Here is a 133,843-nt window from a genome sequence, read left to right on the forward strand (position 1 = left end):
CATGCAGACCCCAGGAGACCCCAGAGGGAACACCCAGCATTTCCTCCCTTGCCTAGGGTGAGAGATGACTGTAGTGGCATTTGGGGGGTGCTGCTGCTAAGGAGACGGCGGATCTGGACTCCAAAATATTTGCCAGAGCCATCGCTGCTACCACAGTAGCAGTAGCTGGGGATGCGTTCCTTCTGTTGCCCGTGTGGATCCTGCCACCCAAGGCGGTCGCTTCACCATGCCTCCTGGGTGGGTCGGCCCTATTCCCAGTGTTATAAGAAAAAACTGCTCCTTTTCCCTTATGGGGTATCCAAGAGCCCGTACAGAGTCCTTAAGTAGGTCCCCTATCAGGAGGAGAAAATAAAAGAGGCCAACCAGAGAATGCAGTGGACACTCAGGTTGCAAACGTGATCCGTGCGGGATGCACGTTTCCAACCCGCAGCATTCGCATCCTGCGTCTGTGCATGCACGGGTTGCAATTCGGCACTTCTGTGCATGCGCAAGGTGCAATTTAGCTCTTCTGCGCATGCGCAACCACTGAAACCTGGAAGTAACCCGTTCCGGTACTTCCGGGTTTTGGCAGTCTGCAACCCGAAAAAAACACAACCTGGAGCGTCTGTAACCCGAGGTATGACTGTATTGAGAAGCAAAGCAGCTCGCAAGCCTGATCTTTATTAAACTGTTGCAACAGGGGCCTCACTTGCCATATGCAGGAGGGAGGAGGAACCCAGAACAATGGTGCGCAAGCCTTTATATAGACTTTTGAAATTGCCTACCCTATAGCCCAAGACCCCCCCAAAAAAAAAAATCATACATACATTACAGAAAGAGGTGGTCTCCAGCAGAAATCCTGTCTGCCAGGGTACTTGATAATGGCCACTGATTGCTTTACCTGGGCAGCCGGCCATTCTTTTGTGATGGTAAATACTTTAATTCCTGAATCCAGGTCACGGGCTCACCCTATCCATACACAAATATGCCCTTAAGACAGGATTTGTAAGGAAAGAGACAATGGGAAGGCCTTCCCCATTTCCCTCCCTACTTCAGAGGAATATTTGAGGTCACTGGGAGAGTCAAAATGGTTTCAGGGTTGTTCTCCTGGACTATTTCAAACACGTGATTTATATACTTAGGTATGTGTTTGCCTTGTAAATTTTTGAACATTTGTTTTATATATTTGAGACCTTAGATTCTTATAACACCAGGAAGCGGTAAAGAGATAAACTATCATCAGATATGAACAGGGGCATACGCTGCTTAGAAATTCTGGGAAAAAAACAACAGAATAAAATGAAATAAAATACACCTTCCTTTCTCTTCCCACATTTGCCTCTGGTCCTGCCCATGATAGCTATGTGGCCCCAAAAGGGTCACCCACTAAAACAATACATATGTTATCGTGATTAACAAAAGAGGATATATTTTATATTTCAGCTCCTGCCTTCATCAGCTGCTCTGATAAGCATTGAATGGTGCTCTATCTATCTACCTACCTACCTATCAAGGTAAAGGTAAAGGGACCCCTGACCATTAGGTCCAGTCGTGGCCGACTGTGGGGTTGCGGCGCTCATCTTGCCTTACAGGCTGTACAGCTTCTGGGTCATGTGGCCAGCATGACTAAGCCACTTCTGGCGAACCAGAGCTGTGCACGGAAACGCCCTTTACCTTCCCGCCGGAGTGGTACCTATTTATCTACTTGCACTTTGACGTGCTTTCGAACTGCTAGGTTGGCAGGAGCAGGGACCGAGCAATGAGAGCTCACCCTGTCGCAGGGATTTGAACCACCGACCTTCTGATCGGCAAGCCCTAGGCTCTGTGCTTTAACCCACAGCGCCACCCACATCCCTCACCTATCTACATAGGTGTCAACTTTTCCCTTTTCTTGTGAGGAATCCTATTCAGAATAAGGGAATTGCCCTTTAAAAAAAGGGGAAACTTGACAGCTATGCCTATCTATCTATCTATCTATCTATCTATCTATCTATCTATCTATCTATCCCACCATGAATGTAAAACAGCAGCCTCCCCCAACACAATGTGGGGGGGGGGGAGGAGTTCAAACAGGTGTCAGTGGCATTGTCAGAAAATGAGAGATAGCCTTTGCTTGCCCCATTTGCTCAATGAATGGTTTCCTGCTCTTTGCTCAGTCAATTCCACCTCCCTGCCTTTCCACACCATCTATCTGGTGCCTGAAAAACACAACAGTGAGAGAAAGAATGAAGTAAGTCTGGTGAGATTCCCAAAACCGCTGCATTTAAGAGCAAGGCCTTCCGGATTATCTCGAAAGCTCCTCTGCCAACAGCATACGGGAATTATTACCAACCTCTCTAAGGAAAAGGCCTGGGTTTCTTGACATTCTCAGCTGTGGTTACGCAGTTTCCCTTAGCGTGAGATTGGAAGGGGGAAAAGATACACTTCCTTTCCCCCTTTGGAGCAAATACATGAATAAGAGTCATTAGGAAGAGCTGCTTTCAAGAATGAGGCTGGACTGCTTTACCCCTGATGGCAACATCTATTTTTCTTATTATATATATTAAATATATCACTTAACAAGATCAATTCAAAAGTTAAAAGAAAGCCAACAGGTTTCATCGGAAGCAACCCTCTCTTAGATGTTTGTGCAAGTGGAACATCAACAGGCACTTTGTGAACCCCCTGAGGCACTGGGGCAAAGTTCTGCCAGAGTAGATGTGCCCCTGAAACTCCTTGCCACTGGGGCCTGATCCATAGCTGTCAACTTTTCCCTTTTTTTAAGGGAAATTCCCTTATTCCGAATAGGATTCCTCGCAATAAAAGGGAAAAGTTGACAGCTATGGATCAGGCCACGATCTCACCGAAGCCACCTGACACGAGAAGCAGTAGCCAGGAATTCCCCCGGCTTGTTGCCTCTGCTCTGTATAGCCTGAGGTCCAAATTCTCATATGGCCAGCCTTCTAAGGGCCACGTGCCATTAGAGGACGGGGCCAGAGGCGAAAATGAGAAGAAGAGCAAGTGTCAGTTTTATAGAGGGGGTGTGGGAGAAGTCCCAAGGGCCACATAGAGAGGTCTAGAGGACCACATTTGGCCCTCATGTCTGAGGTTCCTCATGCCTGCTTTGACGGAAGAGCTTTTCTGGCGGATCCAAGCACATTGGGCTCACAGAAGGAACTGCTGAGAGACCTTTCCTTGAAACAGGATGCTGGTTTTGGCAAGCTGCAATCTACCTGTATCTACCCAGTGAACAATGCGGAGCGCCCTGTTTGAACAAGACCAGTCTCCCTTTCCACTCCTCCCCGAGGGAAGATCTCCCCCACCCTCTCTCAATTCCGACTGATGCAATCAAATTCTGGAAAACTGCCTCCTGCAACCTCCGTCCCAGCCAGCCCTCTCGGGAATGAGGTTTAATTTTCCACACGGAGGCCGACAGATGCTGGCATGTGCTGGATCTTGTCTGTCGGAAGCAGGCCTGGCAGCGCCTGTGGGATTCCGACGGCCCACTTTGCATGCGCAAAACAACAACATCCCCACAGCGAGGATCCCGATTGACAACGAATGCAAGGAAATGAAGGAAGAAACCTGGCTAACCATTCTAGTTCGGGCCAATAAAACGTTTTATTCCTCAACCAAGGATCTTGAAACCATGGATAAGGAATACAGTGGTACCTCGGGTTACATACGCTTCAGGTTACAGACTACGCTAACCCAGAAATAGTACCTCAGGTTCAGGTTAAGAACAGTTTCAGGTTAAGACCGGACCTCCGGAACGAATTAAGTACTTAACCTGAGGTACCACTGTACGTTTGTTTGGGACAGGGCTGGGCTGCTGCTTTTGAATTCTGGCGCTGGAGGAGACTCTTGATAGTCCCATGGACTGCAAGAAGAACAAACCTATCCATCCTTAAGGAAATCAGCCCTGAATGCTCACTGGAAGGACAGATCGTGAAGCTGAGGCTCCAATACTTTGGCCACCTCATGAGAAGAGAAGACTCCCTGGAAAAGACCCTGATGTTGGGAAAGATGGAGGGCGCAAGGAGAAGGGAACGACAGAGGACGAGGTGGTTGGATAGTGTTCTCGAAGCTACCAGCATGAGTTTGACCAAACTGTGGGAAGCAGTGGAAGACATGAGTGCCTGGCGTGCTCTGGTCCATGGGGTCACAAAGTCGGACACGACTAAACGACTAAACAACGACAACAACCACTGTATGTTTGTTTGGGACAGGGCTGGGGAAGCCCTGGCTCTTTCGCTGCTGCTAGGCTTCAGTTCCCATCATCCCTGGCCATTCACCATGCCGGCTGGGGATTAGGGGAGTTGTAGTTCAACAGTGTCTGGAGAGCCATGGATTCCCCATTCATGGTCTGGAGCTTGTGATGTACCGTATTTTTCGCTCCATAAGACACACTTTTTTCCTCCTAAAAAGTAAGGGGGAAAGTCTGTGCGTCTTATGGAGCGAATGTGAGGTCTTGCTTTATTGGTCAAGGGAGCTGGCGTACAGCTTCCAGGTCACGTGGCCAGCAGGTTTAAGCCGCTTCTGGTGAACCAGAGCAGTGCACAGAAACACTGTTTACCTTCCCGCCAGAGCGGTACCTATTTATCTACTTACACTTTGATGTGCTTTTGAACTGCTAGGTGAGCAGGAGCAGGGACCGATCAACGGGAGCTCATCCGGTCACAGGGATTCGAACCACCGACCTTCTGATCGGCAAGACCTAGGCTCTGTGGTTTAACCCACAGCACCACCCGCGTCCCTCTCTAAATAGGCGAATAACCCATTACAGTGGTACCTTGCGTTAAGTACTTAATTCGTTCCAGAGGTCCGTTCTTAACCTGAAACTGTTCTTAACCTGAAGCACCACTTTAGCTAATGGGGCCTATCGCTGCTCTCATCCTGAAGAAAAGTTCTTAAGCTGAAGCACTATTTCTGGGTTAGTGAAGTCTGTAACCTGAAGCGTATGTAACCTGAAGCGTATGTAACCTGAAGCGTATGCAACCTGAGGTACCACTGTATTTCTTTTTTTTTTTTAATAATATTTATTAAAAGTTTCCAATTACAACCAAATAAAAAACAAAACATCCAAATTTAAAATCTTGTTTTCCATACATCTTTCCAGGACTTCCCCTCCCCTCCCCCTCTTGTATTCCAATTCTTACTTATAAATTCAGCAATTTCTTATCCCAAATTTTGAACTTATTGTCATTGACCCAATTTAAAAATATTTTCCCATCTCCTAAAATCGACCTGTTCCACGCGTTCCCCCCTTTAACATACATTACAGATTAGAATATAATGAAATAAAATATAGTTTAACACCCTTTGGATTCCAAATTTCCCTCCCCCTTTTCCCGGTTGCGTTCCCAAAATTTATCAACATCTGATGTCTTCCTGGAGCTCCCACAATTTATTTAAGCCATAGCCCTTTACCAGTCATCTTTAATTTCGAATGTCCAATCTTGGAAGGAGTCTGTCTCAAAAAGGCCCATTTTTTCCATCCAGATTTTTATACATTAGGAGTAAAAACTCCAATTTTATTTCTTTAAACCTTTCAGGTCTGGATGTCCCAAATGTTCCTTCTTTCAACTTTATCCAATTCTTGTTATTCTTGTTATTCTTGTTGTTCTTGTTGATCTCTCTCCTTTTCTCCCCCCCCCCCCTGTTTTCCTGCACAAATGTTCTAATTCCAAAAGCTTCAAATTCAGCTGCAGAGGCTCTGTTATTCAGGAACGAAACATAATGCCAAGTCCCTTCCATTTTTCAATAGATAAGTCTATTGTCTTCTTTAGTATGTCAGCCTCTGTAGTCAAAATAGTGTTCCATTTCTGCAGTTTCCCAGGAGATAGAAAGTTCTATTCAAATTCCATGTCAACAACTTGTAATATCCCTCGGCTCCTCTAGGTGGGTTACAATAACTCAGTTCCCTTCCAGATCACCCCAATCAGTCCAAATAGCTTGTTATTCCTTGTTTTAAACAATTTGTATCCAATTTATAACAAATGTAACCGGCAAAGTCCTTGTAACAAAGTTCTCATTTTGTTGTTCTGCTTTGACAGCTCTTTGACAGCTGTCAAAACCTCTCTTTGTCTTCTCCCGACGCTCTCACAAAACGCTCCCAGGGTTCCGGGTGTGTGTGTGTGTGTGTGTTACTTTTAAATCAATTCCACTTTTCTCCTCCAGCTCAGTCTTATAGTTTTCCGTCGCGAAATTAATATCTTTGTAAAAATAGGGTTGCACTTGATCTTAGATGTCAAATCCTTTGCTTTAACTCCTCTACAACGGGGGGGGGGGCTGACTTCCTTTTTGCGCCTCCCTCGCTCGCTCCAAATTTTTTAAAAAATTGTCCCCCTTTTTAGTCCAGGTTCCAATTACTCACGGGTTATTCTTTTAGGTCCAGATTTTCAATAGAAGAAGTCAGCGCTCTCCGTCGAATGGCATGCGGCTTCGCTCGGCAGGGGAAGCGGAGGACTCAAAGCACCACCACCCCCCTGTCACCCGTTCCGTAGCCTTTAAAAAGGCTCCTTCGCGGGCCGGGGGGGAGCGCAAAAGGTGCCAGCCGAGTTACCATGTCCATGGGTTTCAGCGCCCATGGTTTTTGAGGGTCCCCGCGTCGCCGGCGCGGTAGGACCCAGCCCCTGCCGAGCAGGCTCCCTCCGGAGCTCGGAGGGAGTCCGCCATTCGGCGATGGCGCCAACCCGGAAGTGTCGGTACCACTGTATTTCTTGAAGCTACGACAGTCTCCACTATGTCTCAATTCTCCAAAGGAACCCAGGCCCTGGGTGAGTGACTGGAACCTCGCTGAACTCTCGCTGTCACTTGGCATATCGTGACGGCCTTTGGACAAAAGCACAATGCATTTCTATGTCTTTATCAAACCGATACATGCGTGTTTGTGCACACTTCCTATGCCTTTCTGCAGATACTACTTGGCTGGAGAAGTGCACTGCAATATCCACAGCAGTGCGGATTTCGGCGGATGCCTACATTTCGAGCACAATTCAAAGTGTTGGTGCTGACCTTTATAGCCCTAAACGGCCTTGGCCCAGTATACCTGCAGGAGGGTCTCCACCCCCATCGTTCAGCCCAGGACACTGAGATCCAGTGCCGAGGGCCTTCTGGCAGTTCCCTCATTACAAGACCTGAGGTTACAAGGAACCAGGCAGAGGGCCTTCTCGGTGGTGGCGCCCACCCTGTGGAATGCCCTCCCACCAGATGTCAAGGAAATAAGCAACTATCTGACTTTTAGAAGACATCTGAAGGCAGCCCTGTATCGGGAATTTTTTAATTTCTTATGTTTTACAATTTTAAAATGTGCTGTAAGCAGCCCAGAGTGGCTGGGGAAACTCAGTCGGAGAGGCGGGGTAGAAATAATAATAATAATAATAATAATAATAATAATAATAATAATAATAATACAGTTGTACCTTGGATCACAAACGCCTTGCAAGTTTAACCTTTCGGCTCCCAAACGCCGCAAACCTGGAAGTGAGTGTTCCGGTTTGCGAACGTTCTTTTGGAACTCAGAACGTCCGGCACGGGTTCCGATTGGCTGCAGGCGCTTCCTACAGCCAATCAGAAGCCGCGCCTTGGTTTCTGAACGTTCTGGAAGTCGAACGGACTTCTGGAACAGATTCCGTTTGACTTCTGAGATGCCACTGTAATAATAACAACAATAAATTTATGCATTGTTTTTGGAAAGGGTGAACCGAATTAATTTCCTTCCCCATCACAGGGTATGGGAGAGGCCTTACAGCCACCTGCTGGAAAACCTGGTGACCGGAGGGAGCTGAACGATATGCATTTATGCCAGCTCCTCATTGCTTTGTGTGTGTGTGTGTGTGTGTGTGTGTGCGCATCATAGCTGCCTCTTCCCTAATGTAGCTCTGCATTGCCGTCTCCCTGACATGTCTTAAGGGTTCCCTGTCAGACTCATCAGAGAGGAGCTCATGTTCTTTTGTTCCCCAACATGCAGGGTCCCATCCGCGTCTAGCAGAGCACCGGTAGGCTGAGCCGATGTTTTCTTAAGGTGTACACGAGATTAAAAGCTGTTCTGTTGGATGCCTAATACCACAACATGGCCCGGCCCTTTGTAGTTTGCGTGTTTGCGGCAAAACCCAGCGACACGAGTTTCGAGAAAGGCGCTGAAGGGGATGTCTCGCGCGCCCCATCAAACCTCGATGTTAGGGGATTAGACCTAAGAATAGCTGACAATATTGACTCAGAGTGGCACAATGGAGACATAATTAGCAGCTTGACGTTTGGCGGACAGAAAGACTCAAGGTTTCTATGGCTGCTCAAGTAATTACATCAACATCTTCCCTGGCTGGCTCCCCACCCCCACCCCACTTCTAATTGTCGATATCTCAAGACGAACAGGTTGGATCCTGCTGAGTTCAGAGTAGGCCCATTGGGATTTAGTGGATCCCAGTTAGGCATGTCTATTTCTGGTCAATAGGTCTACTCTGAGTAGGACCAGCATTGGCTACAAGCGCCTCCCCTCCATTTCCTTGAGTTCTTTTTGAAAAAAAGTTAAAATTTGCAAATCTAACTTTAAAAAGACAATAAAAATAGTGTATCCATAAGACTAACAGTAGCCACCACCCTGCGATCATCAGAACACAATCTGAAGGTAAGAGTCACCAGTACATACATTTTAAGTTAAATGTGTAAGTTTTGTATTTATTTCAAACATGTTATAGAATGATTGTTAAAAAAAAAAAAACCTCAAAGTGGTTTACCAAAAGAATAAAACAATAGAATTATCGATAAGCGTTAAATGTATCGTTTGTGGGCTACAACAACAGCGTCCATTTGTTTTATAAAATTTATACACCGCTTGCTTGCAGAAAAACTCAAAGTGGTTTATAAAAACAACAAAAAACATTAAATAATCACTAAAAGATATACAAATGTTAATTTGAAAACCTACAGAAGGTTAAACTGCAGTAAAATAGACCAAAACAAATTAAAACTTCTACAAACTTTCTAAACATTTGGGTAAAAGGTAAAGCTAAAGGGACCCTTGACTCTTAGGTCCAATCGTGACCGACTCTGGGGTTGCGGCACTAATCTCGCTTTATTGGCCGAGGGAGCCGGCGTACAGCTTCCGGGTCATGTGGCCAGCATGACTAAGCCACTTCTGGTGAACCAGAGCAGCACACAGAAACGCCGTTTATCTTCCCACCAGAGTGGTACCTATTTATCTGCTTGCACTTTGACATGCTTTCGAACTGCTAGGTTGGCAGGAACAGGGACTGAGCAATGGGAGCTCACCCTGTCGCGGGGATTCGAACCGCTGACCTTCTGATTGGCAAGCCCAGAGGCTCAGTGGTTTAGACCACAGAGCCACCCGTGTCCCATAACATCTGGGTAAAAAGTAAAGTAAAGGGGCCCCTGACCATTAGGGCCAGTCGTGGCCGACTCTGGGGTTGCGGCGCTCATCCCGCTTTATTGGCTGAGGGAGCCGGCGTACAGCTTCCGGGTCATGTGGCCAGGATGACTAAGCCACTTCTGGCGAACCAGAGCAGCGCATGGAAATGCTGTTTACCTTCCCGCCGGAGCGGTACCTATTTATCTACTTGCACTTTGACGTGCTTTCAAACTGCTAGGTTGGCAGAAGCAGGGACCAAACAGGAGCTCACCCTGTCACGGGGATTCAAGCCACCAACCTTCTGATCGGCAAGTCTGTGGTTTAACCCACAGTGCCACTTGTCTAAATAAGAATGTGTTTCACAGGCGGCGAAAAGAATATAGTGAAGGATCCTGGCTGATATCTATAGGCAGGGAGTTCCATAGTGCCATTGCTGCCACATTAAATGATAGAGTTCTTACAGAGGCAATTGTGGGTATTTTTATGTGGCACTTGTAAAACTGATTGTATTAGCTGGATTGGTTTCCATTCTTGCCTTGAGGTGAATCAGCAATTTTCACTTCTCCGACTGCTGACTGCCACCCTCAAGAATCTGCCGCCTGAAGCCGGTGCCTTATAGTAGGGCCAGCCTTGCCGAAAGAGGTGGCTTTTTTGGCTTTTTTTCTAGGCTAGAAAGCTGTACTCAGTCAAGAGAAACCCTGGATAATTTGACTGATGTGGTCTCACTCCTGGGTTTAGAGCTTTATATTTGATAGGATTCGAGACGTTCTCCATTGCGCAGACTTTCTCCCGCCTCCGCGTTTTCACGCTTGAGGAGAAACCAGGCCCAGCCTTGACAGGTGGCAAGTCTGCCTGTGAAGCAGAGAGCCCAGCTTGTATGCCTTTCCGTGGCAGGGTTTTGAAAGGAAGATCAAAGCCAGGGAAAGTGTTTCTGTACAAATAACGCGGATAACCGTAAAGTAAGCACTGGAGAGAAAGCGTCACATTTCAAATGTGGCAACTGCCTCAATTAAGCTGAGGTGGGTGGATCTGGTTGCCGGCCTCCCGCTGTCTCCGCTCCTTTCCCCGCATTTTTGGATGACGGTACAAGTCTCCGTTCAGCAGAGCGTGAACCTCCATCCATCTCTGTTCGTCAAATGTGGGGTTTAGCCCTACGGAGGTATGCAAGTTATGCCAAGGGCAGGGAGACTTCCAGAAGTTTTCACTTCTCTGAATTTCACCCTGGATTCGGAGTTCCAAATTATCAGGCCTTGTTTTTTGAGGATCGCAGAGCTGCAGAGTTGCAAGTGGCTTGGGAGCCAAAAATAAAACCTTCTTCTCAACGTAGAAGCTTTCAACCATGAGGGCTGGCTGACCCTGGCAATTTTGGCTTCTTTCAGTTTATCATTTCCCTAGCCTTAAATTCCGGTCCTCACATTTCCACAGATTATTCCTTTTCAACACCCTCATAAAATTCACCACGATTTTAGTGTGCGTTTATCGGAATGTACACCTTTTTTGCTGTGCAATCTTTGTAAATGACTACCACGATAGAGAGGGACGCGGGTGGCGCTGTGGGTTAAACCACAGAGCCTAGGACTTGCCAATCAAAAGGTCAGCGGTTTGAATCCCCGCAACGGGGTGAGCTTCCATTGCTGGGTCCCAGCTCCTGCCAACCTAGCAGTTCGAAAGCACGGCAAAGTGCAAGTAGATAAATAGGTACCGCTCCAGCGGGAAGGTAAACGGCGTTTCTGTGCGCTGCTCTGGTTCGCCAGAAGCAGCTTAGTCATGCTGGCCACATGACCCAGAAGCTGTACGCCGGCTCCCTTGGCCAGTAAAGCTAGATGAGCGCCGCAACCCCAGAGTTGGCCACGACTGGACCTAATGGTCAGGGGTCCCTTTACCTTTAGGGTAAAGTGTGACTTAAAAATGTGTATGTTACTGAATATAACACGCAATACATTAAGCAAAACTGTTTTGCCCAGAGGTATATTAGGCCAAAGATGTACAGAAACATGTATATTTTCTTTGTGCATATCCTTTCAAGTTTGCAGTATTGCAATGCAGCCATCCAACCAAAACCTATGTGCAAAAATGTGTTAGGGGAAAGTATGCAGTAAAAAAACAACAACACGCCACCTACATTAGCGAAGGCAGCGTACAAAAATGTTTTCTATCATGATAAAGGTAAAGGGACCCCTGACCATTAGGTCCACTTGTGGCTGACTCTGGGGTTGCGGTGCTCATCTCGCTTTATTGGCTGAGGGAGCCGGCGTACAGCTTCCGGGTCATGTGGCCAAGTTACAGGGAACCAGGCAAGAGGGCCTTCTTGGTAGTGGCGCCTGCCCTGTGGAACACCCTCCCACCAAATGTAAAAGAGAAAAATAACTACCAAACTTTTAGAAGACACCTGAAGGCAGCCCTGTTTAGGGAAGCTTTTAATGTTTAATAGGTTATTGCATTTTAGTGTTTTATTATTAATATTAATATTTTAATATTATTACCAGGCTGCAGAACTGCATTGCAAAATTTGAAGCAGTATGAATCTCAAAGGAGGGTTCCTTTTTGGGTTGTGGGTTGTTTTTCGAATTAGGTAGGTTCCCCTTTAAACGCAGACCGGATCCCATTTCTGTCTCAATCATACCTGATACTCATCCGGTAGCTGGATTTTTGTTTGGCAGGGGGAGGAGCCAAGCGCTATCTCGGTGATCAGTTTCATTTCTGCGTTGCAGCCTGGCACTGGAAACAAACGTTCTCCTGTTAATCCTCCTCGGCTGCCACTGTGTTTTTTTAAGGGAGTTCCCTCCCTGGCATGCCTCTTCCAGGAAGCATTGCCAACGTGCATTTATCATAAGTGGATCTGATAGTCCTCATTAGCTGGGATAAACAGGCAAGCGTTTGAATCATTGCCTAAGCTAAAGGGCCCGAGGGGGTTCTGCTTTGCTTAACATGTACAAATTCACACTATCGTCTTGTAGCGCAGGGGTGGGGCATCTCAGGCCTGGGAGTCAAATGTGGTCCTCTGGGCCTTTCCTTTCGGCCCCCAGAACGCTCTGAAGGCCACGCCACCTTCTCCCAAGGCCACCTCTCCCTTCACTGGCTGTCACACCCTCCTTGAGGGCCTTTGCCCAGCTGAAATGTGTCCATTAACTCTGATCCTGTCTCTCACTTGTCCAAAGGAAGGATGAAGTATTTGTGCATGTATGCATAGAAACTAATTTTGGTTACCGCTTTGGCCCTTTTCACCACTGGCCAGAGGCCTTTGAGCAGAAGAGAGTTTCCCACCCTCAGTGTAGTTAATTTAAAGGTAAAGGGACCCCTGTCCATTAGGTCCAGTCGTGACAGACTCTGGGGTTGCTGCGCTCATCTCCCTTTATTGGCCGAGGGAGCCGGCGTACAGCTTCCAGGTCATGTGACCAGCATGACTAAGCCGCTTCTGGTGAACCATAGCAGCACACAGAAACGCCGTTTACCTTCCCTCCGGAGCGGTACCTATTTATCTACTTGCACTTTGAGGTGCTTTCGAACTGCTAGGTTGGCAGGAGCAGGGACCGAGCAACGGGAGCTCACCCTGTCGCGGGGATTCGAACCGCCGACCTTCTGATCAACAAGTCCTAGGCTCTATGGTTTAACCCACAGCGCCACCCTTTGTAGTTAATTTGGGTGTCCCTTAATGCAGGGATGGAGCAGCTTTGGTTGGAAGTGGTATTCTGCTTAACTTCATGTGGTTCGCAGAGATGGGTTGCACAGGGGGAAAGCAGGAAGGGTTACGTTCCAATTTTCATTGCTTTTAATATTGTATACTTGGGATTTCATGTGCCATTTAGACATCTCCTGAATAAAATATTTGAAACGACGGGAGTTCTACATTCTTGCACTGCTGTGGTAGGGCATCTGTTCTGCATGCAGAAGGTCCCAGGTCACGGCAGCCAAGTGGTAAACCATACGGACATTATACCCAATAGGATGGAATTTGTCAGACCTGGCAGGGGGCAGCTGACCACTTTAGGGAATTGAAATATACTCAGAGTCGCAAAGTGATTTCATGCTCTTTATTCAGCTCATAGTGGTGAGGAGGAATGAATGAAAGTCCCCTCAAAGTATCTGCTTTATATACATCATTTACACAATGGGCTGCACATGATTGGCTAATTCCGGAATTCTACTGTAAGCCAATCAGGTTGTGGATTCACTTCTATCTGGAGCATGATTGGGTGGTTCCTGCCAACCAATCATACTGCTGCATTGTTCTAGGACCAATCAAACTGCTGCATTCTGAATCCTATTGTTCTAGGACCAATCAGACTGCTGCCTTTTGGATCCTATTGTTCTAGGACCAATCAGACTGCTGCAGTTTGGATCCTATTCAACTCAGTACATAACAGGAATGAACACTGGTGGGACGATGTCAGGCGTTGCCTGGAGGAATGGTTGGCGAGTTGCTGGTGGTGTAGGTATGTGGAGGTGACGCTCCACTTGTGCTAAGGCAATCCTCGCACCAGGCATGCAACAGTGTGCCAAGGAGCGTTGCGCCCACACTCCCTGACCTTTTGCCTTCTTGGCTAGCAAATAGGGTTTCCCCCCTGACCACCGTTTGTCCTCTCACAGATTTGGTTACTAGACATAACACTTTGCTGGAGCAACATCTGCAGGACCACAGCTTTTGCAGACCTGTCTTAAAGATTTTCAAGGCGCAAGCCCATCACTGACCTCTTCTGAATGCAGGACACACATTTTGACTTTCTATTTCTGGAATCAGCCAGCAGAAAAATCATTCCCGATATGACGGATTAAGTCCAACCGTTTCAAGATCGTAGGAAGAAGGGCAGGTTTGAAGGCAAGTGCTGAATCGGGATAGAACCCTTTGTGTCCTTGAAAGACTTGGGCTGCATTCAGGCAGCACTTCATTCCATTTTCCTGATTCCAGCTTCCTTACCTGGCAATTTCCACGTGTGATTTCATGCGGCAAAATCTGGGGAGGAATTCTGGCGTGGAGTTCTTTCCCGCCATTTGAAACGTAGTGTGACAAAGTGGTAAATTGACCAGAAGGCCATGGTTCCGTAACACAACAGGTCATGAAAGATCTTGGACGAAGGAGTTGAGGGGATGCTCATTCAATTTGCAGATGACCCCAAACCCCGCTAATCACGCAGAAGACAGAACTGGGGTTCAGCACTGGAGAACTGGGCCTAAACTAACAAAATGAATTTCAGGAGGGACTAAGGTAAGGTTCTGCACTTGGGCAGGAATAACCAGCTGCACAAATATAAGATGGAACACGTGAAAAGGATCAAGGGGTATTGGACAGAGAAGCTGTTGTGGCTATAGCAGTAACTGATAGCCTGATCTTCCATGGATTTGCCTAATTTTCTTCTAAAGCCACCCAACGTGTTTCTGCCCATTTCCTCAACTTTGGGGTCAAATGCCAGGCTACACCCTTTGTTTTAGCAGCCCCCTGAAAAAAAAAACTAAGGCAGAATGATGGAAGCAACATCTACTTAGAACAGGCATCCACAAAACTCAGCCCTCCAGATGTTTTTGGGACTACAATTCCCATCATCCCAGACCACTGGTCCTGTTAGCTAGGGATGATGGGAGTTGTAGTCCCAAGACATCTGGGGGGCCGAGTTTGGGGATGCCTGACTTAGAGGAAAAACCAGATTACATCCAAGATAGTACAGTAGAAAATGGCACTACAGATATTAACCACATTGGCTTGGCGGGTAAGAGAGTACGTTTATTTTTCCATAAGGATATGCACCATAAATATAACGGGATCTGTTGTGTTGAGGAGGGTCCCAGCAGATCATCAAGACTTGTGCAGTCCAATGTGTGGTTTAATACACAAGCTGTCATTAGCTGGCATCCGGGAAAAGGGGTGGGGGGCAGCTGGCCAGACTGCATTTATTTGTTTGGTGAACTCACACACACATTTTTCAGCTCCGCACGCACACACAGGAAATAATCCGAATCATCCATCAGGCCATTCAAGTCAACGTTAGCCTGGCCGATATTGTTACAACGAGGCCATCCCTGGAGAGCACGAGGCGGAATCCATCAGGGAAGGAGCAAATCCCTTTTCGTTTCCATCCGTCCTGCTTTGCCGTCAGTTCCATCCCGTCAGCATAAATCCAGATTGACGTCTATGGAAAGGAAAGAAAAAAGAAGGGGGGAAATAGCTGACGGAGAACAACAACATCGAAGATTCGAGTTCGGTTTCTGAGAAGCCCTCTAGGAGGCCGCAGTATCATGATGCTAAAACAACAGAAATAAAAGACTTGCAACATAAAGGGATCAATTAAAGGAAGGAGCTTTGGATAGAGATGGTGAGGATTAGCTTTGTACCCTGCGTGTAACTGTGTATGGTCCCCCCCCCACCCTCCGGTTTGGCTGCAGCAAAGCGTCCTCAGATTCCTTTGGTGGTCTCATGACAGGAGAGGGAAATCGATTTATCTCCAAGGCCCACAAGTATACAAACAACTGGATGGCGCTGGCCCACCCATGAGGCAAGGTGAGGCGACTGCCTCAGGCGTCATGATCCACGGGGGCAGCCCATCCCAGTGTAGATCTTTATTCCCCCTTGTTTCTGACACAGATCTTCACTCGCCCTTTATCTCCTAGCAGGGAAGGGGGAAACCATTTTGTGATGTGCCTCTGGTGCCAAAATGTCTTGGAACAGGGTGGAATCTTTAGCTGAAATAATGCAAAAGGTCTCTTCATCACAAGAGGAATCAGGAGTGCTGAGGCCATGCTGCAGCAACGAGGCGTTCTGTGCCATCCTCCCAAAACCAAACCAAACCAAACCAAACCAGAAGAGGTGAAGCTTCAGACTGGTGCTACTGGGAAACAGATGCCCGACTTATCATTTTAATATCGCATTTAGGAGCTTCCAGATTACCTGTTTATTGAGCTTTTGTCCTGATGTGCTTGCCAGGAAATTAAGATGTTGCGTCAAAGCAAGTCTCACCCCACTCTTTTCCAGGGCATCGTCCCATCTTTTTCCTGATGGCAAGAAGGTCTCTTCTTCTTCTTTTTTTATGGGAAGCAGGCTGGTTGCACAAGGCTGTAACTGCACATGACCTGAATTTGCTGGGATGTGACTGAACCCCACCTGAATACAGGGGTGCTTGGGAGAACCCTCTTTTTCCACGGACAAAGCCCACCAGGCAATGGAGGTTTTGTACTCCAGTGGAGTACAAATGAATTTGCACTATACTGAGTCAGACCATTGGTGCATCTAGGTCAGTATTGCTGACACTGATTGGCAGCAGCCCTCCAGGGTCTTTCCCCTGCCTGGGACTTTCTGCAGGCAAAGCAGGAGCTCTGCCACTGAGCTACAGCCCTCGTGGGAGAATCCTGTGTAATTGGAGTAAGCCCCATTGAGTTCAATAGGATTGACTTCCGAGTAGACAGGGTTAGGGCTCCCGCTGGAAGTTGGCAGCCGGATCTTCGCTGGCAAGGGTTGCCTTTGCAGAACAACAAGCAAGAGGACTTTTTTAAAAATTTAGGTTTGGATTTTGCTATCACGGTCCAGTTGATTATTTTCTGCTAAGCAGACAAACCGACCAACTAGGCACCCGCCTTGATTCACGTTAGGGAGCATCTCCCCCTCCTGGTCAAGACGGAAATAAGAAAGGAATTAGGAAAGGAATGAGGCAAAAATTTAGAAGGGCCGTTTTGCTTAAGGAATAAGTAGGAGCTGCAACCGTTGTTGTTCCGCCCATCTGACTGGTCTGCCCCAGCTATTCTGGGCAGCTTCCAACAAATTAAAACATTAAGCACAGTAAAACATCAAATATTAAAAACTTCCCTGAACAGGGCTGCCTTCAGATGTCTTCTAAAAGTCAAGACAGTTATTTATTTCCTTGACATCTGGTGGGAGGGCGTTCCACAGGGCAGGTGCCACTACCAAGAAGGCCCTGTGCCTTGGCTATGGCCTTATGCCTCTGAATATCGGGGTGACTGGGTAAGAAAACCAGGAGGGAGGGGGAGGGAAAGGAAGCATCCTGGAGGCGGGCATGGGCAACTGGCCGGCTAGCACCCTGACCAGGAGGGTTCTGCGCTGCAACATCATGCTGCAACAACACGCTTCCCTTGTTTTCCAGCTGTTGTCAACAACAGACGGCCCAACAAACCTGTCAGGCCAAGGTCCATTCAGCCAGGTATTATGTTCTATGGTGAGCAATGCATGGCTTTAAAAGCCGATCAAGCAAATTAATGGAGGATCAGTGGCTAAGGGCCATGGTGACTGTGTTCTCCCGCTACTGTCTGAGGCAGCATGCCTCCGTAGACCAGTTGATTGGAATCACAAATAGGGGGAGCACTGTTACACTGCAATCCTGCTCGCAGGCTTCCCAGAGGCATCTGAATTTTTATTTTTATTATTTATACCCCACCCATCTGGCTGGGTTTCCTCAGCCACTTTGGGCAGCTTACAGAATATATAAAACATAATAAAGCATCAAAGATTAAAAACTTCCCAATACAGGACTGCCTTCAGATGTCTTGTAAAAGTCAGATACAGTCATACCTCATGTTACGTTTGCTTCATGTTACGTTCTTTCAGGTTACGTCCCACAGCGACCTGGAAGTACCGGAAAGGGTTACTTCCTAGTTTTGCCACATGTGCAGAAGCGCTAAATCGCGCCTCACACATGTGCACAAGCGCCAAATCGTGCCATGCACCTGCGCAGATACCGCGCTTCAGGTTGCGCTCTTTTCATGTTGCGAACGGGCCTCTGGAACAGATCCCGTTCGCAACCAGAGGTACCACTGTAGTTTTTTATCTCCTTGACATCTGAAGGGAGGGTGTTCCTCAGGGAGGCCACCACCACCGAGAAGGCCCTCTGCCTGGTTCCCTGGAGTTTCACTTCTCGCAGTGAGGAAACTAGCAGAAGACCTTCAGAGGAGGACCTCAGTGTCTGGCTGAACAATGAGGGTGGAGACACTCCTTCAGGTATACTGGAGAACAGGATGTTGGACAGCTGTGGGCAGGATTCCCTCACTGCAAGCGACTGGAAATGATGAGTCTCAGGGTCCTTTCCAACTCTACAATTCTAGGGTTAGGGATAGGCCTCTGGCCTGATCCAATAGGCCTCTTCATACAGTGGTGCCTCGCAAGACGAAATTAATTCGTTCCGCAAGTTTTTTCTTCTTGCGAGTTTTTCGTCTTGCGAAGCACGGTTTCCCATAGGAATGCATTGAAAATCAATCAATGCGTTCCTATGGAGACCGTCCGGGGACACAGGGAAAGCACCGCGTGCCTTCCCTTCTGTCCCCGGACCTGTTTTAAAGCAAGGGGCAGCGGGGAGAAGATTGCTTCTCCCCGTTGCCTGCCCCGCAATCTCCGGGGACAGAGGGGAAGGCGTGCGTTCAAAAGGGGTCCGGGGACAGAGGGGAAGGCGCGCGCGCCTTCCCCTCTGTCCCTGGAGATTGCGGGGCAGCCACGGGGAGAAGCAATCTTCTCCCCTCCTCCCCTTGCTTCAAAAGAGGTCCGGGGACAGCGGGAAAGCTTCCCCCATAGGGAAATGCGTCTTGCAAAGCGGCTAAGAAAACAAAAAACTCCTTCGTCTAGCGAGTTTTTCGTCTTCCGAGGCGTTCGTCTTGCGGGGTACCACTGTAACTAGTTTCTTCTCCTTAATCTCCTTTTCCCTGAAGAGTCTTTCGGGACATTTGCATGAGAACATAAGAATAACCTGCTGCGTCAGGCCAGGAGCCACCCAGTCTAGCATCCTGGTCTCACAGTGGTTGCCCAGATGTGTGGGAAATCTGTCCACAGGACCTGAGCACAACAGCACTCTCCTCCTGTGCTTTTTGGGCAACTGATATTCAGAGGCATTATTGCCTCTGACCAAGGAGGCAGAGCATAACCATCATGACTAGTAGCCACTGATAGCCTTTTCCTTCATGGATTTGTCTAATCTTCTTTTAAAAACCATCTAAATTGGTGGCCATTCCTGCCTCCAGTGGCAGTGAGTTCCACAGTCGACCTACGAACTGCATGAAGAAGTACTTTCTGTTATCTAGCTTGGATCTTCCAACATTCGCCTTTGCTGGATGTTCACGAACTCCAGTGAGAAGGAGAGAAACCATTCTCCAGCCACCTGCTTCCACAACATGCATGATTGTATAAATGCCTATCCCGCCACATCTGACTCGCAGAATTCAAAGTCCTGAATGCAGGGATTGCTCCACCTGCTAACTTTGTGGCTCCCCCAAGCCTGGAGATACCTCCCTGTTTGTGCACGGATGGTCTTGTTCTGGATCCAAATTAGAGAACGCAACTGCTCTCGGCACACAGGATGCGATATTCGGCTTGATGAGACGCAGCTCCCACGCAGAAACCAGGATGCGGCGAGCAAAAGAGCCACGGAGTCGGCCGAAGTTTCATTTCCTGATTCTACGGCTTGCCTCTTCCGCAGCGGGAACTCGCAGAGCAAAATCAGGATGTTTACTTTACCCTATCTGCTCTTTCGATCCCAGCCACGAAGTCTTGATTTTAGCAGAAGGCTGCTCCGCCCTCCCTTTCACAACCCCTCTGAGAGAACAAAGGCTTCCTTATCAATGGAATTAAAATTATGCCATGCTAAAATAAAATGAAAAAGGGTCGCGTTTCATAAAAGGCAGCCGGGCTCCACCAGCAGTAACCTTGAGCTGCCGAGTTCATTTAAGATTTTTCAGGCCTAGAAATAGGGACGTAGAAGCTGTTTGGCACAGAATCAGGCCACTGAGCCATCTAAGCTCAGTAATATTTACAACAGGAACGGGGAAGATGTAACCCTCCAGATGTTCTCGGATTCCAACTGCAAGCATGACCAAAAATTGTTGGCATCCGAGTGTGCCTTCGGGGCTGAAGTCAAACCACTGGGGAGTTTCCTGCAGCTGTAGAGTCCGATATGGGAGAGACATGTTTTGCTGCAACTGGGGCAGATGATGGCGTCTGGCTGCGCTGCTGCAGATGCTCAATAGCTTTTCTTGAAAGACCTACCTTGGCTCCCAGTACGTTTCCAAGCACAATTCAAAGTGTTGGTGCTGACCTTTAAAGCCCTAAACGGCCTCGGTTCAGTATATCTGAAGGAGCGTCTCCACCCTCATTATTCAGCCCAGACACTGAGGTCCAGATCCGAGGGCCTTTTGGCGGTTTCCTCATTACGAGAAGCCAAGTTACAGGGAACCAGGCAGAGGGCCTTCTCGGTAGTGGCACCCGCCCTGTGGAACACCCTCCCACCAGATGTCAAGAGAACAACAACTACAAGACTTTTAGAAGACATCTGAAGGCAGCCCTGTTTAGGGAAGCTTATAATGTTTGATGTATTATAGTATTATAAACAATTTTGGAAGCCGCCCAGAGTGGCTGGGGAAGCCCAGCCAGATGGGCGGGGTATAAATAAAATAATAATAATAATAATAATAATAATAATAATAATAATAATAATAATAATAATTATTATTATTATTATTATTATTATTATTATTATTATTATTATTATTTCTTCTCCCTGCGCTCCTCCCAGCAGCCATTCCTGCTCTGGACACGACCTGACTGTCTGCGGTCATCTGCAAGGGATTCCCACACGGCGGCGGTGACGTCGCCAGTCTTCATGTCCTGTTTGCAGACATTTTTGTAACATAGAGTAGGTCTGCCAACAGGCCTGGTGCCAGGAGCCAGCTCCCTGTAGCGCACGTTCTTGCGGATCCTGCCACCTTCCATTCCGTGGGCATGACCGGGCCAGTGTAGACGTTGCTGAGACAGGGGTGTAAACATGCTGGGGTGTTAGAATTCCTGCTCCATGATTGCGGTCACGGGATTGTTGTCTTTCACATGAAGGTGCATATTTTGACTCAAAAGAGTGGGAAGTGACAGAGACAGGATGTTCGGTGAACTGGGACTATTGTCCTTTTTTCTTTTTCTCTTTGCTGTCTGATGCTAGACAGAGAGGGAGCCGTGTTGCAGTGCTCCGTGTATAAAGGTAAAGGGACCCCTGACCACTAGGTCCAGTTGTGACCGACTCTGGAGTTGCGGCGCTCATCTCGCTTTATTGGCTGAGGGAGCCGGCATACAGCTTCTGGGTCATGTGGCCAGCATGACTAAGCCGCTTCTGGCGAACCAGAGCAGTGCATGGAAATGCCGTTTACCTTCCCACCAGAGCAGTACCTATTTATCTACTTGCACTTTGACATGCTTTTGAACTGCTAGGTTGGCAGGAGCAGGGACCGAGCAATGGGACCTCACCCCGTCGCGGGGATTCGAACTGCCGACCTTCTCATCAGCAAGTCCTAGGCTCTGTGGTTTAACCCACAGTGCCACCCGCATCCCTGCTCCATGTATGTTTATATGTAAATAAAGTAATTAGCCAAAATGCTGAGTTGCTGAGGTCTGTTACACATGATGCGCAGACTCTGTGGCTCCCTAAGTGTGCCAGTGTCTTTGGGCATCGGTCGCGGTGATGTTTGGGCTGAAGAAAGCTTTTGAAGCTCCCGAACGAAAGACCAGGAGGGAGAGAACATGCCAGTCGGGCATGTGTCTCTGCCGAGCTCCTTACAACAGGGGTCGCTGAGACAGGGGTGTAAACATGCTGGGGATGTGGGGAATTAGGGGAGCACGTCTTTTTTGGAGGCTCTGCCCCGCTGTGAGATAGTAGTGACAAACTCTTTCCCCCTGGTCTCCCAGAATCAAAAGAGGCATGCAGAGGGCGGAGGAGAGGTTAGCTTCATGCTGGCACAGCCTCAGATTGCTTGGGGGAAACCCTGGAGAGGAGTGGAGTTAGGCAGCTGTGGGGAGGCTGGGACTCTCGATCTCAGCAACTTTGTCACAGAGGCAAGACCTGCCAGAGATGGGTGCTGCGCTCATTAGGCCTGACACTGTTTTTGCTAATAAAGAGTTAACTCCATCTTGCCCAGTGTGGTTTTACTGCTGGCTCACTCCTGTCACCTGGAGTAGCACACAGGCATCGTGTCTAGCAGCCTTGCCCTCCATCCATTTGTCTCATATTCTTTCAAAGCAGTGTTGGGGCCTTGGAGCTGGCTCTCAGGACTCAAGAGGTGCGGAGGGTGGCAACACATGAACAGGGCCTTCTCTGCAGTGGCTCCCTGTCTGTGGAATGCTCTCCCCAGGGATGTTTGCCTGACGCCTTCATTATACTGTCAGGTGCCAGGCAAAAATGTTCCTTTTTAATCAGGCCTTTCGTTGACCTGATCAACACCCTGTACCTCTTTAAAGTGCGGCTCTTTTTTGGGGGGGGGGCGTGTTATTGGGTTATTGCTTTTACTTTGATTTTATATATTGTGATCTTTTATGTGAACTGCCCTGAGACCTCAGGGTATAGGGCGGTATATAAATAATAATAATAATAATAATAATAATAATAATAATAATAACAACAACTCTCCCCACCAAGACACACCCCTCACTGTTTGTGTCCCGACTGGAATGTGTCAATGGAACAAGGCCTTTTGCTTGTCTGGATGGAGGATAAAGCTGTCTACTGTGCGCAAAAGCTAGCCTACTGCGCTACGGAAACATTTCACAGAATCACAGAGTTGTAAAGTTGGGTCCCAAGGGTCATCTAGTCCAACCCCCTGCAATGCCTCGCCCAACAGCAGGCATGTCACTTGCTCAGAAGGGAATGTGGCCTTTGAGCTGAGAAAGGTCACTCCCCACCCTGTTTTACTGCTGTCTAAGCTAGTGGCTGTCACCATTCCATGTGGCAGGGAGTTCCACAGTTTAAGCATCCCGAAACACATTCTCCTTGGACCCAAAAGGCTTGCAAGTGGGACCAGGCTGAAGGTTGGCAAAAGAAGGCTAAGGCAACCGACCTGCCATTTCTCAATCTTCCAGCTGTTCTCTCCTTTTCTTCAGATTCCTGACGCCAGGTGCTCTTTTGGTTGCTACCCAGGGATGGCAGCTAACCTCAGCAACCGGTGACAGTAGGATCGGCCCCCGACCGCTTGGTGATGTGCAGTTTGGCCACTTCCTCTGCAGAGGTCGGGTGGATCCCAACCGTCTTTGCCATTTGGGAATAGGTAGCGCCACATCTACAAAGAAGGAAAAGGGATAAAATTGCGTGGACAGCGAAAGCCCTATCGAATCTTTCCTGCTACAGGATTACTGAATCAGCCTTTGATGACACATTTCTTTAATGACACATTTCCTCCTAGGAGCCAGAGCAATTGATCGCTCGTGTTTATTTCTTCTTTTACTGCAACTGCAAGAACAAAACAAACAAGTATGCAAGGAACTGTTTGGGCTGCAAAGGGGGAATTTTTTTTTAAAGGTTCCACAGGCAAGGAAATGACTTAGTAAAGGGAGGATTCAGTAATGTCAAAGGCTGAGTGAACAAGAAGCAGCTTACAGTGGTACCTCTGATTAAGTACTTAATTCATTCCGGAGGTCCGTTCTTAACCTGAAACTGTTCTTAACCTGAAGCACCACTTTAGCTAATGGGGCCTCCCACTGCTGCCACGCTGCCGGAGCACGATTTCTGTTCTCATCCTGAAGCAAAGTTCTTAACCTGAGGTACTATTTCTGGGTTAGCAGAGTCTGTAACCTGAAGCATCTGTAACCCGAGGTACCACTGTATTTTAAAGGGTCAGGAGCAGAGGATCAGCAGCAACTTTAAGTTATTATTATTAAGAGGCACCAAAATCCATTTCAAGGTTGCAACCTTATGCACGCTTTCTAGGAATCAAGTCCCATTGAACTGAATGGGACTGTGCTGGTTGTGGGGTAGCTATGGGGAAACACAGTGGTTTACTGACATCCATAAAATACATTTTAAAGCACTGCTCTATCACGTCCCCTGGAGAATGCTGGGAACTTTAGCTCTGTGTCTCCTAAGAACTCTTGCCATATTGAACCAATGTCAGCTCCCAGAATCCTTTGGGGGAAGCCACGGCTGTTAACAGTGGTATATCGGTGGTCTGAATGCATGGGGCGACTGTGATAGCAGAAATGGAGATTTAAATTCCACGTCCAGTGGAAGAGAAAGGCTTCGCAAAAGGGCCCTAACTTGGGAATATCTGTTCCTGTGTCAGCATGATATCTTCCCCAATGATGCTGGGCCAAAGGTTATGGACCAGCCTGAGGAAGCGGTTAAACTGAGAGGGCCTGGATAGCTCAGTTGGTTAGAGCATGGTGTTGATAATGCCAGGGTTGCAGGTTTGATCCCCGTATGGGACAGCTGCATATTCCAGCATTGCAGGGGGTTGGACTGAATGACCCTCAGGGGTCCCTTCCAACGCTACGATTCCATGATTCAGACCATTTTTAGACCCAAGTCCAGCCCTCACTCACCCACACTGGGTCTTAGGTGAATTCCCCTCAAAGCAAAGTGTAACTACAGTGGTAACTCGGGTTACATACACTTCAGGTTGCATACGCTTCAGGTTACAGACTCTGCTAACCCACAAATAGTGCTTCAGGTTAAGAACTTTGCTTCAGGATGAGAACAGAAATCGTGCTCCGGCGGCGTGGCAACAGGAGGAGGCCCCATTAGCTAAAGTGGTGCTTCAGGTTAAGAATAGTTTCAGGTTAAGAACGGACCTCCAGAACGAATTAAGTACTTAACCCGAGGTACCACTGTACTCTCCACAGCACGCAATGTGCAATAACTTGTCTTGTTAAAGCAGATCCTTTGCAAAACAACAGAAACAATCTTCATTTCCTATAATCCAGGACCAGGTTTAGGTTTGATGAGGCTCATAGCTACTGAAGGTAATGGGGCCCTTTATATGTCTAGCTGTCAACAACAAATTGTCACTTTTTTGTGCTGAATACATGCTATATGGTAATTTATGAATCTAACAGGTACCTAAAGCCATTTGCACATAACAAAATATGTATTTTATCAAAGTAATTGTTGAAAAATCCATGCAGAATGCAGGCACCCTATATACTGAAATGAGCAAACCAGTGATATTTTAGGGAGCAGGCTGGCATTCCTTACATCATATGAGCCAACATAGCAGAAAACATTGTTGCTGTACGTAGGTTTTATTTTATTTGTTTTTTTATCTTATATATTGGAAATGTACATCTAGTTTTTTTCCCCTTTAGATTTTTTTGGGCCCCCCAAGAGAGTGGGGCCCTAAACCATAGCTTGTTCAGCTTATACATAAATCCGGCACTGCTATCATCCCATGCAGAAACTTAGCTTACTTTCTTAGACGTTACTCCTTTCAGACGCTAGAGAGCAGCAGTTACAAGGAAAAGGAACCTGGCCCCAGGCACTGGGAGATTTCCCAAAAGTTGCAAAAGCACCCAACCAGCCCTGGGATTTTTTTTTGAAGAGCAAAGTTTCTCCAGAATGGAAATTTACCAAAATTGCTTATCTCCAGGAGCGCCTTCCCCCACTGTCCGCAAAGAGCACCACAGTCCTTTTTTAGCAACAGTTTAAAGTAATTAGATCAGCCTCTCCTAACTTGTAGTTCACTCCAGATGTGGTGAACTACAACTCCCTGATGATTGGCCATGCTGGCTGGTGATTATGGGAGTCTCCAGCAACATCTGGTTGGGGGAGGCTGAATTTAAGAAACTCAGAGGGTGGGTAGAGCAAATCTGCAAAGTTTAAAAGTTACTTTTATTTTATTTTATTTTATTTTATTTTATTTTATTTTAAAGCCACTTCTTACAACGCAACGTCTACTCAGTGGGACTGACTCCCAGAAAAGTATGCACAGGATTGCACTTTAATGAAATTAAAAGCTGCCACAATTCAGTTTTTATTTCATTTTAAGGAACTGTTATTTTAAATCTAAGTTTTTTTGGGGTATATTTTGAGGTATGTTTTCCCCCAAATATATATTCTTTTCGTACGGTATTATGGACAGAGAAACACATCGCGACATTTGGAGACGTGTGAATCTTGAAGGCACGTGTTTCAGTCTGAGTACTGTTTTTGAGAAGCGCCAACCAAACTCCTCCGCTATCCCAGCCTGTGATCAGTGACTCCCCAGCTATTTTGGGCTACAGCACACTTGGTTCCATAAACTCACCTCCTGTGCCCCCTAAGGTAAAAGGTAAAGGACCCCTGGACAGTTAAGTCCAGTCAAAGGCTACTATGAGGTTGCGTCACTCATCTCGCTTTCAGGCCGAGGGAGCCGACGTTTGTCCACAGACAGCTTTCCGCGTCATGTGGCCAGCAGAACTAAACCGCTTCTGGCACAATGGGACACTGTGACGGAAACCAGAGCGCACGAAAACCTTCCTGCCACAGCGGTACCTGTTTATCTACTTGCACTGGTATGCTTTCGAACTGCTAGGTTGGCAGGAGCTGGGATTGAGCAACAGGAGCTCACTCCATTGTGGGGATTTGAACCACCGACCTTCTGATCAGCAAGCCTAAGAGGCTCAGTGGTTTAGACCACAGTGCCACCCTCATCCCCTGTGCCCCCTAACCTTATAAAAAGCATTATTCAGAATAAGGGTTGCAATAACCACTAACAAGATCGAATTCAAAACAGTAACAATTAATTGCACGCTTATTCAAAATCCAAAACTATTGAGTTTAATTAATGCAACAAAACTGATGAATCTGATTCAGTCTGATAATCGTTTATACTGCCAGTGCCCTCCTGCTGCATCCTTGTCTCTTAGCACCCTGCTGGGTAACCCCGCACTTTCCGGGAGGTGGGACCCGTCAGCTCTGATGTTGCCAAACTGCAATCCTCACCAGCTCCACCTATTGGACCTGCTGGAAGTTGAACAACATCTGGAGGGCTGCAGGTTCCACACCTCTGGTTTAGTGAAACCTACACCCCAACCCCACTGTGGACGCAGGTGGCGCTCTGGGTTAAACCACAGAGCCTAGGACTTGCCGATCAGAAGGTTGGAAGTTCAAATCCCCGTGACGGGGTGAGCTCCCGTTGCTCGGTCCCAGCTCCTGCCAACCTAGCAGTTCGAAAGCACGTCAAAGTGCAAGAGGATAAATAGGTACTGCTCCGGCGGGAAGGTAAACGGCGTTTCCGTGTGCTGCTCTGGTTCGCCAGAAGCGGCTTAGTCATGCTGGCCACATGACCCGGAAGCTGTACACCGGCTCCCTCGGCCAGTGGAGCGAGATGAGCGCCGCAACCCCAGAGTCGGCTACGACTGGACCTAATGGTTAGGGGTCCCTTTACCTTTACCCCCCTGCCACAGTGCAGATTTTAAAAGAAAATATGAGCGTCCCCTCCAAAGCTTTGATGATTCCTCCTGCAAGCCTCCCCACGAAACGTAATCAAAAAAAGCTTTTAGATTCCCCCCCCCCCAATCTCTTTTAAAAGAAAGGCTTCTGCATCATTTATTATCCTGAAAACATCAAGCTTTCCCCTTTGCTGCACTTTGAAGAGTTAACAGCTGGGTAGTGAAATGGATTTTTTTTTTTGGAGGAGAGCTGTACGGTTTGCCAAGAAACATATTTCATAAACATAAATGCAAAAAACCTGGTACATCCGTCACTAAGCCCAACATTTTATTAATAAAGAAAGGCCATATTTTTTTAAAACGAAAATCTAGGAGACGAGACATAAAAGTAAATGGAAACATGGGCTCTTTTTTTAGCACTGCCAAAAGCTAAACCGCTATCTTTCATAATCTTAGGGTGACTTAAAAGAGAAGGCTTTCGGAAAACTCTAGGAAGGGAGCGGATGGGGCGGAGGGCAGAATTCTTGATTCCACTTACTTGATTCCAAGGGCAAATCCTTGAATAACTTCGCCGGCGTTTGGGCCAATGAAATGAAGGCCGAGGATTCGCTGTTCTTGCTGGCGTAAGCACACCATCTGAAAGCAAAACGGGGAGCAGTCAGAAGACACAAGAAACTGCCTTCTGCTGAACACTGGCCAATGGAGCTCAGTTCTGTCTGCACTGGCTGGTAGGGCCTTCGCCAGGGTTTCAGACAAGGGACCTTCCCAGCCTGACCGGGAGACGCCAGGGACTGAATCTGGGGCCTTCTGCAGGGGGATGCTCTGTCACCATCAGAGGATAGCTGACTATCTAGCGCTTCAGACCATCGGTCCATTTAGCGCAGTGTTGCACGCACTGGCTGGCAACAACTTCTCTATGGTTTCAGGCAGGGGACACCCGCAGGCCTGCCTGGAACTGAGACTGGGACAGGTGAGACTGTTTATCCACCTAGCCCTATACTGTCTGCTCTGGCTGGCAGTGGCTCTCCAGGGTTTATGGGCAGAGAAAGTCCTTTCCAATCTGGGAGCATTCTGCATGCAAAGCATCTCCTCTACCACCAAACTACACCTTTTGCTTAAAATATAGGAAGCTGCCTTATTTGGAGGACTATTCGTCCATCTAACTCAGTACTGCCTACACTGACAGGCAGCCATTCTCCAGGATTTCAGACATTTTCATTTCCCTTTTCATTTGTATACGCCTTTCTACAATAAGATACACAAGGCGCTTTGCAAGCTGAAACAACAACAAAATAGACAGCAAAGGGCACTGCGCCCAATAACAATCTGATTCAATACAAAAAAAAGTAATACAGTGGTACCTTGGTTCTCAAACACCTTGGTACTCAAACGCCTTGGTTCCCAAACACCGAAAACCCGGAGGTACCGGTAAGTGTTCTGGTTTTCAAACGTTTTTCGGAAGCACTGGCTATTGTTTCTGGGGCGCCTGCACTAATCAGAAGCTGCGCCTTGGTTTTCGAACATTTCGGAAGTCAAACGGACTTTTGGAACAGATTAAGTTAGGCACTTTTGTTTTTGCTATTTATTTATAAATTTAATTTTGCTATTTATTTATAAAGCTAAGCAGTTGGCTCCTTACCTCTCTCGCCCTGACCTAGCCACTGTGATCCACGTGACGGTCACCTCCAGACTGGATTATTGTAACTCGCTCTATGTGGGGCTGCCCTTGAGACTGACCCAGAAACTCCAGCGGGTGCAGAATGCCGCAGCGAGACTCCGTACGGGGTCCTTGCCGCGGGATCACATTCACCCAGTGCTATACCAGCTGCACTGGCTCCCGGTGGAGTACAGGATCAGGTTTAAGGTGCTGGTTTTAACCTTCAAAGCCCTATACGGCCTAGGACCCTCGTACCTATGGGACCGCCTCTCCTGGTATGCCCCACAGAGGAACTTACGGTCTTCAAATCAAAACATCTTGGAGGTCCCAAGCCACAGAGAGGTTAGGCTGGCCTCAACTAGAGCCAGGGCTTTTTCGGCTGCGGCTCCAACCTGGTGGAACGCTCTGTCACAAGAGACTAGGGCCCTGTGGGACTTGACATCTTTCCGCAGGGCCTGCAAGACAGAGCTGTTCCACCAGGCCTTTAGTCAGGGCGCAGCCTGACTCCCTCCTTTGGCAATCTTTACAAAACTTTAGTTTATTGTTGCCATCAATTTTGATTTTAATTAATTTTTATAATGTTTTTATAATGTTGCACTGTTTTATAGTGTTGTTAGCCGCCCTGAGCCCGGCTTCGGCTGGGGAGGGCGGGATATATATAAAATTTATTTATTTATTTATTTATTTATTTATTTATTTATTTATTTGCATTTTTGTTTTTGAGGCTTTTTCAGTTAATTTGTTTTTGTGACTGTGTGGAACCCAGTTTAGCTACTGATTGATGGATTGTGTGACTGCGGAAATGGATAAAAGCCCCCCCCCCCATCCAAACAATGACTATCATCAGTGCAGGTAAGAATTTTTTTTTATTTAATTTTTATAATCTACAATACTGTCTTATTTATTTTATAGTACAGTACATTGATTATCGCTTTTATTTTATGGATCGACGGTCTCGTTAGATAGTAAAATTCATATTAAATTTCTGTTTTAGAAGTTGTTTTTAAAAGTCTGGAACGGATTAATCTGTTTTGCATGACATTCTATGGGAAAGCGCACCTTGGTTTTGGAACGCTTTGGTTTTGGAACAGGCTTCTGGAACGGTTTAAGTTTGAGAACCAAGGTACCACTGTATTCAACAATCCATTGGACTATAATAGTAATCAGTAAAATTAAATACCAGCAAATAATAATTAAGCAGTTCACACTTAACAATTGCAATGAAGAACTATAAAAATAACGGCGAGTAACAATGCATAAAATGCCACAAAACATATACAACGTGGGGGGGGGGGCTGCCAACAGCAGAGGCAAAGAGCCTGGACAAGAGCAGGGCACCCTGGCACTGGGAAGACTGGGGTGGCAGTTTTTTGGCACCCTATCGCTATGCAGAAGCGAATCACCAGGTAGGGCAGAACTGCTATGGCAGCTTCCCGGCAGGCGGGGAGGTTGTTGCAGTGCAAACGCAGCAGCAAGGAGGCTGGATAGGCTCCGACAGTGCATTTGCCTCATGCCAGCCTCCCCAGGTAAGTCATTAAGGCCATGGACTGCAAGAAGATCAAACCCCTCCATTCTTAAGGAAATCAGCCCTGAGTGCTCACTGGAAGGGCAGATCCTGAAGCTGAGGCTCCAATACTTTGGCCACCTCATGAGAAGAGAAGACTCCCTGGAAAAGACCCTGATGTTGGGAAAGATGGAGGGCACAAGGAGAAGGGGACGACAGAGGACGAGATGGTTGGACAGGGTCTCGAAGCTACCAGCATGAGTTTGACGAAAATGTGGGAGGCAGTGGAAGACAGGAGTGCCTGGTGTGCTCTGGTCCAGGGGGTCACGAAGAGTCGGACACGACTAAACGACTAAACAACAACAAACACACATACTACGAGCCACCATCTTTCCAGCAAAGCCAAGGATGCAGAGCCTCCGTGCTGGAAGTGGAGGTCAAACGCCAGGAACACGGACTTACTTTTATGTAACATTGAGCTGCATCTCTTTCGGCCACGGTAAACTCCAACGGCTTATAAAACGCATGGTACACCTAACAGAAAGGAATATCGGAAGATGCAATCAGAGCCAGCGCCTGCCTTACATCACTGCTTCATTTTACATTTTTATCATTTCTAATAAGAGAAATCTCTCTCTTCTAGTGTTTCTTCTGCTAGCTGCTCCCCACCCAGTATTTCCCAGCTTCTGCCTTCTGAACTAGGCCCCTCTGCAAACCACTGTTCCAAATCTATACTGTCCTCCTGCTCCTGGGAATATTCAGGAGCAGGAGCAGGGAGAGGGGGTGGCTCCCACCATTCTTCCTCAGTGTAACCCTCCTCAGCACGGTCCCTGACACACAGTGGAAAGCAAGCTGGCTCCTCAGCACTGGTGTCCAGCAGCCATGCCTGTCAGGAGCCCAACGTACCTCTATATGATCTGCTCCAAACCGTTCAGCAGCTTCTTCTTCCGACAATCCTACACAGCCATACTCCAGGGGAGTGAAGACAGTGGTCGGCACCTAGGCGATAGAAGGCCATCCTGTTACTTTCTCCACCCCCCTCAAAAATTTTTATTCATTTTATAACACAAATAAAAAACACAAACAGAAAAGACAAACAAAATGAACAAATTCTTTTCATATCTATATTTTTCTAAACATTTTTAAGTGGGCTTCCCCAAGTCCCACCTATCTGATTTTCATTTTACTTCATCTTTAGCAGTTTACATATATCATAATTTCTAGCCATCTTTTTTCTTATCACACTTAAAATAACTTCACATTTTATCACTTACAAATAATACTGTTTTAAAATACCCTATCTTCTACTTCTAACCCTACAGCCTATATCCACTTCCAAAGTTATTCTAAGGTTTAAATATTAACATATGTTTTCAAATATTCCTTAAACTTCTTCCAATCTTCTTCCACTGTCTCTTCTCTCTGGTCTCGGAGTCTCCCGGTCAGTTCGGCAAGTTCCATATAGTCCATCATCTTCATCTGCCATTCTTCAATAGTTGGTAAATCTTGTTTCTTTCAATTCTTCGTGACCATCCTGTTACTCTCAAGCCAATAGATCAAGAGCCCCATGCTTCTCCCTATCTCCCAAAACTTAGTGACACACAGTAGTAGTGTAGTGGAAAAAGCCATCTAGGCCAACCCCCAACAATGCAGGAATCTCAACATGCGGTCCCCCATCCAATTTCAAACCATACTGGACGCTGCTTAGCTTCACAAATGTGTTAGCGGTTTGATTGCTGCACCATTTGGAGGGGTTGATGCAGGACCCCTTCATAATAGTGACAGCCAGGGCAACTCGCAGCCATGTGTCCCACCCCCCTAGATTATACAATAACTTTATAATTATACAAGTTATAATTAGGGATATATTGCAATGATCAGTGCAGATCCTCCATATATTGCCTTTCCCTAGATCAACTCCTTCTCGGTGTTCTTCCGTCACTCCTTCTCCAGAGCGACCCCGGGAGCCAATCCTCAGTGGCTGACTCGCCTCTTTGCACTGTGATTGGCTCCCATCAACACACAGAGAAAGAAGGCTTATTCTCATTGGCCAAAAAAGCTCCCCTTTCATGCTGATTGGGTGGTTCTAGGATGCTATAGACAAGGACTCTGCTACAGAAATAATACTAACAAGTCGTTGATCCCCCACGACCCTAGCATTGTTTTGCTGTTTACTTGAATTATCCATGTTTTGCAATTTGTAAACTGCTTTGATGCCATATTGGCAACTAAGGTGTATATCGATTTAATTAATACAAATACAGTGGTTAATTAATTAATTAATGCTAATACACCGGCGCAGGGATCTGGGTGGCACTGTGGTCTAAACCACAGAGCCTAGGGCTTGCCGATCAGAAGGTTGGCGGTTCGAATCCCCAAAACAGGGTGAGCTCCCGTTGCTCGGTCCCAGCTCCTTCCCAACCTAGATGTTCAAAAGCACGTCAGAGTGGAAGTAGATAAATAGGTACCGCTCCAGCAGGAAGGTAAACGGCGTTTCCATGCACTGCTCTGGTTCGCCAGAAGCGGCTTAAGTCATGCTGGCCACATGACCTGGAAAAACTGTCTGCGGACGAACGCTAGTTCCCCCGGCCAGTAAAGCGAGATGAGCCCCACAACCCCAGAGTCGTCTGTGACTGGACCTAACGGTCAGGGGTCCCTTTACCTTTAATACAGTGGTACCTCGGTTTTCGAACGTAATCCGTTCCGGAAGACCACCTGACTTCCGCAAAGTTTGAAAACCGAGATGCAAAGGGCAGTCTGCAAATTCAATAGAGAAAATTGTGGAAAACAACAGATACATGCAGCAGAAGCCGTTTGACTTCTGAGGTGCATTTGAAAACGGAAGCATTTACTTGCGAGTTTTTGGCATTCGAAAACTGAAACATTAGGCTTCCGAAATGTCCAAAACCCGAGGTACCACTATACTACAGATGTTAAATAACAACCACCATGAAACACTTATTCATGCCCAGAGGTATGTGATTGCTTTGCAACAAATCATTCATTTTCGAACCTCCAAGGAAGAAAAGAATTTGCAAACTACTCACGTTGTCGTAATCCATGAGTTCTGCCGACTGGCCAAATAGCCTCTGAGCAACCAACTTCCCTGCAGCAATGGCCGTAGGCGTTAGCTCGGGGCGACCCTAAGACAAGACAACAGAATTAGGAGAGGTCCAAAATGTCAGTGCAAGACTTGAACTCATGACCGTTATGTTATCTATCTATCTATCTATCTATCTATCTATCTATCTATCTATTCAGTCAGAACTCAACAAAACTCAATTCTGGCAGCTCTTAGCTGGGCTCCATTGCCATTGTGTGTGTGTGTGTGTGTGTGTGTGTGTGTGTGTGTGTGTGTGAGAGAGAGAGAGAGAGAGAGAGAGAGAGAGAGAGAGAGAGAGAGAGATAACAAACATGACTAACAGAATATTTCCAAAAATCAACAAAAGTGTGGTGGGATACAATTGAGAACGGTCAGGTATAAGGTAAGGAGACCAAAGATATAAAGAAAAACACTGGAAGAATTGTACAGTGGTACCTTGGGTTAAGTACTTAATTCGTTCCGGAGGTCCGTTCTGAACCTGAAACTGTTCTTAACCTGAAGCACCACTAACTAATGGAGCCTCCTGCTGCCGCCGCGCCGCCGGAGCACAATTTCTGTTCTCATCCTGAAGCAAAGTTCTTAACATGAAGCATTATTTCTGGGTTAGCGGAGTCTGTAACCTGAAGTGTATGTAACCTGAAGCATATGTAACCCAAGGTACCACTGTACAAAAGAGGCAATACGGTAACACCTCAAGATAAGTCATAAACAGCAGATCATATAATCTGTTCGCCTTGTTTGTTATACGTTTAATGATAATTAAAAAGAACAGAAGCAAGTCCCAAATTGCAGTTTGGGATTAATCCCAAGGTTTAGGCAAATGTACGTGTTATCTCCTTTTCCGAACTAACGTTTTGGCTTTCAAGATCGTCTGTCAATGTGATTTGTCAACGTTGCCGTTTCCCTCTCCTTCTCCCCCCACCCCCGCAAACCGCCTGAAATGCAGCTGCCAATCATTTCTGTGGCAGGAAATACAGATGTTATTTTGGCGTTCCAGAGATCAGAGAAAGAGATAAAACCTGGAGGGTGGGGGAGGAAAGCCTCTGGCATACATTCCTTTAAAAAAAAGCACAAGGAACACCCAAGCTAATTACTAAAACATCCCTGCAGACATAAGCGCAGGGTATTTCCCCCCCCTCTGTGCGTATGAAAAAACAATGGCTTAAGACTTCCCTGAGTAAACAAGTCGATACAAACACTCGCTTTGCACCCATGTGTGGGACTATGTTAGATTATCGGCAATAAAAATTCTAGGACCGGTGAAGGCTTTCTGGGAAATGGTATATAATGAGTTAAAGAAGGGGTTTAAAAATACTTTTCTTAAAAAACTGGAAACCTTTCTCTTGGGTATAGTGGGTGAAGAGATATCAAGGGAAGATAAAAGCCTGTTTATGTATGCAACAACTGCGGCAAGAATTGTTGTTGTTGTTTAGTCATTTAGTTGTGCGCTCCCTTTAAAGAGTGCGTGGAGTGTGTGTGCGGCCAGTCACTCAGGCTCTGCCTAACTTATACCATGCAAGGCGTGAGGGTACGATGTGGAGAAGTGTGTTCACCGCCGCACGTTCCTTGCAAGAAAGGTGGGATAATATAAATGCCACAAATAAATAAAGAATACCCTCACTTCCTGTTCTCGACAGCAAGAGATATTGAGAAACGTTACCTCCTCCGACAGTGGAGGCAGAACATAGCTGTTTGGGTTAGGAGGCACTAATACATGGGTAGAGGGCTGGATCCGGCCCAATCGCCTTCTAAATCCAGCCTGCGAACGGTTCAGGAATCAGCGTGTTTTTATATGAGTAGAATGTGTCCTTTTATTTAAAATGCATCTCTGGGTTATTTGTGGGGCCTGCCTGGTGTTTTTACATGAGAAGAATGGGTGCTTTTATTTAAAATGCATCTCTGGGTTATTTGTGCGGCATAGGAATTTGTTCATTTCCCCTCCCAAAATATAGTCTGCCCCCCCACAAGGTCCGAGGGACAGTGGACCAACCCCCTGCTGAAAAAGTTTGCTGACCCTTAGCTTTCTCCTCCACAAATTTGCCTGTTCTCCTTTAAAAGTCATTCCCGTTGGAGGACTTGTAAAAGAATATTGGGAAATAATATATAATGAATTGGGGGGGAAAAGTTTAAAAGTACCTTTCCAAAAAAACAACAACCAGAGTCCTTTTTGCTGGGAATAATTCAGAGGGCTATTCCCAGGTGTCAAAAAAAGGTTATTTGTGTATGCTACTACTGCAGCCCAGTGTTTTGTTAGCCCCCAAGTGGAAAATGAGCGAGGTCCCAACCAAAGAAGAATGGCAGCTTAAACTGATGGAATCCGCGCAGCTTGCAGACTTAACTTTTAGAATAAGAGAACAAGAAGAACGTATGTTTAAAGAAGATTGGAAAATGTTTACTGAATATATGGGTGAAAATTGTGTTTATTTAAAAACGCTGATAGCACTAAGATAAATTCAACAATGTAAATAAAGTTTTGATGGATGTAACAATGGATTATTGAATGGTTCAGTTCATGTAAAATACGCAGGGATGAATGGTATGTAAAATGAACCACGGAAAGAGAGGAAGGGAAGTCTTTGATTTAAGGTTGTGTAAATGAATATTTTGAAATGTAAATTAGAAAATTTAATTATATGTACATGTCATTTCCGTTGGTGGCCATCATTGCATTTTGTGGGAGCAAATTCTATAGTTTAACTAGGCGCTGTGTGGAGAAGCTACTTCTTTTTTTGTCTGTACTGAACCTTCTGTCATTCGGCTTTTCTGGGTGCCCTCAAGTCCTAGTGTTATTAGAGATGGAGGGGAAACCTTCTCTGCCCCAAAACATTTTGCCTCTCTTGCAAGAATGGTTAGAAGTTGTGAGTTGCTGCCAGAATGACAGCATGATGCATTGCTTTCAGAGAGCGAGAGCAAGTAAGAAGTGTTTTTGCAAAAACCGTGTGAACTTAATTGTCAATCAGTTTGATTTCGCAGTCAAATTACTAACACCTTCAGCCTTTTTTTTAAAAAAATAAATAGCTGTACTCCCTTTTTCTTTTTCTTTTTTTGCCTTCCACGGGCAGCAAAACCTATTTATTTCAGAAGCAGAATTGATATAGGAGAGATAACAAAGCCTTCTTGCCAGCTGTTGCCACATAATGCTTTTCACCTGATAAGCATCAGTAATAATCTCTAATGCAGAGGTGTTCTGCGTGGAGGAAATTACTGTTCTGTGTTGCTGGCATAAACACTCCAAATGAAAAAGAAAAGCGAGGCTTTAACACGCTGATATAGGCTTGACGACAAATGGGCAGCGGTTATTAATCAAGAACAAAGTAAGTTTTCCTGTCATTGTCAAGGAGTTTATGTAGACGTCTACCTCTGTTATGTCTCCAATTGCATAAATGTGAGGAACAGAAGTGGTTTCTCTTGCATCAACAATGATTTTCCCCGTCGCTGGATTTGTTTTCACTCCAGCCATCTCCAAGTTGAGAGTTTGGGTGTCAGGGGCTCGGCCTTGGAAAGAAAGAATAAGAGAGTGCATATGGGTTAGTTGGTTTTTTAGAAAACAATAAAAATTAAAAGAAACATTTAAAAAAGATTTTAGCAGTTTTAATTCTTACACCCCCCCCCAAAAAAAATCCCCAACAATGTAAGGACATAGGAAGAGCCTTCTAGATTAGGGCAGTGGCCCATTTAGTCCTGAATCCTGTTTCAATTACCGTATTTTTCACTCTATAAGATGCACCAGACCATAAGTTTTTGGAAGAGGAAAACAAGAAAAAAAATATTCTGAATCCCTGAAGCCAGCGGGATCGCTGCACAGCGCAGCGCAGCGATCCCGCTGGCTGTCCTGGCTTCTTGCTTGGCTGCGCACAGCCTCTCTCGGGCAAGAGGAGCTCCCCCAAGAGCCGCGCTCCCTTTAAAGAGCGCGTGGAGTGTGTGTGCGGCTCTTGGGGGCTTTTCCCCGAGGAGGGCAGCCCTTCTCCCTTCTCGGGGAAAAGCCTCAAAGAGCTGCACACATGCTCCACGTGGCTCTTTAAAGGGAGCGCTGAGCAGAGCCTCCCGCCTGCATTTGCTCCATAAGACGTACTTTTTAGGAGGGGAAAAGTGCATCTTATAGAGCGAAAAATGCAGTATATGCCCGTGGGAAACCTGTAAGCAGGACCTTAGTGCAATAGTACTCTCCCCCCCTGTGGTTCCCATCAACTGGTATTCAGAAGCAGGGGCGTGGGTAGCGCTGTGGTCTAAACCACTGAGCCTCTTGAGCTTGCTAATCGGAAGGTTGGCAGTACGAATCCCCACGATGGAGTGAGCTCCCGTTGCTCTCTCCCAACTCCTGCTAACCTAGCAGTTCAAAAGCACACCAGTGCAAGTAGATAAATAGGTATCAGAGTTTTCAAGACTCTGTTGGGATCCTGCACCCCCTGCAGAGGATGCCTTGATCAGCCGTTGCCAACTTATGAATCAACTCCGCCCTGCCCACAGACAAATGTCGCCTTCTGCTGAAAGCTCTCCAGATTGTTTTGAGAAAGGTCCGTGCAGTTTTGGGGCAGACACAGACCAATTTAGCCAACTCATTAATGTGAAAAGCAAAGGCCTTGACTGATTTCTACAAGGACAAATCCCAGCTGTTCATTTTTCTCCAGCTTTGCGGATTCAATCCTTCCCAAGGGGGCGTGCTGGGGGTAGGGGTGGGGGGAACAGCTTAAAATTTGCCAGCCGGTTCTCTTGTCAGGGATTTTTAATGAGGTCCAAACATCTCCTTGGATTCAAGAGGCTTTTCCTCTTATCACGTGACAGAGATTGGTTCCCGCTCCCCTCCCAGGCCATTGTTAACCTTTTGTTGTTGTTGTTTAGTTGTTTAGTCGTGTCCGACTCTTCGTGACCCCATGGACCAGAGCACGCCAGGCACTCCTGTCTTCCACTGCCTCCCGCAGTTTGGTCAGACTCATGCTGGTAGCTTTGAGAACACTGTCCAACCATCTCGTCCTCTGTCATCCCCTTCTCCTTGTGCCCTCCATCTTTCCCAACATCAGGGTCTTTTCCAGGGAGTCTTCTCTTCTCATGAGGTGGCCAAAGTATTCCAGCGAGCACTCAGGGCTGATTTCCTTCAGAATGAAGAGGTTGGATCTTCTTGCAGTCCATGGGACTCTCAAGAGTCTCCTCCAGCACCATAATTCAAAAGCATCAATTCTTTGGCGATCAGTCTTCTTTATGGTCCAGCTCTCACTTCCATACATCATTACTGGGAAAACCATAGCTTTAACTATACGGACCTTTGCCGGCAAGGTGATGTCTCTGCTTTTTAACATGCTGTCTGCAGTGATCATGGAGCCCAAGAAAGTAAAATCCCTCCCTGCCTCCATTTCTTCCCCTTCTATTTGCCAAGAGGTGATGGGACCAGTGGCCATGATCTTCAGGTGGACAGATTTTGGCTGAACCTTAAGGAGGAACTGCCTTGAACCCTAAACTAAGATCCATTGGTATTTTGGTTATATGGGCCTATCCAGATGTTGTTTTTATTGTGCAATCATTATTTTTTTTGGGGGGGGTAGGTTTATTATAACCCCACTTTAAATACTGTTTTGCCTGCAATATTTTGGGGCGAACATGCAGCTTTATTTCTAATCTACGCATTTCTCATACCTTCCTGGTGAAATCCTGTAAAAAAATTATATTGCCTCATTTGATTTTTTTAAGCAGAGGTTGGATGGCCATCTGTCAGTGATTCTTTAGCTGTGGTTCCCACACTTCCGGGAATTGGAAATGTTGGCCCTTAGAGTTCCTTGTAACCTTATGATTCTGTGTTAAAGGTTTCTTTGTTTCCCCCCACATTTGGCATTATACGTGCAAGTTTCGGTATTCATACACAAGGCATTCTCAGGAAATAGTTTGCCAGTGTTCACAAAATGAGCCAACCATTTCCACTGATTCCTATGGGGAAATTTCTAATGCGTTCCCAACCGCAGAATTTTGACCTCCAATATGACAACAACAAAAACCCAGAAAAAACTTCTGAAACCTTACAAAAGGCATACAAGAAAGGGAAAAAATGCTCTCTTATTTGTCCAACTCCCTCCATCCTTCCAACCATGGTTTCTGGTGAAATGTCTGTCGAAGACCAGCAAAACACAAAAAAGTAAGGCTTGTTTAAGGCTGCTTGTTTGTCTACAGTACTACAAGCAGGCTGTTTGGATATCTGAATCTGCAGTGTGTGTGTGTGTAGCAAGATTTGGGTCCTAATTCCTCATGTTTGGATAAGTGAATTTTTGTATTTGGATAGCGGGACCCACATATATAGTGCAAGAGCGTTCCTCCAGGCGGCAATAGTGCAACCAAAGAGCAAACAATGTAGCAGAACAATGCGTGCACAGTCCAGTATAAATCCACCACTGTTGCACTATTATCCACCACTGTTGAACTGCGTCAACCAACTGCCCACAGTCACTTCATGTGTTTAGAGCGCTGTGATACCGCTTTAAACAGTCATGGCTTTCTCCAAAGAATTCTGGGAGCTATGGTCTGTCAATGACAAACCTAGACAGCATCTTAAAAAGCACCTTGCCAACAAAGGTCCGTATAATTAAAGCTATGGTTTCCCCAGTAGTGATGTATGGAAGTGAGAGCTGGACCATAACGAAGGCTGATCACCGAAGAATTGATGCTTTTGAATTATGGTGCTGGAGGAGACTCTTGAGAGTCCCATGGACTGCAAGAAGATCAAACCTATCCATTCTGAAGGAAATCAGCCCTGAGTGCTCGCTGGAAGGACAGATTGTGAAGCTGAGGCTCCAATACTTTGGCCACCTCATGAGAAGAGAAGACTCCCTGGAAAAGACCCTGATGTTGGGAAAGATTGAGGCACTAGGAGAAGGGGACAACAGAGGACGAGATGGTTGGACAGTGTTCTCAAAGCTACGAACATGAGTTTGACCAAACTGCGAGAGGCAGTGGAAGACAGGAGTACCTGGCGTGCTCTGGTCCCTGGGGTCACGAAGAGTTGGACACGACTAAATGACTAAACAACAACAAAATGGTCTGTCATGCTGAGAGTTGTTGTTCACCTCACAGAGCTACAGTTCCCAGAATGGTCTAACAGCCAACCACTCCACAGGGAACTCTGGGAATCGTAGCTGTGTGAGGAGCAACCTCCCATCTACACTTTGGCCCTGTTTGCTGAGGGACTGGTAGGAACTGTAGTTCAGAAGCATCTGGAGGGACCAGCCCTGGTCTAGGATCTCGGATGGGGTAGGCCACATTGGACCTGGTGTTGGATCAACCAACTTGACTTTTGTCAGGCAGATTCCTGCATTCCTAAGTACCCCTTACCACTTGGTGCGTTCAGTGTGCCACCTTTACCTCCTGCTCTCAAGGGTCTAAGCATCTGAAGAAAGCCAGCATTAAGCTCTGAACGCCAGTGCTGGAATTGCAAGGAGGAAAAGTGTGGCTGTTGCGCTCAGGACTTGTATTCCTATTGGGGCATCTGGTTGGCCACTATGACTTTTAGAAGACATCCGAAGGCATCCCTGTTTAGAGAAACATTTAATATTTGATGAATTATTGTATTTTAATATTTTGCTGGAAGCCACCCAGAGTGGCTGGGGAAACCCAGCCAGATGAGCAGGGTATAAATAATAAATTTATTATTATTATTATTATTATTATTATTATTATTACTACTATTATTATTACTATTATTACTATTATTACTACTACTACTATGAGAACAGGGTGCTGGGCTACATGGGCCAATGGCCAAATCCAGTAGGGCCTCTTTTTACATCAGTGTTTCCCAAACTTGGGTCTCCAGCTGTTTTTGGACTACAACTCCCATCATCCCTAGCTAGCAGGGCCAGCAGTCAGGGATGATGGGAATGATAGTCTAGAAACAGCTGGAGATTAAGAACACGTTGGGGGGGGCTTCAAAATTTGGAAGTGGAGCTAGCTAAGCCTCTAGACGCAACTAAAGCATTTTCCCAAACCAAAATACTTTCACCCATTTGATCTTAATGGAGAGTATTGAATAGATCCTTTGGCTTGGAAACCAGAGCTGGACATGGCTTCCAGCCAATAAAATTTCAACGTTAAGTTTTAACATTTTTGTCGCTGCTTTTAGGATTCCGCATGGGACACACGTGGGAAAGAAGATGAGGTTTCGCTTTGGGTCGGCCAAATGCATTTCACTTTCTTTCTTTTCATTCTTAATGCCCAGATATTCAGATGTCGGGAGATTGGAACCGAGAGAAATTAAACATTGCCCTGCAGATTTGATCATCTCAGCTGTTGTTTTGATTACAGCATAAAAAAAATTGTCAGCCTGTTTTAGGGAGGGGGGATATTCAGTTCAGTTCTCCTTTAAATGCACACTTATCTAATCTGCACTTTCTGTAACAATTTGCACACAGGAAGACAGTGATCCTTTGAAATTTGCACTTCTCTGAATTTTGCAATGCTATCCGCCCTTCAGCTAACCTGTACAAATACCAAAACATTAGAGGAAAGTGTGCATGGAAATGGGTATATATTTGTGAAAGTAGCCTACACAAATGCATTGTATGTGGAGAAACTGCTATGCAAACAAAATATATGTGAATTTGGAAAAATCGGATACAAAAATGTGCAAAGAAGGAGAAATTCACACTAAAATGCTGGTGAATTTTCATGAGGACTTTAAAAAAAAATGCAGACTGATGTGGAAAACTCAGCTCAAGAATGGAAAAATTAGAAACAGAGAAACCTAAACTGACTGTACAGTGGTACCTCGGGTTACATAGGCTTCAGGTTGCATACGCTTCAGGTTACAGACTCCGCTAACGCAGAAATAGTACCTCGGGTTAAGAACTTTGCTTCAGGATGAGAACAGAAATCGTGCTCCGGTGGCACAGCGGCAGCAGGAGGCCCCATTAGCTAAAGTGGTGCTTCAGATTAAGAACAGTTTCAGGTTAAGAACGGACCTCCGGAATGAATTAAGTACTTAACCCGAGGTACCACTGTATCTCCCACCCCTAGTTGTGGTTGCAAGGTGCTGCATTAAAACGAAAGCTTTAATTCACCCACTTCCCGGGCCTGACAGAAAATGGTAGAAATCAAAATGGGCAGATTCGCCCCTTCCTAATGTCTCAGCAGGGTGCTGGGATGAGAAATTTGTGTGGCTGTTTCTCTCTCTCTCTCTCTCTCTCTCTCTCTCTCTCTCTCTCTCTCTCTCTTCTCCGCCCTCCCACTTCTCTCTATTTGTTTCTCTCTCTCTCTTAAAAGTTAGCATATTGCGTGCTAACTTGTTCCTCTAAGGTCTGCCTGAGCCGGAAAACGGGGAAACTGGAAAAGCCCCCATTAAGCTGCCGGCATGCAGGCCTCCCCAGACTTTTTATTCTCGGCGCACAAAAGAAATACAACAGGAGGAAGTTGTTTCACATCCGAGCCCGAGATAAGGTCTCGCTTGTGTTTTCTTTAAAAGTATTGTCCTTGTTATTATTTTTGGTGACTGATAGCATCGGAGCTCAGGGACCAGAGGGCCAAGAGAGGGACGGCAGGGATCCGGCGTCCCACAGGGAAGGCTGAAGGAAGGCAGACAGATAGCTTGATTGCCGACAGCTCCACTCGCCGATCCCAGAGGAAGTGTCAGTTTCGCCAGCTGAAATGAATCTGCTGGAGCCTTCCCAACCTCCCCGTCTCAGAGCCGTTCAGATTCAGCATTGTTTGGATTGGAAGAGCGGGGAGGACCCTGGCTTTTAAGGCAGGCGGATAATACAGTGAATCATATGTTTATTTATAATCAGATCTCCCATGCAGGGGCCGGGCTTTCCTTTTGTTTAATAATTTCCCTCCCTCCACATCAAAGGCCCTTAAGTGTTTTCCTCCGCTCAGCCCTTGTTTTCAGAACGCAAACACATTTCCCATCCCGGAGGAGACTCTCAAGTTCACATCAAACGTTGGGACGGTGTTCCCTCTCCCAGCGAAGAGAGGGAGGGAGGGAGAGAAAGCTTTTATTCTGTTTTCCTAATATAAGCCTATTAAAAGGCTTTAAAAAAATTAAAAAGTCAGAGGGAAAATTTCTGATTTAGATTTCTGCATCTTAACCACACCCTGGCCTGGCGTGACCGAGCTGACCGTTGCCTGGAATGGTTCCTCTTCTTCACCTTGCAAGGTTAACTTGGGGGTCATAAAAAGAGGTTGCTGGATGAGGCCATTGGCTCATCTGCTCCCACATCCAGCATTCTTAAAGGGAAAGGTAATAATAATAATAATAATAATAATAATAATAATAATAATAATAATAATTTATTTATACCCCACCCATCTGGCTGGGCTTCCCCAGCCACTCTGGGTGGCTTCCAACAAAATATTAAAATTCAGTAATCCATCAAATATTAAAAGCTTCCCTAAACAGGGCTGCCTTCAGATGTCTTCTAAAAGTCTAGTAGTTAATGCCCAATGGAATTAATCTGCAGAACTCACTCTTGCAGGAGGCAGGGATTGCCTCCAAGTTTAGATGGCTTTGAAAGAGGACTGGGCAAATTAATGGCAAAGAGGAGTATTGATGACTGCTAACCAAGACGGCTATGCCCTGCCTTCACGGTTGGAGGCAGCAATGCTTCTGATTAAAAAAGGTCAAGGACTCCTGGATGGTTAAGTCCAGTCAAAGGCGACTATGGGGTTGTGGCACTCATGTCGCTTTCAGGCCGAGGAAGCTAGCATTTGTCCACGGGCAGCTTTCCGGGTCATGTGGCCAGCAGGACTAAACCGCTTTTGGCGCAACTGAACACCGTGATGGAAGCCAGAGCGCACGGAAATGCCGTTTACCTTCCCGCTACAGTGGTACCTATTTATCTACTTGTGCTGGTGTGCTTTCGAACTGCTAGGTTGGCAGGAGCTGGGACAGAGCAGCGGGAGCTCATCCCGTCGGGCGGATTCGAACCGCCGACCTTCTGATTGGCAAGCCAAAGAGGCTCAGTGGTTTAGACCACAGCGCCACCCGCATCTTGCTTTAATAAGCCGTGATATCAACAAACCCGGAAGCCGAAGTGCGGCGATATGGAAATGCAAACGAAAATCAGGACGGAAATTGCTGCCTCCTTACATCCCAACCTATGTAACCCCATAGGAACTCAATGCACCTCTTTCCGGCAACCTAGGTGTTGTTTTTCCATACACACAGGACCACGTAGGCAGTCTTGGCTCCTGCCCCTGTGGCTCTTGGGAACTACACCTTTTCTGAGCAAGTATGCTAAACATCCCGACAATTGTGCTCCGTGGCCACTTTCCCTTCCGTAGCGGCAGTTCCAAACACGGCTGAATGTTACGCCAAGTACACCTGGAGTCTTCTTCGACATATGGCTCCTAAATCAAGCGTTGGGCTTGGCGTTATTCCAGGCGTTTGAGGCAAATCAGATAAGCCGCTCGGGGAAGAGCGCAGAGGGGAAACACCCTCAGATATGCAGAACAAACCTTTCCTTCACTTTTCTTGATATGCATCACAACTGTCAGGCGACACCCCTTGACAAGGCAGATGGAAAGATACCTTTCGATCCAGCTTTGTTATTTTCCTCCCTCCCAGGAATCTCCTCCCCACTCTCACCTACAAACAGGTAGCAATAGCGCAGCTGGTTAAGAGCATGGCGCTGGGAATGCCAGGAGTAGCGAATCTGATCCCCTTATGGGAGAGTTGCATATTCCTGCATTGCAACTGCGCATGCGCAAAGCGTGATTTAGCGCTTCTGCGCATGCGCGTTCGCTGAAACCCGGAAGTAACCCATTCCGGTACTTCCGGGTTTCGGTGAGTCCGTAACCCGAAAAAACACAACCTGAAGCGTCAATAACCCGAGGTATGACTGCATATGAATGCGCCAACCAAAACAACAAATTTCCCCATAAGCACAGCATAGTAAGAGCCATTTGACAGTGGAACAGACTGCCACAAGAAATGGCGGACTCTCCTTCCTTGGATGTTTTTAAGCAGAGGTTGGATGGACATCTGTCGTGTGTGGTCAAGCTGAGATTCCTGCATTGCAGAGGGTTGGACTAGATGATCCTTGGGGTCCCTTCCGACTCGACAATTATATGATTCTGGAAAAAGGCAAGTCTACAATAGTTCTCCCTGACATCTACACAGGAAGATTTATTTGCAATAGTGCATCTAGTCATGTAAACAAACACCTGCAGTTTGAAGAGCTGCAAGTCAGAAACAAGTTGATCCCTACGGTAAGAACTAGGCCTTGCCACCCGGATAAAGTAAACAGTAATGTTTGGAACAAACTCTTTGCGTAGTCAGCTGGAGCGAGTGTGAATCACGGCCAGGTAATCAAGAAAAGAGCCTAATTGCAGTTGGTAGATTTTAGGTAACCGAAGACAGGTACATGGGCAGGTGAGTGAACATGTGATAACACTGGTGGACTTTGTGACAAGGCCCCTCACAGAGACACCTTTCAGAGGAAGAATGTAATCGTGCAAGAAGGTATGTTTTGCACACATAAGTCAATCCACGGTTGTGTGCAAAACAGGCCTATATGCAAGTCTCCACAAGGGCTTTTCTCTTGCTGTAGTAGCTTAAAACATGTCAGCTATAAAATAATTGTGCATATTGTCTCCCTGCTTATTTAACTTATATGCAGAATTCATCATGCGAAAGGCTGGACTGGATGAATCCCAAGCCGGAATTAAGATTGCTGGAAGAAATAGTAACAACAACAGATATGCAGATGACACGACCTTGATGGCAGAAAACAAGGAGGAATTAAAGAACCTCTTAATGAGGGTGAAAGAGGAGAGCGCAAAAGATGGTCTGAAGCTCAACATCAAAAAAAGTAAGATCATGGCCACTGGTCCCATCACCTCCTGGCAAATAGAAGGGGAAGAAATGGAGGCAGTAAGAGATTTTACTTTCTTGGGCTCCGTGATCACTGCAGATGGTGACAGCAGCCATGAAATTAAAAGACACCTGCTTCTTGGGAGAAAAGTAATGACAAACCTAGACAGCATCTTAAAAAACAGAGACATCACCTTGCCAACAAAGGTCTGTATAGTTAAAGCTATGGTTTTCCCAGTAGTGATGTATGGAAGTGAGAGCTGGACCATAAAGAAGGCTGATCGCTGAAGAATGGATGTTTTGAATTCTGGTGCTGGAGGAGACTCTTGAGAGTCCCATGGACTGCAAGAAGATCAAACGCATCCATTCTTCAGGAAATCAGCCCTGAGTGCTCACTGGAAGGACAGATCCTGAAGCTGAGGCTCCAATACTTCCAAAGAAGACGCCCTGGAAAAGACCCTGATGCTGGGAAAGATGGAGGGCACAAGGAGAAGGGGACGACAGAGGACGAGATGGTTGGACAGTGTTCTCGAAGCTACCAGCATGAGTTTGACCAAACTGCGGGAGGCAGTGGAAGACAGGAGTGCCTGGCGTGCTCTGGTCCAGGGGGTCATGAAGAGTTGGACACGACTAAACAACTAAACAACAACAGTAGATAGAAAAAAGAGCCACATATCTCAGTGGTAGAGCATGCATTCTGCAGGCGAACAATCCCAGCTTCAGTCTCGAATCACCAGGGAAGGCTTGGGAATGGCTCCCTGGCTGAAATCCCAGAGAGCTACTGCTGGTCAGGGTTAACAATTGAGTGGTCTAATCATCTAACTCAAAAGGAGGCAGCTTCTTAGTAGATGAAGGGCTATAGCTCAGTGCCAGAGCATGTAGAAGGTTGCCCTTCGTTGCATGACAGATAGCACAATTTCTGCTACGGCAACTGTTGCATTGCGTTCCTCTGCAACACAATATCAATCTTTATTGTGGTCCAGAGACCCAACGAATCATTACAAAGCAATACACAATTCATAAAGCCTACCTCCAGGTTAAACAAGCATTTTGTTCAGAATATAGGGATCATTTGTTCTTGCAACCACCGATAAAAACTTTGCCACTGCTAATGTTCTAGCATTTGTCCGGTCTTCCAATAGGAACCTGACATAGTGAGCCTCTGATTTTCCCGGGAAAGGTACCAGCAAGGGTAGTATCAGTTCAGCCCTGGCTTGCTCATATTTTGCACAATGCAACAAAATATGTTTTATGGAATCGATGTCTTGAGCACACGAGCAAAGTCTGTCCTGGTAGGGAAATCCTATTTATATATTAAAGGTAAAGGTAAAGGTACCCCTGCCCGTACGGGCCAGTCTTGACAGACTCTGGGGTTGTGCACCCATCTCACTTAAGAGGCCAGGGGCCAGCGCTGTCCGGAGACACTTCCGGGTCACGTGGCCAGCGTGACAAAGCTGCATCTGGCGAGCCAGAGCCGCACACGGAAACGCCGTTTACCTTCCCGCTGGTAAGCGGTCCCTATTTATCTACTTGCACCCGGAGGTGCTTTCGAACTGCTAGGTTGGCAGGCGCTGGGACCGAGCAGCGGGAGCACACCCCGCCGCAGGGATTCGAACCGCCGACCTTTCAATCGGCAAGTCCTAGGCGCTGAGGCTTTAACCCACAGCGCCACCTGCGTCCCCAATTCATAAATATAATATATATATATTACTAATATTAAATCTCACCCTTGTGCTAGCAGGCAGAGAAGATTGGATGCAACCCTCCTTATATAGAACATTGTTGGGAACTGAGAGGTGTTTGCGATCACTCTTGCATGCCTATCTCTCTTCCCATGTGCTTTCCTTCCTCCAACATTTCCTGTGCTGCATTTTTTTAAAAAAAAAAAATACCACGAGAGGGAACAAAAGGAAAAGGAGTGCAAGAGGTATTTCAAAACACTGTTTCTTTTTACCTACTGCCCACATCACCGTGTCAAATTCGTCCGACTTTTCTTTGCCAGAATCAAGGTATTTCCACGTCACGCGCAGCCGGCCATTCTCCGCCTTCTTCACTTTTGTTGGGCTACATTTCTTCAGGAATCTCGTCCCGTGGCCTTCCATGTGCTCTGCTACAAGAGTAGCCATTTGCTACAAAGGTGATGAGAAAAACAAACAAGCAAACTGCATTTTTTTTATTTTTATATATCATTTACTTACTACAGGGCATGTGGCCTGAAGGACGTTGCTAGAAGGCAATGTGGTCCTCAGTCAGAAAAGGGGTTTCCATTCCTGTGGTATATAATAAGCAACTACTACCTCACAACAAAAATTAATAGTGCTATTGGCTGGCAGTGGGAATGGCTAAATCTATTGATTTTGGTTTCTCTCAGTTTCTCATTTCCCCAACCTTAAATTTAGTTATCAGTTTGCTTTTTCTAAAGCTCTCATGAAAATTCATCAGCATATTATTATTATTAAAATTCATATACCACCCTTAATCTGAAGATCACAGGGCGGTTCACAAAAAAAAATACAAAACAAGAACACAAACTACACAATAAAAACAGGAACAAAAATAGCAACAAACCAATAACCCCCTCCCCACGAGCATATTTAAAAGGACATAAAATGTTAATCAGCCAAAGGCCTGGTGAAAAAGAAACATTTTTGGCTAGTGCCTAAAGATATACAACAAAGACACCAGGCGAGTCTTCCTGCGGGGAAAGCATTCCATAAATGGGATTCCAGTGCAATTTTCTCCCAATATACATTTTTGCAAGGCAAATTTTCCCGACGTAGTGCATTTTTGCACATTACCTTCCTAAACATATGCATATCTATGCACAAGTTATCCCAACATAATGCGCACTTTGCTAGGCTGGAGAACTGCATTGCAAAATTCAGAGAAGTGTGAATTTCAAAAGATGGAAGCGTTTCGATTCGTGAATTGTTTTGGAGTGTGCAAATCTGGAAGCTTCACTTTTAAACAGGAAGCGAGTTGAGTTTGTCCCCACAATCCAGTGTGGACGAGGGATTAGCAGTAAGATGGTTCCCGGTGCCCAAACTGTGCCTGGGCACCCAAAGGAACCAAGTTGTTTGAACCCCGTACTTGATACCTAGCCCCGAGAACACAAAGGGTTTTACCCCCTCCCCACGGCACCTGTCAGATGCCTCGTCAATATAGACGACTCGTTAAGGTATCCTGGAGGGCTCGTTTTACGGATGGAAAAGATGCCTTTGCAGAAGACATCTCCAAATGTTTGAACCAATGCCATGCTGCTGTCAGGCTCTAAACGCTCCTACTGACAACTTTGTTCAAAAAAGATGCCACAGCTGTTGATGGCGATAAGTCAAAACTGTCATCCGTCAAAGGATGAGTCTGGTAGTCGTGTAAAGGAAATATCACAAAACGCCCACACAGGAGAATTTAAGTGCTGGTGTTTGGCTTTTTTAAAATAAATTAAAAAATACATTTTACACTCATGCTCTCAGTTGCAACTGGCCCCAAAAAAGTGGGGGGCAAGATGTTTGTTCTCTTCTGAAACTTAACACTCCTGTTTCCCTTTCAGCCTGTGCCGACGTGAGCCCCTGTGCCTATTTCGTCTCAGAAGGGACCCGACCCCTCACCTGGGGGGGGGAATCTGCTGGGGGCCCTTGAGAAAGATCGCTGCCTAAGGATGGTGATCTGTCCGGAGTGACAGCATTAGGCTTGATGAACCGTGAACAGGGACACGGGTGGCGCTGTGGTCTAAACCACAGAGCCTCTTGGGCTTGCCGATCGGAAGGTCAGCGGTTCGAATCCCCGCAACAGAGTGAGCCCCTTTTGCTCTGTCCCAGCTCCTGCCACCCTAGCAGTTTGAAAGCACACCGGTGCAAGTAGATAAATAGGTACTGCTGCGGTGGGAAGGTAAACGGCATTTCCGTGCATTCTGGTTTCCGTTACGGTTTTCCGTTGCGCCAGAAGCAGTTTAATCATGCTGGCCACATGACCTGGAAAGCTGTCTGTGAACAAACGCTAGCTCCCTCGGCCTTAAAGCAAGATGAGCACCGCAACCCCAAACGCCTTTGACCGGACTTAACCGTCAAGGGGTCCTTGACCATTTTACCTTTACCTGATGAACTGTGAGCAGGAGACCTCTTCTGATACCTGACAGCCAAGCCCCACACTGTGTAGACTCGGGCAGAAAGCAGCGAAGGAGCTTGGAAACCACCTGCCAGTAAAATCTAGAAGCCAGAGTTGGGCGCCCGAAAAACAGCAAACGACTTACCTGGTCAAATCCTCGGAGCGGGATGCTTCTCATCATAACTGTCGCGTTCAGTCCGAGGCCAGTGAGAAAGCCAGCACATTCGAGGGAAACATCTGGAGGATTGTGGCTCAAGGAAAACAGCTCGAGTATTTTGAGAGGGCAAATGGACAAGAACTGCAACAGCAAGAGGTAAGGCAGCCATGTTTTTTCTTTTGGTCCAACCCAGTGCGATGCTTCTCAAGCACCTATCATCCAGCTGGTTGTTGGGGGTCTGAGAACCACAGGGCAAAGCACCAAGTACAGGGCTGGTGAAGCTTCTTTCTATGAAGCAGAGGTGGCCGTGGTGTATGTACTCATAATAATAATTTTATTATTTACACCTCGCCCATCTGGCTGGGTTTCCCCAGGCACTCTGGGCGGGTTCCAACACATATAAAAACATAATAAAACATCAAAACATTAAAAACTTCCCTAAACAGGGCTGCCTTCAGATATCTTCTAAAAGTCTGATACTTGTTTATTTCTTTGACATCTGATGCAAGGGCGTTCCACAGAGCAGGCACCACCACCGAGAAGGCCCTCTGCCTGGTTCCCTGAAACCTCACTTCTCGCAGCGAGTGAATCGCCAGAAGGCCCTTGGTACTAGACCTCAGCTGAACGATGGGGGTGGAGATGCTTCTTCAGGTATACAGTACCGAGGCCGTTTAGGGCTTTAAAAATCAGCACCAACACATTGAATTGTTCTTGAAAACGTATTGGAAGCCTGTGTAGATCCTTTAGGACCAGGGATATATGATCCCAGTGTCCACTCCCAGTCACTAGTCTCAGCTGCACAGTTAACTCATCAGGGTTGAACTCACCACCTGACAGCTGATGGGCACTGGGGCTATTAAAGTAATGAACCTTAGGTTTCAGCGTCCCTAATCCTGGAGGACCCCAGGAAAAACTTTAGCCCACATGGCTTTAAAATGTTGGGTCTAGCAGACCTGATTTGTTGTCTATAGTTCAACAACCCGAGTTTGAGAGTCAGTAGCACAAATGTTGTAAAGGTGTGGTGATCTGTCGTGGAACAAACTCAATGATTAAGATAAAAGTGGTTAACCAGACCATGGTTGCTGGCTGCTAAGGGCCCCCCGTGACAATTAAACCATGGATTTATTTTAACCATGGATTTCAACACTTGAGACTATTGAACCTTCACAGGAAATGTAAATGGGTCACGTGATATAATAAATCATTACAGCGTTTACAAAAGATACAGCTGGCTCCGACAACCAACCTGTTCGATGCGAAGCGAGGGAAGAAAAGAAAAGAGGAATGAGATGGGAAATACTGCTGTAAACAAAACAAATTATTTTCTGGAGCACAGTGCGGCACGATAACAGGTAAACTGCACAGAAAGACATGTCAGGTTTCACAGGTAGACAGGGGTAGAGAAAAAATAGCTTTTCAAAAACAAAACATACACAGAGCTTAACAATTGGAGTGCCTGTTTTGAAAAGTTAAAACAGCTAGAAATTACATGACGCTCCCAAAGTACATCCAGTGATCGAAAAACGTTTAGGCTGCAAACCCAAAAAAGCACATCGTGGGAAGTAAGCTGCATGGAATACAGTGGGACTAGCTTCTGAGTAAATATGTACAGAATTGCAAGGCCAAGCTGCAATCCTAAGCACGCCTACAGCCCCTTCAGACTGGCAAAGATTTTTGTTGTCGTATTTCACAATAGGCCATCAACAGCACTGACGTTCTAGGTGAGAAAGTGATTCAGATGAGATTTCTCAGCAACGTGAGTTCAAATGAAATCCCAGAAAGCAAACGCCCAGGTGAGCATCGGGAGGGTCCACTAGAGCTGGATTAAGGTATGATGAGGCCCTAAGCTGCTGAAGATAATGGGGCCCTTTATATGTCCAGCTGTCCTTTGTCAACAACAGGTTGCCACTATTTTTTGTGTTGGATACATGCTATATGGTAATTTATGGACCTAATAGGTATCTAAAGCCATTTGCACATAACAAAATATGTATTTTATCAAAGTAATTATTGAAAAGTCCAAACAGAATGCAAAGTATATGCAGAATGTAGGCACCCTATATATAGAAATGAGCAAGCCAGTGATATTTTAGGGAGCTGGCTAGCAGGCGGGGCCCATTGCTTATATCATAGGAGCCAACACAACACAAAACACTGTTGCTGTATGTAGGTTTTATTGTGTTTGTTTTTTATCTTATATTTTGGAAATGTACATCCAGTTTTTTCCCTTTAATGTTTTTTTTGGGGGGCCAAGAGAGTAGGGCCCTAAGCTATAGCTTGTTTAGCTTGCACATGATTAAAGGAGTCTTAAGTTGATTATCTGTGGGAAGCGGGTGGCGCTGTGGGTTAAACCACAGAGCCTAGGACTTGCCGATCAGAAGGTCGGCGGTTCGAATCCCTGCAATGGGGTGGGCTCCCGTTGCTCGGTCCCTGCTCCTGCCAACCTAGCAGTTCGAAAGCACGACAAAGTGCAAGTAGATAAATAGGTACCACTCTGGCGGGAAGGTAAACGGCATTTCCGTGCGCTGCTCTGGTTCGCCAGAAGCGGCTTAATCATGACCCGGAAGCTGTACGCCGGCTCCCTCGGCCAATAAAGCGAGATGAGCGCCGCAACCCCAGAGTCGCTCACGACTGGACCTAATGGTCAGGGGTCACTTTACCTAAGTTGATTATTAAAACCATTAGACAATCATGGCTGCAACACTACAGGCACTGAACAGGGATGAAAGGGCCATTGAACTTAATGGGACTTGGTCCAAGGACAGAGATAGAGAGCTATACTGTCAAACTGTATCAGATTTCCACGGGGGGGGGGGGCACAGCAATTCTGGGTAGGAGCGGATTGGCAGATGTACTCCAACACATTCCAAGCCATGTCAGTTTGGACTGGCCAGGGCAGAAAGCAGGATGGAGTGGGGGTGCAGTTTTTTGTTCCTTTTCAATATGTGTGTGCATAATGTGATACCAGGCACATTTGGTCTCTTACAATGGTCTGACTCAGTATAACGCAGCTTCCTATCTTTCTTCTTTGTTCCTTCGTAACCAATACATTCAAGTGGCCAATCAGACGAAGGTTGATGCTGTACCCAATAATCCTTTCTGCCCCCTCATCAAAGTGGAAATAAAACGGTTCGCCAGCCAGGTTTCTTAACAGAAAAAATCCAAACCATTTCACTACAAAACCATTTTTAAAAAGAAAACGATGGAGGGGAAGACAGTGGTTTTTGGTTGTGATGTGGGAGGGGCTCCTTCTGAAAAACTGAGCTGTTTGCGAAAAGGCTGCCCCGATGGCAGGAAAGAGAAAAACTCAAAGAAAGGAGGAGGGGCAAATTAATGAGGATAATCTGCAGGCAACTTGGGGAGAGAGGTAGAGATGGAAAGAATGTGCAAATATTGTACATTAAGACAGCAACTCCTCAGCAAGGCAAACTAACATGTGGGTGGCCCTGCGCATTGGCCCTTTCAAAAGGATAAGGCAACGCTAGATCACATAATAGCCATGTCAAAGCTAATCCCCAAGAGGTACTAATAATATAATTCCACCTCAGAAAGAAACCCAAGAAAGCAGGCTCTTCAAATAATGCTGTGGGTGCCCCGACGAGAATCACCCACCCTCCGCCGCGCCACGAGGGGTGGAGTGACAGGAATGCGCCTAGAGATATTATCTTACGGCTCCCGCACAGACAGGGCGGGCTTGCAATTGTCCGGCTCTCGTAAACCACGATTCGGCTTCTGAGAATAGATGGGGCTCAGAAGGATCAGACCCTGAGATTTGGCTTCCACAATGGAGACAGACAAGAGCGTGACACTTTGCGGATGTTCAGGCGCTCTTAAAATGGTATTCCTGGGGGTGGGGGGCGAACAGATGAGCAAGGAAAGTGGGACCCTGCGAGCCCTCGTGGTTGTAAATGTCCAGGAAGGGTGGGAGGAGAAACACCCACCACCTGCCATTCATTGAGAGGAAGTTCTCACTTCCCCTCCAACATCGGAAGGCATAGCTAAATCCAATATCATTTGGATGCCTAATGGGACGTACGGATTGCCAATGTTCATTTGTATTCTTAAATCGGGATCGACAGAATGCTTTCACTGTTAACATCTGCTGATGATGTTTCTTCCCCCTGTTATAAGAGCATATCTAACTATATACATAAAAACGTAAGGCTGTCGTCACGCTTCAGTTTGTGACAGCCAACAGGCATGCGAGGGGCGGGTCTGTGAGGTGTAAAAGGAAGGGGGTTGGTCAGCTGTGCAGGAAGGATGGTTGGCAAAGGGACAGGCGGGGTTGGCTAGTGGAGCAAGCAGGGGCGGGAGTCAACGAATCAAAGTGAAGAAGCGTGACGCTTTTTCTGCTCTCCCGCAAGTCATGAATGTCAAACGTTACTTAATGTTAAGGGTGTGCCCGTTTGCACGTGGGAAACGGGGTGGATTTCTATCCATGTAAGGAGAGCCTGCTGGATCAGGCCAATGGCCCACCTAGTGCAGGATCCTGTTCTGACAGCAGCCAACCAGATGCAAGCAGGATTTGGGCACCCCCTGCAGTATTCAGGCGCACTGCTGCCTCCAGCTATAGAGGCAGGGCATAGCCTTTGTCACATAATCTTTAGGTGCCAGGCAGAAACATTCCTCTTGTCTCAGGCCTTTGGCTTATTAAACCATCAATAGCCTTTTAAACTGTGTTGGGGGTGTTGCTGCTGTTTTGTTTGTTATTGTGATATGCATTTTTATGTTTTCGTATTGCAAATTGCCCTGTGATCTTGAGATAAAGGGTGGTATAGAACTTTAATAAATAATAGTAATAGCAGCAGTAGTTGTCACTGGTAGCCTTTCCCCTCATGAATTTGTCTAATCCTCTTTTTAAAGCCGTCCCAGTTGGGACTGCCTCTTGTGGGAGGGAGTTCCGCAGTTTAACAATGTGCTTTGTGAAGAAGTCGTTCCTTTTCCCTTCCCTGAATCCTCCAGCAGTTCCGTGAGTTCTAGTGTTAGGCATGAGGGAGAGGAACATATTCTCTGCCCACTTTCTGAGCACCATGCGTAATTTTACAAAATTCTATCTTGCCTCCTGTTACCGTACTTTTCTGTGTATAAGACAACCCCATGTATAAGACGCACCCTATTTTGGGCGACTCAAAATTAAGAAAATGGGGGGGGGGACAGGGTTGTTGAGCTTTATTTAGGTGGGATTGCTGAATTTTTTTCGCACGTGGCGAAAAATCTGCCTCTCGTCTGTCACCTCGCCAGCAGAAGCTGCCAATTGCCCGCCCAACTGCTGCAGCGTCAGCCAATCAACACCAGCCCTTGACGCAACAACCAATAACATGCCCAATAGCTGCTGACAGCCATGGCAGCAACCTATCAAACGCCCACCCTATGCACTATCCATGTATAAGACAACCCCCACTTTTAGAACCATTTTTAAAGAAAAAAACCAAGTCTTATACATGGTACTCACTTTTTCTTTAAACTAAAAAGCCCCAAATGCTGCAACCTGCAGAAGCAGCTGGGAAGAAAGGAGTTCAGCGATAATTTTTAAAAATAAGTTGTGTGTCCTTGTTTCTCAGTTTGATCCTTTTACGTGGTTTTGTACGTTTTGTGGTATTTTATGCACTGCGATTTGCTGCCGTTTTATTGATTATAGATTAGTAATTTATTATGATGAGTGTAAACTGTTTAAATTATTATTTGCCGGTGTTTAATTTTATTGTTTACTATGGGATTCTAATGGATTATTGAATATTGCTTTATTTGATAGAAGTTGTTTATTTTAAAGATCTTGTGACTTTTTAAACATAGGATCTGATTGTTAGTATTACTGTTTGATGTTTTATTATTTTGGGGTATGTTGGAAGCTGCCCAGAGTGGTTGGGGCAACCCAGCCAGCTGGGTGGGGTATAAATAAAAATTATTATTATTATTATTATTATTATTATTATTATTATTAAATGCAGGAAACTTTTTGCCCAATATGGGGCTTGAACCCACAACTTTGGGATTAAGAGTCTCATGCTCTAAACCAGCAGTTCTCAACTTGTGGGTCCCCAGATGTTGGACTACAACTCCCATCATCCCTGAGCTCTGGCCTTGCTAGCCAGGGGTGATGGGAGTTGTAGTCCAACAACATCTGGGGACCCACAGCTTGGGAAAGGCTTACTCTTTATTTTACAATGTTGTTTTTAAATGCTGTAAGCTGCCTTGAACCCCCACTTGGGAGAACTGGAATATATAAATATATTAAATAACAACAAAAACAACTTGGAAGGTGGCAGCTTGGCAAAGGCTCCCCTGTGCTGCTGACTGTGTAGCTCATATATAGTTTATATATATATATACACACACACACACAGAGAGAGAGAGAGAGGTGTAAAACAGAGGCAGAGCACATAGATGCAAAGCAAAGTTGGGAGACTATTATTGTTTTCAAATGTCAAGGCATTTAACTGAATCATGGGAACGTTTCTACGGGAAATTCGTTTGACAGAAACAAATTGTTGCTGAATGCACCGGCTCTCGCTCTCCGTCTGCAGTAACACAGTCTGATAAAGTACAGAAGTGCTACTGTAGGCCTCAAGGCTTATTTTGACTAAAGCTTAGGAATGCAACGTATAAACACAGGACTCCCGCATTACACTGTTACAACTTGCACTGGACAAAAGCCACATTTACAGAGAAATATCTCACAGGGATAAATCTCGTGTTTAGCTTTTCTTGGCTTCTTCTTTTTTTAAAACACACACACACACACAATTTCCTCACATAAATCACGCTCCCAAAATCCAAGAGGTGACTGATATACTGCAACCAACTGCAGGTTCAGTTTATCTCGCTTTCAGCACTATCAAAAGGCCACCACCCTGTTTACCTGGGCAAGGATGAACAGAACCAATGCAAAAAGAGTGGCATCCAAGTACGTTCAGCTGTGAGTAGACCCATCGAAATCAATGGATCTCTGCTAGCCCATGCCCCTTCTTTTCAATTTGTTTTTTTTGGGGGGGGGTAAAATTTACATGCTCACTGATTGTAAAAACGGCAACCCCCAAAAATCTAAAAGGGGTTTACAAAAAAAGAATAAAATTATCAGTAAAAACAGTTAAAAACAACTACAGTGGTACCTCGCAAGACGAATGCCTCGTAAGACGAAAAACTCGCAAGATGAAAGAGTTTTTCATTTTTTCAGTTGCTTCGCAAGACGAATTTCCCTATGGGCTTGCTTCGCAAGACGAAAACGTCTTGAAAGTTTGTTTCCTTTTTCTTAAAACAGTTAATACCCAGGGTGCATTCAGGGGGTGCAGTTGCGACTTGACTTCGAGGAACAACTCATTGCACGCGGTGTGGTAGGATAAAAAGGCTGGATAAAAATGGAATACAGTGGTGCCCCGCAAGACGAACGCCTCGCAAGACAGAAAACCCGCTAGATGAAAGGGTTTTCCGTTTTGGAGGCGCTTCGCTAAACGAATTTTCCTATGGGGTTGCTTCGCAAGACGAAAAAATCTTGGGAGTTCCCGCGGGTTTTTTTCGCTCCCCCCCTTTCCTAAGCCGCTAAGCTGCTTATTAGCTGTTCTGCTGATAAGCCGCTTAACAGCTGATCGCTAAAAGCCGCTGGACCGCTAATAGCGCTAATCCGCTAAGCTGTCAATGGGCTTGCTTCGCAAGACGAAAAAACCGCTAGACGATGAGAATCGCGGAACGGATTCTTTTCGTCTTGCGAGGCACCACTGTAGATAAAGGATCGGCTGCTGGTGAAATCAACTGAATCCAACCAACTGGATAGCTCAGTTGGTTAGAGCAGTGTTTCCCAACCTTGTGCCTCCAGATGTTTTTGGCCTACAACTCCCATCATCCCTGACCACTGGTCTTGCTAGCTAGGGATGATGGGAGTTGTAGGCCAAAAACATCTGGAGGCACAAGGTTGGGAAACACTGGGTTAGAGCATGGTAATGATCATGCCAAGGTTGCAGGTTTGATCCCCGTATGGGACAGCTGCCGGTTCCTGCATACATGAGGCTGAACTCTAGATGGTCCTCAGGGTCCCTTTCCAACCCTACAATTCTAGGCTAACGATCAGTGCCCCCCCCCCCGCCAAAAAATGTTTAGGGGTACTCTCGACTCCAGAAAATCACCATTTTATAGTTCAAATCATAAAGACCATAAAGAAGGCTGATCGCCGAAGAATTGATGCTTTTGAATTATGGTGCTGGAGGAGACTCTTGAGAGTCCCATGGACTGCAAGAAGATCAGACCTCTCCATTCTGAAGGAAATCAGCCCTGAGTGCTCACTGGAAGGACAGATCCTGAAGCTGAGGCTCCAAGACTTTGGCCACCTCATGAGAAGGGAAGACTCCCTGGAAAAGACCCTGATGTTGGGAAAGATGGAGGGCACAAGGAGAAGGGGAGGACAGAGGATGAGATGGTTGGACAGTGTTCTCAAAGCTACCAGCATGAGTTTGACCAAGCTGTGGGAGGCAGTGGAAGACAGGAGTGCCTGGCATGCTCTGGTCCATGGGGTCACGAAGAGTCGGACACGACTAAATAACTAAACAACAGCAACAACAAAATAGTTCAAATCAGGAAAAATAAATACAGCAAATGGATAAAAGTGCAGTCGTACCTCGGAAGTCAAACAGAATCCGTTCCGGAAGTCCATCCGACTTCCAAAATGTTCAAAAACCAAAGCGCGGTTTCCGATTGGCTGCAGGAAGTTCCTGCAGCCAATTGGAAGCTGTGGAAGTTGTGTCAGACATTCGGCTTCCAAAAAAAAGTTCGAAAATCGGAACACTCACTTCCAGGTTTTGATTGGTCGGGAGCCAAAACATTTGAGAACTAGGCTGTTTGGAAACCAAGGTACAACTCTACAGTGGTACCTCGGGTTAAGTACTTAATTCGTTCTGGAGGTCCGTACTTAACCTGAAACTGTTCTTAACCTGAAGCACTACTTTAGCTAATGGGGCCTCCTCTGCCGCCGCGCTGCCAGAGCACCATTTCTGTTCTCATCCTGAAGCAAAGTTCTTAACCTGAAGCACTATTTCTGGGTTAGCGGAGTCTGTAACCTGTAGCGTATGTAACCCGAGGTACCACTGTACAACGATTCACAAAATGTTTAGGGGTCCCCCCAGGGAAAAAAAGGCACTGATAACGATAATTCCTTCCACCACCACCCTGCGCTTCGAACCTCAGCTGTTTTCAAGCCCTTTGAACTCTGCCAAGTTATCAATGTTAGCAACAAAGCAAATTGTATTCTTCCCCTCCTCCTCTGCCGCCAACTCCGATAGAAGACACAACAGATGTATGGAGAAGAGACTCTAGAATTACATAAACCAAAATAGGTGATTGAGTCCTGCATCTTAAAGCACTTGCTGCCCTCTTGTGGCAAGCGACCAGCAAAAGAGAAATCAACAAAACGGGGAATGTATGCTTAAAAAATATATCGCCCGTCACTTTTGCTTATTGCATACCTGGGAGTTTAATTATTGCCTGGATATCCCACTTTTTTCCCTCCCAGGAGCTCAAGGTCGTTGTCAGGGAACTGCCATCGGAGCCAGAGGGAGAGGGAGGGCTCCAGAGGGATTCCGGAGAGCGTCCCAGGAGGGAGAGAAGCAGCCCATCTTTTGGGGAGGGAAATCAGCGTAGCACCAGTGGAGAAGGGGGGCAGATGGGGGAATCGGCGAGGTGGCTCCATGACTCCTCGCCGGAGACCAGCAGTGAGAGCACGGGTCCTCCGCTGCCCACACCCTCCCTCCGCAGAAGGCTTCCGCGCAGGGAGAGTAGGTGGAGACTAGGCGTCAAAGAGCTTCTTTGCTGGAAGAAGTTCAAGAAACGCCCATTGACAGATTCTGCCACCGATTGAGACAGCCACGGGTGAGTGGCTGTCCGGATAGAATAGTTACCCAGGTAACTCAGCCAGGTGTGGCGATGACTTATGCACGAGCAACCCCTAGAACCATTACAGTCATGTACGTGGTTCTCCCCATTTTATCCTCATAACAGCCCTGTGAGGTAGGTTAGGCTGAGAGGCCGTGACTCGCCCAAGGTCACCCAGTGAGCTTCATGTCAGAATGGAAGGATTTGAACTCTGGTCTCCCAAGTCCTAGCCTGACACCCTTAACTGTTGTACCACACTGGTTCGCTCAATCAGGCTGTTTGACCAAAATGTATTTAATAAAACAGAACCGTTTCTATATATATATGTGTGTGTGTGTGTGTGTGTGTATACACACATACACACAACCTACACACACACACCGTATTTTTTGCTCTATAAGACACACTTTTCCCCTCCTAAAAAGTAAAGGGAAATGTGTGTGCGTCTTATGGAGCGAATGCAGGCGGGAGGCTCTGCTCAGCGCTCCCTTTAAAGAATATTTTTTCCCTTGCATTCCCCCTCTAAAAATTAGGTGCGTCTTATGGTCGGGTGCGTCTTATAGGGCGAAAAATACAGTATATTCTCCTTGGATGTTGACATTCTCTAAACTGACAAGTTTTCCCATTAATAGCTACCACCCTGAAAATACCGCTCCTCCGTCAAATAAGCTGTTACCGGTTTCCAATTTTGGGCTACCGCCCTAACAGAAAAGGAAACCGATAACCACCAATAAAGCATCTTTATCGGAGCTTCTTCTAAAACTCTTCAGTCACTGTCTACCACGTATGTCCACTGCATATGGCAACATGGACCTAGTCTCCCACCCTCCCAAAATTTGGGGTGGCACTGAAATATTCATCTCAGAGTCAGATATCACCCATGAACCAATCTAAAAGAATTATCTTTAAGCTTTGCTGATGAGGAAGGAAATGGAGTTTTCTCCCACACTTTTTCTGACCCATTTTTCTGAATCTATCCCCTTACTAATATCCTGTTCCCATGCTTGACATAGACAAGCAAGTGACCCAAGCAAGTGACAAGCAAGATTCAGCCAGCAAAACGTTATATACAGTGGACCCTCCGGATATGAATTAAATTCATTCTGGGGGTGTCTGCAACCCGAAAAGTCTGTAGGCAGAGGTGCCACATCTGCACACGCGCACGGCACACAGAGCGCTTCTGCAAATGCGCGCGGCGAAACCTGGAAGTATACACTTGCAGGTTTGTCGTGTTTGTAACCCGAAAGTTACGTATCCAGAGCGGTACGTAACTAGAGGGTCCACTGTACAGTGGTACCTTGGTTCTCGAATGGCTTACAGTGGTACTTCAGGTTACATACGCTTCAGGTTACAGACTCCACTAACCCAAAAATAGTACCTTGGGTTAAGAACTTTGCTTCAGGATGAGAACAGAAATCACGCTCTGGCAGCAGCGGGAGGCCCCATTAGCTAAAGTGGTGCTTCAGGTTAAGAACAGTTTCAGGTTAAGAACGGACCTCCAGAACGAATTAAGTTCTTAACCTGAGGTACCACTGTAGTTGACAAACAAATCAGCTCCTGAATGCCACAAACCCGGAAGTAGGTGTTACGGTTTGCGGACGTTTTTCGGAAGCCGAATGTCCAACGTGACTTCTGCTTGAGTGCAGGAAGTTCCTGCAGCCAATCGGAAGCCGCGCCTTGGTTTTCGAACAGTTTCGGAAGTCGACCCGACTCCCGGAACAGATTACGTTTGAGAACCAAGGTACCACTGTACGTTCCTTCTTGCCCCTGGGATATTCAAGGCAAGGAACCACCGCAAACATCCCATGCTCTGGGGAATAAATGTTATCACTCGTGTGGGAGACCTCGATCTGCGACACTTACGTTTTCCCAGGAGACCTTTTCAGCCAGAAGAGATCGTCACTCGTAATCCCATACTCCCGTGCTCCTGCGACCTAAGAGAAAGAACAAAAGAAAGGTGAAACCATCATAAGCAGACAAGAGCAGGCCTGCTGCATCAGGCCGAAGGCCCATCTAGCCCAATGCCCTGCTCTTAAAGTGGTCAAACAAATACCTAAAGGAAGCTCTTCAGCAGTGTTTTCCACCTGATTCCTAGAAACTGGTGCCAAGAGGCACACTGCCATAATTTGCCCCTTCCTACCACCGGAATGTAGGGACACAGGTGGCACTGTGGGTTAAACCACAGAACCTAGGACTTGCTGATCAGAAGGTCAGCGGTTCGAATCCCCGCAACGGAATGAGCTCCCGTTGTTCAGTCCCTGCTCCTGCCAACCTAGCAGTTCGAAAGCACGTCAAAGTGCAAGTAGATAAATAGGTACCGCTCCGGCGGGAAGGTAAACAGCATTTCCGTCCACTGCTCTGGTTCGCCAGAAGCAGCTTAGTCATGCTGGCCACATGACCTGGAAGCTGTACGCCGGCTCCCTCGGCCAGTAAAGCGAGATGAGCGCCGCAACCCCAGAGTCGTCTGCGATTGGACCTAATGGTCAGGAGTCCCTGACCACCACCGGAATGTGGCCCTCACAAGGTTGCCCAGAAGACCACGTGGCCCTTGGGCTGAGAGTGTTTACCACTTGCTGTAGCTTGCAAATCAGGATCCATGCCTGGGTATAGGTGTGATGGCTTTCTCTCCCCTCCTTGTTGCAAATCTTCCACTCCCTTCACTGTAGTTTGACAGCTGTACTTCCGCTAACTATGGTTAACACCAGCCAGGGTTGGATTAATGCAAAAAACTTACGTTTGTGGGATATTTAGGCCTTCCCCCCGTGGCAAGGACTATGTTTTCTGCTGTGAGCAATGTCTGGGGATAAAAAATGAAAATAAATCAGAAAGGAGAGTTTAAAGGAAAGCTGCCATCAAGCCCGAGCATGTGTACACTATTCAAAAGAATCCTTTACTGTATTTGCAAAACTATTAAAACTACATTTTATTGCATTTTTTTTAAAAAACAAAGGAAATATAGCCAAGCAACTTACCTCTTTGCCTTTCATCAGCCCACGAATTGTGTGTGGATCCACAAAACTGCCTCTCACGTTTAAGTATTTCACTTTCCTATTATAATGAAAAAAGAAAGCAGTAGCTTCAATGCTACTCTATTTGCAGCACGATCCTCAACCTGATCCAGCTGATTCCTGGGTAGATCAGAATCGCCTTGATCTGGGATTCAGCTGGATCTGGTGCACGTCCTGACCTAATTACGTCTATTGGTAACACAAGGGTTGATACTTATTAAGTAAAAACAGTTTGACTGCATGAGAAAGAAGAATTGCATTTACTTATCCTGCAGCTGTACCCTGTGGCCCCAGTTCAAGGATTTGACGTAGTTTTGAACAGCTTTTGACATTGCAGACCTGGGAAGAAAGAAGAATAGGAATGTTATATTTGCTTTAAAACAAAACAGGAGACGAAGAATCACAGAATACTAGAGATGGAACGCGAGGATCATCTAGTTCAGGAATGTAGGAATCTTTCACCCAACGTGGGGATTGAACCCACAAGATTACGAGTCTCAGGCTCTGCCCACTGAACTATCCCTTGTTTTAAGAGAATAATGAGAGAAAAGGCACCTCTGCAAGATATTTTGTAGAAGACTTTCATCTATCTGTTCTCTATGTATCCAGACATCTCTTAAGCAAATCATAAGCAAATTTGGCATGATGGTTTTTGCCTATGTTTTGATGCCATTTTGAACGAAGATGGCAGGCAAAGGCTTTCAAAGCTTTTGCACTGCTTTTGATAACCAATTTCAAAATGGCCCTGACTTTTGTTTGATTTCCAAGCAACACCAGGTATGAGGCTGCAGTTTCCCATAACCACATGTGGGAAAGGCAGTGCGGAGGCCACAATATGTGCAAAAGCGGCACTTGCAGTCATGGTCAAGTTACATGACACCGCGCATGCAAGAACCAGACCATAGTCACCTCATGGACCGCCCAGCAGAGTGTCCAGCTGGCCCAGGAATATATGCTGCTTATTTATTTTTTATTTGAATAGATTCATCTCTCGCTTGATTGGTTTTTTTAAAACAACAACAACAACCATGCACTTTACATAAAACCATATGAAATATTCATTTAAAAACTCATAAAATTAATACATTAAAAACAAATTGGCATACAAATTTATCAAAGTACAAATAAAACCAGCAGTTCTAAAAACAAATACACATAATAAACCTACAGTGGTACCTCGGGTTAAGAACTTAATTCATTCTGGAGGTCCGTTCTTAACCTGAAACTGTTCTTAACCTGAGGTACCACTTTAGCTAATGGGGCCTCCTGCTGCTGCCGTGCCGCCACCACACGATTTCTGATCTTATCCTGAGGTAAAGTTCTTAATCTAAGGTACTATTTCTGGGTTAGCGGAGTCTGTAACCTGAAGCGTCTATAACCTGAGGTACCACTGTACTTGTTAAAATTGCATGTCGTAATTGCACGGCTGGGTAGCCTTGCCTAAATAAAAAAGCTTTTTAGGCAGTGCCGAAAAATCATTCCACCAAGACGCTTTCCTTAATATCAATGGGCAGCGAGTTTCAACACTAATATCATGTGGCCTTTGCCACAAGGGCCAGTTTCCATGTTTCCATATGAGGTTGCATTATACTTTTTGTCCCTCTCAGCTAGCATCTTACTGGCAGTTCCCCAGGGCCGTAGCCAGAAGGGTCTTTTCCATCCTTTGTAGCTGATCCACCTGATAATAGACACGAGACCTTCTCCACCCAAATCCTGGTCCCTCCCTCCACTCTTCCTCAAACTTCGTCACTTTTTGGTCTCTAATTTTATAACTTATTTTTGCCAATTCTACATACTCGAATAATTTCCTCTGCCACTCCATTAGGGTTGGTAACTCTTGGGATTTCCACTTTGGGGGCACATACGAAACAACTGCAGAAGTTTAAAAACTGTGTCAGGGCTGACATAAATCTAGTGGTGTATATAGAATGTAATTAAGAAACTGCAATAGTGGATGTAAGGTGGGAAAACCGAAGCAGGGAAGGAGGGAAGTCCGGGTGCAAAACTGTGCAAGGTAAATAAGAAGATGAAAAAGGTTGAAAAACTGCAGAATGGATTTAATATTTACATAACCCAAAACCGAGATGGAGGGAAGTCAACCGTTATTTGTTGTTAATTAATGTTTGTCTTCTGGTTTGTTCATGTGTTTTGTTTTGGTTGATGTTGTCTTTTTTCTTTGGTGTGTGTTGTTTGTTTTTCTTTTTCTTTTTTGTGGTTTGGTTATAGAAAATGAATAAAAAGAAGTTAAAAAAAATAGGATGAAAAAGGCTGATTGTAAAAGTTAAGTTTTATTTAATTTTGTTATGCTTTATTTAAGTTTGTTATGCTTGTGAAAAAAAATCAATAAAAAGTATTTTTTTTAAAAAAAAAAAAAAGCCTGGTCCCTCCCTAACAATGTCAGAAGCAGTAGGGCCCCTTGATTGACAAGCAGTCCAGCGAATGGCACTGGCCACTCTTCCTCCTCCTAAGTGTCAGTACTGCCTTTGTAGAACTCAAGAGGGAGCAGGCGGGAAGCAAAACCAGAATTAGTGGGCTCTGTCCATCATAGCACTGTCTCCACCTGTCCCTGTCTCCATCTTGTGCTGGACTTTCTCTCCTTCCTGCCGCACTGGTCCTAGTTGGCACCAGCCTCCACTGTCTTTTCAGAAATTGAACCCAGAGCTTTCCCACCACCCCACGGCTGATTTCCGTGCCTCCCCCGGTTCCATTCCCCCTCCTTCCCTTCCGAAGCTCCAGCCGAATTCTTTAGCGCTCTGGATAATACAAGGCGGCATTAGAATCCTGCTGTTTATTTTACCACGCTGCACAGTAACCGGCTTTCAATTTGATTTATCTGCAAGCGCTGTGAGCTATTACTTAGGGAATGATTGCAAATCAAGACCATAAATAAAGGCACCTTCTGGGCAAGGACGCCAAGCTGGGAACAGAGAAGGAGAAGAACCTGGAATTTCCATGCAAATATCCGAGTCCATTTGCCCTGAAGGCACAAGTGTGGGTCCCAGATGGAGAATACCACCAAGCCTCTGTCCATGCAGCGCTTTCTCATTGGATGATAAGTACAGCCAGGGAGGGGCGTAGCTCTATTTGAGGGCCAGACAGAAACTCCCGGAGGGCACATTCAGCCCCAGTCGTGAGGTTTCCCTGCCTTACACTACAAACCCACTAGGAGCTTTCCGTGGTGCTGAACCTGGAGCTTTCCAAGGTGCTGAACCTGTGCTGCTTTTTCCTGAACCCAACTTTCCTGGCCTCTCTCTCCATACAACTGACTTGATCTGATTCGACTCCTCCTGCTGTGAATTTGCCCAATGCATCTGCCTGATGAGCTTTCACTCAATTCAGGCCACATCTGCAGCATGCATTTAAAGCACTATTATACTACTTAGACAGTCACAAACTCCCCCCCCCCCGAAAGAATCCTAGGAACTGTACTTTCCCCTGAAGAGCTACAATTCCCAGAGCAGTTTAAAAACGAGGGGACTCAGGCACTGTAACCCTGTGAGGAGAGCAGGGGTTTCCTAACAACCCCCAGTGCCCTTAAGAAATGACAGTTCCCAGGATGCTTTTGTGGAAGCCCTGTTTAAAATGATATGGTAGTACCGTATTTTTCGCTCTATAGGGCGCACCGGACCATAGGGCGCACCTAGTTTTTTGGGAGGGAAATAAAGAAAATATATATATATTTCCATCCCGCTGGCTGTCTTGGCTTCCTCTTTAGCCACGCACAACCTCTCCAGCCGGGAGAGGCTGCGCGCGGCTTCGTTTTTAGCCACGGGGCTGGGGCGGGGGAAGCTCGGGCTTCCCCCACCCCAGCCCCCAGAACAGGTCCGGGAGTGGCGGCAAGCGCTGCGGATAGCTGCCCGAAGCCCGGGGAGCTCAGCGCTGCGCTTCCCGGGCTTCGGGCTGCAATCTGCAAGCCTTCAGAGTCCGGCGGGAACTCCCTCCGGGCTTCGAAGGCTTGCGGATAGCTTCCTAAAGTCTGGAGAGCAAGTCAGCGAAAGCCTGCATTCGCTCCATAGGACACACACACATTTCCCCTTCATTTTTGGAGAGGAAAACGTGCGTCCTATAGAGTGAAAAATGCGGTGTTTTAAATGTACAATGCAGATGTGGCTTAAGTCAGTCTAGGACTGCTGCCCACATCCTATCCCCATGAACTCTGCAGAACAAGATGCGAGGCATCGGGGCAGAGTATTGTGTGTATTGGACAGATTGCGTCCAGGTTTGTTATCCCAGAACAAATGACCACAGTTCTTAGTTATTCCAGAAGAAATGTGGTGTTCCCTCCATCACATATATGTGGAACACCATAAAGTAAGAATGGGGAATCTGTGGGCCTCCAGATGTTGTTAAGACTCCAAATTCCATCACTTCCAGCTGGCAAGGCCAGTGGTGAGAGATGATGGGAGTCGTAGTTTAGAAACAACTATAAATTCCCCCATCCTTTCAGTAAAGCAGATAATTGGGATTCAGTTTACCAGTCGTGATTCACGGGATAGGATACATTCCAGCCATAGCGCTGGGCGTCTTTGAGAGAACTTCCCAGGAGAGCTGCTTGGTGCATCAGCTTCTTAGGAATGCAACCAACGTTCACACAGGTTCCACCAAGACCCCATTTGGTTCCTGCGGAAAAACAGAAAAAACGGACGCATGTGTTGAGTGCCCCAGCCTGTCCTTAAAATGACATACTGTATTTTTTGCTCTATAAGACTCACTTTTTCCCTCCTAAAAAGTAAGGGGAAATGTGTGTGCGTCTTATGGAATGAATGCAGGCTGCGCAGCTATCCCAGAAGCCAGAACAGCAAGAGGGACTGCTGCTTTCACTGCGCAGCGATCCCTCTTGCTGTTCTGGCTTCTGAGATTCAGAATATTTTTTTTCTTGTTTTCCTCCTCCAAAACCTAGGTGCGTCTTCTGGTCTGGTGCGTCTTATAGAGCGAAAAATATGGTATATAAATATTGTTAATATTTGAATTTATGCTCCACCTTTCCTCCCCAAGGAGCCCGGGGCGGCAAAGAGAAATACAACTTAAAGCAAATACAACACCATCTGAAAATAGTGAAAACTTCCTAAAACCAATCTGTATTTTGCTTCATATTGCTACGTGGCACTCCAATCTTTGCTGAGCCGCTACACGAGATTCCAGATGGTGTAGGCGTACCTTTGGCAATGAGGCACGATGACGGCTATAGTGTATTGATCATATAAGGCTTATTTACACATTTATAAAATCATAAAATTGTAGAGTTGGAAGGGACCACAAGGGTCATCTAGTCCAACCCCCTGCAATGCTGGAATCTTTCACCGAACATGAGCCTACTTATGGAGGGGCTCGTAGCAGCAGCACCCCAAGATGTGACAGCTTATTTCATAGCAGCAGCAACAAAAACCCGGCACCATCTTCTCTCTGCAGCCTATCATGTGCTTCAGGGCACAACCCAGCTTAACTGTTCTTTTCTCTACTTCCTGGTTACATCCCTTCTGACCCAACCCCATAGCTTCCCAGCTTTCCATTTCTACCTCAGGAAGAGGCCTCACATCTGCATTCTCACGCCTATTTCCTTTGATCCTGTGTTGTGTTAATGCCTAATCCTTTGATGCTCTGAACTCCCTAATTGTTTATCCCCCTCAGGCGTTCACCTCACAAAGGAATCTGTCCGACCCCATTAACACTTGTTGATTTTGCTAGGATCACAATGTCCAAGGCACAACTCACGAAGGCGTTCCTGGGTTAACTCTTCACATATGCTAATTCCAGGGGGTTGACAGCGGCTAACCCCTCTCTTAAATACGCAGGAGTCTGGCTATTGCCAGCCATAACGTACCACTTCGAATTAAATCCTAAACATTGATTAAACCCAAGCATTTAGCAACCACAGATCCATAAAAATATATTACATGAGGGTGATGATGACCAAATTGTTTCTTACCTTTTGGAGATGGTTCCACATAATCTAACACAGCTACCTTCTTTCCAAATTGGGAAGCTTCAGAAATAAAAAGAAATCGCACAGTTATTTTAAAGGAAAGAGCAAGGCATCAACATTAGGGTGCCAATGTTAGGGGGGGAGGTTTTTGCTTTGGTGAGTTACTGTATTTTTTGCTCTATAAAACTCACTTTTTCCCTCCTAAAAAGTAAGGGGAAATGCGTGTGCGTCTTATGGAGCGAATGCAGGCTGCGCAGCTATCCCAGAAGCCGGAACAGCAAGAGGGATTGCTGCTTTCACTGCGCAGCGATCCCTCTTGCTGTTCTGGCTTCTGAGATTCAGAATTTTTTTTTTCTTGTTTTCCTCCTCCAAAAACTAGGCGCGTCTTGTGGTCTGGTGTGTCTTATAGAGTGAAAAATACGGTAGTTTCGCCACTGCCTGTACCCAACATCCACTGCACCTTACTGTAATCACAGCAAACTCAATTTCATTTCACTTCATTCTCACTTTTAATTTGTATACCCCCTTTCTATATTACTATGAATAAGGCAGTCTATAAGCAGAACAAACAAACAAACAAACAAACAAACAAACAAACAAACAAACAGAAAATACAATGGTCACACACATCCTAAAAATTTGATCCAATACAAAGAATGATAGAAGCATAGCTATAAAATGAACAATAAAGTAATATCCAATAGCCCATTAGAATACACAATAACTTAAATTTGGAATACAGTAATACACAATAAATTAAGTAACGAAGAGCTGGCCAAGACGCTGTTCCCTTATTTTCATTCTGAATTTCAGTTATGGTAACTTTGCTGTCACATTATGATGTTCCACAATAAATCAGGCCAGAGGTAGCCAATGTACCGTACTTTTCTGTGTATGACTAGGTTTTTTTTACTCAAAAACAAGGTTTAAAAACTGGGGGTGTCTTATACATGGGTAGTGAGTAGGGGTGATGGGTGATTGGCTGCAACCGCGAGCTGCAGATTGTCACTGGCGAACTGAAGTGTGATTGGTGGCTGTGGCGAAGGGTCGCTTTGTATTGGCTGTGGGAAATGGTGTGTGATTGGTTGCTGCGTCAAGAGCTGCTATTTACTTCCGCTGTCGATGATGGGGTAGACACTTGTAGCAGATGCGAGCAATTGTTAGCAATCGGTGCAAGCGATTGCAATCGTCGGGCTAGTGATTTACTGCATTCCCCCCCCCCAAAAAAAAACTCAACAACTCTTCTCAATCCTCCCCCCAAAAGCAACAACTTTGGGCCATTTTGGAGTCCCCAAAATAGGGGGTGTGTTATACAAGGGGGCGTGTTATACACAGAAAAGTACGGTAATCACTCTGGATGTTTTGGGCTATAATTTCCATCAGTCCCAACCAGCACAGCCAATGGTTAGGGATGATTGGAGTTGTGGTCCAACAAAACCAGGAGGGACCACTTTGGCTCCTGTGATCTACATTAAACACTACTGTTGCTTGACTCTTAATTGCAGCCTCTGGGATGCGGCAGAGGGGCAAAGGGCCTCCACCCTCCCTCTCAAGCTGCTCTTTGCCTATGGCACCATCCATGTCTTCCTGCCCCTCTTCCTCATCTGACAACACCTGCTTCCCCAACCCCAAGCCAGTCAGGGTAGTGGGATTCACAAGCCCTCCATTAAAGGCAATCTGGACAAGAAGTCGTCTGCAGCCCCACGAAGCAAAGGTGACCTAGGTTCTGCTGGACCACAACTCCCATTGTTCCTGACCATTGGTCATGCTGGCCAGAGCTGATTGCAGTTGGGAGTCCAAAAACATATGGGAGAAACAGACTGGCTAATAACCCTGAGCTAGAGCAACAAAAGGATGCGGGTGGCGCTGTGGGTTAAACCACAGAGCCTAGGACTTGCCGATCAGAAGGCTGGCGGTTCGAATCCCCGAGACGGGGTGAGCTCCCGTTGCTCGGTCCCTGCTACTGCCAACCTAGCAGTTCAAAACTAAGTCAAAGTACTAGTAGATAAATAGGTACCACTCCAGCGGGAAGATAAAGACTGTTCCCGTGCGCTGCTCTGGTTCGCCAGAAGTGGCTTAGTCATGCTGACCACATGACTTGGAAGCTGTATGCCGGCTCCCTCGGCCAATAAAGCGAGATGAGCGCCGCAACCCCAGAGTCGGTCACGACTGGACCTAATGGTCAGGGGTCCCTTTACCTTTACCTTTAGAGCAACAAAAGCAGCTGGGAGGATCACCCTTGGATGAACTGCCAACTAACACATTGCAATAATGATTTACATGTGCAGACCTTGCTACAGCATGGTGAATTTCATTACCCCTTTTGGGCGAAAGGCCAGGCAGAGATAATGTTGAGATAACTCAACCCAAGGAGAGCCATGATAATAAATCGGGCCAGAATCCAGCACCTTGTTCTCGAAACGGGCAACCAGGAAGCTCAAAAGGAGGACCTGAGCGCCACAGTGCTCTGCCCACCTGAAATTCCTAGCAAAACAGATATTTAGAGGCATAGTGTCCCCAACAGTGGAGACAGAGTATAGCCATTGTGGTGAATAGCCACTGGTAGACTATCCACATCGCTGTATGCCCTGCCTCCTTCCCTCAGGAAAACCTGATCTTTGGAGCTCAATCGGAACAAACAGCAATCGGGTTTTCTGTGGTTAGTCATTTGTTCCGATCTCAGAACCAAAGAGCAGGTTTTCCAGGGTAAGCGGAAGGGGGAAGGCGGAACTGCTTTGACCCATGCCTAGAAAAGTATGGTTCAAGTGGAAAGCAGTTCAGACCACAAGTGGAAGTGTGGACAAGCCCTTTGTGCTTAATGTGGATTGTAAGCCCCTTCTTCCTCCTTTAATTCTTCCTTGTCTACGCAGAGTCTTCCTCCTCTACCCTGTGCTCTCCCACAGTATTCGTATTCCATTGATTTATAGAATGGTGCTATGATGTTGACAGTTTTATTCTCAACCGCTTTGGCAATTATCCCGAGCAAAGTTAGGGTGCCTCACAACTGCGCATGAATTACCTTCTTTCGCGCAACCAAGGCCACCAGATCCTCCCCCGACGACTAGGAGATCATACTCGTGCTTCTCTGAAAGAGAGAAAGGAGGGGAGATTTTTAAATTTATTTTAATAGCACAATCCAGAAGAGATGATGCTAAGTATCTGAAGAGGCAGCCTGATATTTGGTTGGTCTATTTTGTTATCCAGCTTAGGGCACTCATATTTAGGGAACCGCCTCTCCTGGTCTGCCCCGCAGAGGACCTCAAGGTCCATGAATAATCATAGTTTAGAGGTCCTGGGCCCTAAGGAAGTCAGATTATCTTCCACCAGGGCCAGGGCCTTCTCAGTGATGGCTCTGACCTGGTGGAATGCTCTGTCCCATGAGACCAGGGCCCTGCAGGATTTAACCTCCTTCTGCAGGGCCTGTAAGACAGAGCTATTCCGCCTGACTTTCAATTTGAATTTAGCCTGATCTTTTATTCCCCTTCCTTCCCTCCCCCTACCTTTTTTATGAAGATTACCCACTCTGGGACCCCACAGCTAATTCTCCCCTGGTCTCCTCGCTGGCCCAAATAGGACTAATTTAACCAGCTAGCCCTGGTGATCATCTAATGTTTATTGGATGGATTTTCCCCTAAATTGATTTTTGAACTTTGAATTTATTGTTATTGTTATTATGCTGTTTTTTGTTGTATCACAATAGTGTTTTAAATTTGTTGTTAGCCGCCTTGAGCCCGGTTTTCTGAACTGGGAAGGGCGGGTTATAAATAAAAATTTATTATTATAGTTATTATCTTGGCGGGGGTGGTTGCAGGTTGCTTGTCCTGCGGTACATGGAGTTGAACAGGTGCTGGGAACCTTTTGTTCTTCAGATGTTGCTGAACTACAACTCCCATCAGCCATAGCAAGCGTGGCCAATGGTCAGGGATGATGGGAGAGGTAGTTCTGCAACATCTGGAGGGCCCAATGTTTCACACACCTGGAAGAGAACTTTCAGTAATGCCCTGGTTCACATATAACAGTTAACCATGGTTTAGTTTAACCATACAGTGGTGCCTCGCAAGACGAAATTAATCCGTTCCGCGAGTCTCTTCATCTTGCGGTTTTTTCGTCTTGCGAAGCACGGCTATTAGGGGCTTAGCGGCTATTAACGGCTTAGCGGCTATTAACGGCTTAGCGGCTTTAAGAAAAAGGAAACAAACTCGCAAGAACTCACAAGACGTTTCGTCTTGCGAAGCAAGCCCATAGTGAAATTCGTCTTGCGAAGCACCTCAAAAAACGGAAAACTCTTTCGTCTTGCGAGGCATTCGTCTTGCGAGGTAACACTGTAGTTAAAGTCGATTGTCTGAACCACCCCCTTGGCTTAACCATGGTTTATTTACTATTACAAGGATTGTTCAGCGCAGTAATCTATGGTTTCAGTATTTGGGGGGTCCCCTCCCCAAGAATGCTCCTATTTTCAGCTGTTAAATTGTAGATGCTGTGAAGCGTATCACAAATCTCTCTCCCCCCCTTTTTTTGCTGAGCTTCAGAATGACAGACAGAAACAGAGAGAATCACAGAGAAATTTCTTTGCAATGGGCCTGTTTGTGCTCTTGCAAGGCTGTTGCAACAGTAGAAAATATTACCTCAGCTTTCCCCACCCATTATAGGCAGGAGCATGCAGGAAAAGTACAAAACAGCTTTAAGCAAGGACATCTCATAACCTGGCACTGAGAATCTAGAAATTTCCAAATCGAGCATGCTGAGTTTGGAAAACAGTGCAGAAAAGGCATGTTTTAATTGCATTCTCGGATGATAAGTCATCATGAAACACAGTGAGACTCTTATGACAGGAGCTGGGTCAAAAGTGTCCCCAAATTTCCATCTGTTTATTTGTGCTGGGGAGAGGGAGACTAACCCCGCCTGTCACATATTTCAGTGACCGAAATGGTTACGAGTGGGGGGGGGGGGGAAACAGCTTTGTGGTCTGCGCTCTTTAAGAAAGCCTTGGGAATTGTTTGAGAGGGGAAAGGTTTGTTTTTCTTGAGGTTTATTTGCCAGATAGGCCGTTGCGCAAAAAACAAGCAAACACCAAAGCAGTGATTATTTTTAAGCCTGACACATTTTCATCGCTGGGTGCACAAGGGAGGAAATGAGATTTAGCCAAAAAAAAAGAAACTAAAAGAAACCCTATCAAACATCAGATTGCTGAAGTTTTCCTGAGAAGCACAGACAATATCTGAATCGAGCCAGCCCTCCCCGAGTCGCGTCAGACGGCCCCCAAAATTGGCCAGATTGCATAACAACAAAGCAAATATCATAGAATCAGAGGGATGGAGGGAACGTTTACAGGCCATCAAACCCAAGCGGATGTGACAGCCGGCTGCTTCAACTCTTGGCTTCCAAAGCAGACTGGTTTCTCTACTGCCTGTCTCTCACACCTTTAGCATCTTCCCAGCAGGCAAAAGAGGGAAGAGGAAAAAAAGGTAAGTAGGAGGACTGATAATAGGTTGGACATTCCCTAGGTTATGGGGTGTGGCAGCTCAGTAACAAGGTGTTTATTTAGGGTGTGATTCTGTTTGCAGTTCCTATTTTAGTTTAGGGAAGCATTTTAATGTTTAATAGATTACAGTGGTAACCTTGGGTTACAGACGCTTCAGGTTACAGACTCTGTTAACCCAGAAATAATACCTCGGGTTAAGAACTTTGCCTCAGGATGAGAACAGAAATCGTGCTCCGGCGGTGCAGTGGCAGCAGGAGGCCCCATTAGCTAAAGTGGTGCTTCAGGTTAAGAACAGTTTCAGGTTAAAAACGGACCTCCGGAACGAATTAAGTACTTAACCCGAGGTACCACTGTATTGTATTTTAATATTCTGTTGGAAGCAGCCCAGAGTGGCTGGGGAAACCCAGCTAGATGGGCAGGGTATTATTATTATTATTACAGTGCTACCTCAGGTTAACTGTTCTTAACCTGAAGCACCATTCTAGCTAATGGGGCCTCCTGCTGCTGCCGCGCTGCTGGAGCACGATTTCTGTTCTTATCCTGAAGCAAAGTTCTTAACCCGAGGTACTATTTCTGGGTTTGTGGAGTCTGTAACCTGAAGCGTATATAACCTAAAGCGTATGTAACCCTAGGTAAAGGTAAAGCAAAGGGACTGCTGACCATTAGATCCAGTCGTGGCCGACTCTGGGGTTGCGGCGCTCATCTCGATTTACTGGCCGAGGGAGCCGGTGTACAGCTTCCGGGCCATGTGGCCAGCATGACTAAGCCGTTTCTGGCGAACCAGAGCAGCGCACGGAAACGCCGTTTACCTTCCTGCCAGAGTGGTACCTATTTATCTACTTGCACTTTGACATGCTTTTGAACTGCTAAGTTGGCAGGAGCAGGGACCGAGCAACGGGAGCTCACCCTGTCGCAGGGATTCGAACAGCCGACCTTCTGATCGGCAAGTCCTAGGATCTGTGGTTTAACCCACAGTGCCACCCGCGTCCCAACCTGAGGTACCACTGTATTATTATTATTTTAGGGGGGGCTGCAGCTTAGTGGTGGAGCACCTGGTTCACATTGCGGAAGGTCCCGGGTTCAAATCCCCAGCATCTTCAGGTAGGGCTGGGTGAGACCCCCTTGTCTGAAACCCTGGAGAGCTGAAGTCGGTCAGTGTATAAGACAATACTGAGCTGGATAGGCCAATGGTCTAACTCTGTTCCTATGTACTTAGTATTATCAGAATAACCGTCTATTAGATTTCTTACCTATCCTTCACCGCAAGGTCCCAAGGGAGGTGAAAACAATGCAAAAATATAAGATTAAAAAATATAAAAATGCAAGATTAAAATCGGTTAAGACAATTGGCAGTCAAAAGAATATACCGCATTGCAGGGGGTGCAAAAGAATCTTCCCTTGCAAGGCTGATCTCTATAAACACAGACTCAGACTGCGTACACACATTACACTTAACACATATGGCTTTCCCCAAAGAATGCTGGGAACTGTAGTTCACCCTCACAGAGCTATAGTTCCCAGCAGCCTTAACAAACTAGATCCTTTGGGGTGAGTCAGGTGAGTCAGCTCAGAAGCAGATCCTGCTGTGGTTCGAAGGACCTCCCCACCAAATTAGCAATGTTGATAAATACCGTATTCAAATTGCTACGATCTTTTAAAAATGGGCCTAACTGTATTTTGAATGTTGTACCACCGCAGTGACTGGATGAGAAACCCCCCTTCCAAAAAAAGCTTTTCTGAATACAACAGGTTTTTTAAACTTGATTGTTGCTCAGTTTCCTTACTTTTGTACTTGATCGATTAAAGATTAAAGCTGAGAATTGCTCAGAGACGGTGGTTAATTGGGCTGTACAGTGGACGCTCAGGTTGCGAATGTGATCCGTGTGGGAGGCACGTTCGCAACCCACAGTGCCACGTCTGCACACGCGCGGGTTGTGATTCGGCGTTTCTGCGCATGCGCAAAGCGTGATTTAGCGCTTCTGCGCATGTGCGACCGCTGAAACCCAGAAGTAACCCATTCCGGTACTTCCAGGTTTTGGCGGGTCCATAACCCGAAAAAACCCAACTGAAGTGTCTGTAACCCGAGGTATGACTGTATATGAATGTGCCAACCAAAACAACAAATCTCCCCATAAGCATAGCATAGTAAGAGCCATTTGACAGTGGAACAGACTGCCACAAGAAATGGCGGACTCTCCTTCCTTGGATGTTTTTAAGCAGAGGTTGGATGGACATCTGTCATGTGTGATCAAGCTGAGATTCCTGCATTGCAGGGGGGTTGGACTAGATGATCCTTGGGGTCCCTTCCGACTCTACAATTCTCTGATTTTGTATCAGGTAAAAGGCAAGTCTACAATAGTTCTCCCTGACATCTACACAGGAAAATTTACAGTCATACCTCGGGTTAAATTTGCTTCAAGTTGAGCGCATTCGAGTTGCGCTCCGCGGCAAACCGGAAGTAACGGAGCTAGTTACTTCCGGGTTCCGCCGCTTGTGCATGCGCAGATGCTCAAAATGACGTCACGCACATGCGCAGAAGCAGTGAAAAGCGACAGGCGCATGACAAGACGTGCCATCACTAGATACGTTTACCTCTAGATGTGAACGGGGCTCCGGAACGGATCCCGTTCGTATCTAGAGGTACCACTGTATTTGCAATAGTGCATTTAGTCATGGGAGTGAACAGCTGCAGTTTGAAGAGCTACAAGTCAGAAACAGGTTGATCCCTACAGTAAGAACTAGGCCTTGCCACCCGGATAAAGTAAACAGTAATGCTTGGAACAACCTCTTTGCGTAGTCAGCTGGAGCGAGTGTGAATCACAGCCAGGTAATCAAGAAAAGAGCCTAATTGCAGTTGGTAGATTTTAGGTAACCGAAGACAGGTACATGGGCAGGTGAGTGAAGATGTGATAACACTGGTGGACTTTGTGACAAGGCCCCTCACAGAGACACCTTTCAGAGAAAGAATGTAATCGTGCGAGAAGGTACCAAAATTATTTCATAGCTGACACGTTTTAAGCTACTACAGCAAGAGAAAAGCCCTTGTGGAGACTTGCATATAGGCCTGTTTTGCACATGCAAGTCAAACCATGGTTTAGTGTGAAGACAGGAAAGAGATTACAGATGCTGCTACACTTAGGGAAGCTTACGCCAGGCTTATCTGGCTTTTGTGTTACTGAAACCCAGGCTTGCGGTTTAGTTTTCTCCAGACTAACCACAACCTGTAAACCCCAGAACAAACCGGGAGCCCACAGGTTCACACTAAACCATGGTTTGGCGTGGAGTGCTGCAGAAGCAAGCACACAGACCCATTGCAACATAAGCTATTGTGGACAGAGCACAAAACAGTGGTTGGTCTTTTAAGATGTCACTGGATTTTTGCATTTTATTTCATAGTTGGGAACCCTATCATTTGCAGGTCTATGTAAATGGCAGGCCATCAACTGTTGACAGAAATCAATTATTTGTATTTACAAATGGGTACTTTGTTGACACAATCCTCCTGCTTGACAAAACCTGAAGGATTTGGACGTAGCATACTTTAAGGAGCACCTCAGACCTTTTATCCCAGCTCAGTCACTGAGATCATTCAGCACGGATAGCCGTCTTTCATGTTACAGAGGCCTAAACGGCCTCAAATAGAATTTGGGCATTTTAGGTTGTGGAGCATTCTTCCAGCAGAGATGTGACAGGCACTCTCACTTTTGACTTTCAAGTGTCTCTTAAAAACCTTTTTATGCCTTTGTAACAGTTTAATTTTTATTTTTGAATAGCCAGTACAACCCTGTGCATTTTTATTTTTTCTTATAAATGGTGTTTTAGGGTTCAACACTGTACACCGCCTTGATAACTCGTATTTTTGACGGTACAGAAATACGGTACTTCGGCAAATGAATAAAACTCTTCCTTTCACACTGTTAAATTAATCTGAGGACTGGCAGATCCAAAAATGTAAATAACCATCATGGTACCCACTCACTGTTTTTGTGTTATTTCTAATTTCTTGATAGCTTAGGCGCCAAGGCAGGAAGTACAGGGAACCCATCTAAGATACGTGCTCTGAAACACTCTGCCTATAATTGGCAAGGCAGGCATTCAACAGGTGGAGCATTCCAGGCACTTGGTTTGGGCCCCTCTTCTCTATCCTGGCAGAAGTCTAACTGGTAGAGCATGGCGTGGCAAGGCAGGCATTCAACGGGTGGAGCATTCCAGGCACTTGGGTGGGACCCCTCTTCTCTACCCTAGCAGAAGTCCAACTGGTGTGTGTGTGTGTGTGTGTGTGTGTGTATATATATATATATATATTATAATAGCTGTCAACTTTTCCCTTTTCTTGATTGGAATCCTATTCAGAATAAGGGAATTTCCCTTAAAAAAGGGAAAACGTTGACAGCTATGATATATACACACACACACACACATACACCCCGCTTCAGTGTAGAAAAAAACACAAAGCAGCCCCCCCCCCAAAAAAAGATAAAGCAATAAAAGTATCCCTTAAAAAATTTGGACCAGTTAAAAACATACAGAAAATTGAGACCACAATAAAATAGACTAAAGCTGGCACAGATTTTCTAAGCGTAATAATGACCATTGCTGGCTGCTCTTTTTCTTCCCTGCCTCCTACTGTCGTGGCTTAAACCGGTGGTGTAGCAGGCAGGAATTCAACAGGCAAAGCCTCCCCCAATAGGGGAGAATGCAAAGGCGGGACCCCAGGCTGTGAAGGCTTCCCCGGTTGGATTCCTGCCTGCCAGGGTCCTCTCCTCTCCAGCCCAGCTTTGCAGAGGCGCCTGCTCCGTCTCCGCCCGCCTGCGACCCCCGCCGACCATCGGGGATCCCCGTACCTGAAGACAGGGCCCGCGCTGTACGGCAGAGCCCGGGCTTGCGTAGGAAGCGCGGGCTCGCTCGGCACAGCGCCGCCATGCTGCTGTACGGCACCCAGCTTCCTCACGAGGACCCCGGCTGCCCGCGCGAGTGCCTGGCTGCCTGCTCGCGCCGCCTCAGACGCCCCGTCGCCCAGTGAGGAGGAGGAGGAGCCAGGCGGGCGGCGCGGAGAAGGGTCGCCTTCGGGGCCGGGTAGGTGAGACTCGCGGGGGAGGAGTCCGTGGTGGGAAGGGCCCCGCCCAATGGGTGGGGCCGGAGAGGAGGGGCCACCCACCTCTCCTCTTTCCTGGCAGAGGTTCAACTGGTAGAGCACAGGTTGGCAAAGGCAGGCATTCAACAGGTGGAGCATTCCAGGCACTTGGTTTGGGCCCCTCTTCTCTACCCCGGCAGAGGTCTAACTGGTGGAGCACGAGCAAATGCAGGCATTCAACAGGTGGAGCATTCCAGGCACTTGGGTGGAACCCCTCTTTTCTACCCTGGCAGAGGTCCAACAGGTAAAGCATAGCTTGGCAAGGAAGGCATTCGACAGGTGGAGCACTCCAGGCACTTGATTTGGCCCCTCTTCTCTACCCTGGCACAGGTTGGTAGAGTAGGGCTTGGCAAAACAGGTGGAGCAATCCAGGCACTTCGTTTGGAGCCCTCTTCTCTGCTCTGGCAGAAGTCCAACTGGTAAAACACAGCTTGGCAATAGCAGGCATTCAATAGGTGGAGCATTCTAGGCACTTGGGTGGGACCCCTCTTCTCTATCCTGGCAGAGGTTCAGCAGGTAAAGCATAGCTTGGCAAGGAAGGCATTCAACAAGTGCAGCATTCCTTCGTGCAGATAGCAGGTTGGGAATGGCTGGAAGGTGGTGGTTTTTGTTTACGCTGCATTGTTTGTGTGTTTCTGCTTACGAAGAGGGACTTGTTGCTGTTTAGTCAGAGCACATCACAAGAGGAACAGGAAGGAAATGATGTCTGTTCAACGAAAGACAGGCATAGGCAAACTTCAGACTACAATTCCCGTCATCCCTGACTACTGGTCCCGCTAGCTAGGGATGATGGGAGTTGTAGTCCCAAAACATCTGGAGGGCCGAGTTTGCCTATGCCTGTCCAAAGATGTTGATGAACTGCAACACTAGGACTCTGTCAGATCCCACATGCCTCCTTCCCAAAGCCCAGCGCCTCCTTATCCAGCTTTAGGAAGGCAGCATGAGGGCTGCGGGGACATCAAAGGTTGCCGAGGCCCACCAAAAAGCCTTTGAGGGCCACATACAGCCCTCGGGCCACGTGTTGGGCCACCCTGAATTCTAGACAAAAGTCTCAGGTTTCCCCCTCCCGATATATGAACTGACAGACAACCCAACCTGAGGGCAGTCAGCCCTGTATAGAACAGTGCATTTGAAAACATGCTCTACCAAAATGGAACCTCAAATCAAATCCTTGCAGGCTGCCTGGATTACTCCCAGCATTCCCTATCGCTGCAACTTGACACAAAAACCCTGCACAAACACTATACAATAGAAAAAAAGGTAAAGGGTAAGGGGACCCCTGACTGTTAGGTCCAGTCGTGGCCGACTCTGGGGTTGCAGCGCTCATCTCGCTTTATTGGCCGAGGTGTAATGTGGCCAGCATGACTAAGCCGCTTCTGGCGAACCAGAGCAACGCACGGAAACACCACTTACCTTCCCGCCGGAGCAATACCTATTTATCTACTTGCACTTTGACGTGGTTTTGAACTGCTAAGGTTGGCAGCAGCAGGGACCGAGGAACGGGAGCTCACCCCGTTGCGGGGATTCGAACTGCAGACCTTCTGATTGGCAAGTCCTAGGCTCTGTGGTTTAGACCACAGCACCACCTGCGTCCTTAATATGCAATAGAAAGAAATATCATTATCCCTGCCCCATCCTCTGCCATCGCTCTCTGTCCCAGTGCCGGATTTTCGTATAAGCTAAACAAGCTATAGTTTAGGGCCCCACTGTCTTGGTGGCCCCCAAAAAATTTAAAGGAAAAAAACAACTGGATGAACATTTCCAAAATATAAGATAAAAAACAAATAAAATAAAACCTACATACAGCAACAGTGTTTTGTGTTGTGTAGGCTCCTATGATGTAAGTAATGGGCCCCGCCTGCTAGCCTGCTCCCTAAAATATCACTGGTTTGCTCATTTCTATATATAGGGAGCCTAGGGTGAGTCTTTGTAAACTGTGTTTCTAAAGGAACTTTTGTTATTGCCAAATGCCAATGTGTTTGCGTTATTAAGTTTGTTATGAATAAAAAATCATTTTAAGTTAGAACTTAATAATTGTTTCACCATTAATATACTTCTTCTTAATTTTATTTCACTATTAATATACTTCTCCGTAATTGTATTTCAGTTCAACAAATTACTTTGATAAAATACATATTTTGTTATGTGAAAATGGCTCTATTAGGTCCATAAATTACCATATAACATATATTCAACTGGGGGAAAAAACAGCAACAATTTGGGGTTGACAAAGGACAGCTGGACATATAAAGGGCCCCATTACCTTCAGTAGCTTAGGGCCTCCTCAAACCTAAATCCAGCCCTGCTATCTCCCCTCTCTTTCCCCCCCAATATGTATAACAATAAAGTCCCACCCCGAATGTAAACAAACTGTGAAAAAGACTGAATTAATTGAAAGTAGAGACGCTTTATGTACTTTTCCTTGTTTATTTGTTTGCTTTGTAACACAGAAAATCTTTAATAAAAATTAATTTCAAAACAGCGTGAGTCTTTTCATATGAAATTGTATTTGCCACGCAAGTAATCACCTTGAAGACGGTTATCTTGGAGGTAATTACTCGCCTGGTACTGATACGGCAAGTGCAATTTCATATGAAAGAACTTCACCTCCACAGAGAGTGGAATAAATTCCTTCCATCCATTCATGTCCAAGAGCAGTTCTTTGTTGGCCCAACTTCCTGTGCATCAAGGTGACGTTAAAGACATTAGAAGCTTTGTGGGCACAGACGGGATTTAATTTCACCTCTGGCTCCTCTTTTCAATGCCAATACCTGGCCATATAAACATATAAAAGGTTGATTATAAAGGAAGGGAATTGTTGGTGTAACATGATCCAAAAACCTTAGTCTCTTCCGGCATTGGTCTTTGCATGTTGAAAGCCCAGCGGCCTTCCTTAGTCATAGATTCATCACACTGCTATCTCTTGAAACATTTGCTGAAGCAATGTGTCAGCATGGACGCCGTGTTGTGAAATGTACACTGTGCACGTCTAAAAAACAGAGAGGGGTGGATCGTTTTGCTCCTTTGATGGAATTGTTGTTCCATTCCTTTGCAGAGTTATGCAGACTTACCAGTTCATAGAATATTTATTGTTGTATTGCTGTTCATTTAATCTCTGTACAACTTCATATTTTTAAGGGGGGGAAACAATCTCAAGGCGGTTTACAGCCTGCATTAAAACAGCAAAAGATACGATCCAGAACAGAACATTGCTGAAGAAAGTCAGATATAAAGTATCCATTTAAAGCAATGTAATTAACAGGAAAAGGGATGCGGGTGGTTAAACCATAGAGCCTAGGGCTTGCCGATCAAAAGGTCGGCAGTTCGAATCCCCGCAACGGGGTGAGCTCCTGTTGCTCGGTCCCAGCTCCTGCCAACCTAGCAGTTCAAAAGGATGTCAAAGTGCAAGTAGATCAATAGGTACCGCTCTGGCGGGAAGGTAAACGGAGTTTCCGTGTGCTGCTCTGGTTCGCCAGAAGCGGCTTAGTCATGCTGGCCACATGGCCCGGAAGCTGTACGCCGGCTCCCTCGGCCAGTAAAGCGAGATGAGCGTCGCAACCCCAGAGTTGTTCATGACTGGACCTAATGGGCAGGGGTCTCTTTACCTTTAATTAACAGGAAACTAAAATATTATCTTAAATGTTTCAAAATGAAACATTACAAAGGAGGTCAAGTACAGAATGCACATTTAACGCAGCCAAGTTAAAAAATATAGCTTAAAACAGCTCAAAAGAAAACAGGATCAAACCAGAGGATGCTGGCAGGACTGTGTCCTCAAATCAGGAGAGTCATGAATAAGGTGCTGATGGCTCTCTCACAGAGGCCCCTACCACTCACATTGTTGCCATAATGGCACTTTCGACCACTGGTCCTTGGGGTATTGTTTTGTGGCCATCAGCCGCTTCTGCCATTGTTGCAAGTGAGGCAGAAGTGAAATTGTTAATGCAGATGTTGTTACAGGATCAGTTCCAGCACTAATTTAATTCTGGGTGTTTGGATGCATCCTATTACCGTATTTTTCGCTCCATAAGACACACTTTTTTTCCTCCTAAAATGTAAGGGGAAATGTCTGTGCGTCTTATGGAGCGGATGCTTGGTCCCTGGAGCCGAATTACCCAGGGGCAAAAAGCAGATTGTGCTTTTATATATATATATAAAGAGGGAAGGGGGTGTTGAAACAAAGCCGCTGAGCAGCTGATCAGCAAGCGATCAGGGGGGAGATAAAGGACTCTAACGATAAAGGAGGCTGCCTGGGAGCGGGGAGGTAAGGACAGTGAACTTGCAAGGCATGGAGACAGGAATACTAAAACAAGCAATGAGGAGAAAAGTTAAAAGAAAAGGAGGAGGAAAAAACTGCTCCAGCAATGGCGCAAAAACGTCGTTACAAAGCATGGATCCACATGGATCCTCAGGATTTTGCATTGGGTCACCCCAAATTCACCATCAGATCATATAGCATGTCTGTGGCCACAGCATGAACCACAAAAATCATACACCCACTGTTTCGTTCAGAATATTTTTTTTCTTGTTTTCCTCCTCTAAAAACTAGGTGTGCCTTATGGTCAGGGGTGTCTTATGGAGCGAAAAATACGGTAATCCGGGAACTTGTCCTAAGTCCTTGATCCTACAGATGGGGATGGCTCCTGTTTACTAAGACATGTTTGCTGTTGGCAGATTTAGCACATCAGCATTTTGGCTTCCCTAGAGATGGCACAATAATAACATGTTGAGCAGATGTGAACCTGCACAAATGATCCCCAGGAGGGGCAATAATGGGCCCAGGCTGAAAAAGGTTGCTGACCCCTGGTTTAGTCAATACAAATGTGCACTGTTGTTGTTTTTTTAAAATGCAATGGGTTAATTGATGAAAAGTTGCCAGGATAATAAATAAATAATAATAATAATTGCAACAATGCCCTCTCACAGCTAGCCCTACCAAAGTTTGTTGACGGTGGCTTGCATTTTTGCAGGCTCTGTGCTGCGCTCCAGCTGCATCTGTGCTTGCCACATCAGCCATGACCTTTGGAACAGCACACAATGGGAAAGCAATAGCGCCCACTCAGCATTCCAGGCAGCATTAATTGCGCCACAGGAATTTCTGAAGTTGGTCTCAACAGACTCGCAGCACAGTCTGCACCATGTTTACACAGACGTGAGTTGTCTTGAACTCAGTGGAGTTTGCTACCTGGTAAGTCGGCTTGCAGTCTCAGTTAAGAACTGAGAATGAGAAGCTGGACACCTGCGTGTGGAAATACCAGGAGGTTGGAGGGGGGTAGGTCCTTGCACTTTGTGCTGCAAGCACAGAATGTGATCCTGAGCATGGGATCCAGCTTTTGGGAAACCTCTCCTTTGAAGAACAAAAACTAGGCGTTTTTCCAGCCCTTTTAAGATGCCTGTGAAATTGTGAGGGCAGCGTTTGCCTGGCTTCTTGAGCTCCTCAAGTTTTTATTTTTTAAAAAACGACGACAACAAGGCAAGCTGCTAGCCCTTACGATTATGCTTGGAAAGTGTGGGCTGTGCTCAACAGGTTGCTGAGTATGGATACTTTTGCTACCCTGCAGAAAAAGTCTATTGCCCTAGCTCTTGTTTAGCAGGCGCCTCAACAAATCAGGTCAAATAATACACGTCAAACGTCTCAGGTTTAAATGCTAAGCTTGATCATGCACGATCATAGTTGGTATTTCCACTCCAAGAAATTGGGGTGGAAAAATCAGATGTGACATTAACATGTGGAAGCAATTAATGTGTGCCGCTATGGGAGATCCTGAGCGGAATCATGGAATGACGCCGGTTGCCAGGGTCTTGCAATCTCAATTGTCCTCCCCTAGGCCACCCCACTGTACCATATAAACATATTAAGCGGCCTTATAGATAAGTCAAAATATTGGTCCTTTTAGCCCAGTATTTAGCCATGAAGTTCAGTGGATGCTTTTTCAGTACCTGTTAACCCAGCCTACCTCACAGGGTTGTTGCATAGATAAAAAATGCTCAGGAACCAAGCGTGCTGCTCTTGAGCCTCTTATGGTTGTCATTTGGCATCCGTCTGTCTCCGGGACAATGGAGGAGTGCAGCTTTGGGGATGAAGTCAAACTGTAGACGGTTGCAGCGCCTGCTGTGGCTGTAGAGAAAAAATGCAGGCGAGACATTTTTTGTTGCAGCTGCGGCAGGTGAAGGCATCCGGTTGTGCTGCGGCAGATGCACCATGGCATTTCTCCTCTCTGCGCTCCTCCGAGCAGTCATTCCTCCTCTGGTCATTGCTGAGGAAACACGACTTGACTTTCTGTCTCCAGCCACTGCTTTCATCCACAAGGGATTCCCTTACAGCAGGGTTGACATTGTCAGCCTCCATGTCATATTCGAAGACAGAGGTCCTTTGGCTGGGTCAGGACAATATGGGATTTGGGGGCGCAATTCGTGCCAGCACCGTCCGTTAAGAGTTTGGGTATAATCTTCGACACCTCCCTTTCCATGGAGGCGCAGATTGCAGCTATAACAAAGGCAGCATTTTTCCATCTCCGCCAAGCTAAGCAGTTGGCTCCTTACCTCTCTCGCCCTGACCTAGCCACTGTGATCCACACGACGGTCACCTCCAGACTGGATTATTGTAACTCGCTCTACGTGGGGCTGCCCTTGAGACTGACCCAGAAACTCCAGCGGGTGCAGAATGCCGCAGCGAGACTCCTTACTGGGTCCTCGCCACGGGATCACATTCACCCGGTGCTATACCAGCTGCACTGGCTCCCGGTGGACTTTAGGATCAGGTTTAAGGTGCTGGTTTTAACCTATAAAGCCCTATACGGCCGAAGACCTTTGTACCTACAGGACCGCCTCTCCTGGTATGTCCCACGGAGGACCTTACAGTCTTCAAATAAAAACATCTTTGAGATCCCAGGCCACAGGGAGGTTAGGCTGGCCTCAACCAGAGCCAGGGCTTTTTTGGCTGTGGCTCCGATCTGGTGGAACGCTCTGTCACAAGAGACTAGGGCCCTGCGGGATTTGACATTTTTCCGCAGGGCCTGCAAGACAGAGCTGTTCCACCAGGCCTTTGGCCAAGGCACAGCCTGACCCCCTCCTTCTGTAATCCTCATAGAACTCTAGCCCAATGGTTGCCATTAATTTGACTCTGAATTGATTTTAGAATGAATTGATTTTAGAATGTATTTCAATTAATTGATTGTGATTTTATGTAAACTGTGTTATTTTTACTTTTGTTAGCCGCTCTGAGCCTGGCTTCGGCTGGGGAGGGCGGGATATAAATAAAATTATTATTATTATTATTATTATTATTATTATTATTATTATCATCATCATATTCGCAGGCATTTTTGTAACACAGAGTTGGTCTGCCAGTGGGCCTGGTGCCTGAAGCCAGTTCCCTGTCCTTGGGGATCCTGCCATTTTGCGTCTGTAACAAAGCCAGGGTAGTCGTTGCTGGGACAGGAGTGCAAACATGCTGGGAAAATGGGCTTGGAAGAGCACATCTTTCTTTGAATGTGATGCTCTGTGATGCTCTGACAATAAAACAATGAACAGGGTGGTGGTACAGTGGAACCTCGGTTTTCGAGCATCTCGGAAGCCGAACAGCCTCCGCTGCATGTTTTTCTTTTTTCTTTTTTGCCGACTGCCCATTGCTCCTCGGTTTTCGAATGTCAAACGGTCTTCCAGAACGGATTACATTCGAAAACCGAGGTTCCACTGTATATAACTACTGCAATCGACGCAAGATAATATCATCAATACAACTATTTGTAAACAAACAATAAATGTCCATTAAGTATGGCAAAAGTAGTTTCTTTCCCAAATAGTTTTTTTATCTTAAACAATTGCAAACACAGTAAATAAATAGTTCACTTGTAATATATCAGTGGTTCAGTGCTCATTTCTTCTCTTTCCAGAATAGATTTTATCTTGAACAGTTGCAAACGCAGTAATAAAGAGTCCTTTTTTGATATACCAGTGGTTCAGTGTTTGGACGTCGTTCCGGTAATCAGACGTTTTGTTACTAAAGAGCTTAGACATCAAACTTTGTAGTACAGTGGTACCTTGGGTTACATACACTCCAGGTTACATACGTTTCAGGTTACAGACTCCGCTAACCCAGAAATATTACCTCGGGTTAAGAACTTTGCTTTAGGATAAGAACAGAATTCGGGCTCCGGCGGCGCTGCAGCAACGGGAGGCCCCATTAGCTAAAGTGGTGCTTCAGGTTAAGAACAGTTTCAGGTTAAGAACAAACCTCCAGAACGAATTAAGTTCTTAACCCGAGGTACCACTGTAAATAATATACAAGAGAAGACAGTATGTAAATGACTTCAAGCAGGGGCATATCTGTCCCCATCTGCATGTTTCCATCTGGAGGAGCATAGAAAGAGGACGATGTCCTTCAGTTTGTTAAGCCTCTGAAGGGCTGGTGGGAGTTGTAGTCCAAAAGATCAGGAGGGTACCAGGTTGGGAAATGCCGGTCTGCATTAATTATTATTATAATATATTTATTTATACCCTGTCCCGTCCCCCCATGGGACTCTAGGCAGATTACAGACAAAAATAAGAACCCCTAAAACAGTCACTAAAAACAGTTAAACCTGGATAAGATTAAAACTATATACCGTACTTCTAAAAAATCTATTAAAACCATACCGATAATTACAGTAAAAACAGCATGGCCCCATGCCATGCAGAAGAAATTGTATAAATGGGTTTTGCTTGCATAATAATAAATAATAATAAATTTTATTTATATCCCGCCCTCCCCAGCCTTAGCCGGGCTCAGGGCGGCTAACAACAATAAAACAGTACAAAAGTACAGCATAAACAACACTCTAAAATCATTCATTATAAAATTAATTAATTCAAGCCACTGGCAGCCATTGGGCCAGAGCTCCGCGAAGATTGCCGAGGGAGGGAGTCAGGCTGTGCCCTTGCCAAAGGCCTGGTTGAACAGCTCTGTCTTGCAGGCCCTGCGGAAAGATGTCAAGTCCCGCAGGGCCCTGGTCTCTTGTAACAGAGTGTTCCACCAGATCAGAGCCACAGCCGAAAAAGCCCTGGCTCTCGTTGAGGCCAGCCTAACTTCTCTGTGGCCTGGGACCTTCAAGATGTTTTTATTTGAAGACCGTAAATTTCTCTGTGGGGCATACCAGGAGAGGCGGTCCCGTAGGTACGAGGGTCCTAGGCCATATAGGGCTTTAAAGGTTAAAACCAGCACCTTAAACCTGATCCTGTACTCCACCGGGAGCCAGTGCAGCTGGTATAGCACCGGGTGAATGTGATCTCGCAGCGAAGACCCCGTAAGGAGTCTCGCTGCAGCATTCTGCACCTGCTGGAGTTTCTGGGTCAGTCTCAAGGGCAGCCCCACGTAGAGCGAGTTACAATAATCCAGTCTGGAGGTGACCGTCGCGTGGATCACAGTGGCCAGGTCAGGGCGAGAGAGGTAATCAAGTTGCAGAATCAAGCTGTTCTTAGTGCAGAATTTGACTTTAAGAATCGATGCAGAATGGGGATGGTTTTAGCCAAAGTGCAGGGAAAGAAAAGATGTGAAAGTAAACGGGTGAAATCTACAGGCTTAATGTAGCAAAGGATCAAGCGTGTGCCTTTATGTCCTCCTTGCACCGAATTCTTTTGTGACCTCAGTCACACATCAGCCCCTCTTCCCCCTTTCAAAGCATCTTTTCCTGTTGCTGGCAGAACGAAACACATATGTGGAAAATAAAAACACAGCAATGCTGAGAAAACGAAGCACATGCCCAAAAGTGTGAATGGGTGCCAAGTTGCCAAGGTTTCAGGCAAAGGCTTTCTCCAGCTTCCAGCTCCTTTAGTGGGACTTTTTATCTGCAAAGCACTTGCCTGCAAATCTCTCCAACCTGCAAGCCAGATGGTATTCCCTGGGCAAGAGCACTTTCTTTCAAAGGAGTTCAGCTCAGGGGTGAATTGGCTCCTTACCTGGGCTCTTGGCTGTGTCATCTATGTCAGTGTTTCCCAACCTTGTGCCTCCAGATGTTTTTGGCCTACAACTCCCATCATCCCTGACCACTGGTCTTGCTAGCTAGGGATGATGGGAGTTGTAGGCCAAAAACATCTGGAGGCACAAGGTTGGGAAACACTGATCTATGTGTCAGTAACCAAGTAACAGGGGGCGTGTCACAAGAAAATGCGCGCATCCCGAGGTGCGTTCTGAGGTCAGCTTTAAGAAACAGTTCCTGCAAGCTGAGTGTGGTTTGGGAGTAGCAGGGAGCAGAGGACGAGAAGGAAGGACGCTGCCCCTTTTAGAAGAAGCTCTCACTCTCGGAATCCCTAAGCTCTTTGTCGTAATGTGATCAATTGTGACCAAAGAGAATACTGCAGCCTCCAAGATCTCTGTAAGATCCACATCCCTCCAACACAGAGAAAGATCACTGCAAAACTGCTCCCATCCTTGTCGGAAAGGTACCCGTTTATATTTTTCCAGTTTTTCTGCAGACCTCTATCTTTGTTGCGTTTTAATGCCATGATTTAAGGAGCCAGGTCAGGAGGAGAAATTTGAGGGACGGGGGGGGGGGGGGGAGCCTTCCTGGTCTCTCTCAATTCCACTTTGCTTCTCGCTTGCACAAGCTTTCGTGAAGCTAATCTGTGCGGGGAAAAGAACGTTTTATTTTTAATGCATCCAGTGTGGAACAGTGGCACTACAAAGGGGTGAAACAAGATAGCTTTGTGTTGATGTTGTTGTTTAAACTGAAAGCGTAACGGCTGGATAACTACCTGCAGTGGAACCTATAGTATGTTTACAGAAAGGATTTTGTTCAAGAAATGACAGAACAGAAGTGAGGGTTGGCTGATACTTTAAATAGAGTCGGCTGCCAAGTTATGTTAACTCCTGGATTGTGTTTCACCTTAAAGAGCTTCTGTTATAATCTTTCTCCCTCTCCCTTTCTCTGAAATGGAAAAGCAGGCAATCAATTCTTGTTGCCACTTGTATGCCCAACAGGAGAACCTGATTTTGAAGAAAGTGGTTGTTTGTTTCCTTGCTTGTGAGAACAACTTTTCTATCCCCAACCCCAACCCCTGAACCCATTTTTAAAAGCTGATTTCTTCATTTCCATGCTCCTGTCTGCCTCTGTGCTTGCTTACTGGGAAAATATACTATCAAAATTCATTTGCCTGCCCAAATGCTATTGGTTTGTTTTTGGAAAACAGATGGCTTGATTTGCGCTGTAAACCTTCCAGACCCGCTTAGTGTTGGTGTTGAATCGCTGAGGTGCAAAAGTGCTGCTTTTGTCCAGTGTGTTTTATTTTATTGCCGTCTTATCGGGTGTTCCTTTTGCAAGTTTCTAAATGCTAGTCTGACACAAGCAGTTGATGCTGTCCGTTATACCACTCCGTTGCCTGAATGCCAGAACACCGCTGGCGTCTCTGGGGCCTGTAAGATTTTTGTCGGTCCAGCTGCCGTCTGGCCTCAGACAACCTTCTGCTGGGAGCCGAGCTGTTAAACAAGAGCAGCAAGAAAATATTTACCTTTATACCTCCCCCCCTGCCACTGCAAAAAAGCAACACATCAAATGTCTGTAAAATTCAGGGCAGCAAGCCGTATTTCTTATGCAGCGACAGATTTTGAGCGGTTGCTTAGCACCACCGTGCTGACTCCTGTCCATACATGGAATTGTAAGATTGCGGGGTTCTGCTGTTTCGGAAACCATTTCTAAAGACATTGCTTTTTGAGCACATTTAATTTATCAATAAGTTAAAAAACGGGGGGCGCTGTAGCCAACTAAACTCTACTTGGCGCAAACCCATCGAAATCAATATACATGACTAACTTAGGTCCACTAATTTCAGCGGATCTACTCTTGAGTGGCACTTAGCTAGAGATAACGCTAATTTGCCTAGAATTCCGAAGCGAATCCCCACTCCCACCCTCTGATTCTGAAGAAGCTAAAAAATTGAAAGGGAGTTTGCAAATGAAGTGGTGTTTATACGGTAATTTGCATATCTGGTTCTGAGATCCAGGCTGAGCGGCAGTTGAATCTCATTGAAGACTAGGGGATAAGTCAGGTGGGCCTTTAAGCCCCATTGATTTCAATGGGAGCTAAGTGCAAGCAGCTCAGGATATGATAATCTCCTGGTTCCCTTGGCAGACACCCCTTAGTGGAATTTTTAAGTCAACGCGCCTAAGATTGTGCTGATGGTCTGGATCCAACCCTCTGGCTGTCTCTTTCACGACTGTTTCATTTTGAACTTCTTTGGTACGTCGGTGCCTAGCGAAAGGGATTCGATTATGAAGAGACAGGGTGCTTTGAGCACTCAGGTTACTTGAATCCCCATACTCAGCCCCCAACATTGCATTTGTTCTCGGCCCTTGAAATGCATTTGTCATGTTTCGGGTCATTTGCTTTAGCTTAAATATATTATTCATAATTATTATTAATATTTAATATTTAGGAGTTCCTTTTTTTTTTTTTGCAAGATGAACTCAAAGCAGCATTAAAAGTGAGTAAAAGCAAGAGAGTTTTTAAAAGCCTAACATGCTAATATGTACCAAAAAGCCGATCCACTATTTAAAAAAGCAGGAAATTATGGTGTCTAAAAACAGATAGTGATGGTACTAGGCATGCCTCATAGGAGAGAGCATTCTGCAAATGGGGAGCTACCACCAAGAAGGTCTGTTCTTGTGTTAGCAAGGCCCTGTGAATACATTTGCATTGACTAAACCAGGGGGCAGCAACCTTTTTCAGCTGTGGGCCAGTCCACCATCCCTCAGACCGTGTGGGGGGCCGGACTATATTTTGGAAAAAAATATGAACAAATTCTTATGCCCCACAAATAACCCAGAGATGCATTTTAAATAAAAGCACACCTTCTACTTATGTTAAAAGACGCTGATTCCCGGACCGTCCGCAGGCCGGATTGAGAAGGCGATTGGGCTGTATCCGGCCCCCTGGTCTTAGGTTGCCTACCCCAGATCTAGGATATTCCTATAAACCCTAATGCAGGAGACCTACTCTACGGCAACCTTGGTACGTAGGGTGGGCTTCTGGCCTGCACCTTCTGGTCAGTGACGGCTATCTACCCATGCAGGAGTGAGACCCTGTCATCATTCAACAGCTCAGCTCAGAGATTGCTAACTTACTTACTTACTTACTTACTTACTTACTTACTTATTAAATTTATATACCGCCCTTCAACCAAGGACCACAGGGCGGTTGTCAGCCTTGTAAACAGCCTTGTTGCCAGCCCAAAGGTCAAGGTGCTAGCTACTGGTGCATAAGGCCCTCAACAGCCTGAGAGCGGTTTGCTTGCAGGATCACCTCGCCCCATATGTTCTCACTCAACCACTTCACTCTGGGCACTGTTACCTTCTCATGCCGTACTTGCAAGAAATCAATCTTTTAGTATGCTTTGAAACTCCCTGCCTGTTGACATTTTGTTATACTGTTTTCAGCACCTGCTGAAAACCTTTTGGTTTGGGCAAGCCTATCCATGTTTACATATGTTGTTTTTTATTGTTAATTTTAATTATCTTTAAATGTTTTTATTTATGACTTTAATATTTCTTGCGTACCACACAGAGGTTTTATGACAACCAAGCGGTATATAAACTTTGTTAAATAAACAAATCCTTAGAAACCTCTCGTGAGGAAGAGCTTGTGACCTCCCAAAGCAGTCTTGTTCTGCTGTTACACCACCAGGAACTTTTCCCTAATATTTATTCAAAATTTTGTCATTTGAGCCCATTTATTCAGGGCTTATCTTCTGGAACAAAAAAACACATTTGCTCCATCATCTTTGTGACTCACAGCTTTTTAGGTTTTTGAAGATAGCTGTCACATGGCCTCCCAACGAAACAATCTCAACACATTCAATCTTTCTTTGTGAGATGTGGTCTTCACTTTCTGAAACACGCTGTGTGGCCAATTTTAGACACCTTCTGAGAAGGGAATATTGACCTCCTTAAAAAAACAAAAAAACAATTCCTGCAGCTTCTACATAAGTGGGATTTTTAAAAATCAAAAATGAAATTGAAACACTAGGTTTTTGCTTTTTTAATGTACTCATTTCTGTTTTCATTGTAATGTAGTTTTAAATTATAAAATTTGGTAAATGGGCAAAGAAAACAATTTAGGCTGCTATCCTATTCCCATGTGTACCTGGGAAATGGTCTAATGAACTTCTTTTTTTTTTAATAATTTGTAACGGTCTAATGAACTTCTGAGTTGACATGAATGGTTGCACTGCTGCTTTCACATTGACTATGCTGAAGTTCTCCATATGGGGAAAAATTGGTATTTAAAATCCAGGATATTGAAGAGAAAACTTATTCCTCATAGTTGCTGAAATTTGGAGCAAAGTCGGTCTTCTTAGTCAGCAGGAAAAAAAAAATTGTTTCATGACCAAATAAACCCTTTTTTGAAGGTAAGAATATTCCTTAGCATTCCCTAACAACCCGTCTCCTGTTTTAATTGTAATTGCCACAGCAACATAATCTTAACAGTGGAATTGCTTGTGTGACACATGCTGGGCACATGTTGTAGGTAGAATTAAAATATCCACTGGGGCACATTGCTAGGGATATCTTTTTTTAAAAGGAAGAGGAAACAAACAGAACTCTAGCTGCTTCAGATTCTTTAGCCAGGAAAATGAGAGCTTACCAAGTGTAAGGGATTTTACGCATACCTGAGAACCACCCTCTCATCCACAGCTTTTCTATGAATATATGTCTGGTGACCATATCTTCTGAAAAATCAGTTTCGCCATCCACAAAAGCATGAGGGCTGTTGTTGTTAAGAGTGTCGGACTTGGGAGAACTAGTCTGAACCAGCCCGTGAAGCCTTTGGTTCAATCTGGGCTAATCAGTATCACTCGGCCTTGATCCACTTCTAAAATTGAAATATACAGCATTATACATTATAGAGCATGCTTCACATTATTGGTGCTGACCTTCAAAGCCCTAAACGGCTTTGGCTCTATATACCTGAAAGAGCATCTGTGTCCCCATCGTTCAGCCCAGAAACTGAGGTCCAGCTCCAAGGGCCTTCTGGCGGTTCCCTTGCTGTGAGAAGTGAGGTTACAGGGAACCAGGCAGAGGGCCTTCTCGGTGGTGGCACCCGCCCTGTGGAATGCCCTCCCTTCAGATGTCAAGGAAATAAACAACTATCTGACTTTTAGAAGACATCGGAAGGCAGTCCTGTATTGGGAAATTTTTTATTGTTTGATGTTTTACTGTGGTTTTATAGTTTTTAGGAAGCCACACAGAGTGACTGGAGAACCCAGTCGGATGGGCAGGGTGTAAATAAATAACAATAAATGCTATGAGTTAATCTGTGACAAGTGGCTTGTGCAGACTCTCAGGCAAGGGGTGTCTATAGCATTATTCAGGGAACAGCCACATAGTTCAGGCTCACAGGAAAGTCTGGGAGAAACTTCAGTCTGATTGTCGGTGTGAACAGTACTGTGCTGGGTGACACAAAGATCTGACTAAGGCAGCTTCTTGTGACTAATGGAAGGAGAAGGTACAGTGGTGCCCCGCAAGACGAATGCCTCGCAAGACGAAAAACCCGCTAGACAAAAGGGTTTTCCGTTTTCGAGGCGCTTCGCAAGACGAATTTTCCTATGGGCTTGCTTCGCAAGATGAAAACGTCTTGCGATTTTTTTTCGCTCCCCCCTTTTTCTAAGCCGCTAATAGCCGCTAAGCCGCTAATAGTGCTAATCTGCTAATAGGGTTGCTTCGCAAGACGAAAAAACCGCTAGACGAAGAGACTCGCGGAACGGATTCTTTTCATCTTGCGAGACACCACTGTAGATGTGATGCAGAAGATCTGTAATAGGACCATCTCTGCCCCCTTTTTTTGCCTTTCCATCAACAAACTTTCCCTCTGTTTCATCCTCTCCCCACCCCTTCACCCCGGTCCTTTATCTCCCACATCAAATCTATTTCATCCCTTATTTTTGTGCCATAACATTTGCTGGCCACCAAACAAACAAACAAACAAAAAATGCATGGAAAATTTACTTCTCAACATCTTTTGAGAGAGTTTTAATTTGTACATGTCGGTTTTACAATGGCCTTTGGCTATAGCAACTTGCTGAAAGAGCTAATTAATTTTGCTTTGCCATTTTGGAAAATAAACCCACTGTGTAATTGCAAAGTATCATTACACTCTTGCTGGGGAGGACTCTGGTTATTAGAGGTAACACCTCTGCAATGAGATCAGGACTGCTCTCCCCCAGGCACTGTGCCATTAAAGTTTGCGTCGGCTACCATCAGCACCACCAGGCTGATGGAGAGCTCATTTTTGTGGAAAAGTGGACTGGATTTCCTAAGCACTCCATCGGCCAGAGTGAGCTAATAACATCTAGATTAGATTGTAAACTCTTGTGTGTCTGAATTCCGCCGCACAAACCTCAAAACCCTGTAATAAACCTTGAGAAGCTAATCATGCCCCTGGAAGGAATTTGAAAACTAATGCTGCAACTGGATGTAGTACTGTATTGTTACCGTTCGGTCCTAGAGATAAATGATCAGTGGCTTGAAAAATACAGGGACAGGCAACAGGTAAAAGACCCCTGGACAGTTAAATCCAGTCAAAGGCGACAGTGGAGTGCGGCACTCATCTTGCTTTCAGGCCGAGGGAGCCGGCGTTTGTTCACAGACAGCTTTCTGGGCCACGTGGCCAGCAGGACTAAACCGCTTCTGGCACAACGGGACACGGAAACACCGTTTACCTTCCCGCCAGAGCGGTACCTATTTATCTACTTGCACTGGTGTGCTTTTGAACTGCTAGGTTGGCAGGAACTGGGACAGAGAAACGGGAGCTCACCACCGCCACACGGATTCGAACTGCTGACCTTCCGATCGGCAAGTGGTTTCGACCACAGCGCCACCCGCTCCACAGAAATGGGCAAAGCTATATTGACACCTGAGGCAGAAAATCTCAAGAGCATCCTCACTACATACAGCCTGGGGTAGCCGACATGTTGCCTTCCAGATTATCCCTGGAGAGCTCAGTTGTTTAGAGCATGGTGCTGATAACACCAAGGTTGCAGGTTCAATCCCCGTATGGGACAGCTGCATATTCCTGGATTGCGGAGGCTTGGACTAGATGATCCTCAGGGTCCCTTCGAACTTTACAATTCTATGATTCTATGGTGATGATGATGATGATTAAAATTTGTATACTGCCCTATACCCACTGGTCTCGGGGCCGTTCACAAGATAAAATCAAACTATGAAAACATAAAATACATACTAAAAATAAAACAAGAAAAACCCAATAACCCCTCTCCCCAACACATTATAGAAGGGCAGATGTTGAACTCAGCTCCAGCCAACATAGAAGGAACATGGTGGGAACATGGAGGGCATTTTGTTCTCTATCCCTTGTCTATGCCAACTTGTAGTAGCTCTTTGAAGAGTATATATATATATATATATGCAGGTTTTGGTGTCCTCGGGTGTCTTCCCGTGTAAAAGTTGGGGTGTCTAGGCGACGTTTCGACGAGGTCTCACTCGTCATCTTCATGCTGGAAGGTTTCCTCCCCGTAGAGGTAAGATATTTGCTTTCGTAGATTTTCACGGGTACAGGAATGCAGGTTTTGGTGTCCTCGGGTGTCTTCCCGTGTAAAAGTTGGGGTGTCTAGGCGACGTTTCGACGAGTGAGACCTCGTCGAAACGTCGCCTAGACACCCCAACTTTTACACGGGAAGACACCCGAGGACACCAAAACCTGCATTCCTGTACCCGTGAAAATCTACGAAAGCATATATATATATATATATATATATATGCAGGTTTTGGTGTCCTCGGGTGTCTTCCCGTGTAAAAGTTGGGGTGTCTAGGCGACGTTTCGACGAGGTCTCACTCGTCATCTTCAGGCTGGTGCTTTCGGCTTCTTGTTACTGGAACAGAGCGGGATCTCAATGTTTGAGTTCCTATAAATACTGTAGAGGGGGTGTGGTGTCTAGCCTCCAATGTTCTGGGCAGAGAGGAAGTTCCCAGGCTAGTGTGCCTTTTCTTCTTTTGTTCCTTAATTACTTGAGAGATACCTTGAGTGATTTCTTGAGTGATATCCTGAGTACCACTTAGGTGGGTCATTAGGTGTGGATTAGTTGCTAAAGTCTTTGTGTCTTGACCTCTTGAACTTTGAGAAGAGTTTTCCTGAGAAAATGGCTGTATTGCACTTAGTTGTGCTTTGGCTTGGCTTCGTGTATAGGGGCGAGCTGTGGTTTTGTGGCTTGTGTCAGCCAGATCTGTGTAGGGATTGCAGGGGGGTGCAGCATCCGGAGGTGCCACCATGGATTGGCTACTGGATGGTGTCAGTAATTCATCTGTGGAGAGGGTCTGGGTTTGGGTCTGGTGTGGTTGATTGGTGTTGGCGTTCTGTGTGCCTCTGGATCTGGTGTCAGTTTTAGTGGGGAGGGCTAATTTCCAGATGTCTGGCAAGCGGGATGTGTCGTCACGCTTGTTCATGTTGTGAGGGTGTTTCTCTATCTCGATGGCTTCCATGATTATTCTCTTGTGGTGATGTTCCGTGTTAAAGAGCAATTTGGAATCTGCAAAATTAATTTCGTGTCCTGTTTCTTTCATGTGTTGGAAAAGAGAGGAAGTTTTTTCTTCTTTTTTGACGGCATTCTTGTGTTCTGCGATACGTGCATTTATTCGTCTGTTTGTTTGTCCAATGTACGTGGCTGGGCAGACTTTGCAGGGTATTTCATAGATCCCTTGGTTTTCCAACTGGATTTTATCCTTGGGGTTTCTGAGGATATTGGCTATTTTTTGGTTGGTGCAAAAGGCTGTTTTGATATTGTGTTTATGGAGGATTTTGCTAATTTTATCTGTAGTGCCCTTGATATAAGGAAGGAGGGCCATGCCATTGTTTTCTTCTGTGTCTTGGTTTTTGGGGGGTGTTTCCTTTTGGATTAGCTTCGTAATCCTGTTTTGCTGGTATCCATTGGCAATTAACACATTTGAGAGATTCTGTAACTCAGTTGTCAAGTGGTCTTTGTCAGCCAGGCGTTTGGTTCTGGAGATGAGAGTCTTGGCTACGGAGTTTATTTGTGCAGGGTGGTGGTGTGATTGTGCATGTAAGTAGCGGTTGGTGTGTGTTTTTTTCTGGTAGATAGTGTGTCCTAGGGAGCCATCAGGTTTTTTGTAGATTAGGACGTCAAGGAAGGGAAGTTGGTTGTTGGCTTCTATTTCCATAGTGAATTGTATTTTGGGGTGTAAGTTGTTGAGATGTGTGAGGAAGCTATCCAGTTTTTCCTTCCCGTGTGGCCAAATTACAAAGGTGTCGTCAACATATCTGAGCCAAAGTTTGGGTTTGTGTTCTGACTTGTCTAAAGCATTGGTTTCAAAGTGTTCCATGTACAGGTTTGCGATGACCGGTGAGAGGGGTGATCCCATAGGTGCTCCTTCTATCTGTTTGTATCTTTGTCCATTGTGGATGAAGTACGTGTTGGTTAGGCAGTGGTTGGTCAGGTCCAAGATGTATTCGGGGGGATTGTATTTGTTTTGAATAGCTGTCAAGGCTTCATTAATGGGCACTTGTGTGAAGAGAGATACAACATCGAAGCTCACAAGTAGGTCATTAGGATGTAGGTTTTGCTTCTTTATTGTTTCTATGAACTGGAAGGAGTTTGGTACGTGTGAAGAGATGGATTCTGCATAGGGCTGAAGTTGCTTGGCGAGAAATTTAGCGAGATTTTGTAGAGGTGAGCCTATGGAGCTGACTATTGGTCTGAGTGGTGTTCCTTCTTTGTGTATCTTGGGGAGGCCGTAGACACCAGATCCAGAGGCACACAGAACGCCAACACCAATCAACCACACCAGACCCAAACCCAGACCCTCTCCACAGATGAATTACTGACACCATCCAGTAGCCAATCCATGGTGGCACCTCCGGATGCTGCACCCCCCTGCAATCCCTACACAGATCTGGCTGACACAAGCCACAAAACCACAGCTCGCCCCTATACACGAAGCCAAGCCAAAGCACAACTAAGTGCAATACTCAGGATATCACTCAAGAAATCACTCAAGGTATCTCTCAAGTAATTAAGGAACAAAAGAAGAAAAGGCACACTAGCCTGGGAACTTCCTCTCTGCCCAGAACATTGGAGGCTAGACACCACACCCCCTCTACAGTATTTATAGGAACTCAAACATTGAGATCCCGCTCTGTTCCAGTAACAAGAAGCCGAAAGCACCAGCCTGAAGATGACGAGTGAGACCTCGTCGAAACGTCGCCTAGACACCCCAACTTTTACACGGGAAGACACCCGAGGACACCAAAACCTGCATTCCTGTACCCGTGAAAATCTACGAAAAGCAAATATATATATATATATATATATATATACACACACACACACACACACACACATTTTTATTAGTTTTTTAACATTTTCAACAGTAATGAAACATACTTTTACATCTTATTCAATTTTTTTTACTTCCATGAGTCCTGTCTGAAAATTTTCCAATCTAATCTCTTAGTATGCATTTCTTATTTCCCCTATTACATTTCGAACTCATAACCAATATCTTTTTCTACTTTGTAACACTTCATATATTCCTTTTTACAAAACGTCTTGTAGTCCTACTAATGTAATTTGTTGATTACAGTTGCTCTTCAAATAATTCATATACTTCTTCCAATCTTCTGTAAATTTCTGGTCCCGCAGGTTTCGAATCCTTCCTGTCATTTTGTCCAATTCTGCATGGTCCATTAATTTCGTCTGCCATTCTTTTTTCATCTTTCTTCTTTCTGCTTCCATTTCTGGGCTAACAATACTCTTGCTGCTGTTGTTGCATATAATAACATATAATAACAACAATAATCTTGTCTATTAATGTCTTGGCCTATAATACCGGCTCTTTGAGGTTTCAGATGGAAGCCTTTCCCAGCCCGAGCTGAAGGTTCATGGACCGAACCTGTATGTGAGTCTGTGCACCAAGCTACAACTCTTCCACAAGCCATAGACCCGTCGGAAAACGCCCCATTTTAATGGGGGTGGGTGCAATAGAGAAATGCCCTGTATTGGGGGACCCATTGAGTCCAGCATCCTGTTTGACCACTGGCAGATCAGTTGGCTCCAGGATGTCGCGAGCGGAACTTGGTTGGCAATAGTGCTCTCTTGCTGTTTGCCCCTTAATACCTGGGCCGTCCTGACCTGAGGACGTAGTTTTCCTGCCTTCTTCAGTCTCTGAGGATGGACCCCTAGTGGGATCCTCATCCACTCCATAGTGTGGATGTCGGTGCCAACAGAATTGGAGGACCCTTTAGGCCAACCAGAGAATATTGAGAAGCAAAGCAGCTAGTAAGCTTGATCTTTATTGATCTGTTGCAACAGGGTGCTCCCCTCACCCGCAGGAGAGAGGAGGGACCCAGAACAATGGTGCGCAAGGCCTTATAAAGACTTTTGAAATTGCCACCCTGTAGATCAAGACCACCCCCAGAAACATCATACATACATCACAGAAGGGGTGTAACCTAAGACCACCCCTCAGATACATCACACCTACATCACAGAAAAGGCGGTCTAAAACAGAAATTTGAATGTTGTTTTTCCTGTTTGCCAAGTTATCTGATTGCCTTTTCTGATTGTCTTTCCTGATAGTCTGTCACCCATTAAAATGCTGATTACTCAATTCCTGAGACAAGGGGAAGGCTCCCTGACCCCCACTCCCTCCTTGCAGGGAAAACATTTGGTCAGTTTGGGAATCAAAATGGTTCCGGGTCGGTCTTCCTGTGCTGATCTATGTACTTGCTTGGTTGGTACACTTATGAACATTACCATATATCAAGACCTCAAAATTCCTACCACACAAGCCAACTGCTCAAAGAGGCTGGGCCAGCCTGTATAAGACCCCGGATGGCCTCAGCACATGGCTGAGACAATATTGGGAACATAAGGAGGTGTCTGTTCCCCAAGTCAGACCATTGGGGCTTCCAGCTCACTATTGCTGTACTGACTGGCAGCAGTAAAGTAGAAAGAAGGAGCAAAACACACCCTCTTCGTCCAAGCCAACTGCTTCACGGGCATAATTCCATTATTCAGGACATAATTTTAAATTCCCAACTGAGGAGTTGTGAGACATATTACCAGAAATGGCATGATTATGCCAGGTTTTCTGTGAGCTCCTGAAATTATCTGTGCATTATGAATTTAGTCTTTGGCAAAGTAGAACAGTTTTACTGCGCCTTCAGGAGTTTTGAGGTGCACATATTGCACATGTGTCCATGCGCGCGCACACATACCCCTTCTGTCCGGGAGACAAGGAGCAAAAAGATTGTTAGTCTCTGCTCACCATGTTGGCTCTCTGCCATTCCCAGAGGCTAAACGGAGACTGTTTCTATGCAAGAGAATAAAAGAGACATTTTTTATTTAAAAAATTGTCACGCACAGAAACCAGTGGGGAATATTTTAGTCTCCCTGAGCACTCTTTTAACTGACTTGAAAGTTGCCACTTTTCAACAACAATAACTTTTCAAAAGAAAACTCCAGTGTGAAGCTGCCGAGTTTGATTTTCAGACTTGAGTTCAGGCAGATGGAAAGTAATTATCTTTCCCCAATTCATCACCAATTGTTGGTGGGTCAAATCCACTTGGGCTTAATCTTCAACCCAGATCTTATTCTCCTCTGTTGGTGTGAGGAGCCACTGTTGGTGTGTGTCAGCCACATGATTAACCCTCCTGACATTAACTACAATTGCTGTGAAACTTGCTGAATGATTAATCAGCAAGATGCACAAATGGTCTAGGCTCTAGAATAGGAATACCCATTTCCGGTGTCCTCTTACAACCTCCGCCCTGGGAAGGAGATGGCTCCACACCTTAGGAGCCACTGTGGAGCCACTGTCACCTTGTCCCCCGTACCCCATGGAGGTAGCTCTGCCACAGGACTCCTGTGAATAAGCCAGATACCTTGGAAGATCAAGAAAGATATGAGCAGCTTCCCCCACAGCTTGAAAACCCACTGTCTAGAGGAAGCTAATGACTGCATTAAAAGATGCTCATCCTTTGCATGGCCAGATGTAGCACTTGGGGGAAGAATTTTTAATCTTGACTTTGAATGTAAGAAGAGCCTGCTGGATCAAGCCAATGGCCCATCTAGACCTACATCCTGTTCTCACAGTGGCCACCCAAATGCCTGTGCGCAAGAGCACTCTCCCCACCTGTGTTTTCCAGCAACTAGTACTCAGAAACATTGCTACCTCTGACTGCAGAGGCAGAGCATAGCCACTGTATGGTCTAGAAGATAAAAAGTTCTGGCAGTTGTTCCAAGCTGGGGCTGAAACAACTTGCATCTTTGGCTCAGCTGCAGGGTTGCTAACCGTGGTGCTGAATGTCATGAACTTTGCATCAGCACCTCCTCGGCCTTAGTTCACAACCAGCTGCAGATCCCTGCTGGTCTCCCTCTTGCTTTGGCCATCACCTCTCGTCTGTGATGGAAATGGCAATGGATCAGGGAAACTTTTAATATTTGATGAATCATTGTATTTTAATATTCTGGGGGAAGCCACCCAGAGTGGCTGGGGAGACCCAGCCAGATGGGCAGGGAATAAGTAAATAAATAAATTAATTAATCATCATCATCATCATCATCAACAACAACAACAACCTGCATAAACCTGCTGGCAGCAAAATGATCCCTCGTTTTCTGCATGTTGTGGAGCAACAGTTGCAACAGCAAGGTCCTTCCTCTGCCCCTGCTGTGTGCACCCTGGGGATAAGGAAGGAGGGTGCTGGCTAGTTGTCTTTCGTGGCACCAGCTGCCAGTGCTTCAACCAAAACAACAACAAACAGATTAATCTGGCAGCACAAAACAGCAAGAACGGTACACAGGGGAAAGAAAGCGAGCTGAACGGGAGCTGTATCCAGTGCTACTCGTACTCAGCATAGATCCACTGAAATTAATGTAGGGTCATTGAATTGGGTCTGGCCGGAGTGAAACTTCGTTGGCTACAACCCCATCTTGCTAACTCATGATGGCCGCACTGTATTGCTGGCAAACCCCACTGGGATCAGAAGCAATCCCAGTAGAGCATGTTGGAGGAGAAGGTCTGGTTTCGTGTAAGGCACACCCCTGTGTGCATATGAAACATCAGGCTGGGTGCTACAGGACATTGTCACATTTGTGCATGAGGGATGCACCCAGCTGTCTGGAGCACAAGGAGGGCAAATGGTTGGCAGTTTCATTATTTATTGACAAAGCATATATTCACGGTAGCACTTAAGGTGCACAGTGGCTATAAAACAGATCCGGTCGTCATTGAACATTCTGGGGGCTTCTTACACACACACACACACACACACACACACACACTGGATCTTTCACTCTGTGTGTGTGTGTTTGTGTCCTTCTGCATACCTTGTGGTTCATGCAAACCTGCTACTGTTTCCCTCTTATACAGTGGTACCTCGGGTTACATACACTTCAGGTTACATACGCTTCAGGTTACAGACTCCGCTAACCCACAAATAGTGCTTCAGGTTAAGAACTTTGCTTCAGGATGAGAACAGAAATCGTGCTCCGGCGGCGCGGCAGCAGCAGGAGGCCTCATTAGCTAAAGGGGTGCTTCAGGTTAAGAACAGTTTCAGGTTAAGAACGGACCTCCGGAACGAATTAAGTACTTAACCCGAGGTACCACTGTGTGTGGGTGCCAATGCTTGGACTACACAAGCACTCACAACTCGAACGCTGGAAAAAGAAGGAAGTGTGGCATCTTCTCTATTTTGGCACTGAAAAGAAGCAAGGGAGGAAGCAAGGAGAAAAAAAGAACAAATACGTATCACAGGGTGAAAGCGTAGGAAGGGGAAAGGCCATAGCTCATCGGTATGGCACCTGCTTGGCATGCAGATGGTCTAAGGTTCAATCCCCATCATCTCCAGGTAGGGCTGGGAGAGTCCCTTGCCTGAAACCCTGGAGAACTGCTTCCAGCAGACTATAATGAGCTAGCAGTGTTTGAAACTCCCATTGTTATAGCTCATTTTGCAACAAGGAATTTCATTAGTGTGAGCAGTTTCTGAGCTCTGGGTGCAGTACTGCGCTTACGATTTCAGCTTAAAACTGCAGAGTGGAAGGAAAAGAAGACCTTTTGCCGCCTCCCCGCTTCCAACTAGTCTGAAGACTGGAGAAGAGACCCTCTTAAGAATATTGGGGGGTGGGCAAGGGAAAGACTAGACCATGCGAAAAATGAACAGAGTACTTTAGCTGCAGTTCATTCATTTTCAGCTTTGTATTCTTATAAAAAAGTGCACCTAGACACCCTGTTGTTGCTCCCATAACCGAAGTTTAAGGTGCCATTTAGCTCCTGGGTTTCATATCTCAGTTTCTAACGCTGTGAGCTAGATGCATCAAATGGTCCGACTCCATAACTCCCTATGTGGAAATGGAGTTCTTCCACTTTTCAGTCCTGACCTTTTCCTCTCGGAAGGGTTGGTGCTCAGGTAGAGCATCTGTCTTACATGAATAAGGTCCCAGGTCTGGTCCACAGCATCTGCAGGTAGGGTTTGGAATTGCTTCTGCCTGAAACCTTGAGCGAGCTGTTGCCAGTCTGTGTCGGCAACACTGAGTTAGATGGCCGAGTGGGTCTGATTTGGTGTAGGCAGCTTCCTCCTGTACCTGTGGCCTCCTCGCCCTGTCTCAAGATAATTCTGAATTACCTTGCAACCGTGTGAAGAGATCCAGATACACATTGTGCCTTGGGGAAGAACTCTGTTGGAAATGCATTAGACTTAGAGGTTCATATTTCTTCTATTTCCCCCAGTCAGAATTTGAACCTGAGCCTGGCCTGCTTTCGCTTACCACTCTGCTACGGTTGCGGTTTTCTACGAATTGCTCCTGTGCACAAAAGGCAAAACAAAGCAATATAAAAGGGTGGTTTGAAGTTCCAGCCTTTGCAAGGCAAAGAAAATGCATGACAAAGTTTTGTGGAGGAGAAAAAGAGGCCGTTTGCAAGACTTTGAAAGGGATAACGCTCCTCGCGCAGCCGAGATAAGTAGATGGGTGAACAAAGACCAACTGCACTGTGAGCGGAGGGGGTCTCCATGGCAACGTAATTATTTTCTGACTTCAATCTGCGTCCTGCATAACGATAAGAAGTTTAAAGGGAGGAGGAGGGACATCTCTCCCACTTGCTTCCCCAGCAAAACCGACTGGAGAGAGTAAGCTATCAAGGCATGTGTAGCTGCTGCCAGACCTGTTTAAGCAAGATGCCAGCCCTGTGCAGTGCCAGCATTGGGGGAAGGGCCATACAGCATATCCGTAGTAGAGGAGACATTCCCTGTTTCCAAACTAGCAAAGCCAATGATAATATCCTGCGGCAGGGAGTTTTTCTTACGAACAGGCCCCCAGGCTTCTGTGAGCTCTTTTACGATACGACAATCTTTATTGTCATTGTCCCATACAGAACGACCAAATTGCAAAATCTACATAAAACATTCAAAACAACAAGCCTGCTATCCCAGCTATCCCAACCTGGTTGCCCCCCTAAAAACTCTGATACCCCATTTTTAAATACGATATACTCCCATAGAGACTCCCTACACTGCGTTTGGGTACCCAAAATCGCATTTGGGTAGAAACTGTTTCAGGGTCTATACGAGCAATTTCTACCCCCGGGATAATCTCACTCTGCCAGTTAAGTAAAAAACCCCAACAAGGTCTCCATTGGCCACCTTCAGGCCTTAAAATTGAACGTGCTGGTGGTGTCCCCAATTTCTCTGGTCCTCTGGTTTTACCTGTACAGTGGACCCTCCAGATATGAACTTTATTCATTCTGGGGGTCCATTTGCACCCTGAAAATTATGTAAATAGAGGCATGCTTCTGTGTATGCACACGGCGCGATTGAGCACCTCTGCACATGCGTGCGTGGTGAAACCTGGAAGTATACACTTCTGGGTTTGCCATGGCCATAACCCGAAGATTCCATATTCAGAGGGATCCGTAAGTAGAGGTATAATAATAATAATTTATTATTTATACCCCACCCATCTGGCTGGGCTTCCCCAGCCACTCTGGGCGGCTTCCAATTTTTTTAAAAAAAATACTGTACTACATCAAACATTAAAAACTTCCCTAAACAGGGCTGCCTTCAGATGTCTTCTAAAAGTCTGGTAGTTTTTGTTCTCTTTGACATCTGGTGGGAGGGCGTTCCACAGGGAGGGCGCCACTACCGAAAAGGCCCTCTGCCTGGTTCCCTGTAACTTGGCTTCTCACAGTGAGGGAACCGCCAGAAGGCCCTCGGTGCTGGACCTCAGTGTCCAAGCAGAATGAGGGGGTGGAGATGCTCCTTCAGGTACGACTGTATGTCTCTTGGATTCATCACTGAGCATTGAATCCTGTCCGGATGTCAGGCACTTACCTCTAGGTCTTCAGCCATCAACCACTCAGTGTCAGGGGACTGAGGAGGAATGGTGGAGACCCCCCCTTCTCCTACACTTCCCATAGAAGAAACAGACAGCATAGATTTAGAACAGTGGTTTGCCGAAGGGCATAGGTAAGAGGCTGCAGAGGGGAGAAGCTGGGAAATATTGGGAGAAGAGCAGCAGGAAGAAGAACCAAGGGAGAGACAGCTGACAGTGTCTTTAGAAAGCATTCCTGACCCCCCCCCTCTCCCAGAACCAGGTGAGCATTGAGAGTAGTAGAACAGAAAGCTCAGATTCAGAAAGCTCAGTTTAGCCATCGCAGGGATGACGTAGAATTAGGAGAGATGGCGTAGATGCGACTTATTCAGAACACCACCATTATTTAGCGGAGATTGTCTCTCTCTGTGAATGCTGAATAAATAATCGGTAAGAACTCTTCTTATTTTATCTGCTCCTTGGCTGCCACTGTGGGAGGGATAGGATTCACTGAAACCTGACACTCAGGTAGCAAAGGTGCAATTTTCGTCCTCCAAAGTTTTACAGCTTTGCTGCCAAGTCGGCATGCAGTTCAGCAATTTGTGCAGAGATCATGTCCATCGCTTCTACTGCCGTTACGGTGGCATCATTTGGTGACACCTTTTCGCCGTGTTTGCAGCCTGTGTCCGATCACTCACCTGAGATTATGACTCACCTGTTAGCTTAGGTAGTGAAATTGTGATCCTTCCTCGCTGGTGCACCACGAATCATGTCGCATCTAAGTAGATGTAAAATTGTCCCTGGAGAGACTTGCTTGGTGCCATCCTTACATGTCTTTAGACACCATGCAAAAAACATTCCTCTTTACCCAGGCTTATGGCTGTTAAATAATCTATGGCCTGTGAAAGTGTGGGGGGAGGACTTTTATTATTATGATTATTTTACTATTAGGGTATCAGTCAGTATTCTTTTTGCTATGTCTTTATTACATTTTTGGGACGCAGGTGGCGCTGTGGGTTAAAGCCTCAGCGCCTAGGACTTGCCGATCGAAAGGTCGGCGGTTCGAATCCCTGCGGCGGGGTGCGCTCCCGCTGCTCGGTCCCAGCGCCTGCCAACCTAGCAGTTCGAAAGCACCTCCGGGTGCAAGTAGATAAATAGGGACCGCTTACCAGCGGGAAGGTAAACGGCGTTTCCGTGTGCGGCTCTGGCTCACCAGAGCAGCGATGTCACGCTGGCCACGTGACCCGGAAGTGTCTCCGGACAGCGCTGGCCCCTGGCCTCTTGAGTGAGATGGGCGCACAACCCCAGAGTCTGTCAAGACTGGCCCGTACGGGCAGGGGTACCTTTACCTTTACCTATTACATTTTTAACATTGATGTTTTGTAATGTCCTCCTAACGTTGCACACCACCCTGGGATATTTTGGGTTTTTTTGTTTTTATGCAATCATTTTTATTTGATTTTACAAATATAGAATTATAACAAGCCAAATACTCTGAATCTCAAGACTTCTCCCCACCCCCTTCATGGGTCCTATTGTCAGCATTCACAACTACATGTTGTGCTATATTTTATATCAATCCATGTTGTCCATAGTATTTGTTACATTACAAGTGAGATTAAAATCCTGCTAATGTTTTCATCTGCTTGCAATGGTCTCTTAAATAGATTATAATTTTTTCCACCCCGGAATCTTTTGATAAAGGGTGGTATATAAATTGAATAGATGATGATTATGATGATTATCATCAGCATCATCATAAAGCCCTTTTCTGAGTATGGGAATGGGAAACCGAAAGTGGTAAATTTGACCATGCCTGGTGGGATTGCTCTGTAACATAGCTAAAATCGGCACGCATAGAATCTTGGCTTTGGTTTCATGGAACAGGCAAAGGCAAACTGGGCCCTCCAGCTGTTTGGGGACTACAATTCCCATCATCCCTGACCACTGGTCCTGTTAGCTAGGGATGATGGGAGTTGTAGTCCCAAAACAGCTGGAGGGCCCAGTTTGCCTATGCCTGTCATAGAAGCAGTAGCCTCAGTCTCCTTAGACGACTAGCTAGTTATAAAACCTTGCCTATGACAGAGTGGACCTTTCATGCCTGGGTTCCCTTCTCTTTGTCTCTGTCTTCGATAGCTGGACTGTACTAGAGGCTCTCCTCCTGAATTTTATTTCAGTAAGAAAATGTGAGGGAATGCTAGCAGTTTGGGAATCATCCTTTTTTGGAGGGCTTGCAAAATAACAACAGCAACCACCTGTGCCACAAAGCCATTTCCTCCTGGGAGGAGAGGGGGTTGCGGGCTAAACCCTCCACCCACACACACGGGGGCGGGATCTTGCCCCCGCGTGGACAGGGAATCCCCGGGCGTGCCTTCCACCCCGTCCGCCAATCGGCGGGCCGGGGAGGCGGGGCCTAGCCCATTTAAGGCCAGGCACACCCGGGGACTGCCCTCTTTCCCCTTCCCAGCTGAGCGGTTTCCCCATCCCACCCACCCTTTAGGATTAGCTAGCTATGACCTTGCTATGGACTTCGGTTGGTTGCCGCAAGGGGCCTGGTAGGAATTTTTCCAAGTTGGCACACTTCAAGCCTTTTGGTTTTTTCGCCTACCTCGTAGCAAACGTCACAACTTCCACGGTATTGGCGGTTAGGCATTGGCAGGGGTTAATTGTTATGCAAATGAATGGGGGGAAGGAAGCGCCATCACCTTCCCCAATGGAAAGGGCAGTCCGGTAGAGGACTCCGGGGGGCGTTGCCTTGTCCGAAATCTAGGGAGGTAAGGGCCCCCGGCACACTCCCGAGCGGTGACACCCGTGGGATCCTAGTTGGCGTACTTCAACAGGACTCCCACGGCTTGTGGACAACCCTTCCCGGTCTCCATGCCGGGTAGACGATAGGAGCAAATGCCTAAGGCCAATACCTTTCAATTCTGTAATCAATAAAGTTGTGGCCTTTTTATGCCCATTAACCTTAAATAATGTGTCCAGTGTCTTCATTTCTCATGGGGGGAGGGGACTTGCCACACAAACCAGATTGGATGAAAACTCGTATCGGAGTGCTCTGTAAATTGATAGCCATAGTTTTTAATATACTAACCCTTTATGCTCTTCCACACCCGTTTAATTAGATTCTTATAGACTTTCATATATACCTTCTGTTTCAATACTTTTTAGCTTTCCAAAATGTTTTAAATGATTATACTCCATCCTACTTATCCTGGTCTATGACCGTAATAAAGATTTGAATTTGAATTCAACAACAATAATAATAAACTTAGGTGGGGACAAAAGTGGTGGTTTGCGCCTCTTTGCCATAGCAGCTTTGCTGAGACCTTTTAAAAATGTTTAGTGTTTTTTAATCTGTGTTTTCATGATAACCTTTTGTATAGTTGGTTTTAATGCATCTTGTGGATTTTAGCTGTGGTTTTATTAGCAGTTTTATGATGTACTCTGTCTGGAGAGCTCATTGACTGATGTATTAATCTTTCAATAAAATAAATGTTCCATCTTAAAAAAAATATTTATACCAAGTTTAGCGCACCAGCTCACATTAACGAGGCCAGGGGCCGTCAATACACCCGTCTCAGCTTAAACATATAAGCCGAAATATGCCAGCCAGCTTGAGACATATCCACATGAAATATACATTTATAATGCAAGGGTAGTAAGGTCCTCAGACCATTGCCTGGTTGTAGATTGTGGGTGATTATCTTTCCAGTGCAAGTCACATGGTGATCATAAGTGTTTGCAGGAACTGTCAGCCCCGATTAGCTCAGTTTCTCACTCCAGTCTTAAATTCAGTTATCTACATTTTGCAGCAATTGTCGTTTTTTAAAAAACAAACGTCGTGAAAATTCATCAGCACTTTCTCCTAGTAGACACCTTTTTATATGCAGTTTCCCTCATATGCATTTTTTGTACGTTGTTTTCACTAATATCCTCATTTTTACGCATACCTTAATATATGTATCTTTTGCAATCATTGTTTAGTCAGCACTGCAAAATTCAGATGAGTGCAAATTTTGAAGGATGCAATGTTTCGGTTCACGTGTTGTTTCGGAGAGCGAGCATGTGATAAATCCAGCTTTCTTAAAAATAAAATAAAAAAATTAGATTTTCCACAATTGTAACAAAAACCACAAAGCAAAATAACACACAGGAACAAAAAAATAAACAAATAAACAAACTTAATTCTTTGAAAATCCCACCTTTTTACACCTCTTAATTGACTTCTAGTCCCTCCCTTTGAGTTTCCTTATAATTGAATGTAACAGCTTTCCAATATTAAACTAAAAATCACTCCAATTAAATCCATTTTATTCACTTTTCTTAATAGTCTAAATCCCATTTATTTATTTATATCCTATTCTAATCCTAGGGCTATTTGGTACTTTCAAGTAGTTTTTAATTTTTTATATTACAATATTAATTCAAATAGTCCTTAAATTTCCTCCAGTCCTCTTGAAACTCCTCTTCTTTCTGGTCGCAGATTCTTCCAGTCAGGCCAGCTAGCTCCAAAATGTCATCATCATCTGCCAATCTTCTACTGTTGGTAGTTCTTGTGTTTTCCAATTTTTAGCAAGTAATATTCGGGCGGCCGTTGTGGCATACAAAAATAATTTAACATCTTTCTTGGGCAGTTCCAAACCTATTATTCCAAGAAGGCAGGCCTCTGGTGATAAATCCAGCTTTCAATGTGTTCTGAAATGGATTTCTTCCCCATCCCTAACTGGTTGCCTCCCTATGTCTTCCAGATGCTGGAAGGTTGGATATTGACCATCCTGGTATCTGTCGGTGTCGGCTCCCTCCTGTTTATGGTGGCGCTGGTGATCCTCCTCAGAAACAACATCCATGCTACTATGTTCTGGAATGAAATCGTGCTAGAGAAAATCACCAACTTTGTCATGGATCAGAGCAAAGAGCAGCGGATCTTGAACTCTGTGTCCTACAATGCCGTCAAAGGGGATCCCGAGAGCGTCTTGGACTGCATCGACAACTACTGCTCCCAGAAAGAGTGGGCCATGAACGTGGGCGATGAGAAAGGTAAACGGGTGTCATGGACGAGTTGGACGCAGAGGAAGGGTGGGAGGAACCAGCTGGGGAACTCCCAAAGGAAGAAGGCCCGAAATCCGGGGAGTGGTGGTGGGATGACAATGAGTGGTCAAAGGGAGAAGACTGGGAAGAGGAGGTCTCGAAGGATGAAGAGGTAACAGGGCTTAGTGAGCAGGGATGCAGAGTCTGTGGTGCAGAGTCACAAGTGTCTCTCCCTCCTGCTGTGGTGCAAGCTCCCTTTTCCCTGGTCACCCAGCGGTGTGAAAAGAGGGGAGGAGGGGTTGGCTTCATGCAGACACAGTCTCTGATTGCTTGGGAGGAGGGCTGTGGCGAGATGGAGACTTTCAGTCTTGGCAGCTGCTGTGCTCCTTAGTCTTGACACTCAGCCAAGGGATGATTGTGCTTTTGCTTAAAAAGAGTCAACTCCAACTTTGAGCGGTGTGATCTGCTGTCGGTTCGCTCTTTGACAATGGGCTGGAGCTCCTTTAAAGTTGGTCTTTGGTCGCCACCAAGAGATGTGGAGATGGCTTCTCTTTAGAATATAAAGAAAGCTTTGCTGGATCAGGCCAAGGGCCCGTCCGGTCCAGCAGCAATACCCATCCAGAGTCTCTCGGGAAGGAGCCAGAAGAATAACACTAATAATAATAATAAATTTTATTTATACCCCGCCCTCCCCAGCCAAGGCCAGGCTCAGGGCAGCTAACAACCAATAATAAAAACAAGTTGATTAAAATACCATTTAAAAAACAAGATTAAAATACAGTATTAAAACATTAGGATGCAGCCTCTTCACAGGAGGAGAAAGGAAAAAGAAAGAGGGGGAGGGAATCAAACTGATTCTAAGCCAAAGGCCAGGTGGAACAACTCTGTCTTACAGGCCCTGCGGAAAGAAATCCGATCCTGCAGGGCCCTGGTCTCATGAGGCAGAGCGTTCCACCAGGCCGGAGCCAGTGTTGAGAAGGCCCTGGCTCTGGTTGAGGCTAATCTAACTTCCTTAGGGCCCGGGACCTCTAGGGTATTGCTATTTATGGACCTTAAGGTCCTCCGTGGGCCATACCAGGAGAGGTGTACCATAGAGAGAGCATGCCACTAGCCTTCCTTGGGATTCCCAGCAACTGGCCTTCAGAGGCATTCTGCTTCCGCCAATGAAGGCAGACTGCCTCCGGACAGCCTTGCATTTAACAACGTGCCTGGTAGCCACAGCCGGCCAGGAATTCCATGCAGGCACATCCTTACAATTCCATGTAGGCCATTGAGACACCTGGTGGAGAAAAGACCAATCTCTTCATTTTCCCATTGGCAGCCTGCTGCATTTTGGTGCTGGTGGGACGCGGGTGGCGCTGTGGTCTAAACCACAGAGCCTAGGGCTTGCCGATCAGAAGGTCGGCGGTTCGAATCCCCGCAACGGGGTGAGCTCCCGTTGCTCGGTCCCTGCTCCTGCCAACCTAGCAGTTCGAATACACGTCACAGTGCAAGTAGATAAATAGGTACCCTCTGGCGGGAAGGTAAACAGTGTTTCCGTGCGCTGCTCTGGTTCTCCAGAAGCGGCTTAGTCATGCTGGCCACATGAGCCAGAAGCTGTATGCCGGCTCGCTCGGCCAATAAAGCGAGATGAGCGCCGCAACCCCAGAGTTGTCCGTGACTGGACCTAACGGTCAGGGGTCCTTTTATCCTTTACAGGGGAAGGGGAGCCCCAGTTTATTTTGAGTATATAGCAGTGCCCCTGGGCATGGATAAAAGAAGCTGGTGAATGCATTGATGCAGGGGATGAAGGAATGCAGTGTATATTTATGTGAATGGATGGGGGTTTTGTTAATGAATGGGACTGATAGGGGATATGAATGGAGGGTGTTGTTGTGATGGGAAAGACAGAGAGAGGGGAGGAGTGACTTTGGCCCCACCTACCAACTGCATGCATCCCTAAATAGCCCTTTCAAGAGGTGAGGATACATGTCAGGATTTGGCTCATGGCAAGGAAAATATTCTCCCTCTCAGTACCCAGAACAGTTCTATATTACCTGCCTTGCCTCCTGGTAAGATGTGCACAATTCGGTCTCGAGCTATGGTCATCGCAGATTGAAAATTTCAATCAGAATGTAACCTAACATTTTTAGGATATGGCATTTCTGCTCTAAACATCAACAAGTCAAACTCAGACAAATGAAATAGATATAACAACCGACAACAAAAACTCCAATGCATTCTGTTCTTAAACAATATTAAACACTTGTTAATAAAGCATAAAGTTGTACATTGTCCTGTCCGTTTCTCATCCCAGTGCCTCCATTTTCAAACAGAAGCACTGCCTGTTTTCCCCCCTCTCTCAGTCTCTCACTGTCTTGGTCAATTTCACTGGGTATACCATGTCCCAAATTCTCAATAGCTATTCAGTGGTAAATCTATACATATGATCTTGCTCCCAGGTACCCTGTCTCAGAAAATTTAGAAAAAAGAAAAAAAGGCAGTTTTTAGGGCTCTTCTGTCAACTAATCAGGTCTCCAGGCCTATTAATCGAGCCCTGCTAAAGTCAACACCCTCCTTTTCCAGGTGTGATCCTAGATAAGGTCGTCGAAGAGGCGGATCCTACCATCGCTTTGGAATTTGGAACGTACGTAGGCTATTCGGCCATCAGGATCGCTCGCCTTTTGAAACCAAACGCCCGTCTTCTTACCATCGAATTCAACCCTGAGTTTGCCTCCATTGCCAGAGAGATCATCGAAATTGCTGGACTCAGCGAGAAGGTACTATCTGGCACACAGAGAGCTCCGAAATGTTTGTCAGCAGCAAATGGATGGTGGTCGCGGCTCTCTGAGAGAGTCGTTGTTTCTAATTCCGTTGAATTGTGGAGTTGGGAGGGGGCCCATCAAAGATCATCTGGTCCAAGTCCCTCCCAACGCTCCCACAGCATCCCTGATAGGTGGCAATGCTCTGGGGCATTGTGGGAAATTTAGATGGCAGACCTCCACACCAGCCGTGCTGCTGGAAATTAAAATGTCAGGCCCAGTGCTCATTGGATTGGAAATCAGGGCATCTGTCCATCAGTTCTGGTAGCCCTGCCTAAGGATGTGGGTGGATGCCAGGCCAGAATGAGGTAGGAAAGGGAAGATGCAAACTATACATTTGAAACATATCCGACACACATTTAAAGCACGATTTCTGCACTATGGTTACCAGATTTTTTTTTCAATGAATCCGGGGACACTTTTTGTGTGTGTGAAGCTGAGTAGCAACAGGGAGTCAGTAGTGGGGATGTTGAGGCAAAAGACCCTGGTCCCAAGCACACATGCATATTGTATAAAGGTGCAAAGCCCTTCTTTCGCACCCTGTGAAACATAAATGCCCAGAGTTTTTTTAAAAACTGGGCAATGGCGCACCGCCCACCCGTGACTCCCGAGCCCTCCCTGATCTCCTTCCTCCTTCCCCCTTTGTTTTGACAGATCAGGGGAGGCTCGGGAGTCACGGGCAGGTGGCCGTTGCCCAGGAGAGGCCAGCCTGGTAGTGCAGTTGGCACTGGCTGGCTTCAGGAGCTGCTTGCTGCTTTGGTGCAGGAAATATGGCAGGTGCCACGGCAGTGAGCAGCTCCTGAAGCCAGCCAGAGCCAACTGCACTACCAGGCTGGCTCCGGGCTGCTGAGGCTGCCACGTTTCCCGGGGACAGATTTCCAAATCTGGGGACGTTTCCCGGGGACAGAATTTGTCTGGGGACAGATTTGGAAATCTCCAGGAACTGGGGACATCTGGTAACCCTATCTTAGACTACATATCCATTTTGCTGCTGAAATGGAGCGCACACTCTGTTTTGTGATCAAGGATGGCGAAACTGTAGCTCTCCAGATCTTTGGTGGACTATGGCTCCCATCGTTCCTGGCCACTGGCCATGCTGGCCAGGGCTGATGGGAGTTGTAGTTCACCACTTCTGAAAAGCCACAGGTTCCCCATCCCTGCAGATGATTGGGGCAGATCTGGGTTTGACTGGGGGGTAGTTTGGTCCTGAGTGACCCTTGACCGAGCTGAGTTGTTGGGAAAGGCCTTGCTCTTTATTATTTTGCCCTTACAGAAGAAACAATTGCAGCCTCATAAACTTTCCCGGATCATAAGCCAAGCGAATCACTAGTTCCCACCAGAGACTTTCCTTGCCACTGGCAAAAGTGTTAACATTCCCTTGAACAGGAGCAAAGGTCATCTATTTTATAACTACACAGAGAGAAAACGTTTGGGGAAGAAATAACCAAGCCAGCTTATTATGCGCACACAAACCCCAAGTGACCCCCCATGTCGTATTTGACCGAAGCATTTTTTTGTTGTTTACAGCAGGGCAATTCAACTGCTTTGGTGGCTGGTGCGCAATGGGACTGATAGGGCAGAAGGCAGGGAGACCAACAGTAGGTGGCGCTGCAGGCAATGACAAGCAGAGCCAACCAATTCTAGTTTTGTCCCTGCTGAGTTCTGCAAGGGGTAACACTGAGACAAAGAAGGAAGAAGCTGACAGAGGCATCACTCCAACTTACTCCTCTTGGATTCGTTGTAAATAAGGAGGCAGGTGCATGGGGGCTGGTTGAGGGCAGTGCCCCCTAATAAACCAGCCTCTACTGCAATGGTTTCCAAACTTTTTCAGGTCACTGCCCTTTGGCTTCATAAACTCATCCCCAGTGCCCCCTGAAGGAGCGTCTCCACCCCCTCATTCTGCCTGGACACTGAGGTTCAGCTCCGAGGGCCTTCTGGCAGTTCCCTCACTGTGAGAAGCGAGGGCCTTCTCGGTAGTGGCACCCGCCCTGTGGAACGCCCTCCCACCAGATGTCAAGGAAATAAGCAACTATCTGACTTTTAGAAGATATCTGAGGCAGCCCTTTTAGGGAAGTTTTTAATGTTTGATGTTTTATTGTGTTTTTAATATCCTGTTGGAAGCCACCCAGAGTGGCTGAGGAGGCCCGGCCAGATGGGTGGGGTATAAGTAATAAATTGTTGTTGTTGTTGTTCCCCATAAAAAGCATTCTTCAGAACAGCAGTTTGCACAATCCGCTATGGAAGATAATAGCCCAGTAAGTTTCAAAACAGTAGCAATCAATTGCACATTTATTCAAGGTCCAATTAAAATGATTTAGTTTAATTTTCAGCTGTGGACCACCCACTTTGGCCCTCCTGCTTTCAACGTCTAAAGCATATCATCATCATCATCATTACTAATTTATTAGTTGATTTACTTCTGAAAGTGACTCAAACAAGCCACTAAAATGGTTACTCTATGCAAATCAACCACAACTACTTGAAACTCTTCAAACGAAGAGCTGACTATTGCTATTATTGTAATAATTTCTTAGTTGCTTTAACTGACAACAAATGACTCAAACGAGCCACTGAAATGTTTAGAAAGTATGCCAATAAAAAGGCAGGTCTTTCATAACCTACCCCTCTAAAAACAATCACAAGTGCTCAAAACCCTACCAGTTATGAGCTAAAAGAAAAGTTTTTGCTTGGTGTCTAAAAATAGATAAAAGGTGGCCCCCAGGTGAGTCAGCCTTGGGGAGAGCATTCCGCAGTCTATCCATAGCATACAATCTTCTGTATCTGGGACTGGCTCTGGGGCCTGGGGCAAAGTGGCCTCTTGTGAGCCTCCTCTTCTCTTGGTGGGACCTGGCGGGTTTACCTGGCATTGGCGAGAGACAACGGCACCATTTTAACTCACACTAGCTGCCCTTTTTGTGGGACGCGGGTGACGCTGTGGGTTAAACCACAGAGACTAGGGCTTGCTGACCAGAAGGTTGGTGGTTCAAATCCCCATGACGGGGTGAGCTCCCGTGGCTCGGTCCCAGCTCCTGCCAACCTAGCAGTTCGAAAGCGCAAAGTGCAAGTAGATAAATAGGTACCACTCCGGCGGGAAGGTAAACGGCTCTGGTTCGCCAGAAATGGCTTAGTCATGCTGGCCACATGACCCAGAAGATATACGCCTGCTCCCTCGGCCAATAAAGCGAGATGAACGCCGCAACCCCAGAGTCGGCCACGACTGGACCTAATGGTCAGGGGCCCCTTTACCTTTTTAGCTGCCCTTTTGATGTCTCATATTGCTCAGAGAGACACTGCATAGGGCAGGCTTCCTCAAACTCAGCCCTCCAAATGTTTTTGGCCTACAACCCCCATGATCCCTAGCTAGCAGTGCCAGTGGTCAGGGATGATGGGAACTGTAGCCTCAAAACATCTGGAGAGCCTAGTTTGAGGAAGCCTGGCCTAGGGGCATTGTGGAAAAGTTAAAATGGCCGCTGGACCCAGCCACTAGATGCTGCTCACAGTACCAGGTCAGGGAGGAGGGATTAAAGGGGGCTCCAGAAGAGACGTCAGCAATGCCCCCCTAAGTGCAGTGAGACCCCAAAAGCTGCCCAAGGAAGGCGGGTACTGATGCCGAACCTCTCTGTAACACAACTCTTCTTTGCTTTTAGATCACAATCATCGAGGGCCATTCTCAGGACATCATCCCACAGCTGAGGGAAAAATATCAGGTGGACAAGGTCGATTTTGTCTTTCTGGACCACTGGAAAGAAAGATACTGTCCCGACACCATCCTCCTCGAAGTAAGTTGGAGCGATGCCTCTCTGGAAATTAAGAGATTCCATATTCCTGGTGTGGACCACACGCAGTGGTCTGAACTCTCATGCGGCCTAGAGCCTGCTAGATTTTGTCTTTCATTTTGGTCTTCCGAAAGACCAAAGGCGATGGGAGTTCAGAGCACCTGGAGTCCAAAACATCTGGACGTCACCAGCTTGGGGAGGGCTGAGTTAGACTGCCTTGCATCCTTTGAGAGGGAGAAGCTATCAGCTTGCTAGCTAGGGGCCTTGCATTCATTTTTTTAAGGAGTCCCATTTGTTTTAGCTATGAAAACAAATGGGAATTCAAATGAACGAGTTCCAAATGAAAATTACCTTTGTTTTTCATTGGTTTCTACGGTGATGAAAACAGTGAGAGAGTTTGAAGCAGGCGTAAAGGGCACAACAATATTTTAGGAAGACACCAGGGGTGGAGGGTGCGCGGGAGAACAGTAAAACTGACGGAGCTGAAAATGGGGTCTGCAAAATGGGGACCCTGCCTGCACTTAGCCAAGGGAGGGTGGTGTCATCACAGAATGCCTAGAAAACACTAAATTTAGAGGCAGCAGAAGTCTGGCCAGGTCTCCCATTCAAGCCATAAAGCAAACAACAAATGGAAGTAATAATAATAATAATAATAATAATAATAATAATAATAATAATAATAAATAATCTTTATTGTCATTTCCCCCTCTCGGGGACAACGAAATTACTTGGCTGCTCCATCCACGCAGGTAGGGCACTCCACACAAAATCAAAACAACTATAAAAACACTAATTAAAACAATACAGTATAATACAGCAAGGAAGATTAGATGACTTTCAAAGTCCAGGCTTCCCATTCAGGGCCGAGATCGCTCTGGAGAAGAAGCTGTTCTTAAGACGGCTCGTTCTGGTCTTCATCGTCCTGTATCTCCGTCCCGACGGCAGGAGCTCGAAGAGACAGTGACCAGGATGCGATGGATCTTTTACTATGTCCAGTGCCTTCCTATGGCACCTTGTGGCATAAATCTGCTCTACGGTGGAGAGTGGGCAGCCAACAATGCTCTCTGCTGCCTTAACAACTCTGCACAACCCCATCCTGTCCTGGGTAGTACGACAAAATGCAACCAGTACAGTTCAAGCCAGTGTAGAAACAAAACAAACTCGCCCAGCCCACTTCCAAACTTCCACATTTCCACTTCCAACCATATTAGATAAGAGATGGAAAGAAGATGAAGCCCCTCCCAGCGAAGAATGGCAGATCAAGTTGATGGATTATGCCGAAATGGCAGAAATGATAGAAAGAATCAGAAGTCAGGAAGACCAAAATCTTAATAAGGAATGGGGGAAATTTATAACTTATCTTAAAGACCATTGCAAACAGTTAAAATCATTAGTAGGATTGGAATATCGCTTGTAGTTTAATGGTGAATTTTGGACACAATGGAGAGGTAAAAGATTTGGGTTAGTATAAAAGATGCAGGAGGAAATGATTAACAACAGGACCCACGAAGGGGAGGAGGGAAGTCCAAGAGATTCCTTGGAATCTCGTTTTTATGTGGTAGATCTTCCGAACATCTCCTTGAAGAACTTCTGGGATTCTTCAAAATGAAGTAAAGACCTCCCTTAGAGTGGTAGGACCACTCTCAAGAGAGAGCTAATCGTCTATCTCCTGTCTCTTTTCTCAGGAATGTGGCTACCTAAGGAAGGGCTCCATCCTTCTGGCGGACAACATCGTCTACCCGGGGGCTCCAGATTTCATCAAGTACATCCGTAGCCACAAAAGCTTTGACTGCACTAACTACCCCTCTCACCTGGAGTACATGAAAGTGGAGGACGCAATGGAAAAGGCCGTTTACATGGGATGAGAGAGAGAGTATTAAAACCTTAGTGTCAAGCCACTGCTTGTATGTGTGAGCACACACTGTAGTCCTGTCTGTGGGTCGGCGTTAGCTTTCTGTAGTTTTGGGCTTGTGGCTAAAGCGAATTTGTCACAGTAGAAGAAGTTGCAAAGAAGGCAAGTCAGCAGGAGAACAAGGGAGCTTCTGTTATGGTCAACTGAGACCCACTGAAATGAATGAACATGGCCAACCTAGGTTCATTGATTTCAGTGGGTATACCCAGAGTAGACCCTAGCAGGATACAACCCCTTGTGTATAAATAGGCTAGGCAGTTAAGGATCTATCCAGAGGTGATGGGCAATTTTGTTACATTTCCATTGTAGTGAATGACTATTTTCATTGATGGACTGCACCTATTGGATTTTCTGCTTTTTACCCAACAATGCCAAAGCCCAGTGGCTCGCTTTGTGTTTCTCAGCCAAACAAGACCAAATTGCCTTTGGAGACAGACATAAAAGGGGCATTTCTGGAAAAAAAAAATGGGGGAAAGCAATGAACAGTCAGACCCATCTTCTTCTTTCGCAGCGGCCAGAAGCAACATGAGAATTGCAAACTGGGAGCCAGAGTCTGTTCCATAGGAAGCAGCAGGGGCTGGATGTGGCTGTGACAAGACTAGTCATTGTGCTGCAAGCCATATATGCACAGTGCAATTTAAGCTTACAAATTGGTCCATTTCCTGCCCCTGCTGGTTTTGGAAAGGAGAAATGGGAGCCCCTTCTGTCACTTTAGTCGCCTTCCAACATGTGGAAGTCTTCCCCCTTCCCATTTTGGAACCCTGGATTCGAAAACAGACTAAGAATCTCAACGCACAGAAAAAGTTCTCAGCTTCAAATGGTCACATCCCACAAGTTTGGCGCTGACTGAAAGAGCAGTGGAAGGTCGAAGGTCAGAGCACTTGTACTCGGCCCCGCTCCCTCCCTCCCGGAAAGCCTACTGGGTTCCTACTGCCTGACAAGAGCTTCTTCCTCTAAAGCCTTCAGAATGTGGATAGACAAGCAAGCAGGTGCAAACTGGCAACCTGGAAGGTGTACTTTGGCAGGTCCAGTGGTTCAGCAAATCCACACTTTTACTGAACCACTGGAAGCCTCAAAACGCAGCTCTCTTCGAAAATCCAGTCTTCTCTGCATTTTTACACCAACCAAAAATAGCATAAGAGAATCATAGAATCATAGAGTTGGAAGAGACCACAAGGGCCATCGAGTCCAACCCCCTGCCAAGCAGGAAACACCATCAGAGCACTCCTGACATATGGTTGTCAAGCCTCTGCTTAAAGACCTCCAAAGAAGGAGACTCCACCACACTCCTTGGCAGCAAATTCCACTGTCGAACAGCTCTCACTGTCAGGAAGTTCCTCCTAATGTCAGGAAGTTCCTCCTAATGTAGAGAGATAAGATAAAACTTTATTTGCATTAGCCAATGGCCATAGCAACAGTAAAACACTACAGTATACGCAGAAAAGGAAATTTGGTATAAGAGCACAATTTAAAGTCCTGAATCAGCCATCAGTTAGTGTCCCTTATTCTGATTGCCCCTGCTATGAACCTAGAAACCTTTGCTGTTATCTGCTCATTTTGATCTGAAAGAAGAAAGGACATTGTGGCAATGGTTGAGCGCCCTGGGATGGTTAGTACTAGTGGGGTGATGATCTCGTTCCTCAGGTCTTTGTAGAGAGTACAAGACACGAGGACGTGTGCCGCTGTTTCGGTGCTGCCATCTCCACAGGGGCAAAGACGTTTCTCAGGCGAGATCTTTTGGAATCGACCCTCAAATACCGCAGATGGCAAAACATCCAGTCTTGCAAGTGTAAAAGCACATCTGTATTTTGGGATAAGAAGTTTGTCAAAAATAGCATATATTCAGCAAGCGTGTGTGCAAAAATGGGTACATTAATGAAAAGAACGTTGACAAATATGTAATGTTACAGAAAGTGTGTCATAGAAGAAATGGGCACAAATAAGCACATCTGCGCATGCTTTTATTAAGAGCTTCTCCCCTCCCTATTACATGATTGCTGAGGGTTCACCCTCCTGCTCATGGTTTTCTCATTTACCCTGAAACTGCCTGTTGCTTATCAGTTTTAAAAGTCAAAAAGAGTGTTGGTTTCTTAGGTTGAAGATATACCACTAAGCATATACCAATTGGGGCCGCGTACACTGTTGTTGTCCCCACCCTCCTAAACAGGTTTTTGAGGGAATTTGGACAAAATTACCTCCCCTGTGTTCCCATTAGAGCATGGATGGGGGATCTGGTGGTCTTCCAAACGGTGTCGGGACCTCCCAGCTCCCACCAGTCCCAGCCAGCATGCCCAATGGTCAGGGAAGATGGGAGCTGCAGCCCAGCGACATCTGAGGAGAGGTTATACTGCTGCCTTGTAAACAGATTAAATGAAAAAATAAATGCTTGGATTTATGGTGGGTCCTTCGTCTGAACTGATTGACGATGACCTTCAGGGTCCCTTCCAAATCTCTTTGATTCTATGAATTCTTACAACGTTGTAGTAATTGCAGAAAGAAAAGCCGCTTCTTTCTACTAAAGGTCCAGAATGTGCAGGTGACAAAGACCCTGATGGAGGTGTAGCTGTTCTTCACTTTTATCTCTTTGGGCATTGCTTGTAAACCAAGGGAATCCTTCCGGAATGATCCGTGGGAAATTCATGTTGCTGCGGTTGATAGCCGTGCTCCCATTGGTTGAGCTGTCGTTTGTGTTCTGCACTGTAAAATTGCTGAGTGATTTCCTCACTTTCCAAGGTGAGAGGGACCAATGCAGAGAGAGTGATGATGTATCTCCTCAAAGCTTTCAATAAATCCCCTGGCTGTGTACTTCCTGTTGCAGGTCCCAAAGGGCGTATATAATTCAGATTTATAAATAAAAAATAGATTTACCCACCCACCCAAAGAGAACCATTTGTGTAATTTGCCATTCTTGCATCACTCATGCCTGTACTCTTTTATAAATTCTTGACGTTATTGCAGAGTCTCTTATATATCACACACTTGTTTCATTTCTTTCCGTGCTGCCTTTAAAGATGCATCCCTGAGAGTGTGTACACACACACACACTCACACACATATATATATACACACACACACACCACACACACACACACACACACACAGTAGTAACGACTGGTACGTAATAAAACAACCATAAATGGACTAAAATTTATAAGCAAGAAGAAGAACAGCCACTGAGGGGGGAGGGAACCCCATAATTGGTTAAGAATTAAAACCCTGACAATTTTTTTTTTTTTAATTATTTGCCAATCACTGAAAAGATAGCAGGTGGGACCAGGTGAGCATTCCTTGGGGGAAGAATTCCCTAGATGGGGTGCTAGCAACCAAGAGAGCCTATAACGATTATCAGAACAGGAGTCGCCAGCCTTTCGGGGCCTGTGGGCAAACGAGGAATTCTGAGAAGATGCTGGAGTCGCTGCTCAGAAGATGGCTGCCATGGAGGTGTGGCATAACTACATAATGGCTGCTGTCAGGTGTGTGGCAAAAGACAAAATGGCTGCCATATTAAAAGCAGCAGAAAAAGAGGACCACAAAACATACCTCCACCAGTGTAGACAAGACACCCCTACACCACATAAGCATATGGCTGCATTTGCTTACGCTGAAAAGCTCTTTGCTCCTCCTGTTCCGAACAGGAGGAAAAGTGGGTGTCCAGTCCAGGCATCCGGCAAAATCAGATACAGTCATACCTTGGGTTACAGCCACTTCAGGTTGCGTTTTTTCGGGTTATGCACCCACCGAAACCTGGAAGTACTGGAACGGGTTACTTCTGGGTTTTGGCTGTCACGCATGCGCAGAAGTGCCAAATTGCAACCTGCATGTGTGCAGACGCGCCATTGCGGGTTGCAAACGTGCATCCCACATGGATCACATTCACTGGGTTTATTTATTTATATTGATTTGTATGTGCGCACACAGACAATAATTATTATCTCATATTAAAAATTGGGAGAGGGTGGCTCTTAGTACAGCCCTCCAGTGTACACTAGTGTCCAGAACTGTGGAACCTTCTGAAAAAAATATATTACCGAGGTTTGATGGCTCATAACACCACTTTGTTTTGGAGTAATACCGGTGCTTTTTTTCTGTGGGAATGCAGGGGGGAGGCGTATACCCCTAAACATTTTGTGGATTTAACAGGCGAAGAAATTCGCTGTATTTATTTCCCCCAATTTGAACTGTATTTTCCCTCGGTGGTGATTTTCTTGAGTCAAAATGAGAGTATACCTAAACATTTTTTTTAGAAAAAAAGCACTGAGTTATACCATAAAATTATATATCAATGGAAAGATAATTTAATGAAGAATGTAATGCAATCACTTTTATGAAGCATTATTTATTACAACAGCAGTCATAAAGAAGAAATGTGAAACGCACAGAAAAAAATGAGATATACAGGTTAAATTGCCGTGTTGGCACTTTGCGATAAACAAGGCAGGCTGTGCCCCTACCTGCCTGTCTGCGGACTGTCTTGCCAGCGTGGTGCATGCTCTAGTTATCTCCCGCTTGGACTACTGCAATGCGCTCTACGTGGGGCTACCTTTGAAGGTGACCCGGAAACTACAGTTAATCCAGAATGCGGCAGCTAGACTGGTGACTGGGAGTGGCTGCCGGGACCACATAACACCGGTCCTGAGAGGGATCTGCATTGGCTCCCAGTATGTTTCCGAGCACAATTCAGAGTGTTGGTGCTGACCTTTAAAGCCCTAAACGGCCTTGGTCCTGTATACCTGAACCCCCATCGTTCAGCACGGACACTGAGGTCCAGTGCCAAGAGCCTTCTGGTGGTTCCCTCATTGTGAGAAGCCAAGTTACAGGGAACCAGGCAGAGGGCCTTCTCAGTAGTGGTACCCGCCCTGTGGAACGCCCTCCCATCAGATGTCAAGGAAATAAGCAGTTATCTTCTCTTTAAAAGACATCTGAAGGCAGCCCTGTTTAGGGAAGTTTTTAATATTTAATGCTTGATTGGAAGCCGACCAGAGTGGCTGGGGAAACTCAGCCACATGGGTGGGGTATAAATAATAAATTATTATTATATTATTATAACAAGGGGGGTTTGGGTTGCAGTTTGGACACTCGATCTCTAAAAGGTTCACCATCACTGATCTAGATACACCCTTGCACCCACTTCGTCCCCAGGCAACTGTCTCCACTGCTGAACCGCTCATACCATTAAGCTGTTCTTCTAACGTTCAACCAAAACTTCAGCCCTGCGCTTTGGGGCAGCAGAGAACAAACCTTTGCATTCTTCATTGCAACAGCTTTTCAGCTATTTGACGATGCACTGCAGCCATATATTTAATGCTGCCTGAAAGGCGAAGGCAATTTCTAAGTACACAGGTTAGTACTTTTCTCTGAGCTGACAACCCACAGCATGGTTTCTACAGCCCAGGAGTTATGGATCTGCTTTCAATTCTTTTGAGGGAAAGATGTCAATAAGCAGAGCACCTTTGATGGACTGAAAACAAGGTCAAAATAACACCCTACCCCACACCAAAGGGAGCTCTGTGTGTGTTTCAGACAAGTTGATTTCAAACAATTAGGCCTAATTAAGATAAATTAGCCAAACAAGATATATTGGCTGGGCCCAGTAGCTAATGATCTGCTAACACAAGAGCAAACAATTGGGTCAATGGCTGATTCATTTTCTTGACTACTTCTCATTTATTTGAGATGTGGTTTTTAATAAGCTGCATCAGGAAACATCCGGAGGAAGGAGACGGAGCCAGACACTGTTCTCAGTCAATAATTGCAAAAGAAATACAAAAGCAAGCAGCCTTCCAAACCCTTCAGTCTTTCAGAACCAAACTAGCCACTGTAATCAGCTGTCCTATTTCTGATGCTCAGGCTAGAGTGATTTTTCCTCCTAATAGTTTTATATTTTATTGTTCTGCCCGGACCCTGAGGTCCACTTCCGAGAGCCTTCTGATGGTTCCCTCACTGCGAGAAGCCAAGTTACAGGGAACCAGGCAGAGGGCCTTCTCGGTTGTGGCACCCACCCTGCGGAACGCCCTCCCACCAGATGTCAAAGAGAACAACAACTACCAGACTTTTAGAAGACATCTGAAGGCAGCCCTGTTTAGGGAAGCTTTTAATGTTTAATAGGTTATTGTATTTTAGTGTTTGGTTGGAAGCCGCCCAGAGCGGCTGGAGGGATGCAGCCAGATGGGCGGGGTATAAATAATAAAATTATTATTATTATTATTATTATTATTATTATTATTATTATTATTATTATTATTATTATTAAAACTTTTCAACGGACAATAAAAAACAGAAACAAGACAAGAAGAAAGAAAGAAAGAATGAAAATGAAGAAAGCAAGCAGAGAGAGAAGAATAAAGAGAAAGAAAGAGATAAGTAACAGATGCCTTCCAACTATTCCATCTGTAAGTTGGGCCTGCAAGAGTTCCTCTTAATAGTCCAATGTTCAATACAAAGTAGCATCCAGTTAGCTGATGTTTTCCCAGCGTTCAATCCAGGCATTGCCCAAATGGACAGAATCAAACTTCCTGATGAATTCTGATTCAGCAGTTGCATATTGGAATACAGGTGGCGACCATTTTCGGCACTCCCAGTGGACGTGCGATCCGGAAGAGGGCACAACAGGGTGGAATGGGGACATGGCGTAACGGAACCCTTGCATGACATGGTCACCACTTGTTTATCTTTTAAAGCTCCTTTCCTGTTGTCTGCTAACCACCTCAGCTTTTACATCTGTCAACTGCATTTATTCAAATTCCTGCACAGTAACAAAAGGGATGCAGTCAAAGACCCCCCCCCCATTTGCACGCTACATTTAAAACAGTTCCATATCACTTTAAACAGCCATTCCCTTTCCCAAAGAATCTTGGGAGTCATAGTTTGTTAAAGGTGCACCAAGTGTCATGAGGACCTACAATTCCCAGAGTTCCCTAGGAAGAGTGGTTGATTGTTGAGCCATTCTGGGAATTGTAGCTATGTGAGAGGTTGTAGTAGGGTGTCTTCTAGCAAAGCCACTTCCGAACTAGAGAGGAAGTGTGGTTGCGGGCTTCACGCCTAGCCCACATGCACATGCCTCCGCGCGATTGAGGGAACTCCCGGTCGTGTCATCGCCCGGCCAGCCAATCGGCTGGGTGGGTGGGTGTGGCTAGCGCTATTTAGCTCTGGTGCAGCTGGGGATCTCCCTCTTTGGCCGCTTCTACACTCCGGTTGGTAAGAGGTATTGTTATGCAGATGAGAGGGGGGACGATGCGCCATCACCTCCCTAGATATTGAAGGCTGGTCCGTTAAAGGATTCTGGGGGGTGTGGCCCTGTCCGAAGCCTATGGAGGTGAGGGCCCAAGGAGCTCCTAGTTGATGCGCATCAGCAGGACTCCTCTACTGGTGGTTAACGCTTCCCAGTCTTCAAGCATGCAGGCTGAAGCCGGATAGACAGTTAGGACCAATGCCTAAGCCAATACCGCTCATTAAAAGGTAAAGGGACCCCTGACCATTAGGTTCAGTTGTGACCGACTCTGGGGTTGTGGCGCTCATCTCGCTTTATTGGCCAAGGGAGCCGGCGTACAGCTTCCGGGTCATAGAATCATAGAGTTGGAAGAGACCACAAGGGCCATTGAGTCCAACCCCCTGCCAAGCAGGAAACACCATCAGAGCACTCCTGACATATGGTTGTCAAGCCTCTGCTTAAAGACCTCCAAAGAAGGAGACTCCACCACACTCCTTGGCAGCAAATTCCACTGTCGAACAGCTCTTACTGTCAGGATGTTCTTCCTAATGTTTAGGTGGAATCTTCTTTCTTGTCGTTTGGGTCCATTGCTCCGTGTCCGCTTCTCTGGAGCAGCAGAAAACAACCTTTCTCCCTCCTCTATGTGACATCCTTTTATATATTTGAACATGGCTATCATATCACCCCTTAACCTCCTCCAGGCTAAACATGCCCAGCTCCCTTAGCCGTTCTTCATAAGGCATCGTTTCCAGGCCTTTGACCATTTTGGTTGCCCTCCTCTGGACATGTTCCAGTTTGTCAGTGTCCTTCTTGAACTGTGGTGCCCAGAACTGGACACAGTACTCCAGGTGAGGTCTGACCAGAGCAGAATACAGTGGCACTATTACTTCCCTTGATCTAGATGCTATACTCCTATTGAGTATATGAGGCCAGCATGACTAAGCCGCTTCTGGCAAACCAGAGCAGCGCATGGAAACGCCATTTACCTTCCCGCCAGAGTGGTACCTATTTATTTACTTGCACTTTGACGTGCTTTCGAACTGCTAGATTGGCAGGAGCAGGGACCAAGCAACGGGAGCTCACCCCGTCGCAGGGATTCGAACCGCCGACCTTCTAATCGGCAAGTCCTAGGCTCTGTGGTTTAACCCACAGCACCACCACCTTTCATGCCGCTCATTACTTGTAAGCAATAAAGTTTTGGCCATTTTTAGCCCATCAACCTTAATACTGGTGTCACGTGTCGTTATTTCCTCTGGGGTAGGCGGGAACTCGCCACGCAACCCTCAGCACCCTTTACAAACTATAGTTCCCAAGGTTCTTTGGGAGAAGCCATGACTCTTGCACGTGGCATCTCAGTGTTCTAAATAGTGCTGTTGTGACCAAATTGTGAACAAATCCTGAAAGGAAATGCAAGCTGCGACTCAGACACAATTCTGAAACACAAAAGTTTTCCCTTCACAAGAGAAACCAAAGCTACTCCAGTGACTACTTTTGGAGCACACGGCTGATTCTGTTAGATCCCCACCCCTAATATAAGGTTAGGGCCCTTATATTTCATGCTCGCGGTTCCCAGGATAACCTTTGACCTTTGGGACTCCATTCTCGAATATGCTCAGGCTGTGATGGGCTCCGAATGAAGCAGTTCTGACAGCTGGAAAAGGTCAAGATGCAGAAATACTGCAATTTATTTCACTTCCGTAGCTCTCAGGCAGCATCTATGGCTTATGGGCATTTTAGTCCACCTGGGAAGAGGGGGGAAACCCTGGAAAAAACCCTCCATTGGAGCAGAACATCGAAGATGTTCAGCAAGCATAACATTATTGCCAATCTCAACTTTTTCTATGGCTTATTTCTGTGGATCATGGCATAACTTGGTATTAAAAAAGACTCCACAACCTGGAACAGTTTTGACCTTGGTGTTGGTCTTTATCTTAAACGTAACCTGGAAGGGATGAATAAAAGTTCTCACGACCTAATACTTAATGTAAATATCAGCACACTAATCCTGTCCCACCAGCAAATATTATTTTATTTATTAATTAAATTTATATAATAATATCTGGTATGAAAGAATGGTGTTTGTACACATAATATAATCTTCTTCCAAAGGTAAACTCGTGATTCGGGAAACATACAAGACAGCTAGTTAAGTCATTTCTCACTAAGGTCATATTCTTTCAAACTGGGTAGGGTAAAAAGAAAAGAAAAGCAAACAGACAGGAACTTGTAGGAAATAAACAATGGAACAAAGGAATAAAGGGGTTACAGCAGTGTACATAACAATGCATATATCTGTGAGCGTAACATACAAAAATTACTATTGTTATTATTTTTATGTTAGGCAAAGTTGCATTAAAAAAAAAATGTCTCTGAGGAGAAATTCGCACTAAAATGCTGATGAATTCTCACGAGGGCTTTAAAAAGAAAACCCAGATGGAGGTGGTAATGTGGAGAACTGTGCTTAAGACTGGAGAAACTGATTTGCCCATTCCTTAGCTAGCGGCACCAGAAGAGATGCTGTCCCACCAACCACTACAGGCATCCGAGGCCAAAGATTTTGCGCAGACCAAAAGCAAAATAACAGAGAACACAGGAATTCGTTCCAGGCATTGTTTATTGAAAACACACCAAATTGTTAACCTACACACCTGCTTTCAACAAGCATTCTACTTGTCTGTGTTACGGAAAGTTCCTAGAATAATATTAATACATTCGGGTTATGTTAAACATTGGTTCTGTAAAGCGTATAATCCACCCCCCACCCCTCCCTTTCTTGAATCTTAAAACCAAACCAGTCTGTTTATAGTACAGTTTAAATACAATGCAAAAGGACTCCCCGGCCCCAGCCCTGCGACTGCCCTCCCCCAGTCTAAACCAGAGCGACCACCTTGAGGAAGAGTACAGAAGCACACATTGTTGGTTTTAATTGTCTTTTCTTTCTCTCTCTTTAAATTCCACTCTTTTTAAGGGTTTGGGTTATTTCCTTCCCACCCCACCCCACCGTGAGAAAATTTTAAGGCACATGATTGTTTACAAACACATTGGCTACTAATTTGCCAGGAACTTGCTGGGGTTGAAAGCGGCCTCTGCTGGATTTGGGGGATCCACGTGCTCCTGCCCCCCTGCGACACGACGATCTTACATCCACTTAAAAGTCTGGGGCCACAGCTGCCTACGCCCAAAAGTGCTTAGCGCACTCCTCATCTTACGTTCCAAAGACACAAAAGCCCAAACGGCCAGGTGGCGATTTAAAGAGATTCCCCTGTGTGGGGGGTTATTGTGGCAGATACCCCTCAGAGGCATGAATTGGGCCGCAAAGGTGCTGGCCGCAAAGGGACATTGCTGAGGCACGCCACTAAGGTTCAGTTGACACACACGTGCACCAATGCGCTCATTGCTTCACAACTCGCTGCATGTAGCAGGGACAGGGACGATGGCCACTGCAGTCCCTCAACATGGCTACCCCTGACAATGAAGAAGGGGTCAGAAACGCCCATGCAACGTTGGCGACGTTTGTCTGTGTCAAACAAACACACTTCCTGCGAGTTAGAAACGAGTGAGCAGGTTGGGCCAGAATCTTTCTACCTTTGCTGGAAGAAGAGGCTGGAAGGTCTACCTATCAGAGATGCTGGCAGAGGTGGCCCTGGGTCTTTCAAAAGTCAGCGGTACCCCGTGCAAGGCGACAATTTGGCACACACAAACATGTCTCTGGTCTTCCGTTCTGCTCAATTCACTACATCATAGCTGCGACGCCTTGAAATGCCCCCTAGGCTTGGCACCCAGTGCAACAGAACTGGTTGTCCTGCCGTAAATCCACCTCTGGTGCCAGAGCCATAAATTCCGTGCGTGAGCTGCAGCTTGGAATGGATCAGTGTTCTTTGACATCTGGAGTCCACATATATTTTTTTTTGACTACAACTCCCACCATCCTCAGCTAGCTTAGCCATAGGTCAGGGATGAAGGGAGCTGAAGTTGAGCAACATTGAGGGCCCAGATGTTGAAGAACTCTGGGTTAAATGACCTCCCATATCTGACATGCAAGCATTTGTATTTTCATTGTTTTGCTTGCCCTTATAACCTTTTTGGGCTGAAATGCTTGGGTTTCCTTGGAACAGTTACCGTATTTTTTGCTCTATAAGACTCACTTTCCCCCTCCTAAAAAGTAAGGGGAAATGTGTGTGCGTCTTATGGAGCAAATGCAGGCTGCGCAGCTATCCCAGAAGTCAGAACAGCAAGAGGGATCGCTGCATTCACTGCGGAGCAATCCCTCTTGCTGTTCTGGCTTCTGAGATTCAGAATATTTTTTTTTTCTTGTTTTCCTCCTCCAAAAACTAGTTGCTTCTTATGATCTGGTGCGTCTTATAGAGCGAAAAATACGGTAACTCGGGCCTCAATCTTTCTACCGGATGTCCTCAATTTCTGCTTACATGGCAAATCCATGTGATCCACTGACTCAAGCACCAGCATATCAACAGAATAGCGGTGACTACAGTCTGAGGTGGTTCTGTCCACTCTTTGCTCAGAGATTCTACCACCTTGTTTTGCAACCGGAACTCTGGGTGTACAAGAGATCCGAAAGTGGCAAAGGCTGCAGTTCTTACCTAGCAGTAAGCCCGATTGTCAATAGGACTTACCGTATTTTTCGCTCCGTAAGACGCACTTTTCCCCTCCTAAAATGTAAGGGGAAATGTGTGTGCGTCTTATGGAGCAAATGCAGGCGGGAAAAACCCTCAAGAGTCACACTCCCTATAAAGAGCGTGCGGTTCTTGCTGGCTTTTGTGGGAGGTGGGGGTATTTCTGAGCTGATATGGTTGGGGTTGCAGTGTTTGTTGGGATGAAAGAGCCACAATACATCATATGCAACAGGCAGAGGTCTCCTTCTGCCTTGCAACAGAATGCTTTTCGACAGAGGCTTAGCAGAGATCTTCATGTGAAGAAGGAGAGGCAGCAATCACCAGGTGTGTCTGCATACTGGTTCTGATTTAACAAGGGAACAGGAACAGAATGCACTCATCTTGAGAACATAAAAACACAAGAAGAGCCTTCTGGATCAGGCCAGTGGTTCAACTGGTCCAGCATCCTGTTCCCACAGCAGCCAACCAGATGCCTGTGAGAAATCTGCAGGCAGGAGCCCATCATAAGAGGCCTCTCCCTTCCTGTGGTTTCTAGCAACTGCTGTTCAAAGGCATTACTGCCTCCAACAGGGTTGGGGTGCTGCTAAACCTTCTCATATGCAGTGGTGTAGCGTGGGGGGTGCAGGGGGGCCCGGCCACACCGGGCGCAACATCTGGGGGTTAGGGTTAGGGGCACAAATCCACAGGTTAGGGGGCGCAAATTACTTGCCTTGCCCCGGGTGCTGACAACCCACGCTACGCCACTGCTCATATGCCACGGCCTTTCCCATACTAATGCCACCCAGATGTTGCTGGACTACAGCTCCCATCATTTCTGACCATTTCTGACTGGGGCTGATGGGAGCTGGAGTCCAGCAACAGCTGGAGGGCACCAAGTCAAGGAAGTCTGCCCGGAGCGTAATTTAATATACAATAGTCCCAAATCAGGTAAGTGGAAACACACATTGTGGTTTATGGGTGTTGGTGAGTGCTGGACTCAAATGCCCCAACATAAGTTTGCCACCCTGTTTTCAGGCTGGAAAGTTTATTTGTCT

At 46.1% G+C, this 133,843-nt stretch overlaps 2 protein-coding genes across 4 annotated transcripts; one reads left to right on the top strand and one right to left on the bottom strand.

Annotated features, from left to right (window-relative positions):
• Positions 1–15,023: 15,023 nt before the first annotated feature.
• Positions 15,024–79,969, bottom strand: TXNRD2 (thioredoxin reductase 2). The gene is made up of 18 exons (XM_083717385.1): positions 79,847–79,969; positions 72,540–72,605; positions 69,524–69,580; positions 68,073–68,217; positions 63,862–63,936; positions 63,562–63,637; positions 63,324–63,386; positions 62,453–62,523; positions 51,961–51,980; positions 50,723–50,814; positions 48,428–48,602; positions 37,048–37,184; positions 33,634–33,729; positions 31,493–31,585; positions 31,049–31,120; positions 27,964–28,061; positions 23,123–23,341; positions 15,024–15,450 (listed from the first exon to the last, which is right to left on the bottom strand). Exons 1-17 carry the CDS (start codon positions 79,923–79,925, stop codon positions 23,218–23,220), a joined length of 1,539 nt encoding a protein of 512 aa, XP_083573511.1. The 5' UTR covers positions 79,926–79,969; the 3' UTR covers positions 15,024–15,450; positions 23,123–23,217.
• On the top strand, positions 74,812–120,954 carry COMT (catechol-O-methyltransferase). 3 transcript variants are annotated; one of them, XM_083717670.1, is made up of 5 exons: positions 74,812–74,985; positions 112,200–112,488; positions 115,045–115,238; positions 118,928–119,059; positions 120,742–120,954. In XM_083717670.1, exons 2-5 carry the CDS (start codon positions 112,200–112,202, stop codon positions 120,919–120,921), a joined length of 795 nt encoding a protein of 264 aa, XP_083573796.1. In that variant the 5' UTR covers positions 74,812–74,985; the 3' UTR covers positions 120,922–120,954. The 3 variants fall into 3 exon arrangements, with proteins under 3 accessions (XP_083573796.1, XP_083573795.1, XP_083573794.1); XM_083717669.1 differs by lacking the exon at positions 74,812–74,985 and adding an exon at positions 79,992–80,078; XM_083717668.1 differs by lacking the exon at positions 74,812–74,985 and adding an exon at positions 90,311–90,555.
• The last annotated feature ends 12,889 nt before the right edge of the window (positions 120,955–133,843 follow it).

The sequence above is a fragment of the Podarcis gaigeae genome, assembly GCF_964106915.1.
Source record: "Podarcis gaigeae genome assembly, chromosome: 16".
In the NCBI taxonomy this organism is placed as follows: domain Eukaryota; kingdom Metazoa; phylum Chordata; class Lepidosauria; order Squamata; family Lacertidae; genus Podarcis; species Podarcis gaigeae.

Excerpts from the sequence above, each read along its gene's own strand:
- TXNRD2 (XM_083717385.1), bottom strand. The coding sequence starts at position 79,925 with ATGGCGGCGCTGTGCCGAGCGAGCCCGCGCTTCCTACGCAAGCCCGGG. Across the intron at positions 69,581-72,539 it reads CCTTGGTTGCGCGAAAGAAG|CTTCCCAATTTGGAAAGAAG; the intron begins GTAATTCATGCG and ends TTATTTCTGAAG. Across the intron at positions 51,981-62,452 it reads AAAAGGTCTCCTGGGAAAAC|GTTGGTTGTCGGAGCCAGCT; the intron begins GTAAGTGTCGCA and ends CGCATCGAACAG.
- COMT (XM_083717670.1), top strand. The coding sequence starts at position 112,200 with ATGCTGGAAGGTTGGATATTGACCATCCTGGTATCTGTCGGTGTCGGC. Across the intron at positions 112,489-115,044 it reads GAACGTGGGCGATGAGAAAG|GTGTGATCCTAGATAAGGTC; the intron begins GTAAACGGGTGT and ends CTCCTTTTCCAG. Across the intron at positions 115,239-118,927 it reads TTGCTGGACTCAGCGAGAAG|ATCACAATCATCGAGGGCCA; the intron begins GTACTATCTGGC and ends CTTTGCTTTTAG.